The sequence below is a fragment of the Rana temporaria genome, chromosome 3 (genome assembly GCF_905171775.1).
Source record: "Rana temporaria chromosome 3, aRanTem1.1, whole genome shotgun sequence".
Taxonomy (NCBI): Eukaryota; Metazoa; Chordata; class Amphibia; order Anura; family Ranidae; genus Rana; species Rana temporaria.
In genome coordinates, this window is record NC_053491.1 from 485,260,114 (window position 1) to 485,404,292 (window position 144,179).

Genomic DNA, 144,179 nt, shown 5'->3' on the forward strand with positions numbered 1-144,179 from the left:
CCCGGCTACGCCTTCAGCTGCTGATCCAGCGACACAGGGTTCCTGTTCTCAGTTCTGCACTCTCCAGTCACCTGGTTCCTGCCAAGACCCAGCCTAAGCCATCCGCTCGTGCCACTCTGTGTCCTCCACTCCCTGTCATCACTACCAAGGGTGTTGGACAGGAGGTGCAAGAGAAGCCCCCTCTACAGCTCGATCTCCACCAGGTACATGACAGTGACACCGCAAGATGCGTTTCACACAATTATAGGTGCTTTGTCATGACTAAGCACCTATAATTGTGTGAAACACATCTGCCGGGCATGATCAGTGTAGATAAGATGTCCCACCTTGTTTTGTGTCTGCCCGACCATGAGTACTCACCATCCCCCTTGCTATTAACTAATTTAATGAGACCACACATAAATTGGAGTACTCATGGCCATAGCAGCCTTTTTATTAACAAAAACAACTTATCAGCCTGTTGGTCTTATGACAGCACCCAGAATTCCAACTTGTTCCACTTGTAACACCGCGGGACCTTTTACCATACCAGGCCTTCAGCCGTGACACACCAGCTCGGAGACAACCCACACCCGCAGTGCAACCATTACCATATTCCAGCTAACCTTAGTAACTGATGAGCCCCCCCACACTTCCATCTCAACCGTATTTTCTCCCACCGTCAAAAGACCAACCACCGCCATACAATCAGCTGCCATGACATCCTTCGCTCATATTGCACCTGCAAAGAGATAAAGCAAACCAACCAAACAAAACAAAACACAGGGAGGGTGGGAAACTGCCTGCTTGTCACCTGTCCCTTCTCTGCTGTCCAGGAGACCCCACCTATCCCTTAACTAACTACCACAAACCCCTCCTCATCCTGTTGGTCCAACCAATCCACCTCTCACCCATTCTCCACCTACAATCCTTAACCTCATAGTTGTTTCCCCCCTCTCATGCCGGCCCTGCACTATCTTAAATTTTATTATTATTATTATTATTATTTTTTCTCGTCTTATGCCCTGTACACACGAGCGGAATTCCCATTGGAAAACACTTGGATGGTTTTTCCGACGAAAGTTCCGCTCAAGCCTGCCTTGCGCACACACATGGTCACACAAAAGTTCGGTGAACTTTTGACTGCCAAGAACGTGGTGACGTAAAAGACTACAACGAGCCGAGAAAATTAAGTTCTATGCTTCCGAGCATGCGACAATTTGTTTCCGAGCATGCGTCAGAATTAAGTGCGTTGGAATTTGTACACATGATAGGAAATTCCGATCAAAAAAAAGAGAACCGCTCTTTATCTTTTTCCGTTGGAAAAAGTCAGATGGAGCATACACACGGTCGGGATTCCCACACAAAAGCTCTCATCAGGCTTTTTCCGATGGGAAAACCGACCGTGTGTACGGGGCATTACTCTCTGGTCTTGCGGTATCACTCTGGGATGTCCCAAAAAAAGGATTTTGGATCACAATCGTGGGGGGCAGCCTGTTCTTCTTTTACACATTTATTGCGGAGGCGAGCCGAGGCGGGCACCCACTAGTTCCATCAGGCTTCATCTCACCTGGTGCGGCAAGCCTTCTTTGTCTAAAGCGTTAGGCCCCTTTTTACATGTGCGGACCGTATGTCCGCTTTTTCATCCATCCGTTTGCGGATGACAAAGGGACATACATTGGTCCCTATGTGATTGCGGGTGTCAGCGGATAAATATCCGCTGACACCCGTAATCACCCGCCTCTGCAAAGATCCGATTTTGCGGACGGAAGAAAATCCTATTTTTCCTTCCGTCTGCGGATCGGATGAACACAGACACACGGTCCGTGTTCATCCGATCCCCCATTGGGGAGAGCGGAGAAAAGACAGGGCGGTCCCTGCACAGTGTGCGGGGACCGCCCTGTCAGCCGCTGGCTCAGTGGGGATATACGGAGCGATCCCCGCTGAGCTTACGGACACACGGAGGCGGATCATTACTGATCCGCCCCGTGTGAAAGGGCCTTTAGCTATAGAAAGCTGTTGCTGTAGAATGAGTTTTTCAGCATTTTTTAGCCTTTTTTTTATACTCCCACAAAAGCTTATCGCTCAAAACCGCTCATAAACACTGCATAGCCAAACTTGTTCGTGTTTTTAAGCTGTGTTTGGCTTTTTTCAGAGTTAGAACATATTTTGCAGCTGAAAAACTCCTCTTAAAACCCACTAGTTCTGGGGGTTTTTTTTTCCAGTCAGAAAACGCCCCTGTCAAAAAATGCTGATAAAAGCCTATGGACACATAGGATAACATGCTGGAGAGTTTACTGGCTGCAGAAATAAAGGCCTGAAGCCAAAAACAGCAGCTGTAAAAATGTCCAGTGTGCATGAGGCCTATCTAGGAGGGTGTTATAACGGGCACACAGACTTCCATGTCTATGTTCAACCTCTGAGTATGAAGTATTGTTTGGGTTTTGTGTGTTACGAGCCGTGCTTGTGAATGAGATAGTCCTGCTCAATGACCACCCGCAGATCGTTTGGGAAAAAACACAATCGTTCCGTCTTTCTATGTCTTCTAAAGTAGGGAGATGAGATTATCTTCACTACTGTGAGGAAAACACCTCCTCCCCCCTCTGTGCTTTGTTTTCTTCCGGGTCAAATATCACTGATCAGTCCCAGCCTCCTCCTGTGTTGGAGGAAGTCCCCCCTCCCAACTGCATTCCTTCCCCCGTGTTTCTCTTCCTGGTTTCAGCGATGGCGTCTGCAGACTTGAGAGCTGAGCTGGAATGTTCCGTCTGTCTGAACATTTATACAGATCCTGTAATGCTGAGATGTGGACACGACTTCTGCCCGGTCTGTATAAAACGTGTGCTGGATACACAGGGGGAGGCTGGAGATTACTTCTGTCCTGTGTGCCGAAAAAGGTTCAGGAGTCGTCCTGCACTGCAGAGGAACATAACACTACGTAACATCGTGGAGAATTTCCAGTCTGCTCATGCAGACCAGGAGGAGTCCGGGGTCTTCTGTACTCACTGTGTGGACTCTCCTGTACCTGCTGTTAGATCCTGTCTGTTCTGTGAGGTTTCTCTATGTGATAAACACCTGAGAGTCCACAAAAAGTCCCCAGAACATATCTTATGTGACCCCACCTTGTCCATGGAGAGCCGGAAATGCTCCGTCCATAAGAAGATCCTGGAGTATTACTGCACTGAGGATGAGACCTGTATCTGTAAGTTTTGTGTGATTGGAGGACATAAAGGACATAAGATGGAGTCACTGGATGAGGCGTCTGAGAAGAAGAAGGAGACACTGAGGAATGTTCTGCAGAAAATTCTGACAAAGAAAGAGGAGACGGAGGAAAGAGTCCAGAGTCTGCAGGAACACAGGAGGAAAGTAGAAGAAAAAGCAGCTGGTGACACTGAGAGAGTCACTGTCCTGTTTAGAGATCTCAGGAGACGTCTGGAAGATCTGGAGAAGAGAATCCTGAGGGAAATCTCCGGGAGGGCAGAGCTGATCTCCATCTCCATCCGGGATCTGGAAATAAAGAAGGAGGAGCTGTCCAGGAAGATGCGTCACATTGAGGAGCTGTGTAACATGACGGATCCACTGACTGTCTTACAGGAATCAGACACAGGTGACTTGTGTGATACTGAGGATGGAGATAATGAGGACAGAGAGAGACATGAGAAGCTCCCCCATGATGGAGGGGGTCTGGATGTGGCTGGGATATCACGTGGATTACGTGCATTGTTTGATATAATGAGAGGGGTAAATGTAGACTTCTATATACAGGGAGCTGCAGACATATTACTGGATGTAAACACAGCTCATAATTCTCTACAAATATCAGATGACAGGAAAACTGTATCCTGGTCATATAGAAACCAGAATCGTCCAGAAACTCCAGAGAGATTTTTTGGTCATCCTCAGGTGTTGAGCAGTCAGAGTTTCTCCTCAGGGAAACATTACTGGGATGTGAATGTCTGGTGGTCAGATGGATGGATAGTTGGAATGTGTTACCCCAGTATAGAGAGGGGAGCAAAGCCGTCATTTATTGGATGGAATAACAAGTCCTGGGGTTTGTTCAAAAAAGATAACCGATATGTGGCGGTACATAACGGTAAAGGGACCCGCTTACTTGTTAACGTCAATTACACAGTCAGGATATATCTGGATTATGAGGCCGGGCGGATCTCCTTTTATGATCTGTGTGGCCCGATCCGACTCCTCCACACCTTCACCACCACCTTCACCGAGCCCCTCCATGCTGGGATAGGTGCATGGAGAGGTAAAATAAAGATCTGTGGGGGTAATCAGAAGATCTGAGAAATCTGCCCAGAGACTGGTGATGTCACATAGAACAGGCATTGATTGGTGGAATATTCAACCAATTAGATAAGATAGTGGGAGGGGGTCTTGTGTCTTGCATGTTCTTCTACTATAAATAAATATAAGTGAGATTTCCTTTACGGTCCCAGACATATTTTTACTTCCATTTTTACATGACACACTATCTATCTATCTATCTATCTATCTATCTATCTATCCATCTATCTATCTATCTATCTATCTATCTATCTATCTATCTATCTATCTATCTATCTATCTATCTATGATTAGCACCTGTCCCTTATGATATACTGTCTGTGCAGTACATTGTTTAGGCCTGGCCTCCTGCTTATTGCTATAGGTAGAGAAATATATAGGTGAATCTCTGCACATTTCACCAGCACTCTACCTGTCCCCTGTGATATACTGTCTGTGCAGTACATTGTTTAGGGCTGGGTTCCTGCTTCTTGCTATAGGTAGAGAAATATATAGGTGAATCTCTGCCTATTTCACCAGCTTACACTATTTTTGTATTTAAAATTTCTCAAAATTAGGGCAAGACCCTAAATTTGAGAAATATATACAGTAGGTGAATCTTTGCCCATTTCACCAGCACTCCACCAGTACATTGTTTAGGGCTGGGTTCCTGCTTCTTGCTATACGTAGAGAAATATATAGGTGAATCTCTGCCTATTTCACCATATTACACTATTTTTGTATTTAAAATTTCTCAAAATTGGGGCAAGACCCTAAATTTGAGAAATATGAGGAAAACGTCAAATAAGGGACGTGGCCGTGGTCGTGGTGCTGCTGGTGGAGCTCCTGTTACAGGGAGAGGACGTGGTCGATCAATGCTAGCTACACGCACAAGTGAAACACCTTTCTCAGGTGCGAGTAGCCGACAAAGCCTGCAGCGGTATTTGGTCGGGCCTAATCCAGCTCTACGAATTTTGAGGCCAGGAGCAGAACAGGCGATAGTAGATTGGGTTGCTGACAGTGCCTCCAGTTCCTTCACATTGTTTTCCAACCAGTCTTGTGCTGAAAGTTCAGAGTTGGCGCCTGCAGCCGATGTCCACCATCAGTCTTTCACCTCACCCCCTTGCAAATCAGCCAAGCAGTCTGAGCCCCAAAGCATGCAGCAGTCTCTTCTTCTTTTTGATGAGTCTGTTATCATGTGTTCCCAGGGCCATCCACCTAGCCCAGCCCCAGAAGGGGGAGAGATTGAGTGCACCAATGCCCAACCACTTATATTTCAAGATGAGTACATGGGGGGACCATCACATCACGTCTTGGATGATGATGAAACACAGTTGCCAACTGCTGGTGCTTTTGCAATTGTGCAGACCGACAAGGAGGGCAGTGGTGAAGACTGGGTGGAAGATGATGTGCAGGACGATGAGGTCCTCGACCCGACATGGAATCAACCTCATGCAGGTGACCCGTGTAGTTCGGAGGAAGAGGCGGTGGTTGCACAGAGCCACCAGCACAGCAGAAGAGGGAGCAGGGTGCCAAAGCAGAGCGTCCGTCCCCTAAACAGTACGCCTGCTACAGCCCAACGCAGCAAGGGTCCAAGGAGTTCCCTAGCGTGGCTGTTCTTCACACAATGTGCTGATGACAAGACACGCGTGGTTTGCACTTTGTGCAATCAGAGCCTGAAGCGAGGCATAAACGTTCTCAACCTGAGCACAACCTGCATGACCAGGCATCTAAGTGCAAAGCATGAGCTGCAGTGGAGTAGACACTTCAAAAACCAAGAAAGGTCTCTGGCTCCTCCTGCTTCCTCTTCTGCATCAGTCTCGGGCCTCTCTGCCTCTTCATCCACCTCCGTAGTGACAGTGCCACCTGCCACCCCTGAATTAGAGGACCGGCAAGCAACACTACCACCTGGGTCACCAAACATCTCCACAATGTCCCATGGAAGCATTCAGCTCTCCATCTCCCAAACACTGGAGCGTAAGAGGAAGTACCCCTCTACCCACCCCCGAGCCCTGGCCCTGAATGCCAGCATTTTAAAATGACTGGCCTTTGAAATACTGTCATTCCGTCTGGTGGAGACGCAGAGTTTTAAAAGCCTGATGGCATTGGCTGTCCCAAAGTACGTTGTGCACAGCCACCACTACTTTTCCAGGCGAGCCATCCCTTCCCTGCACAACCAAGTGGGGGACAAAATCAGGTGTGCTCTGCGCAACGCCATCTGTGCCAAGGTCCACCTAACTACAGATACGTGGACCAGTAAGCACAGTCAGGGACGTTATATCTCCCTAACAGCGCGCTGGGGAAATGTAGTGGCGGCTGGGCCTGAGGCGGATAGCAGTTTGGCGCATGTCCTTCCACCACCGAGGATTGCAGGGCGCTTCAGTTTGCCTCCTGTTCCTAACTCCTTCTACTCCGCTTCCTCATCCTCACTCTGCTTCCTCATCCTCTACCGCCTCCTCATCCAGTCAGCGTAACAAATTCACCACCAACTTCAGCACAGCCATGGGTAAACGCCAGCAGGCAGTTTTAAAACTTTTCTGTTTGGGGGAAAAACCACACACCTCGCAGGAGTTGTGGAGGGAGATGGAACAACAGACCGATGAGTGGTTGGCATCAGTGAGCCTCAAGCCGTGCCTGGTGGTGTGCGATAATGGGCGAAATCTCGTAGCAGCTCTGGGCCTAGCCGGTTTGACGCACATCCCTTGCCTGGTGCATGTGCTGAATTTGGTGGTGCAGAGTTTCCTGAAAACTTACGCAGATATGCCACAGCTGCTGCAGAAAGTGCGGGCCGTCTGTGCGCACTTTCGGCGTTCTCACCCTGCTGCTGCTCGCCTGGCAGCACTGCAGTGTAACTTCGGCCTTCCCGCTCACCGCTTCATATGTGATGTGCCCACAAGGTGGAACTCCACCTTGCACATGCTTGCCAGACTGTGCGAGCAGCAGCAGCCGATAGTGGAGTCCCAGCTGCAGCACGCACGCGTGAGTCACTCTGCGGAACAGAACCACTTTACCACCAATAACTGGGCCTCCATGCGAGACCTGTGTGCCTTGTTGCGCTGTTTTGAGTACTCCACCAACATGGCCAGTGCCAATGACGCCGCTCTCAGCGTGACTATCCCAGTTCTATGACTCCTTGAAAAAACGCTACGGGCGATGATGGAAGAGGATGTGGCACAGGAGGAGGAGGAGGAGGAATCATTCGGGATCATTTGCAAGGCTTTCAGGGCAGTCATTCACAAGTGGCTCCGAGGGTGGGTTCGTGCACCAACAAACGCCAGGTACACAATTGTCCAGCAAGGGCACAGTTCTGGAGGATGATGCGGTGGAGGAGGTGGAGGAACCATGTTCACAGCAGGATGGCATCCAGACCAGCTCATGGCCATTACTGGTGCGTGGCTGGGGGGATACAGAGGACACAGATGATACACCTCCCACAGAGGACAGCTGTTCGTTGACTCTGGGCAGCCTGGCACACATGAGCAATTACATGCTGCAGTGTCTCCGCAACGACCGGCGTGTTTCGCACATTATGACAGGTGCTGATTACTGGGTGGCCACGCTGCTGGATCCCCGTTACAAGGACAATGTACCGTCCTTAATCCCCTCACTGGAGCGTGAACGCAAGATGCGCGAGTACAAGCGCACGCTGGTAGACGCGCTGCTGGTGCAATTCCCACCTGGCAGCGGGGGCACAGTGGAAGCAGAAGGCGAAGGCAGAGGAGGAGGAAGAGGTCGCCAACGCAGGGGCACCACCAGCACCTCAGAAGGCAGGGTTAGCATGGCCGAAATGTGGAAAAGTTTTGTCAGCACGCCACAACAAACAGCACCACCAGCTGATATGGAACATTTTAGCAGGAGGCAGCATTTCAGCAACATGGTGGAGCAGTATGTGTGCACACGCCTGAATGATGGCTATGCCCCCTTAAACTTCTGGGTCTCCAAATTGGGCACATGGCCTGAGCTTGCCCTTTACGCCTTGGAGGTGCTGGCCTGCCCTGCGGCCAGTGTATTGTCTGAACGTGTATTTAGCACGGCAGGGGGCGTTATCACAGACAAGCGCAGCCGCCTGTCCAGAGCCAATGTGGACAAGCTCACGTTCATTAAAATAAACCAGGCATGGATCCCAGAGGAGTTGTCCGTACCTTGTGCAGAATAGACACCGGGCCGGCCTTACCCAGCCATTGTTTTTTTTCTGAGCTTTCTAGGGTTGCCATCTCATCCCTTTAAAAGCAAAAACATATTAATTACACAGGTTCTCTGGCTGATTAAGGTGCTGCTAATTAAACTCACTTGGTGCCTTATCGACAGTCAGGGCCGCTGATAGAAATCATGGGGCCCCGTACAACCTACCTGACGGGGCCCCCTTCAGTCCCGCCCCTGGTCCCTCCTTCAGCCCCACCCCTGGCTCCGCCCCCTGGCCCAGCGACTTGACATCGGGACATGCCAATGCCATATATGTACTGCAGAGACAGTGCTACCCATGCCGCCAATGCCATAATGTACTGCAGACAGTGCCACCAATGCCATATTGTGCTGCAGACAGTGCCACCCATGCTGCCAATGGCATAATGCCATTGGCAGCATAGGTGGCACTGTCTGCAGCACATTACGGCATTGGCGGAACGGGTGGCACTGTCTGCAGAACATTACAACATTGGCGGCATGGGTGGCACTGTCTCTGCAGGCAGCACATGCGTTATGGGCCATAATGCATGTGCTACCTGCAGACAGTCCCACCCATGCCACCAATGCCGTAATGTGCTGCAGACAGTGCCACCCATGACCCAATGCCATAACGCATGTGCTACCTGCTGATAGTGCCACCCATGCCGTCAATGCCATATTGTGCTGCAGACACTGTCATCCATGCCGCCAATGGCATAATGCCATTGGCAGCATGGGTAGGCACTGTCTCTGCAGGCAGCACATGCGTTATGGCATTAGCGTCATGGGTGGCACTGTCTGCAGCACATTATGGCATGGGTGGCACTGTCTCTGCAGGCAGCACATGCATTATGGGCAGACAGAGCCACCCCTCCTCCACCAAGTATAGTCCAGCCTCAGTACAGACCCCCATCTCCACTAAGAATAGACCCTCCTTCCTTAGTACAGCCCCCCTTCTACACTAACTACAGTTACCCCTTAGTATAGGCCCCCCACTCCACTAGGTATAGACCACCACCTCCCTCAGTACAGACCCCCCCTCAGTCCAAACCCCCTCCACCAGTATAAACCCCCTCCCTCAGTACAGACCCCCCACTAAGTACAGACCCCCTCAGTACAGACACTCTCTCTCAGTATAGACCACCCCCCTCCCTAAGTATAGAGCCCCCTCCCCTAAGTACAGACCTCCCTCAGTCCAGACCCCCCTCCACTAAGTACAGATCCCCCTCCACTAAGTAAAGACCCCCCCTTCCTCAGTCAATACCCCCCCTCCACCAGTATAGACCCCCCCTCCACTAAGTACAGACCCCCCCCATAGTACAGACCCCCTTCCTGAGTACAGATTCCCATCTCCACTAACTATAGTCCCCCTCAGTACAGACCACACCCCCTCACTATAGACCCCCCTCCCTTAGTCTAGACCCCCCCTTAAACTACAAGGCCCCCCTTACACTAAGTACAAGGCCACCCTTACACTAAGTACAGACACCCTCCCCCAGCTCAGAACCCCTATACTAAGTACAAACCCCCCTTACACTAAGTATAGGGACCCCTCCCTCACTCCACACTCTGTGCCCCTCCTCCATCTACGACAATACAGTCCAAACAAATCTTAGCTCAGCATACACAGCAGTGTCCCTCCATTGGTCTGTGTACACCTCACACCTCACTTCAGGCTCAGGCTTGGGCAGTGGACATCCCATAGTAAGCATCACCCTTTCCTCCCTCCTACCTGTTGCAGCACTCGCTTGCAGCTGGAGAGGAGACTCAGACGAGGATCGCGTGCAGCCGCGCCGCCCGGGTGGAGATCGTGACATCATCATGTCTGTGAGATGTCACTGGCTCAGTAGGGAGGAGGAAGCAGGACACACGCCAGGCATGGCTGCGGAGCTGGGCGTGTTATTCCAGCAGGGTCAGTGGAAAAAAAAACCTAAGGAGAGTCAAGTCAGGATGGTGTCACCCGGGCCGCACCCCCCGCACCTGCCTAGTAATGCAATTGTCCGCTGGCCGGGACTTGAGCCAGCACAGGGAGCGGTGCTGTAGTGGTATTCTTCCGCACCCGAAATAGACAAAATAGTCCCTTCCTTGCCGCGATCTAATAAAACGAAAAAAAAAACGGAAATCTGAAAGGGGGGGGGGTTGGGGGGTTTGTCGGTGGTATGGCAGTATCAAATGGTTGTGGTGGTTGGGCATTTGATCGACGTTAAGGGACACGGCTGCAGGATTTTTTTTACTACATTAACTTATTGATCTGATCAGGTTGCCGGGCCCCCCTGCTGGCCGGGCCCGGTACAATAGGGCCAGCTGTACTGGCCTATCAGCGGCCCTGTCGACAGTAAATTATCCCCAGAACCTGTGTAATTACTCTGTGTTCTGGTTTAAAGGGATGAGAAAGCAACCCTAGATCTGTCTCACTCTTTTGGGGTTTACCCTAATTTAAAAAATACATATATTAAAAACCAAAACCTGCTGTGTTGGCTACCTCCTCCTCCTCCTCCACCGCCGCTTCCACCTTCACCGCCACATCCACCTCAACCTCCTAATACATATGGACCTCGTCCTCCTAGGTCAAAATGATTTTATTTTTTATTTTTTTTATGTTTTATTTTATGTTATTTTTACTTATTTCCCTATCCACATTTATTGCTGTTCCCGACATTTTGCAAAATTATTTTTTTTATGTTATTTTGAGTTATTTCCCTATCCACATTTATTTTCAGAGTACTTGCCATGCTCTTCCCAACATTTTGCTGCCATTTGCAGCCCTCCAGACATTTCCCTTAGTTTTTTAGAGACATTTTTGTAGTCCGGGTCCCCATTGACTTCAATGGGGTTCGGGTCCGGGTCAAAGTCCGGGTTCGGGTTCGGTCCCGAAAGCAAACTTTTTTTTCAAAGTCCGGGTTCGGGTCCGAACCCGAACATCCAGGTGTCCGCTCGACTCTAATCACCAATAGAATTCTATGGGATCACTTTTATAATGGATCCTAATATAATGTGTCCCCATAGAATGGATCACCAATAGAATTCTATGGGATCACTTTTATAATGGATCCTAATATAATGTGTCCCCATAGAATGGATCACCAATAGAATTCTATGGGATCACTTTTATAATGGATCCTAATATAATGTGTCCCCATAGAATGGATCACCAATAGAATTCTATGGGATCACTTTTATAATGGATCCTAATATAATGTGTCCCCATAGAATGGATCACCAATAGAATTCTATGGGATCACTTTTATAATGGATCCTAATATAATGTGTCCCCATAGAAATCAAATTTCTTTTTTTAACCACTTTAACCCCGGAAGAATTTACCCCCCTTCCTGACCAGGGCATTTTTTGCAATTCGGCGCTGCGTTGCTTTAGCTGAAAATTGCGCGGACGTGCGACGTGGCTCCCAAACAAAATCGGCGTCCTTTTTTCCCCACAAATAGAGCTTTCTTTTGGTGGTATTTCATCACCTCTGCCGTTTTTATTTTTTGCACTATAAACAAAACAGAGCGACAATTTTGAAAAAAAAGCAATATTTTTAACTTTTTGCTATAATAAATATCCCCAAAAAATATATAAAAAAACATTTTTTTCCTCAGTTTAGGCCGATACGTATTCTTCTAGATATTTTTGTTACAAAAAACGCAATAAGCGTATATTGATTGGTTTGCGCAAAAGTTATAGCATCTACAAAATAGTGGATAGTTTTATGGCATTTTTTTTACTAGTAATAGAGGCGATCTGCGATTTTTATCATGACTGCGACATTATGACGGACACATTGGACACGTTTGACACCATTTTGCGACCATTGTCATTTATACAGCGATCAGTGCTATAAAAATGCACTGATTACTGTGTAAATGACACTGGCAGGGAAGGGGTTAAACACTTGGGGGTGATCAAGGGGTTAAGTGTGTCCTAGGGAGTGATTCTAACTGTGGGGGGATGGGCTACCACTGTCATGACAGCGATCACTGCTCCCAATGACAGGGAGTAGTAGATCCCTGTCATGTCACTAGGCAGAACAGGGAAATGCCTTGTTTACATAGTCATCTCCCCGTTCTGCCTCTCCGTGCCACGATCGCGGGACACCGGCGGACAATCGAGTCCGCGGGACGTGGCGGGCGTGCGTGCCCGCACGGTGGCAAATTCAAAGAGACGGAAAGGTACGTCCATTTGTCTGTACGAGCCATTCCGCCGACGTACATCTGTGTGCGCTGGTCGGCAAGCGGTTAAATTACAGGTCAAACGATATGAACAATATGGAATCTTTTTTTCACTAGACATGTATTGGCAGCGGGAGAGGGCCCCCCTCCCGACGCTCTCCTGCGCCCTCCACCGCTTACCGGAGCCATCGGCAGCGGCGATCGGGTCCTTCTCCCTCGACGAGGACGCGCGTAGAAGCGAACGCATACGTAAACAGTGTTTACGTAAAGTAGGTATCGCCGCAATCGTTAGAGCGAGAGCAATAATTCTATCCCTAGACCTTCTCTGTAACTCAAAAGATGCAACCTGTAGAATTTTTTAAACGTCGCCTATGGAGATTTTTAATGGTAAAAGTTTGACGCCATTCCACGAGCGGACGCAATTTTGAAGCGTGACATGTTGGGTATCAATTTACTCGGCGTAACATTAACTTTCACAATATAAAAAAAATTGGGCTAACTTTACTGTTGTCTTATTTTTTTTATTAAAAAAAGTGTTTTTTTTTTCACAAAAAAGTGCGTTTGTAAGAACGCTGCACAAATACGGTGTGACAAAAACCGCCATTTTATTCTCTAGGGTGTTAGAAAAAAAATATAATGTTTGGGGGTTCTAAGTAATTTTCTAGCAAAAAAAAATGGTTTCATGAATTTAAAAAATAACAAAACGGTAAAGTTAGCCCAATTTTTTTGTAAAATATAAAAGATGATGTTACGCCGAGTAAATAGATACCTGACATGTCACGCTTTATAATTGCGCACACTCATGGAATGGCGCCAAACTTCGGTACTTAAAAATCTCCATAGGCGACGCTTTGAAATTTTTTACAGGTTACCAGTTTAGATTTACAGAGGAGGTCTAGCGCTGGAATTCTTGCTGGCACTCTAACGCACGCGGCGATACCTCACATATGTGGTTTGAATGGCGTTTACATATGTGGGCAGGACTTACGTGTGCGTTCGCTTCTGACAGCGAGCTACCAGGGACAGGGGCGTTTTAATTTTTGTATTTTATTTTACTTTATTTATTTTTTTACACTTTTTTTGATAACTTTTATTCCTATTACAAGGAATGTAAACATCCCTTGTGATAGGAATAGTGTGTGACAGGTCCTCTTTATGGAGAGAGATGGGGGAAAAAAAATTCACCAATCTCATGCTTACTAGCCGCAATTGCCGCTTTGTTTACATTCTGGTACCCAGGCGTGATGTCATCACATCGCGCCCGGGCCTCCGGCGGTCATAGAGATGACTGGTGACCTGGTGTGTGCTCTCCTCACCTCAGTGGTGCGTGCTTTCCTGACCTCCCTGGTGTATGCTCTCCTCACCTCAGTGGTGCGTGCTTTCCTGACCTCCCTGGTGTGTGCTCTCCTCACCTCAGTGGTGTGTGCTTTCCCGACCTCCCTGGTGTGTGCTCTCCTCACCTCAGTGGTGCGTGCTTTCCTGACCTCCCTGGTGTGTGCTCTCCTCACCTAACTGGTGCGTGCTTTCCTGACCTCCCTGGTGTGTGCTCTCCTCACCTAACTGGTGCGTGCTTTCCTGACCTCCCTGGTGTGTGCTCTCCTCACCTAACTGGTGTGTGCTTTCCTGACCTCCCTGGTGTGTGCTCTCCTCACCTCAGTGGTGCGTGCTTTCCTGACCTCCCTGGTGTGTGCTCTCCTCACCTCAGTGGTGCGTGCTTTCCTGACCTCCCTGGTGTGTGTTCTCCTCACCTAACTGGTGCGTGCTTTCCTGACCTCCCTGGTGTGTGCTCTCCTCACCTCAGTGGTGCGTGCTTTCCTGACCTCCCTGGTGTGTGTTCTCCTCACCTCAGTGGTGCGTGCTTTCCTGACCTCCCTGGTGTGTACTCTCCTCACCTCAGTGGTGCGTGCTTTTCTGACCTCCCTGGTGTGTGCTCTCCTCACTAGTGCATGCTTTCCTGACCTCCTTGGTGTATGCTCTCCTCACCTCAGTGGTGCGTGCTTTCCTGACCTCCCTGGTGTGTGCTCTCCTCACCTCAGTGGTGCGTGCTTTCCTGACCTCCCTGGTGTATGCTCTCCTCACCTCAGTGGTGCGTGCTTTCCTGACCTCCCTGGTGTGTGCTCTCCTCACCTAACTGGTGCGTGCTTTCCTGACCTCCCTGGTGTGTGCTCTCCTCACCTCAGTGGTGCGTGCTTTCCTGACCTCCCTGGTGTGTGCTCTCTTCACCTAACTGGTGCATGCTTTCCTGACCTCCCTGGTGTATGCTCTCCTCACCTCAGTGGTGCGTGCTTTCCTGACCTCCCTGGTGTGTGCTCTCCTCACCTCAGTGGTGCGTGCTTTCCTGACCTCCCTGGTGTGTGCTCTCCTCACCTCAGTGGTGTGTGCTTTCCCGACCTCCCTGGTGTGTGCTCTCCTCACCTCAGTGGTGCGTGCTTTCCTGACCTCCCTGGTGTGTGCTCTCCTCACCTCAGTGGTGCGTGCTTTCCTGACCTCCCTGGTGTGTGCTCTCCTCACCTAACTGGTGTGTGCTTTCCTGACCTCCCTGGTGTGTGCTCTCCTCACCTCAGTGGTGCGTGCTTTCCTGACCTCCCTGGTGTGTGCTCTCCTCACCTCAGTGGTGCGTGCTTTCCTGACCTCCCTGGTGTGTGCTCTCCTCACCTCAGTGGTGCGTGCTTTTCTGACCTCCCTGGTGTGTGCTCTCCTCACCTAACTAGTGCATGCTTTCCTGACCTCCTTGGTGTATGCTCTCCTCACCTCAGTGGTGCGTGCTTTCCTGACCTCCCTGGTGTGTGCTCTCCTCACCTCAGTGGTGCGTGCTTTCCTGACCTCCCTGGTGTGTGCTCTCCTCACCTCAGTGGTGCATGCTTTCCTGACCTCCCTGGTGTGCGCTCTCCTCACCTAACTGGTGCGTGCTTTCCTGACCTCCCTGGTGTATGCTCTCCTCACCTCAGTGGTGCGTGCTTTCCTGACCTCCCTGGTGTGTGCTCTCCTCACCTCAGTGGTGCGTGCTTTCCTGACCTCCCTGGTGTGTGCTCTCCTCACCTCAGTGGTGCGTGCTTTCCTGACCTCCCTGGTGTGTGCTCTCTTCACCTAACTGGTGCGTGCTTTCCTGACCTCCCTGGTGTGTACTCTCCTCACCTCAGTGGTGCGTGCTTTCCTGACCTCCCTGGTGTGTGCTCTCCTCACCTCAGTGGTGTGTGATTTCCTGACCTCCCTGGTGTGTGCTCTCTTCACCTCAGTGGTGCGTGCTTTCCTGACCTCCGTGGTGTGTACTCTCCTCACCTCAGTGGTGCGTGCTTTCCTGACCTCCCTGGTGTGTACTCTCCTCACCTAACTGGTGCATGCTTTCCTGACCTCCCTGGTGTGTGCTCTCCTCACCTCAGTGGTGCATGCTTTCCTGACCTCCCTGGTGTGTGCTCTCCTCACCTAACTGGTGCGTGCTTTCCTGACCTCCCTGGTGTGTGCTCTCCTCAAATTACTGGTGCGTGCTTTCCTGACCTCCCTGGTGCGTGCTTTCCTGACCTCCCTGGTGTGTGCTCTCCTCACCTCAGTTGTGCGTGCTTTCCTGACCTCCCTGGTGTGCTCTCCTCACCTCAGTGGTGCGTGCTTTCCTGACCTCCCTGGTGTGTGCTCTCCTCACCTCAGTGGTTCATGCTTTCCTGACCTCCCTGGTGTGTTCTCTCCTCACCTAACTGGTGCGTGCTTTCCTGACCTCCCTAGTGTGTGCTCTCCTCACCTAACTGGTGCGTGCTTTCCTGACCTCCCTGGTGTGTGCTCTCCTCACCTAACTGGTGCGTGCTTTTCTGACCTCCATGGTGTGTGCTCTCCTCACCTCAGTGGTGCGTGCTTTCCTGACCTCCCTGGTGTGTGCTCTCCTCACCTCAGTGGTGCGTGCTTTCCTGACCTCCCTGGTGTGTTCTCTCCTCACCTAACTGGTGCGTGCTTTCCTGACCTCCCTGGTGTGTGCTCTCCTCACCTAACTGGTGCATGCTTTCCTGACCTCCCTGGTGTGTGCTCTCCTCACCTAACTGGTGTGTGCTTTCCTGACCTCCCTGGTGTGTGCTCTCCTCACCTCAGTGGTGCGTGCTTTCCTAACCTCCCTGGTGTGTGCTCTCCTCACCTAACTGGTGCATGCTTTCCTGACCTCCCTGGTGTATGCTCTCCTCACCACAGTGGTGCGTGCTTTCCTGACCTCCCTGGTGTGTGCTCTCCTCACCTCCTTGGTGCGTGCTCTCCTCACCTCAGTGGTGCGTGCTCTCCTCACCTCAGTGGTGCGTGCTTTCCTGACCTCCCTGGTGTGTGCTCTCCTCACCTAACTGGTGCGTGCTTTCCTGACCTCCCTGGTGTGTGCTCTCCTCACCTCAGTGGTGTGTGCTTTCCCGACCTCCCTGGTGTGTGCTCTCCTCACCTCAGTGGTGCGTGCTTTCCTGACCTCCCTGGTGTGTGCTCTCCTCACCTCAGTGGTACGTGCTTTCCTGACCTCCCTGGTGTGTGCTCTCCTCACCTAACTGGTGCATGCTTTCCTGACCTCCCTGGTGTGTGCTCTCCTCACCTAACTGGTGCGTGCTTTCCTGACCTCCCTGGTGTGTGCTCTCCTCACCTCAGTGGTGCGTGCTTTCCTGACCTCCCTGGTGTGTGCTCTCCTCACCTCAGTGGTGTGTGCTTTCCTGACCTCCCTGGTGTGTGCTCTCCTCACCTAACTAGTGCATGCTTTCCTGACCTCCCTGGTGTATGCTCTCCTCACCTCAGTGGTGCGTGCTTTCCTGACCTCCCTGGTGTGTGCTCTCCTCACCTAACTGGTGCGTGCTTTCCTGACCTCCCTGGTGTGTGCTCTCCTCACCTCAGTGGTGCGTGCTTTCCTGACCTCCCTGGTGTGTGCTCTCCTCACCTCAGTGGTGCGTGCTTTCCTGACCTCCCTGGTGTGTGCTCTCCTCACCTCAGTGGTGCGTGCTTTCCTGACCTCCCTGGTGTGTGCTCTCCTCACCTAACTGGTGCGTGCTTTCCTGACCTCCCTGGTGTATGCTCTCCTCACCTCAGTGGTGCGTGCTTTCCTGACCTCCCTGGTGTGTGCTCTCCTCACCTAACTGGTGCGTGCTTTCCTGACCTCCCTGGTGTGTGCTCTCCTCACCTCAGTGGTGCGTGCTTTCCTGACCTCCCTGGTGTGTGCTCTCCTCACCTCAGTGGTGCGTGCTTTCCTGACCTCCCTGGTGTGTGCTCTCCTCACCTCAGTGGTGCGTGCTTTCCTGACCTCCCTGGTGTGTGCTCTCCTCACCTCAGTGGTGCATGCTTTCCTGACCTCCCTGGTGTGTGCTCTCCTCACCTAACTGGTGCGTGCTTTCCTGACCTCCCTGGTGTATGCTCTCCTCACCTCAGTGGTGCGTGCTTTCCTGACCTCCCTGGTGTGTGCTCTCCTCACCTAACTGGTGCGTGCTTTCCTGACCTCCCTGGTGTGTGCTCTCCTCATCTCAGTGGTGCGTGCTTTCCTGACCTCCCTGGTGTGTGCTCTCCTCACCTAACTGGTGCGTGCTTTCCTGACCTCCCTGGTGTGTGCTCTCCTCACCTCAGTGGTGCGTGCTCTCCTCACCTCAGTGGTGCGTGCTCTCCTCACCTCCTTGGTGCGTGCTTTCCTGACCTGCCTGGTTTGCTTTGGGAGGTGGGGGGACTGTGAAGGTGTGTAGAAAGATGCGTTTAGAGGTGGGGGTTGGGGACATAGTGCTGGGTGCAGGGGTCAGAACCCAGGAGGGTGGAAGTGAGAACTTGCACATTGGGCACAGCACACCGCTAAGCTCTGCCCTCTGTTAGTAGTGCACCCCTGAATTCCTGCACTCTGTACGTAGCACACCCCTGAATTTCTATATGTAGCACACACCTGAATTCCTGCACTCTGTATGTAGCACACCCCTGAATTTCTGTATGTAGCACACCCCTGAATTTCTATACGTAGCACACCCCTGAATTCCTGCACTCTGTAAATAGCACACCCCTGAATGTCTGTACGTAGCACACCCCTGAATTTCTGTACGTAGCACACCCCTGAATTCCTGCACTCTGTATGTAGTACACCCCTGAATTCCTGCACTCTGTACGTAGCACACCCCTGAATTTCTGTACATAGGACACCCCTGAATTTCTGTACGTAGCACACCCCTGAATTCCTGCACTCTGTACGTAGCACACCCCTGAATTTCTGTACATAGCACACCCCTGAATTTCTGTACGTAGCACACCCCTGAATTCCTACCCTCTGTATGTAACGCTATCTATCATCCTGCGGGATCCATTCAACTCAAGGTAACCCCTAATTTACATAATTTACTGTGGTGTGACAGGATATTGTTCCCTCTCACAATTTATTGGGGTCCACAATTCCCACTATACCTGTTGTGCCAAGGGAGGGTTCTGAGCCGATTTCAGGGGTTGATGACCAAAGCATAGACCCAAAACAAACCAGCAGCTTCTTCGGGGGTAGTGCTACACGTGCAAACTCAAAATCTAAACCGGCAGCTCCTTCGGGGGTAGTGCTACATAACCTTTTGATTATATTCAATTTTTTTAAAGATGCACCTGTACATTTACCTAGCTGTCTTCCTGTTAGGCAGAGAAACCAAAAACTATATAACACCCGTCCTAGGCTAGCACCTATCTAGGAGCGTGCTATAGTTATTTGTTATAAAGGGCACATAGACGTTCATGTTTACCATTTAGCCTCTAAGTATGAACTATTGCTTGGGGTTTGTGTGGTCACTGTCTCTAAAAGTCTACGAGCCGTGCTTGTAAATGTGCTGAGACAGCGACCACCCGCAGATCGTTTTGTAGAAAAACACAATCGTTCCGTCTTTTGCTGTCTTCTAAAGTAGGGAGATGAGATTCTCTTCACTTCTGTGAGGAAAATACCCCCTCTGTGCTTTGTTTTCTTCCGGGTCAAATATCACTGATCAGTCCCAGCCTCCTCCTGTGTTGGAGGAAGTCCCCCCTCCCAACTGCATTCCTTCTCCCGTGTGTTTCTCTTCCTGGTTTCAGCGATGTCGTCTGCAGACCTGAGAGCTGAGCTGGAATGTTCCGTCTGTCTGAACATTTATACAGATCCTGTAATGCTGAGATGCGGACACAACTTCTGCCGGGCCTGTATCAAACGTGTGCTGGATACACAACGTGAGGCTGGAGATTACTTCTGTCCTGTGTGCCGAAAAAGGTTCAGGAGTCGTCCTGCACTGCAGAGGAACATAACACTGCGTAACATTGTGGAGAACTTCATGTCTACTCAGCCAGATCAGGCAGAGTCCGGGGTCTTCTGTACTCACTGTGTGGACTCTCCTGTACCTGCTGTTAGATCCTGTCTACACTGTGAGGTTTCTCTGTGTGACAAACACCTGAGAGTCCACAAAAAGTCCCCAGAACACATCTTATGTGACCCCACCTTGTCCATGGAGAGCAGGAAATGCTCCGTCCATAAGAAGATCCTGGAGTATTACTGCACTGAGGATGAGACCTGTGTCTGTGTGACCTGCCGTTTGGCCGGAGAACATCAAGGACACCAGGTGGAGATGCTGGGTGAGGCTTCTGAGAAGAAGAAGGAGACACTGAGGAATGTTCTGCAGAAACTTCTTACAAAGAGAGAGGAGACGGAGGAAAGAGTCCAGAGTCTGCAGGAACACAGGAGGAAAGTAGAAGAAAAAGCAGCTGGTGACAACAAGAAAGTCGCCATCCTGTTTAAGGAGCTCAGGAAACATCTGGATGAGCTGGAGGAGAAATTCAAGGATGAGATTTCCAGGTGGGCACAGAGGGTCTCCATCTGCATGTCACAAATGATCCGGGATCTGGAAACAAAGAAGGAGGAGCTGTCCAGGAAGATGCGTCACATTGAGGAGCTGTGTAACACGACGGATCCACTGACTGTCTTACAGGAATCAGACACAGGTGACTTGTGTGATACTGAGGATGGAGATAATGAGGACAGAGAGAGACATGAGAAGCTCCTCCATGATGCGGGAGGTCTGGATATAGCTGAGATATCACGTGGATTTCGTGCATTGTCTGATATAATAAGAGGGGTAAATGTAGACTTCTATATACAGGAACCTGCAGACATCTTACTGGATGTAAACACAGCTCATAATAAGCTCCATATATCAGATGACAGGAAAACTGTATCCAGGTCAGATATAAACCAGAAGAGCCCCAAAACACCAGAGAGATTTTCTGGTCATCCTCAGGTGTTGAGCAGTCGGAGTTTCTCCTCAGGGAGACATTACTGGGATGTGGATGTCGGGGGGTCAGATGGATGGATAGTTGGAATGTGTTACCCCAGTATAGAGAGGGAAGCAAAGCCATCATTTATTGGATGGGATAACAAGTCCTGGGGTTTGTTCAAAAAAGATAACCAATTTGCGGCGGCACACAACGGTATAGGGACCCGCTTACACGTTAACTTCATTAATAACAGATTCAGGATATATCTGGATTATGAGGCAGGGCGGATCTCCTTTTATGATCTGTGTGACCCGATCCGACTCCTCCACACCTTCACCACCACCTTCACTGAGCCCCTCCATGCTGGGATATGTGTATGGAGAGGTATAATAAAGCTCTGTGGGGGTAATCAGAAGATCTGAGAAATCTGCCCAGAGACTGGTGATGTCACATAGAGGGGGCATTGATTGGTGGAATATTTAACCAATTAGATAAGACAGTGGGAAGGGGGTCTTGTGTCTTGCATGTTCTTCTACTATAAATAAATATAAGTGAGATTTCCTTTACGGTCCCAGACATATTTTTACTTTCATTTTTACATGACTCTCTCTCTCTCCCCCCTCTCTCTCTCTATATATATATATATAGAGATAGATAGATATATAGATAGATCTATCTAAGATTAGCATTTGAAGACAGTCTCATTCCTTATTGTTAATACATTTACAATGAGTTTGTTCTACCGTATGTCTTGTGTGAAGAAATATAAATGAATAATATATCTACAGATAGATAGAGATTAAAATCGATGTAAAAATCTCAGAGGAAATATATATATGAGGATCTTTAGATTTTTTCTTTCACTAGTAAATATTTCTAAATTTAAAAATTAACGTAGTTTGCGTAAGCCGTCCAAGAATACGGAATTACGCTACGCACGTCGCCGTTCGAAAAAAATGACGTCACTGCGCGCAAAGCACGGCGGGAATTCCAAAACGGAGCATGCGCAGTAGGTCCGGCGCAGGAGCGCGCCTAATTTAAATGGCACACACCCATTTAAATTACGCGGGCTTACGCCGGAGGCCGCCGGCGTAGTTTTCATCGCAAGTGCTTTGTGAATCAGGCACTTTCGATGAAAACTTGCGGCGGCGTAACGCCGCCGCACTTCTACCTGAATCTGGCCCTCTATGCTTTTTATTTTTCCACACATAATTCATTAAAAGAGAGTTAAGGATTCTCAAGAATTGTTGGGGTAGCGCAATTGGGATTAATAGAAATTTATAAAGTATTTTTGGCACTATTTGGTTCTTTGGCTCTTCCACTTTGACACCGTTAATATCTGGGTCATTTCGGATAGTGGCCAGTAGAGGCTCTAGTGACAAAATGAAAAGAAGGGGGGACAGGGAGCATATATCATTTTCGAAAAAAATGACGTCACTGCGCGCAAAGCACGGCGGGAATTCCGAAACGGAGCATGCGCAGTAGATCCGGCGCGGGAGCGTGCCTAATTTAAATGGCACACGCCCATTTAAATTACACGGGCTTACGCCCTGGAGGCCACCGGCGTAGTTTTCATCGCAAGTGCTTTGTGAATCAGGCACTTGCGATGAAAACTTGCGGCGGTGTAACGTATCTACGATACGTTACGCCGCCGCACTTCTACCTGAATCTGGCCCTCTATGCTTTTTATTTTTCCACACATAATTCATTAAAAGAGAGTTAAGGATTCTCAAGAATTTTTAGGGGTAGCGCAATTGGGATTAATAGAAATGTATAAAGTATTTTTGGCACTATTATCATCTTCAACATATTTATGCGTCCAATCCATGAAATGGGTTTATTTATTGTTTTTTTTATTAATTTTTAATCTCATTTAGCAGGGGCACATCATTTTTTTTATATATCTTCTGGACCGTATTGGCCAGTTTAATACCGAGATATTTTAATTCTTTGCTCCAAGGAAATGCGCAGATCTCTTTTACTTGGCCTTCCTCGCTTTTGTTTAGGTTTAAATTTAATATTTCAGATTTTGTTACATTAATTTTAAAGTTTGAAATGGCACCATATTGTTGTAGTATCATGGAGAGCTTGGGAATAGATTTTACCGGGTTGGTAAGGTAAAATAAAATATCGTCGGCAAAGGCCGACAATTTGTGTTCCTCCTCTTCCACTCTGACACCGTTAATATCTGGGTCATTTCGGATAGTGGCCAGGAGAGGCTCTAGTGACAAAATGAAAAGAAGGGGGGACAGGGAGCACCCCTGTCTTGTCCCATTTTTCATCTCAAAAGGCTCCGAAAGCGTTCCATTGATTTAAATTTTTGCGGAAGGATGATGGAAAAGTGTGTTGATCCATCTGGACAACCTATTCCCTATTCCCATTACTGTAAGGCCTAGTACACACAAGAGGATCGATCCGCGGAAACGGTCCGGGGGACCGTTTCCGCGGATAAATCCTCTGGCGGATTTTGATCTCATGGTTGTACTAACCATGAGATCAAAATCCCCGCGGAATTCCGTCCGCGGTGACGTGTTGCGCCGTCGCCGTGATGATGACACGGCGACGTGCGCGACGCTGTGATATAAGGACTTCCACGCATGCGTCGAATCATTACGACGCATGCGGGGGATGGATTCGGACGGATTGATCCGGTGAGTCTGTACAGACCAGCGGATCAATCCGTTGGACTGGATTCCAGCGGATCGATTTCTTAGCATGTCAAGAAATTTTGATCCGCTGGAAATCCATCCCCGGGGACAAAAATCTGTGGAAAAAGATCCGCTGGATCGTACACACCAGGGGATCTATCCGCTGAAACCGGTCCGCGGATCAATTTCAGCGGATCGATCCTCTCGTGTGTACGGGGCCTAAGAGTCTCCATCATGAGCCCCCAGTCCTCCCTATCGAATGCTTTTCGGCATCCACCGATAGGAATAGACCCGGGGACGTATTCTGCCTTATGTTCTGGAGCAGAAGAATTGCTCTTATGCTGTTATCTTTACCCTCTCTGTTAGGGACAAACCCCACCTGATCAGGGTGCACCAGAAAGTGCATAACCCCTTTCAGACGCTCAGCCAGAATTTTAGCAAAGAGCTTGATGTCCGTATTTAACAGGGAAATAGAATTCTATGAGATCACTTTTATAATAGATCCTATCATAATGTGTCCCCCATAGAAATCAAATTTCTTTTTTTAACCACTTCAGCCCCAGAAGAATTTACCCCCCACCCTGACCAGAGCATTTTTTGCAATTAGTCACTGCGTCGCTTTAGCTGACAATTGAGCGGTCGTGTGACGTTGTACCCAAACAAAATTGGCGTCCTTTTTTCCCACCAATAGAGCTTTCTTTTGGTGGTATTTGATCACCTCTGCGGTTTTTATTTTTTGCGCTACAAACAAAAATAGAGCGACAATTTAAAAAAAAACATTTTTCATTTCAGTTTAGACCGATACGTATTCTTCTACATATTTTTGGTAAAAAAATCGCAATAAACTTATATTGATTGGTTTGCGCGAAACTTATAGCGTCTACAAAATAGGGGGTAGTTTTATGGCATTTTTATTATTAGATATTTTTTTTTACTAGTAATGGAGGCGACTTGCGATTTATATCGGGACTGCGACATTACGGCGGACACTTTTGACACTATTTTAGGACCATTGTCATTTAGACAGCGATCAGTATAAAAAATGCATTGATTACTGTGCAAATGCCACTGTAGGGAAGGGGTTAAACACTAGGGGGTGATCAAGGGGTTAAGGTTGAGCTCCACCCTAAAGTGGAACCCTCCCCCCCTCCGGTGTCACATTTGACACCTTTCAGGGGGTGTAGTTACCTGTCTAAAGACAGGTATTTGCACCCACTTCCGGCCACACAGTCTGCGGGTAGACTGCGGGCAGGACGTCAGATCCCCCCCCCCCCCCCCCCCCGTTGTGCTCTGGGAAACACATGGCTCCCAGAACACAATGGCAACCAGTCAGCACGGCACAGCATGACTCGCGCATGCACCGTAGGGAACCGAGCAGTGAAGCCGGAGAGCTTCACTTCTTGGTTCCCTCACAGAGGATGGCGGTGGGGGCAGCAGAGTGACGGGCGATCGCTCATCCTCTACTGCCGACGGCGCTGGACTCCAGGACAGGTAAGTGTCCCAATATTAAAAGTCAGCAGCTGCAGTATTTGTAGCTGCTGGCTTTTAATATTTTTTTCTTCGGCGGACATCCACTTTAAGTGTGTCCTATGGAGTGATTCTAACTGTGGGGGGGGTGGGCTACCACTGGCATGACAGCGATCACTGCTTCCAATGACAGGAAGTAGTAGATCCCTGTCATGTCACTAGGCAGAACAGGGAAATGCCTTGTTTACCCCATTCTGCCTCTACGTGCCACGATCGTGGGACACCGGCAGACATCGAGTCCGCGGGACCCGCGGGCGCGATCCCAGAGCACGTGGCTCCCCGCAGGGATGTAGTCCCAAGGGAGGGGGCGAGCACACTGACTCCCTGCAGGAATGTAGCTCAAAAGGAGGGGGCGAGCACGCTGACTCCCCGCAGGGATGTAGTCTCAAGGGAGGGGGTCAGCACGCTGACTAACCCCCAGCCAGAACGGCTCGGATGATGGGGGCAAACTTACTCTTAATCCGCCCCAAAGAAGCTGCTTGCAGGACTTATTTTCCCATCCCGCAAGTGCACCGCTCACTTCCTGTTCCTCCTGCAAGTGCACCGCTCACTTCCTGTTCCTCCTCGGTAAGCTGTTCTGTCTGACTAACCCCCAGCCAGAACGGCTCAGATGATGGGGGCAAGCTTACTGAGCAGAAGTGAGAAATTCAGACAAAGAAAAAAAACATTTAGAAGGGAAATCAAAGGAAAAGGTAAGTGAAGCAACAATGCATCAGCTTAACCACTTAAGGACTGAATCATGTACATATACATCCAGGCCCGGATTGGCCAATCGGGAGAACCAGGAAGTATCCCGGTGGGCTGGTTGGGTTGTGGGCCGGTTCGATCCCCTCTTTTATTTAATCGGCTCCCGCGGCCCCCTTATTAATTTAGCCCCCGGCGCGGCGGCCTGTAGCGTGACACTTGCGCTACAACATGATGGGGCGTACTTGGCTTGGCCAGGGGGAGGGAGCGACTGACGCCCGCACTAAACGTCCGGTGATTGGGCAGACCGGGTGCATGTGATACCAGAGGCGGCCGGGAGTCAGAATGGGGGAGGAGCCATTGTTATGGCGGGGGTTACGATCAGCCCCAGGTGACACCATTGTCCTAACAGGGCGAACCTGACAGGCACCGCTTTTTCTGTGAGCAGGCTTACCGCTGGACATCAAAGGCTGGTCTCCCAGAGTCTGAGTCCCCCCACCCCTTCACGCAGGGAGCTCTCTCAAAGAGCCCATGGAGAATAGATGCAGGCAGCTTCCGATGCTGATCGTCCTCTCTGTGCTGCTGTGGGGGGAGCCAAAGTGACCATGGACAAATGCTTGGAGAATAGCCAGCCACATCAGGTACATCCAGACCATGCTTTCTGAGATCTAGTACTACATTAACCTGACAGTGCACCATGGTCACAGTGAGTGAGACAACCCCATCTCCCCCAAACACCATCATATACCCCACCCCATCTCCTCTGGGGACAGGGACCAACATCTCCTCTGGGGACAGGGACCAACATCTCTGGGGACAGGGACCAACATCTCCTCTGGGGACAGGGACCAACATCTCCTCTGGGGACAGGGACCAACATCTCCTCTGGGGACAGGGACCAACATCTCTGGGGACAGGGACCAACATCTCCTCTGGGGACAGGGACCAACATCTCCTCTGGGGACAGGGGCCAACATCTCCTCTGGGGACAGGGGCCACCATCTCTCCTGGGGACAGGGACCAACATCTCCTCTGGGGACAGGGACCAACATCTCTCCTGGGGACAGGGGCCACCATCTCTCCTGGGGACAGGGACCACCATCTCTCCTGGGGACAGGGACCACCATCTACCCTGGGGACAGGGACCACCATCTACCCTGGGGACAGGGACCACCATCTACCCTGGGGACAGGGACCACCATCTACCCTGGGGACAGGGACCACCATCTACCCTGGGGACAGGGACCACCAGCTCTCCTGGGGACAGGGACCACCAGCTCTCCTGGGGACAGGGACCACCAGCTCTCCTGGGGACAGGGACCACCATCTACCCTGGGGACAGGGACCCCATATTTCCTGTACACAGGGACCCCATATTCTTTGGGGATAGGGACCCCATATTCCCTGGAAACAGGGACCAACATCTCCTCCGGAGACAGGGATCCCAAATTTCCTGGAGACAGGGACCACCAGCTCTCCTGGGGACAGGAAACCCATAATCCCTGGGAACAGGGACCACCATCTCCCCTGGGGACAGGGACCACCAGTTCTCCTAGGGACAGGGACCACCATCTACCCTGGGGACAGGGACCACCAGCTCTCCTGGGGACAGGGACCACCAGCTCTCCTAGGGACAGGGACCACCATCTACCCTGGGGACAGGGACCCCATATTTCCTGTACACAGGGACCCCATATTCCCTGGGAACAGGGACCAACATCTCCTCTGGAGACAGGGTCCACCAGCTCTCCTGGGGACAGGGACCACCAGCTCTCCTGGGGATAGGGACCACCAGCTCTCCTAGGGACAGGGACCCCATATTCCCTGGAAACAGGGACCAACACCTCCTCCGGAGACAGGGACCACCAGCTCTCCTGGGGACAGGGACCACCAGCTCTCCTGGGGACAGGGACCACCAGCTCTCCTGGGGACGGGGACCACCAGCTCTCCTGGGGACAGGGACCACCAGCTCTCCTGGGGACAGGGAACACCATCTACCCTGGGGACAGGGACCCCATATTTCCTGTACACAGGGACCCCATATTCCCTGGAAACAGGGACCAACATCTCCTCCGGAGACAGGGACCACCAGCTCTCCTGGGGACAGAGACCACCAGCTCTCCTGGGGACAGGGACCACCAGCTTTCCTGGGGACGGGGACCACCAGCTCTCCTGGGGACGGGGACCCCATATTTCCTGTACACAGGGACCCCATATTCCCTGGAAACAGGGACCAACATCTCATCCGGAGACAGGGATCCCAAATTTCCTGGGGACAGGGACCACCAGCTCTCCTGGGGACAGGGACCACCAGCTCTCCTGGGGACAGGAGGGTGCGAGGAGGGTACAGAGGTGCGAGGAGGGTCCTGTTATTTATTGTTCTAATAAATCTTCACCGTGAAGAAAAACTTAGGTTACTGTATTTGCACTGAATTGGAAATATTTTTGGAAAAATACTATGAATTACAGGCTGTAGAGAACAGTGCGCCATTGCAAACTTATATTTTGAGGTTTTAATTACATTATTTTAATAGTTGTGAACTAAAGTGGGCTGGTCTAAGGTATGAAACTCCAGGGCTGAAAATGAGTCCCACTCCGGCCCTGTATACATCATCACTGCTGTCACAACCGAGATATTTATCTTTCACGTGGCCGGTCCTGTAAACGATAACCGTGCTATTCGCAGCGGATTTGCCGCAAGATCACTGTTATTGGAGGCGGGAGATGGGCCCCCCCTCCAGCCGCTCTCCCGTGCTTACCGATCGACTCCGCTGCTTACCAGAGCCTTCGGCAGCCGCGGAGTCGATTGGGTCCTTTACGCTGCTTGCCATGGATACGAGTGAGGGCAAGATGGCCCCCACCCGTCTCCATAGCATAGCAGGACGCAAGCGACGTCAATACGTCACTTCCGCCCATGCGACTTAAAGGCACTTCATTCTATTGCAAGGGATAGATCGTGTGTACATGACATTCGTTTTTTTTTTTGCTGCATAAAAAGAATGTGAAGAGTATAGAGAGAAGGGGAAGGTTCAGGCACGCGGTACAGAATGCACAAAATTGTCTAGAGTCCCAGTATTCACCACTTTCTCTTGCGTGGGTATTGCTCACCCGGATAGAATCCTCTCACATGGCCTTGCAGCCGGAATCAGGGCCGGATTTGCTCTCCCCAACCTGGCCTCAAGGCCAGATTCTGCAATGCACCCCCTTCCTGCCAACCGAGCCACCCCCCCCCCCCAAATCAACGGAGAATGGCAACTGGATGACAGGGGCAGCACGGTTAGTTCAAATATTATTTGTTTCTTTTTTTTTTACTTTTTTACCACCTTTTTGTATTTTTATTTATTTGTAGCTTGTCGTTTACTTTCTTTTATTCTTGTATAATTTTCTTATTATTTTTCGCTTTTTAGTTACTTTTTTATTTTATTAATTTCTTATTTCTTATTATTTTTTTAATTAAAAATGTTTTTTATCAATTTGTTTTCACTTAAATTTATTGCTATCACACAGGAGAAAACAATTCCCTGTGTGATAGCAATTGGAGGTGACAGGTTCTCTTTATTGACCCTGTCACCTCCAAAACAGGAGTCCTAGCACTGTGCTAGAACTCCTGTCACAGCTGACCCTTCTCACTGTGTACATCGGAGGCAGGGCCAGGAGACAGACTTGGCGGTAGGGGGGAGGACGGAGTCCCGAAGACAGAGCCGGCAGAGAGAGGTATGTGGGGGGGGGGGGGGGGGACAGATGGCAGCACACATTTTATAAGTGATTTCGGTGACATTGCCGCAATCGCTTGTTAACCACTTAAGCCCCGGACCATTTTCTTGCTAAATGCCCAGGCCAGGTTTTGCGATTCGGCACTGCGTCGCTTTAACAGACAATTGCGCGGTCGTGCGACGTGGCTCCCAAACAAAATTGGCGTCCTTTTTTCCCCACAAATAGAGCTTTCTTTTGGTGGTATTTGATCACCTCTGCGGTTTTTATTTTTTGCGCTATATACAAAAATAGAGCGACAATTTTGAAAAAATGCAATATTTTTTACTTTTTGCTATAATAAATATCCCCCAAAAACATATATAACATTTTTTTCCCCTCAGTTTAGGCTGATACGTATTCTTCTACATATTTTTGATAAAAAAAATCGCAATAAGCGTTTATCGGTTGGTTTGCGCAAAATTTATAGCGTTTACAAAATAGGGGATAGTTTTATTGCATTTTTATGAATTTTTTTTTTTTTACTACTATTGGCGGCGATCATCGATTTTTTTCGTGACTGCGACATTATGGCGGAGATTTCGGACAATTGTGACACATTTTTGGGACCATTGTCATTTTCATAGCAAAAAATGCATTTAAATTGCATTCTTTATTGTGAAAATGACAGTTGCAGTTTGGGAGTTAACCACAGGGGGCGCTGTAGGAGTTAGGGTTCACTTTGTGAGTGTTTACAACTGTAGGGGGGTGTGGCTGTAGGAATGACATCATCGATCGAGTCTCCCTATAAAAGGGATCACTCGTTTGATGCAGCCGCCACAGTGAAGCACGGGGAAGCCGTGTTTACATACGGCTCTCCCTGTTCTTCAGCTCTGGGGAGCGATCGCGACGGAGCGGCTATAAACGAATAGCCGCGCCGTCTTCCCGGATCACTCCCCGAGGTAAGCCGCCCGCCGCACGCAGTGGTCCCGATCGGACCCCCGACCCGCTAGAAGGCAGGAACGTATATATACGCCCATCTGCCTGAGTGGATTCCCCCACACTACATGTAGTCCTGCTATAAAGCAACTTACCGCCCTTAACTGTGGGTTCTGGGCGTCGTGGGGACTCCATCATGCTGCTCCCCCGAGGCGCCCTGCCGCCCCGAGGCCTTTGGCCCTGTGGCCTTGTGGGAAATCCGGGCCTGGCCAGAATGATGCATGGACAGTATGGAAACAGTCTCTGCCACAGACCGCCTGAGAACGAAAGATGGATAGTCAGACTTTTAACAAAGTCACGAGGCCTATCCCGAGACACCAGCTTGCCTTGCTTGGTCTCCTCCAGGTCAGGTCCTCCCCCGGTTTCCTTCGTTAAGCAGCTTCCCTCACTTGGATGGACAGCTTAGGATCCCCTTTTAAATCGTAGGCCCCAGCCAGCATAACTGGGCCTACTCTATGGAGATGTGACCTCGGGCCAACGTGGTCCCAAGGTCGAGATCACATGTGCCTCGCGCCAGGAGGGCAACGAGGCAAAGGACCCCGAAAAACGGCATCTGCCCCTTAAGTATCCCTTCCCAGCATGCACAGTGGGGCACCACTCCCACTGGGCTGCTGCCGAGAAGGGTCACTCAACACACCATGGTTCGCTTGCATTCCAACATGGGCCTGAGGTGGTAACGCCACCTACAGGCAACAGGGGAAAATTCTTTTAAGCACAACCATAGCCAGAACAGAGGCTAATTTGAATGAAATTCCAAAAAAGTCTGAGCCCACTATTGGCTCAGACACCCTCTAAATTTAAAATAGCGCCCAAGCAATTGGGGGCAGGGCGCTACATTTTTTCTAAATAATTTGTTGTAGGACTGTGCATTTTCTCATGATACAAGTGTGGCCATGTGATATTTCTAACATATCGTATTGTATCTTATCATAAAAACGCGGTTCTTTTGAAAGGCAAGAACGCGGTGACGTCATCGCGTACAACGAGCATGCGCTCGTCACATTTGATGACGTTGCTGCCATCTTGCTGCACCCTACCTATGCATAGGAAGCTACCGCGCATGCGTCAAAGTCATTTCGAGTATGCACGGGTTTTCACAGTAGACAGACGCTCGGGTTTCTCGTTGGGAAACAAGCCGACAAGAATCCCGACGAGAGAATAGAGAGCAGGATCTCTATTTTTCTCGTCCGAGATTCTGGGCAGATTTCCGGAAGACAAACCTCAAAGCCTCGTACACACGCACGGTGTACTCGGCAAGAGAGCTCTGCCAGCAGTTTTCTTGCTGGTTCTTGCAGAGAAAACCGAGTGGCGTTAGTCCGTAGGGTTCAATATTGAGTTGGCCCAGCCCTTTGCAGCTATAACAGCTTCAACTCTTCTGGGTAGGCCGTCCACAAGGTCTCCGCTCTAATTCATCCCAAAGGTGTTCCCGGCCAATCGGGAAGCAGGTATAAAACCTGTTTCCTGACTGGCAAATAGTCAGGCCCCGTACACACAACCGAGGAACTCGACGTGTCAAACACATCAAGTTCCTCGTCGAGTTCAGGGTGGAAGCCGCCGAGGAGCTCGGCGGGCCGACTTTCCTCATTGAACAACGAGGAAATAGAGAACATGTTCTCTTTTCGGGCCCGACGAGTTCCTCGACGGCTTTCTCGCTGAAAAGTGTACACACGACCGAGTTTCTCGCCAGAATCCAGCTCCGACCGAGTTTCTAGCTGAATTCTGCCGAGAAACTCGGTCGTGTGTACGGGGCCTCAGGCGATTCTATTGGACTCCTAGCGCTGGCAGGAGGAGAGACAGCGGAAGTTGCTCCAGGAGAGGACATCGGTCATCGGAAAATGGACCGCTTGTCTGTTTTCATCCGATCCACCAGACAGATGGAAAATAGGACCTCCACCCATCTGGTTTTGGCAGAGAAGATCAGATAGCGGCGGTTGTTAGCGGACATGTCACCGCTGAGATCCGCCGCTCCATAGAGGTGAATAAAGTGTCCGATCAGGTCCAGTTGAAAAACGGACCAGCGGACCTGATTGGACATCGCCTGTGTGAAAGGGGCCTTAGGGATGTAGGAAAGATATATGTCTCTGAATGTTGGACTTTGCAATACCTTTGCACTTTTTCTAAGTAAAGTTTTGAAACATTGATATCGCCTAGTCTAAAATTTCTAAAGGGTTGCAATTCAAGTAGGCAGCACCATGGTTCAGGTCACTAAAGTACTTGGGGTATGAAGACGGCAGTCCTCGAGTTAATACAGTGTGAAGAGGTTACCCAGGGTAACGCAAGCCTTATGAGCAGCCTTTTGGTAGTGTGTGCCTGTTGCAGGTGGTATGGCCTTCCCCCGCTCTCCATCCCGAAACATCCCCTTATGTTGGATGAGGAGAGGAGGAAATCTGGCAGTGCTCCCAGGGAAAGGGGCACACAGGGTAGGGTGACATCGCCGGTTTCCAGGGACAGTCCCCGGATTGAGGACACTGTCCCTGGACTAAGTATGTCACCGGTTTTGTCCCCGGATTGGATTTGAACAGGGGCTGGGACAATTTCAAAGACAGTCAGTGCAGAATTAATTAGTGGGGGGGTGTATTTTTTCCCATTATCATAGTTGCCAACATTTGTCCAGGGACACTTTGCAGCACAGCTATTAATTAATTACCACACTCACTTCCCCGAAGCTCCACCCACTACGCATAATCTTCGCCAGGCGAAGATTATGCGGAGTGGGTGGAGCTTCGGAGAAGTCAGTGTGGTAATTAATTAATAGCTGTGCTGCAAAGTGTCCCTGGAAATTTTTTGAAAATGTTGGCAACTATGTTATCTGTGCCCCTTTCTGATGATCATGTGCTGGTCAAAGCAGAGGGAATATTTCTTCCGTTTCAGGTGCATGCCCATCCAGCTCCGCGCGCATGTTCTTCTACCTTGGCTCAAGTCCCGACCAGCCGCCCGCCTGCTTATCTCCGGGCCTTCCCTGGCGTAGTGCTCTTCCTCCGCTCCACACCCAGTAGTAGGCGGGGCCGGAGCGTAAGACTTAACAGGCTGTGAGGCGGGAGGTAGTGGCGATGGGCAGAGAGACGGTGATTGCCGCCATTATTTGCAAGAAAAAAATATGTCCCCGGATTTCATTTTAAAAATCTGGTCACCTTAACACAGGGGGCCCGGACAGCCGATGGAAGGGGTGCATGTGTGTAGCGCACACCCCTAAGGAGCCGCAAGTAGAAAGGGGTTGCTCTTGCTCTCTATCTTTTTTTCCAGCAGTTTTTCCGCTGGAAAAAGTCTGATGGAGCATACACACAGGAAAACCGACCGTGTGTACGGGGCATTACTCTCTGGTCTTGTGGTGTCACTCTGGGATGTCCTCAAAAAAAGATTTTGGATCACAATTGTGGCGTGCAGCCTATTCTTCTTTTACACATTTATTGCGGAGGCGATCCGAGTTGGGCACCCACTAGTTCCATCAGGCTTCCTCATCTCACCTGGTGCAGCAAGCCTTCTTTGTCTAAAGCGTTAGCAGTAGACTGAGTTTTTCAGATTTTTTTTTGCGGTTTTTAGCTTTTTTTTTGCTACTCCTGTAGCCTGTGTACTTTTTAGTACCGGTGCTAGTTACATTTAGAGGGAGATCAGAGTGTAGTTAAACTCTGATCCAAATTATTATGTGCAAAACAGGGTCTCTGTCTCAGCTTGGCTGTGTTGCGGGTTTATTCTGTTGTGCTGGGGTGTTCTTCCAACCCCGGTGCTACAGGTGGCAGCAGTAGAGTCAAGGTTTGGGTGCTCTTCCCCGGCAGCCAATCAGGAGGGTTTGGCCTCGCTGTGCATGCTGGAAAGGGGTATTTATGGGGCAGACGCCATTGGTTCTGGGTCTTCTTCTTCGAGTGTGGCACCCACCTTTAGGGTGACCACATCACGGCCCCCCGGCATTATGGCCTACCTGGCTGGGGGTGTGCGTGTCACGCAGTGTTCCTGGTTCCGGGACCATGTTGGCCCGGAGCATCTGAACAGCGATGGGGCCCCAGTGAACGACTGGGTTCCCACCTTTGAGGATCCCAAGCTGTATTGCTGTTCGGTGGGGAGTCCGTCTGAGGAGCACCATTGAGAGGCTGGCGGTCCAAAAGGGCCCAGACAAACCTCCGGGGATCAAGGTAGCCAGACACTGAAGGATTGATCACCTGTCAGTCGGTACCTGGGCGACAAGTTGAAGGAGATCCAGGCGTAACTCATCTAAGGAGGATTACCTCCGTAACTACAAATCAGAGGGGGCCTGTGGCAGAGACTTTTCCTCAAGTTCAAGTTCACTAAGGAGGGTCTGTGGCAGAGACTTTTTCCTACAAATGTTCGAGTGATACTCCGGCTGCCAGGTCAGTGAGAGAGGCCTGTCCGGGTACACTAAGCCCACTCACATAGGAGTGGCGCAGAAAAGTGTTAAGTTTGGGAGCAGGACTGTTTCCCTACCATCATGCCTGAATCTGCTGTTCTCCTTTCTTCTTCAACTTTACTTTCCTCACGACAAGGTTATTGTTTTTACCTGGCTGGGTAATAAAGAGCACAGCAAAGAGCACCTGTTGCGGACATTCCTTTACTTCTACCAAATGCAATACGCATCATTCACCTCTAGGAATTCGGGGGAGCCATGAGGTAAATGTGCCACCCAAAACAACCAGCAGCTCCTCCAGGGGTAGTGCTACACTCCCACAAAAGCTTATGGCTTAAAACCGCTGATAAACGCTGGACAGACGATTTTTTTCGGGTTTGTAAGCTGTGTTTAGCTTTTTTCAGAGTTGGAACATGTTTTACAGCTGAAATACTTGTTCTGGAGTTTTTTTTCCTGTCAGAAAACACCCCTGTCAAAAATTGCTGATAAAAGCCTATGGACACATAGGATAACATGCTGGAGAGTTTACTGGCTGCAGAAATAAACGTCTGAAGCCAAAAACAGCAGCTGTAAAAATGTCCTGTGTGCATGAGGCCTATCTAGGAGGGTGTTATAACAGGCACACAGACTTCCATGTCTATGTTCAACCTCTGAGTATGAAGTATTGTTTGGGTTTTGTATGTCACGAGCCGTGCTTGTGAATGAGATAGTCCAGCTCAGCGACCACCAGCAGATCGTTCGGAAAAAAAACACAATTGTTCCGTCTTTCTATGTCTTCTAAAGTAGGAAGATGAGATTCTCTTCACTACTGTGAGGAAAACACCTCCTCCCCCCTCTGTGCTTTGTTTTCTTTCCGGGTCAAATATCACTGATCAGTCCCAGCCTCCTCCTGTGTTGGAGGAAGTCCCCCCTCCCAACTGCATTCCTTCCCCCGTGTGTCTCTTCCTGGTTTTACCGATGGCGTCTGCAGACCTGAGAGCTGAGTTGGAATGTTCCGTCTGTCTGAACATTTATACAGATCCTGTAATGCTGAGATGTGGACACGACTTCTGCCGGGCCTGTATCAAACGTGTGCTGGATACACAACGTGGGGCTGGAGATTACTTCTGTCCTGTGTGCCGAAAAAGGTTCAGGGGTCGTCCTGCACTGCACAGGAACATAACACTGCGTAACATTGTGGAGAAATTCATATCTACTCAGCCAGATAAGGAGGAATCCCGGGTCTTCTGTACTCACTGTGTGGACTATCCCGTGCCTGCTGTTAGATCCTGTCTACACTGCAAGGTTTCTCTGTGTGATAAACACCTGAGAGTCCACAAAAAGTCCCCAGAACACGTCTTATGTGACCCCACCTTGTCCATGGAGAGCAGGAAATGCTCCGTCCATAGTAAGATCCTGGAGTATTACTGCACTGAGGATGATACCTGTATCTGTGTGTCCTGCAGTTTGACCGGAGAACATCGAGGACACCAGGTGGAGTCACTGGTTGAAGCTTTCGAGATGAAGAAGGAGACACTGAGGAATGTTCTGCAGAAACTTCTAAAAAAGAAAGAGGAGACGGAGGAAAGAGTCCAGAGTCTGCAGGAACACAGGAGGAAAGTAGAAGAAAAAGCAACTGGTGACACCGAGAGAGTCACTGTCCTGTTTAGAGATCTCAGGAGACGTCTGAATAAGCTGGAGGAGAAGTTCCAGGATGAGATTTCCAGGTGGGCACAGGGGGTCTCCATCTGCATGTCACAAATGATCCAGGATCTGGAAATAAAGAAGGAGGAGCTGTCCAGGAAGATACGTCACATTGAGGAGCTGTGTAACATGACGGATCCACTGACTGTCTTACAGGAATCAGACACAGGTGACTTGTGTGATACTGAGGATGGAGATAATGAGGACAGAGAGAGACATAAGAAGCTCCTCCATGATGGAGGGGGTCTGGATATAGCTGAGATATCACGTGGATTTCGTGCATTGTCTGATATAATCACACGGGTAAATGTAGACTTCTATATACAGGAACCTGCAGACATATTACTGGATGTAAACACAGCACATAATAATCTCCATATATCAGATGACAGGAAAACGGTATCCTGGTCAGATATAGACCAGAATCGTCCAGAAACACCAGAGAGATTTCAGGGTCATCCTCAGGTGTTGAGCAGTCGGAGTTTCTCCTCAGGGAGACATTACTGGGATGTGGATGTCGGGGGGTCAGATGGATGGATAGTTGGAATGTGTTACCCCAGTATAGAGAGGGGAGCAGAGCCATCATTTATTGGATGGGATAACAAGTCCTGGGGTTTGTTCAAAAAAGATAACCAATATTTGCCGGTACATAACGGTAAAAAGACCCGCTTACTTGTTAACGTCATTAATAACCGAGTCAGGATATATCTGGATTATGAGGCCGGGCGGATCTCCTTTTATGATCTGTGTGACCCGATCCGACACGTCCACACCTTCACCACCACCTTCACTGAACCCCTCTATGCTGGGTTATTGGTATGGAAAGGTTGTATAAAGATCTGTGAGGGGAATCAGAAGATCTGAGAAATCTGCCCAGAGACTGGTGATGTCACATACGGTCCCAGACATATTTTTACTTCCATTTTTACATAACACACTATCTATCTATCTATCTATCTATCTATCTATCTATCTATCTATCTATCTATCTATCTCGCTATCTATCTATGATTAGCATTTGTACACAGTCTCATTCCTTATTATTACTGTAATACATTTACAATGAGTTTGTTCTATTGATTATTTTATTGTGTGAAGAAATACAAATTAATAATAGATCTACAAATAGATTGAGATTAAAATCGATGTAAAAATCTCAGAGGAAATATATATATGAGGATCTTTAGAAATATTTACTAGTGAAAGAAAAAATGTGATTCATCACTAATATAATGGGATCAATATATTAACCACTTAAGCCCCGGACCAATATGCTGCTAAATGCCCAGAGGCGTTTTTACAATTCGGCACTGCGTCGCTTTAACAGACAATTGCGCGGTCGTGCGACGAGGCTCCCAAACAAAATTTGCGTCCTTTTATTCCCACAAATAGAGCTTTCTTTTGATGGTATTTGATTGCCTCTGCGATTTTTATTTTTTGCACTATAAACAAAAATAGAGCGACATTTTTGAAAAAAAACAATATTTTTTAATTTTTGTTATAAGAAAAATTGAATAAACTAAATTTTAGTCAAACATTTAGGCCAAAATGTATTCAGCCAAAAAAATCGCAATAAAAAAAAATTAGCTACCTAGCGGCAACAGTGACACTAATACAGCGATCAGAAAAATGATCGCTTAGTGACGCTGGTAATAGGGAGTGAAAGGGTTAACTAGGGCGGTGATCAAATAGAGCTTTCTTTTGGCGGTTTTTATTTTTTGCGCTATAAACAAAAATAGTGCTACAATTTTGAAAAAAAGCTATATTTTTTGCTATAATAAATATCCCCAAAAATATATAAAAAAACATTTTTTTTTCAGTTTAGACCGATACGTATTCTTCTACCTATTTTTGGTAAAAAAAAATCGCAATAAACTTATATTGATTGGTTTGCGCAAAAGTTATAGGGTTTACAAAATAAGGGATCGTTTTATGGCATTTATATTAATTATTTTTTTTTTCAGCGATTTTTTTTCGTGACTGCGAGATTATGGCGGACACATCGAACAATTTTGACACATTTTTGGGACCATTGTCATTTTCACAGTGAAAAGTGCTATAAAAATGCACTGATTACTGTGAAAATGACAATGGCAGTTTAGGAGTTAACCACTAGGGGGGCGCTGTAGGGGTTAAGTGTGACCTCATGAGTGTTTCTAACTGTAGGTGGGCGGGGCAGGACGTGTGACATCTTTGATCGTCTTTCTCTATATCAGGGAACAAACCATCAATGACAGTGCCACAGTGAAGAACGGGGAAGATGTGTTTACACTCACCTCTCCCCGTTCTTCAGCTCCAGTGACCGATCATGGGACACCGGAGGCGATTGGGTCCGCGGGTCCCGCAGCCGCGGTCACAGAGCTTCAGACCGGAGGCGCGCGCCCGCGACCCATGGCGGGGCACTTAAAGGGGACGTACCCTTACGTGATTCTGCCCAGCCGTGCCATTCTGCCGACGTATATCGGCGTTAGGTGGTCCTTAAGTGGTTAAAGGAACCTATTTAGAAAATAAAAAACAAACCTTTACAACCCCTTTAATTTCTCCCCGTGGACAAAATAACCATGTATATATATATATATATATATATATATATATATATATATATATATATATATAATTAACTACCAGTCAATAGGAGCAAGTGTTCGACTACGGAAAAATAATATGCTACTATAGCACCAAAGAAAAGATGATAAAAAATTGGAAAAATAAAGTTAAAGGATCACCAAAGATAAAAAAGATAACAAACATGTCATACTTACCTCCACTGTGCAGTTCGTTTTGCACAGAGTGGCCCCGAACCTGGTCTTCTGGGGTCCCTCGGTGGCTGTCTCGGCTCCCCCCCACAAGGACTCAACACCTTTATGTGAGCGAGTTTGCATGGTGTTGAGTTATTGCGGGCGAGCTCCTGTGATACAGCGGCAGCCATAGCCGCCAACTGTATCACTCGGGCCCCGCCCCCAGTGCGCCATGTCATTGGATGTGATTGACAGCAGCCGCAGCCAATGGCTGCGCTGCTTTCAATCCATCCACTGTAGCCAATCAACAGCGAAGATGATGTCCGGAGCGAGCGCGGTACTTTCAAGGGGCCAGGAAAGTATAACGGGGGGCTGGGGAGGCCGGTATTGTCGGGTGTTTTTTCACCTAATGCATAGAATGCATAAAGGTGAAAAAACTTTTACCTTTACAACCCCTTTAAAGAAAAATCTAAAATGGTTATTACATCGGGGGGAGGTACAATCCAAATATCATGAGAAATCATTACAAGGTATATTCAAATAATCAATGAATCAGGAAATAACAACATTTAATATAATTACCCTTCCAAAATGGCTGCTGGCTTACAATGGTCATTACCACAGTCCCCAAAAATGGCTGCCTTTCCAAAAATGGCGTCTCATCAAGGTGGAGCTGCGTCTTGGCCAGGGCCGTCTTTAATATGGTTTGGGCCCTGGGCAAACATTTTTTTTGGGCCCCCCTCCAGCTTATTTTGGGCTTGGCTGGTTCACATGTATGTTTTGGCGGCCCTCATTTGTGCAGGTACAGCAGCCCATTGATTTGAATGGGCTGCCATGCCTTTGTTTCATGCAGAAAAAAGGTGCATTCAGCATTTTAAATATACAGTTGCCTTGAAATCCATTCTGCTTTTGCACCATGCTACTTACCTGCAGTTCTTGCACACACAAACGCACTATGTTTTTAAAAGCGTCACCTAAACGTCTAAAAATGCAGCAAGTTTGACAGTGCAGGAACTGCAGATAAGTCACAGCAGACAGCAGAATGGATAGACAGTATTGTATTTTATTGCTTGATGGGCATAGGTGTGCCGTGTGCGCAGCCTATTACATGAGGCATGCGCTTTTCTTTGCAGGAAACGCAGGCATGGCGGCCCATTCAAATGAATGGGCTGCTGTGCCTGCGCAAATGTGGGCCGCAAAAAAAATACATGTGAACCAGCCAGGCCCAAAATAAGCCCATCAAGCAGTTAAATACAGACAGTGGGCCATATTCTCTCTAAATATCCGCCTGCTTCGCTTTGGGCACTTACACTCCGCTGTCCCAACTTACTGGAGCAGGTGTTGTATTCCCCAACCACTTGCTCCATAAGTTGGGACAGCGGAGTGTAAGTGTCCCGGCGTAGCCTGGCGGATCTCCAAGGGGGCGGCTTCTATTCAAATGAAGCGCGCCCCCGATGCAAAAGAACTGGGCATGCGCCGGGCTGCAAAAAGCCCAGTGCGCATGCTCCAGTTCTCGGCGGAAAACGTCAATGACGCCGACGTGTGCGTCATTGACGTAAAGTCGTATTCAAGAACGACTTACGTAAACGACGTATCCGACGAAAAAACACGACGGGGACCCGACGCCAACCGTAACATGGCCTACGCGAGACTTGCGGAAACTTACCCCTCATATAGCAGGGGTAAGTTTCCGCTTACGCAAACGACGTTAGCGACGGTTACGCGACGCGAACTCGTTCGTGAATCGGCGTAGAAGGATCATTTGCATATGCAAATGACTCCTTCATGTAAATGCCATCTAGCGGCGGCCGGCGTCATTGCATTTAAGATCCGCCAGTGTAAGTGACTTACAGATGGCGGATCTTAAGTGTATCTATGCAAAAATGATTCTGAGAATCAGGAGCATAGATACACGGGTCAAAAAAGGGAGTTACGATGGAGTATCCTGAGTTACTCCATCGTAACTTTACTCAGAATATGGCCCAGTAATCCCATGTGCTCTGAGGCCTTACTCAGCCTGGATTGCAGGTCTGGTCTGTGATTTAAAGCGGGAGTTCACCCATTTGTAAAAAAAAAATTTTCTCCCCTTAGCTTCCTGCTCGTTCGGTCTAGGGGAATCGGCTATTTGTATTAAAATATGAGCAGTACTTACCCGTTTTCGAGCTGCATCTTCTTCCGTCGCTTCCGGGTATGGGTCTTCGGGAGCGGGCGTTCCTTCTTGATTGACAGCCTTCCGAGAGGCTTCCGACGGTTGCATCCATCGCGTCACTCGTAGCCGAAAGAAGCCGAACGTCGGTGCGGCTCTATACTGCGCCTGCGCACCGACGTTCGGCTTCTTTCGGAAAATCGTGACGCGATGGATGCGACCGTCGGAAGCCTCTCAGAAGCCTGTCAATCAAGAAGGAACGCCCATTCCCGAAGCCCATACCCGGAAGCGACGGAGAGGATGCATCTCGTAAACGGGTAAGTACTGCACATATTTTAAAATAAATAGCCGATTCCCCTAGTAAAAACGAGCAGGAATCTAAGGGGGAAAAGTGCCCTCTAAGGGTGAACCCCCGCTTTAAAGAGTTCCTGTATTTTATACATGGCATGGGGTCCCATGGTGCTAAAGCAGAATGGACAGACGGTGCTGTGACCCCCATGCCATGCCATGTGTAAAATACAGGAACTTTTTAAAACACTGACCAGGCCTGCAGTGAATCATCAAATATTATAAAGACTTTGGGCACACTCTACAGAAAACTTCTATTTACAATATAGATTAGCAAACAGTGACATACCTTGAGGAGCAGGACATGAAGAAGAAGTCAGCCTCAGGAAGAACAAACTGTGGATGCTATAAAATCACATTCTAATTCACTTTTATATACAAGCAGCACCCAGTGGCAGGAAGGGAGAAGTGAACGTCTAAAGGGAAGCCAGGGGTGCTGTACATTTTAAAACACTGGGAAGGGAAGCAGTACTGCGTGCCGCTGATGATTTTCAGCACTGATTTGTGGTCAGCACAGGGGCTTAACGAGCGGCTCTGCTTTGGGCCCCCAACAGTGACAGGGCCCTGGGCAGCTGCCCCTGTTTGCCCTATGGTAAAGACGGCCCTGGTCTTGGCATCCCTGAGGTGTTTAGAAGTTGAGACGTTATGATGAGCGTGTGAATCGTGTTGTGGAGAGTGGCTTACTCTCTGGTCCTATATACCGTTCTGGACAATAAGCTCATAAATATGTTAATAAGCCCAGCCCAGAAGGTGGAACTTCTTACAGTATCATTGGTTCACGTGGTTAAATATTAATTCCGTTATTTGTTTAGGCATTGCCTCTCTTAGCCACCAGGTGTCATTCTAGGACAAGAAATATATGGGGCCGCAAGCTGCAACTTGCATAAGGTATCACTTGCTCCATACACTTGGGTCAGGATGGCCTCCAGACCCTGTAGACTCCCATCTGTATATATACCTGGAAGGGTCAGGTGTGGCTCATGCAGTACTCTCCGGACTGGGCCAGGCTTCATGCCTGCTATGAACTGGTAATGTCAGCTGCAGCCACTTATGTCCTGCTTTTCCTGGCGTCTCCATAAGTTCTACATAGCTACCACGTAATCAGTGAGGTTCTGATCCTCCTGCTGTATCCTGACGAAGAACCTTTTTTTCAGCTATGGCAGTGGTATCTTTTCTTCAAAGAGGCCTTCCAGGTGTGACACAATCTGCTGTACAGTAGTCTGCTCTTCCATCACCGCTTTGTGGGTGTCATCCTCTAAAGCATTAATAGCAAGCTCTACCACCAGCCTGGTACAGGAACACAGCACTCTCTAGCCTCTCCTCCCATTCTGCCCCTTACTTACTCTGCAGGCTGCGGTACCACTCAGGTTGAGTGCCACCTACATTGAAGAAAGCAGATTGCACCTGCCTACATGCTTGGTGTTAGGCCCCGTACACACGTCCGAGGAACTCGACGTGCCAAACACATCGAGTTCCTCGTCGAGTTCAGTGTTGAAGCCGCCGAGGATCTTGGCGGGCCGACTTTCCTCATTGAACAACGAGGAAATAGAGAACATGTTCTCTATTCGGCCTGACGAGTTCCTCGTCGGCTTCCTCGCTGAAAAGTGTACACACGACCGAGTTTCTCGGCAGAATCCAGCTCCGATCGAGTTTCTGGCTGAATTCTGCCGAGAAACTCGGTCGTGTGTATGGGGCCTTACTGTGTCTTTGGTGAAGAGGCCAATTCTGGAAATGATATGAACAGGGCCGTATTGCAAAAGGGGAAGCTGCCCAGGGCCCATTCATTATTGTGGGACCCAAAGCAGCTGCCTCTTGAGTCCCGGTCCGGTGGTGGCAGTGGGGTGCAGGGCAGCCGAGCTTAACCAGCCAATCCGGTGCCGACCAGGATGTCCTTGGGATGCAGGTAGGTGAGGGAGAAGACCTCCACCGCCAGTCCAGCACCCTGACCCAAGCAGTAGCATCCCTGGCACCTCCCAAATCCTGCACTTCTTCCTCAATCTCCTCTACCCGTCCGTTCCCAGCTGTGTCATCAACATGAAGACAGTGGCCCAGAGGATGAGCAGGAGGTAGGTACACCACACACACCTATCAACAGAGAGGGACTGGGACAGGGAAGCCCATTCTAGGGATTTTTTTTGTTGTTTTATTGGAGAACTTGGATAGGGAAGGGATATAGTAGGATGCTCCAAATTGAACTATTCACACGTGAGGACAGCTTTCTCATTGGAACTGTGTAGCAGACTGTGGTGAATAGAGCAAAGTTTCTTTTTTAGTACAAGAATTTTAGTGGACCATGCTTCTTCAAGACACCCACTGGTGTCCCCTTTAACCACTTAAGGCCCGGACCAATATGCTGCTAAATGCCCAGAGGCGTTTTTACAATTCGGCACTGCGTCGCTTTAACAGACAATTGCACGGTCGTGCAACATGGCTCCCAAACAAAATTTGCATCCTTTTCTTCCCACAAATAGAGCTTTATTTTTATGGTATTTGATTGCCTCTGCGATTTTTATTTTTTGCGCTATAAACAAAAATAGAGTGACATTTTTGAAAAAATATTTTCTATATTTTTTAATTTTTGTTATAAGAAAAATCGAATAAACTAAATTTTAGTCAAACATTTAGGCCAAAATTTATTCAGCCACATGTCTTTAGTAAAAAAAAAATTGCAATAAAAAAATTAGCTACCTAGCGGCAACAGCGACACTAATACAGCGATCAGAAAAATGATCGCTTAGTGACGCTGGTAATAGGGGGTGAAAGGGTTAACTAGGGCGGTGATCAAGGGGTTAAACCTTTATTAGGGGGGGTACAGGGCTACCCTGGACCTAACACTAACTGACTGTCACACTGGCACTAAATGCAGTGATCAGTAAATATATGATCACTGCAATCAGTGACAGGGGGCTGATCGCAAGGGGTTAAATGTGCCTATGTGTACTGGTGTCAGTGTAGTGTTTGTGCGACTTACTGTGATGTCTTCTCTCCTCTCGGCGGATTGAAAATACCGCCGAGAGGAGAGCTGCATCACTTCCTCTGCCAGTGTTTACATTACACAGGCAGAGGAAGTGACACGGCGGAGGCTCACAGGATTGGCTGGGAGCGATCACGAGGGGGCGGACAGAAACGAACAGCCGCCCCCTCGTCCCGGATCGCTCCCAAAGGTAAGACGCCTGCCGCATGCAGTGGAGGGGGTCCCGATCGGACCCCCGACCCGCTAGAAGGCAGGGACGTATATAAACGCCCATCTGCCTGTACGTGCCATTCTGTGGACGTACATAGTCGTGCGGCGGGCGTTAAGTGGTTAACCTACACCCAGCAGCTGACTTCTAGCACACAGAGGGGGATTTTTCAGCATGCACACTGGATGGTGTAAAAACGTCAGTAGCTGTAGCTGTAGAATACATTTTGCAGTCTCGTTTTTCAGCCTTTTTTTTAAACAAAACTATACTCCCACTAAAGCTTATGGCTCAAAAATGCTGATAAACGCAGAATAGTCACGTTGCTCAGCTTTTATCAAAGTTAGAGAGTTTTTTAGAGCTGAAAAACTCCTCTTAAGGCCTCATGCACACTGGACGTTATAAAAAAAGACAGTAACGTTAGCTGTATAAAAGAAGAATAGGCTGCACACCACGATTGTGATCCAAAATCCTTTATTGGAACATCCCAGAGTGACTGTGAGGCCCTGTGAGGCCCATGAGATCAAATTCCGCCAGAGGATTTTTCCGCGGAAACGGTCCCCCGGACCTTTTCCGCGGAAAAATCCTCTGGCGGAATTTGATCTCATGGTTGTACGGAGACATGGTTTGCCCTGCGCCCCCGCAAATTTGCTCCGCTGCCCTTAATTTACGGAGCAGAAGCTCCATAAATTGCGCGGGCGCGCCGGCAAAATGCCCGGCGCAAGAGCACGCAATTTAAATGATCCTGTAGGGGGCGGGAATCATTTAAATTAGGCGCGTTCCCGCGCCGATCGTAGAGCGCATGCTCCGTCGGGAAACTTTCCCGACGTGCATTGCGGCAAATGACGTCGCAAGGACGTCATTTGCTTCAAAGTGAACGAGAATGGCGTCCAGCGCCATTCACGATTCACTTACGCAAACAACGTAAAATTCAAATTTCGCGACGCGGGAACGACGGGTATACGTAACATGAGCTGCCCCTGCTAATAGCGAAAACCGCCGTACGGAAACAAAGTAAATTACGTACGCAGGGCTCGCGCAACATTGTGAATCGGTGTTAGTATGCAATTTGCATACTATACACTGAGCACAACGGGAACGCCACCTAGCAGCCACCGCAAGACTGCAGCCTAAGATATGCGGGCATAGGCTGCAGTCAGCGTAACGAGGTTCCTGAATCAGGAGCACTCGTTACGCCGGGGCAAGTAAGCAATTGCGCTGTGTAACCTATGGTTACACAGGCGCAATTGCTTCTTGAATCTACCCCCTGGTTCCTGCCAAGACCCAGACTGAGCTATCTGCTACAGTAGCCCTTGTGTCACTCTGTGCACTCCACTCCCTCTCACCACTACCAGGGGTTTTGGACAGGAGGTGCAAGAGAAGTCCCCTCTATAGCTCGATCTCCACCAGGTACGTGACAGTGACACCGCAAGATGCATTTCACCACGATTATAGGTGCTTAGTCACATCTACTGGGCATGACCAGTGTAGATAAGATGTCCCACCTTGTTTTGTGTCTGCCCGACCATGAGAACTCACCACCCCCTTGCTATTAACTAAATTAATGAGACCACACATACATTGGAGTACAAATGGCCATAGCAGCCTTTTTATTACCAAAAACAACTTATCGGCCTGTTGGTCTTATGACGGCACCCAGAATTCCAACTTGTTCCACTTGTAACACTGCGGGACCTTTTACCATACCAGGCCCCCAGCCGTGACACACCGGCTTGGAGACAACCCACACCCGCAGTGCAACCATTACCGTATTCCAGCTAACCTCAGTAACTGGAATACACCAGAGGGACACATACCACCGATGAGCCCCCCCACACTTCCATCTCAACCGTATTTTCTTCCACCATCAAAAGACCAACCACCGCCACACGATCAGCTGCCATGACGATCCTTTGCTCATATTGCACCTGCAAAGAGATAACGCAAACCAACCAAACAAAACAGCAGGGATGGTCGGTGGGATACTGCCTGCTTGTCACCTGTCCCACCTGACCCTTCTCTGCTGTCCAGGAGACCCCACCTATTCCTTAACTAACTACCACAAACCCCTCCTCATCCTGTTGCTCCAACCAATCCACCTCTCACCCATTCTCCATCTACAATCCTTAACCTCATAGTTGCTTGCTTCCCCTTCTCGCACTGTCATGCCGGCCCTGCACTATCACGAGCAGAATTCCCATTGGAAAAATCTTGGATGGTTTTTCTGACAGAATTCCGCTCAAGCCTGCCTTGCATACACACGGTCACACAAAAGTTTGGTGAATGTGGCAATTTTCTAAATTGCTATGTGTGTATACGGTGTGTTGTGCACTAGTGTCGTTCCTGCCGTTGATACTGGGATCATTAATTGTAATTGGTGTTGTTTGTTTGTTGGGGTGTATCTCACTCCCTGTGTGTGTGTAACAAAAAAAAAAACAGAAAAAAAGGGACCCTCCTCCCCCTATCCAACCCTGCTCAGGCGCTCTACGCTTTTTCCCTTGGTGAATATCTTCCCCTCCCATCCTCCCTCCCCCCCGATCCCCCGCCCGAAAAAGAGAGAAAAAAAAAAAAGGGGGGGCAGAGAGAGGTAAAAAAAACAACACCGCCTTATTCCACTCTCCCAACTCTCTCCACCCTCCCCTCCATATCTGCCTATTGGCCCTATACCGTTTACCTTATGCCGTATGCCATAACCTTTAGTATTAAATCATACTATACCATGTCTTAACATTTCATAAAGCTCCATTTCTTAAAATACTTTCATTGGGATACAATCCCCTATATACCAACCCGTTACCCCAGGTTTTCCCCTTTTGAGAAAAAAAAAATGTCTTTCTTTGGGGGTAAATTTATATGATTGGATGGTGGGGGGGGGGGGTGGTAAAAAAAATATAACTCCCCAAAGTTGGTCTCTCTCCATCATTTTATTCTGGCCATGGCTGTCTCAGTACTTCCTTCTTTTATCACATTTCTTCCTGCTAGTCAACTACTTCCCTTCAGGGACCACTGTTTGTCTCTTGGGAGATCCCCCATCTTCCGCTGTTTGCAAGTTCTGTGGGGTCTTCCCTTGCCCTAATTTCATTTGGGCCTTCCTCTATTACCCGTGTATGTTATTGGTAGGAGCCAAAATGGAAACAGAAAAACCGCGCTGCCACAACACAGTCCTCAGGCAGCAGCTAGCGTGTGATAACAGAAAAAATTACAATATAGAAAAGCCGCGCCCAAAATTAAAAAAATATTTTTGTAACATTAAAACAAGTCTATAAGATTCAACAGATGAGAGGAGTAATGAATCCCAAGCAGCATCAGACAAATACTTCAGGTGAAAGATCCAAGGCTGGTTTGCATGTAAGGACAATAGCTGGTCCAAATTGCATATATCTGTTTCCATCTGTGAACAGATGGAAACCGATATATGCAATTTGGACCGCTTAATTGCCGCTGCTCTGCTGACGGGTTGTGTTTGCGTCCTAAACCGCAATCACTCACCATTTACCATTGAGGCTGTGATCTGGTTGGTGACAACGGAGTGTCCTAGTCAAGGGTCCAGGGGATTGAAAGGCCGTGGCTGGGCTATAGCCAATTGCATCAAAGGCTTGCCATCTGGTAAGCTGCTATATGTCTCTGGTGGTGGGATAACACAGACTGCATGCACCTGGTGCATTGAAAATTTGACCAGCTATTGTCCTTACATGCAAACCAGCCTTGGATATTTCACCTGAAGTATTTGTCTGATGCTGCTTGGGATTCATTACTCCTCTCATCTGTTGAATCTTATAGACTTTTTTTAATGTTACAAAAATATTTTTTTAATTTTGGATGCGGCTTTTCTATATTGTAATTGGTAGGAGCCAGTTTGGTACCTGGATTGATGTTGTCTCAAGAAATATAAATAGTTCTGGAAGCTCCGCTGGGGCTCTAAGCGTGAATGACGCTGCAGACTTGCGAAATGTCACTGCAAGTGGGTATCCCCACCTGTATGTAGCCCCCTTTTCTCTAGCAAGGTCCAATAACGGCCGCAGACATGCTCTGCGCTGAAGGGTGGCCCGGGACAGGTCTGGTAGAATTTTTATAGGCGCGCGGAGAATCGCTTCTTTTTGCTGATATTTATATAATCTACAGATGATGTCCCTTGGCCTATCTAAATTAAGTGACTTAGGGCCTGGGGCTCTATACACCCTCTCTATCTTGATTTCCATCTGGGGTAATTTTAGTACTAACCCGAAGATTGCCTTGACTTTATTGTCCAAGTCCTCCGTATCTGTTGCCTCCGGGACGCCCCTAAGTCGCACATTATTCCTGCGATTTCTGTCTTCTAAAACTTCCAACTGTAGTTGCAGGTCTATTAGGGATTCAGCTGCTATGTCCATTCTACTACGCTCCAATTCCTCCACGGCTCTCTCAGTGGCCCCCACTCTCTGCTCTATTGAGGCTATAGAGCTTTCTCTTAACATCACCTTTTCTGACAGGGCACTTAAATCTTGTCTTACCGCCTGTAGTTCCTGGCGTTGAGTCTCCTCCACATGGCGTATCATTACCTCAATCTCCTGCCGGGTGGGGAGCCGCTCGATGTCCTGGCGTGTCGGGAGAGCTGCAATCATCGCTTTGATCTCTGCCATTTCCATCTCTATCGCGGCTGATCTCACTGAGATCCGCGCTGCTGTCGGTGTCTGTGGCGTCTGTGTTTGGGTAACTCCTGCTCCGGAAGCTCTCCGTTGCGTTGCTGACTTCTCCCCCACTGCACTACTCTCACCACTCCGACCGCGGGCTCCTTTGTTAATTGCAAAGCTCGCCGCTATGGACACTGGAGATGCCGAGGTAAGATATCTCTGGATGTCTTTTTGCTTACTATCTGTTAGAGCGGCCGCTTTCTTTGTATCTGCCCGCGTTATGTATTTGCAGTCTTTGTTCATACCGCTCCATAGGGCGCCAACTCCAGCTCCCGCCGTGAATACCGCTTCAAACCCCGCAGAAGATGCACACCGCTATCGCTGGAATCCTCATGGAGAGAACCCGGAGCTGCAGGATTCCATGTCTCTCATGCTGCCATTCCTAGGCCACCGCAGGGGTTGTTTTTCAGCTGGGTTCCAGGGATTCAAATTTTGCCTCCTTCGGTAAGCAGCGGGGTGCAAGGTGTGGGGTATAGAGCTCTACAAGCGTATGCTACTCTCTACTCCACCATCTCAACCATTTCTGTTTTTTATCAGTGAATAGAGACTGTATTTTTATTTATTTTTCCCCCACCTCCTGATGGAGTGAGTGTGTGACGTGTGTGGGCGTGCTCCTCTGCTGTCTGTTGTTGCGATGCTCCACGTGTGAACCACCAGCCTTTCTTCCTCCTAGCAGCTCCTTATCTCCCGTCTTAGATACCGAGGGGACAATGGAATGGAGCTGAATGCCCGGTGTAGCATGGAGATCTGTATCCCATGAAGATCGGTATCCCTGCCATCAACTGCGCATGTGCCGATTTCAGGCAATTGAAGTCGAGCGCAGAGCTACTGCCGACAGTACACACCAGTGAAACCCGGCATTCGGGGCGACGTGGTATTAGAGGAAAGTGGCCAGTCGGCCTCACGTCCTCGCTTCGCTCGGCCTCCTGGCTATTTTTTTAACATCCTCCAATCCACGGGAAGAACCGGGACGGCCGCACTCCAAAAATAAAAATTTGTTCCTTTTAATAAAAACTGATCACAACATGGATGTCACAGCAAAAAATCAGGAAAAAGGGCTAACGCGTTTAACACTCTCATACAGTGCCTTACACATTTTTGCATACTATTGCAGTGCCTGCACCCAAGAGTTTGGACTCCACTTTGCAGTTCTCTGGGACCTCTGAGCGGTAAACTTTCTTTCTTCTCCAATCCACGGGGATGTTAAGGAAAGAGCCTGAATGCCGACCGAGGTTTCACTGGTGTGTACTGTCGGCAGTAGCTCTGCGCTCGACTTCAATTGCCTGAGATCGGCACATGCGCAGTTGATGGCAGGGATACAGATCTTCATGGGATACAGATCTCCATGCTACACCGGTCATTGTGGGTAGTAGAGTGGAGAAACAGTAGCTGGGCTTCGGCGTTATCAGCCCTCCCCCCCATCGGCTGCATACTTCATACTTCCAGATCGGCATGTTTGCTTACCTTTGGAAGTAATTTGACCAGGGGCGGACTGACAACTCATGGGGCCCCCGGGCAATAGAAGATTATGGGGCCCCCGGGCTTACAGATGGCCACCACGCCAGGAGGCAGTGCAGAGGCGAGGCAGCTAAAATCTCGGGATTTTCACATCAAAAGCATGTCGGTTTCGGACATATCAGGGACAGATGTAAAAAAAAACATAGATTTTTACATACTGTCCCTGGTTTTACTGAGCCTGGCAACCCTGATGGGGCCCCCTAGTGGCATGGGGCCCTCGGGCAGTACCCGAGTGACTCAATGGTCAGTCCGCCCCTGAATTTGACCCCCCTCCCGGATCCTTGGAGCACTGCACATCATTGTATCCTGCCTTCAGAACTGAGAACTGGCATCCCCACGGCTGTGCCTTCTCCTCCTCCTGCTGGCTTTCCTTGTCACTGAATATTCTCCAACACAAGTAGGTCTGATCTTTAACTCACTTGTATACACACTGAATGTCACTGCTTTACTGAGCGAAAATTAGGAGAATGGGAGAGATGCTGAGCGGAAAAACAGAATAAGGACATTTATGTGGGTGAACTGCACTGAGGCATAAATTGCCGAAGAAAGAGGAGAATCTGTTGAAAGGCTTCCTCATCTCACCTGGCGCGGCAAGCCTTCTTTGACTAAAGCATTAGCTGTAGAAAGCTGTAGCTGTAGAATTTGTTTTTCAGCAATTTTCTTTGGTTTTTAGCTTTTTTTTATACTCTTGTAGCGCCTGTGTACTTTTTAGTACGGGTGATAGTTACATTTAGAGGGAGATCAGAGTAGTTAAACTCTGATCCAAATTGTGCAAAACAGGGTCTCTGTCTCAGCTTAGCTGTGCTGTGGGCTTATTCTGTTGTGCTGGGGTGTTCTTCCAACCCCAGTGCTGCAGGTGGCAGCAGTGGAGTCAAGGTTTGGGTGCTCTTCCCCGGCAGCCAATCAGGAGGGTTTGGCCTCGCTATGCATGCTGGGGAGGGGTATTTATGGGGCAGACGCCATTGGTTCTGGGTCTTCTTCGAGTGTGGCACCAACTTTTAGGGTGACCACATCATGACGCCCCGGCGTTATGGCCTACCTGGCCGGGGTCGTGCGTGCCATGTGGTGTTCCTGGTTCCGGGACCATGTTGGCCGGAGCATCTGAACAGCGACGGGGACCCAGTGAGCAACTGGGTTCCCACCTTTGAGGATCCCAAGCTGTATTGCTGTTCGGTGGGGAGTCCATCTGAGGAGCACCATTGAGAGGCTGGCAGTCCAAAAGGGCCTCGACAAACCACCGGGGATCAAGGTAGCCGGACACTGAAGGATTGATCCCCTGCCAGTCGATACCTGGGCGACAAGTTGAAGTAAATCCAGGCGTAACTCATCTAAGGAGGATTACCTCCATAACTACAATCAGAGGGGGCCTGTGGCAGAGATTTTCCTCAAGTTCACTAAGGAGGGTCTGTGGCAGAGACTTTATCCTACAAATGTTTGAGTGATACTCCGGCTGCCAGGTCAGTAAGAGAGGCCTGTCCGGGTACACTATACCCACTCACATAGGAGTGGCGCAGAAAAAGTGTTACGTTTGGGAGCAGGACTGTTTCCCTACCATCATGCCTGAATCTGCTGTTCTCCTTTCTTCTTCAACTTTACTTTCCTCACGACAAGGTTATTGGCCCAGATTCAGGTACGACATGCGCGGGCGCATTCGCGAATTGCGCCGCACAAGTACGGATTTGCGCCCAGGCAAATTTGCGGGTGACCCAGAAAGCAAGCTGAGCCTGAAATGTGCCATTTTTCCACGGAGGCAGTTTCTCTGCCCTGGCGCAATTAAGGGGCAATTTTGCTCAGGGGGCAACTTGCGCTCTCATGGTTTTCCCTCAGCAAATGAGGAACTACCACTGATTCAGAAACTTGCGCGTGTGAGGCGCATTTTGCGCACAAAGCGTGCAAGCTGTTCGGGCCGCGCAAATTTGCACTTTATAAAAGCAGGGGCAAGTTAGCAACAGATGGCCACAGGTCAGCTGGAGAGCAACTACAGCAGCACCAATACGGACAAGCAGAGCACCCACACTTTCTGGATCTCACATCTGTGTGCCAACATGCCAGGGGCAGCTATGGTTCTAGCAATACTAGAGAGTGAACTGACTCGTAGGAGGGCACGGGAGAGGGTATACCGAGTGCGCAGGAACATCTTTGACCTGAGTGATATTGAGGTGTATCGCATGTTTAGATTCAGCCCTGAAGTCATCCTGGATTTAGCCACAATCCTGCATGATGACATCACCAGCCAGACACATCGTGGCCAGGCAGTGCAGCCACTGGTCAAGGTAGTGGCAACCCTGCATTTCCTGGCCAGTGGATCTTTTCAGCGCACAGGTGGAATGGTGGCTGGGATGTCCCAATCAAGCATGAGCAGGTGTGTGCACCAAGTTATTCCTGCAATCCTGAGACGCATGTCCCACCATCAAACCAACCCAGGATGACCTGCGGCAGAAGGCAATCTCAGATTTCTACCAAATTGCCAGATTCCCATGCACTGTGGGTGCCATTGATTGTACCCATGTGGCACTACGCCCCCCCCCCCCCGTGAACTAGAGCATATCTACTGTAATCGGAAGCACTGGCATTCCATAAATGTCCAGGTGATCGTGGATGCCCATGGCCTCATATGGCATGTCCGTGCCAAACACCCAGGGTCCTGCCATGACAGTTTCATCTACCGTCACCACCGAATTTGAACAGAACGTGTATGGGGACAACTGGCTGATTGGTGAGTGACATGGGTGTCAGGTATGACTGTCCCCCCCATGATGCAGACATCACAAGGGGCACATGCATGACTAACATCCTCCTGTCTTTTCCCTTCCAGGTGACGCGGCATATGCACTGGGACCCCATTTGATGACCCCATTCCGGAACCCCCAAACCCCAGGAGAGGAAAGATACAATGAAGCACACGCACGTACCCGTGCAGTGGTGGAGCGCACATTTGGCCTCCTGAAGTCCCGTTTCAGATGCCTGGATAAATCCGGGGGGACCCTGTTGTATTCCCCAAACTTTGTGTGCCAGATCATCGGGGCATGTTGTATTCTGCACAACTTTGCCCAGAGAAAGGGCCTGCAGATTGACATATGTGATGACCTGACCCCCGAACCACACAATCCCCCCCCCAAGAAACTCTACCGGGTCTACTGAGGGAAGAGCAATCAGGAGTGTTCTCGTGGAACGTCTCTTTTCACGTTAAACACACGCAATAATCATGTCACAAGTAGAATGCACGCATGCACACCACTGTGGTCCCTAGCACACACACCCCACATGCACCCAAAATTGGATTAGACCCAAAGATACCCCATGGTATTAGGGAGCAGCAACGCCGCGTCAAGGCTCCAATTATGTTGCTGTCCATTCATACACATTTTCACATGGCAGAGGGTGACACCCCTTTTCCAGCAGGAGTGACACCCCCCCCCCATTCACACACCAGTCACACTGTAGTATACACTCCTCACCGTGTGTAGGGACTAAAAAATAAAAAAAAACTCAAACTTTGAGTATTATGAAACTAAAAAATAAGCTCAAAATCTGAGCATAAACAAAAAACAAGCTCATAATCTGAGACACCAAAAAAAAAAAAAAAAGGTACATTTTTTTTTTTTTTGGACATCCTTGGCCCAAGGGTGCCCCGGCTCTGGCTCCTCAGACGCCGTGGATGAGCCTGTGGTGGGGATGGAGCATGGGCTGGGGATGGAGGGGGGGGGAGCATCAACCCCTACTTCCTCTCTCCTGGCAGGTGGTGCCTGCATGCCCTCCATGGTGTTGGCCAGGCGGTTGAGGACGTTGTTGGTCTGTCCCAACATCCTCATCTGCCATGTGGTGGTGATCCTGAGCTGCCGTCGGGTTAATCTCCCCTCCTCCCGCACAGAAGCAGTGTTGGCCTCCACCGCACCTGCCAACCTGCTCACCTCCGATGTTAATAATGCGGTGGCATCCTGCTGTTCAACCAGACAGGTCACAATGGCTCCGCAGTTACCACTAACATCCTCCAGGGTCTCAGTCTGTCGGTCCCCCCGGTCAGCATGGAGGGTGAGGGCCTGCTGTACAGAGGAGGAGGAGGATGCCAGGCTGTCCGCCACCCGCCTCAGGTCTCCCACCATCTCCCCTATATGGTGGGTCTGCCGGGCCTGCTCCCCCTGCAGACCCTCACAGAGGCTGGAGGGTGCACCCCTAGTTTTAAAAAGAGCCTTCCTTGGAGGAGAGGCTGGGGCATGAACTGAGGGAGCAGAAGGGGAGGGAGGAACACTGGAGGGGGGGACACTGGAGGGAGGGACACTGGAGGGGCTTGATGTTATGGTCGGGGGGTGGTGGGTCGGTCAGGGATGGTGGGATCTTCCTGGAGGGACAGAGATTCCTCCAGGTTGAGTATAACGGACTCCTCCACCACTTCCTCCTCCCTAGATGGACTCTGGCCGAAATCCTCCTCCACCAACATGCCCAAGATCTGCAGAGGGCCTGACTGGACCCCATGATGTTCGGGGGATGGCGTGGGTCGCCCTACAGCCGACGACGGCCCAGCCTCATCATCAACATCTGTGGATGACACAAAACAAAAATGTTGCTGGAGCAACACACTTATCATATGTTCACTTCTACCCCCTCCCATGATACACAGCGAATATGATAAAACAAAACTTGTTATATGTTCCCTTCTATCCACTCATATGTTCACTTCTACCCCCTCCCATGATACACAGCGAATATGAGAAACAAAAACTTGTTACATGTTCCCTTCTACCCCCTCATATGTTCACTTCTACCCCCTCCCATGATACACAGCAGATATGAGAAACAAAAACTTGTTACATGTTCCCTTCTACCCACTCATATGTTCCCTTCAACCCCCTCCCATGATACACAGCGAATATGAGAAAAAAAAATTACCAGCCCACAACTCCCCAACAGTGGAGTCATAGCCTGGCAGTCCCTCCACCTGCTCCAGCGCTAAACTCTGAACGATCACCTCCTCCTCCGGATTGAGTCGCAAAGAGCAGGCTGGTCCTCCTCCCGTGCCCCTGCTATGTTTTTTGATGAGGACAATTTTGTCCCTGACGCGACGCCGCATGTCCGTGAATTTCTTCTGTATGTCCTCCCAAGTCCGCTCCTCAATGCCCAGGGCATTGATGTCCAAGGTTATAGCCTCAAATATTGCCCTCCTTTGGGCTACGGTGGTATTTTGGCGTTCAGAGCCATAAAGAACACCAGTATGGCGCGTCAGTGCCTCCAGCAGAATCTCCATCTCAGCTGCCACAAAGTTAGCCTTCCTTTTTTTTTTTTGGCCGGGAGGTGCCATCTTACAACAAAGGGCAAAATTACCTTGCTCAGGGGGGGGGGGGGGGGAACAAGGAGGATGTAATTTTGCACATGACCTGCGCAGGTCTGCCCCTATTTATTTGCTCAGGTGGGCAGAATTTGCCCTGAAAATAGGACAGGCGCAGTTTCACACATGCGCAGACGAGAGCGCCCGAACTGCGCATGCGTGTGCCCGGCACAAACCACGGCTGAGTGGAAAAAAATCATTTGCATAGGGGCACACCCACTTTCACTTGCGCTGGCTTGCGCCCTGATTTTTGCCTGACAAAGGAGCAAATTACCAGACAAAAGGAAACCTGAATCAGGTGGCAAGCTTTCCAATTTGCCCCAGCGCAGAGCAAATCAGCTGCTCTTCACATGTGCAACTAATGGGCAAATCTACCTGAATCTGGGCCATTGTTTTTACCTGGCTGGGTAATAAAGAGCACAGCAAAGAGCACCTGTTGCGGACATTCCTTTACTTCTACCAAATGCAATACGCATCATCCACCTCTAGGAATTCGGGGGAGCCATGAGGTAAATGTGCCACCCAAAACAACCAGCAGCTCCTCCAGGGGTAGTGCTACACTCCCACAAAAGCTTATGGCTTAAAACCGCTGATAAACTCTGGGCAGACAATTTTTTTTGTGTTTTTAAGCTGTGTTTAGCTTTTTTCAGAGTTGGAACATGTTCTACAGCTGAAAAACTCCTCTTAAAACCCACTAGTTCTGAGGTTTTTTTTCCAGTCAGAAAACGCCCCTGTCAAAAATTGCTGATAAAAGCCTATGGACACATAGGATAACATGCTGGAGAGTTTACTGGCTGCAGAAATAAACGCCTGAAGCCAAAAACAACAGCTGTAAAAATGTCCTGTGTGCATGAGGCCTATCTAGGAGGGTGTTATAACGGGCACACAGACCTCCATGTCTATGTTCAACCTCTGAGTATGAAGTATTGTTTGGGTTTTGTGTGTTACGAGCCGTGCTTGTGAATGAGATAGTCCAGCTCAGCGACCACCAGCAGATCGTTTGAAAAAAAACACAATCGTTCCGTCTTTCTATGTCTTCTAATGTAGGGAGATGAGATTCTCTTCACTACTGTGAGGAAAACACCCCCTCCCCCCTCTGTGCTTTGTTTTCTTCCGGGTCAAATATCACTGATCAGTCCCAGCCTCCTCCTGTGTTGGAGGAAGTCCCCCCTCCCAACTGCATTCCTTCTCCCATGTGTTTCTCTTCCTGGTGTCAGCGATGTCGTCTGCAGACCTGAGAGCTGAGCTGGAATGTTCCGTCTGTCTGAACATTTATACAGATCCTGTAATGCTGAGATGCGGACACGACTTCTGCCCGGTCTGTATAAAACGTGTGCTGGATACACAGGGGGAGGCTGGAGATTACTTCTGTCCTGTGTGCCGAAAAAGGTTCAGGGGTCGTCCTGCACTGCAGAGGAACATAACACTACGTAACATAGTGGAGAATTTCCAGTCTGCTCATGCAGACCAGGAGGAGTCCGGGGTCTTCTGTACTCACTGTGTGGACTCTCCTGTACCTGCTGTTAGATCCTGTCTACACTGTGAGGTTTCTCTGTGTGATAAACACCTGAGAGTCCACAAAAAGACCCCAGAACACATCTTATGTGACCCCACCTTGTCCATGGAGAGCAGGAAATGCTCCGTCCATAAGAAGATCCTGGAGTATTACTGCACTGAGGATGATACTTGTATCTGTGTGTCCTGCAGTTTGACCGGAGAACATCGAGGACACCAGGTGGAGTCACTGGTTGAAGCTTTCAAGATGAAGAAGGAGACACTGGGGAATGTTCTGCAGAAACTTCTAAAAAAAGAGAGAGGAGACGGAGGAAAGAGTCCAGAGTCTGCAGGAACACAGGAGGAAAGTAGAAGAAAAAGCAGCTAGTGACAACAAGAAAGTCGCCACCCTGTTTAAAGATCTCAGGAAACATCTGGATGAGCTGGAGGAGAAATTCAAGGATGAGATTTCCAGGTGGGCACAGGGGGTCTCCATCTGCATGTCAGAAATGATCCAGGATCTGGAAATAAAGAAGGAGGAGCTGTCCAGGAAGATGCGTCGCATTGAGGAGCTGTGTAACATGACGGATCCACTGACTGTCTTACAGGAATCAGACACAGGTGACTTGTGTGATACTGAGGATGGAGATAATGAGGACAGAGAGAGACATGAGGAGCTCCTCCATGATGCCGGAGGTCTGGATATGGCTGAGATATCACGTGGATTACGTGCATTGTCTGAAATAATAACGCGGTTTAATGTACATTTCTATATAAAGGAACCTGAAGACATATTACTGGATGTAAACACAGCTCAAAATAATCTACGTATCTCAGATGACAGGAAAACGGCATCCTGGACAGACGTAAACCAGAAGCGCCCCAAAACACCAGAGAGATTTTTTGGTTATGTTCAGGTGTTGAGCAGTCAGAGTTTCTCCTCCGGGAAACATTACTGGGATGTGGATGTCGGAGTATCAGATCAATGGATAGTCGGGATGTGTTACCCCAGTATGGAAAGGAGAGGAGAGCCGTCACTTATTGGATGGAATAACAAGTCCTGGACTTTGGTCAAAAAAGATAACCAGTATATGGTGGTACATGAAGGTAAAGGGATCCGCTTACTCGGTAATATCATCAGTACCAGAGTCAGGATATATCTGGATTACGATGTCGGGAAGATCTCCTTCTATGATCTGTGTGACCCGATCCGATACCTACGCAGTTACACCACCACCTTCACGGAGGCCCTCCATGCTGGGATATGGGTATGGACTGGAGGTGTAATAAAGATCTGTGGGGGGAATCTGAAGATGTGAGGAATCTGCCCCAGAGACTTGGTGATGTCACATAGAGGAGGGATGGGTTGGTGGAATATTTCAACCAATTAGATAAGACAGTGGGCGGGGCTTCGGTTAGTGTCCTGCATGTTGTTCTATAAATAAATATAAGTGAGATTTCCTATAAGGACCCAGACATTATTTTACTTCCGTTTTTACATGACACTATTTTTCTATCTAAGATTATAATCTGTAGACCGTCTCATTCCTTATTATCAATACATTAAAGGGGTTGTAAAGGTTTGTTTTTTATTTTCTAAATCGGTTCCTTTAGGCCCCTTTCACAGTGGGGCGGGAGCCGCGGTGGCGAAATAGCGGCGCTATACCGTTGGATTTGCCGCAGGATTCGGACGCTAGCGATGCGGTATTAACCCCCGCTAGCGCCCGATAAAGGGTCAATACTGCCCGCAATGCGCCTCTACGGGCGGTATTGCCGCGGTTTCCCATTGTTTTAAATGGGAAGGAGCGATATGCACGCCGCTCCTCTCACCGCTCCAAAGATGCTGCTTGCAGGAGATTTTTTTGTCTTCCACCAGCGCATCGCCACAAAGCCCTCGGACTTTCACATTGAGTATGCAGTGCAGGAGTTTTTCAGGTGGTATAGCAGCACTATTTTTAGCGCTGTACCGCCTGAAAAAATCCTCAGTTTGAAAGGGGTCTTAAGCTAGTGCATTGTTGGTTCACTTACCTTTTCCTTCCATTTCCCTTCTAAATGTTTTTTTTTCTTTGTCTGAATTTCTCACTTCCTGTTCCTCCTCAGTAAGCTTGCCCCCATCATCCGAGCCGTTGTGGCTGGGGGTTAGTCAGCGTGCTCGCTCCCTCCCTTGGGACTACATTCCTGCGGGGAGACGCTGTGAACGTTCACGGCGTCTCCCCGCAGGGATGTAGTCCCAAGGGAGGGAGCGAGCACGCTGACTCCCCACAGGGATGTAGTGCCAAGGGAGGGGGCGAGCACGCTGACTCCCCGCAGGGATGTAGTCCCAAGGTAGGGGGCGAGCAAGCTGACTCCCTGCAGGGATGTAGTCCCAAGGGAGGGGGAGATCACACTGACTCCCCGCAGGAAAGTAGTCCCAAGGGAGGGGGCAAGCACGCTGACTCCCCGCAGGGATGTAGTCCCAAGGGAGGGGGCAATCACACTGACTCCCCACAGGGATGTAGTGCCAAGGGAGGGGGCGAGCATGCTGACTCCCCGCAGGGATGTAGTCCTACGGGAGGGGGCGAGCACGCTGACTAACCGCCAGCCAGAGCGGTTTGAAAGATGGGGGCTGAGGAGGAACATGAAGTGAGAAATTCAGGCAAAGAAAAAAAACATTTAGAAGGGAAATGGAAGGAAAACGTAAGTGAACCAACAATGCACTAGCTTAAAGGAACCTATTAAGAAAATAAAAAAAACTAACCTTTACAACCCCTTTAACAATCAGTTTGTTCTATTGGTTATTTTATTGTGTGAAGAAATTGTGTGCATGCAGCACTCACAACCCACCCCAAAGAAGCTGCTAGCAGGACGGTAAAAAAGAAATACTGCTAGCTGCATCTTTGGAGCGGAGAAGGAGCGGTGTGTTTACCGCTCCTCCACCGCTGCTGCCCATTGAAATCAATAGGACAGCGCGGCTATACCGCCTGCAATGCGCTGCCTTCAGCAGGGCATTGCGGGCGGCTTTAACCCTTTTTCGGCCGCTAGTGGCCGAAATGCGCCGCAAATCTGCTCATAGCGTCGGCGGTAAAAAATTGCGGCATTGACACTATGGGCGGCTCAGTGTGAAATGGCTCTTAGGCACCTTACACTGTGTGCGGCACAGGGCACAGCAGGGGGTCCATTGTGTCACCGTTCAGCGTTTCAGGTCCGAATTAGGCCTGGATTTGGACCTGAAACGGAGCGTCAGACGCACAGGACTCTTCTGCTGTGCGCTCCGTGGCCTCCCCGGACTGGACTCTCCATTTAGAGGCGGTCACACTCTCCTGTCATGCGAATTGGAGGAGGGGAAACCCACATCCAATACACATCAGTGTGAACCTGGCCTAAGTCCATTGGATCACTTTTATAATGGGTCCTAATATAATGTGTCCCTATAGAATGGATCCCCAGTAGAATTCTTTGGGATCACTTTTATAATGGATCTTAATATAATGTGTCCCCATAGAATGGATCACCAATATAATTCTATGGGATCACTTTGAGGCTAGGTTCACACTATCTTCGCATGCGGCTCACAGCAGGGGTCTGGTGCGTCCCCGTTCACCGTTTTAGCCTTGGCCATCTGCATGGGGAAATGGACCAGACCTGGACAACAGCACTGCGATGACCATAGTAAATTTTTTAAAAAGGGGTAAAATTGCACTCACAAGGGTGCTGGTGGTGAGGGGATGGATGGTCAATTCGCAATAGTGTGAACCCGGCCTTATAATGGATCCTAATATAATGTATCATTGTGATGGTGGATCTTTTATAATCACTAGATGTGTCCTGGTGATGGGAGGAGGAATTAGTAAAGGAGATGTTAATGTAAATAAAGTTTTTTTTCTATTGCCCATGTGAAGTGTTGGTGATTAGAGATGAGCTCCGGGTTCGATCTGAATGCTGGACCTTCAGCCACTTCGGCAGGTGCCAACCATCATATACCGTGTGTGTCTGTGACTGAAACCACAGCGCTCCATATAAACAGAAATGTCTGTGCAATCGGTCACAGAAATGGCAATGTATGATATACCATGACAATTTATGTCCAACAGCCAAAAATAGACGGTATATACATAAAGCCGATGAGTGCATCCGCAAAAAAATCAGCATAGGTAGCCCAAACCTAATCAAGAGACAGCTGGTCTAACTAGAGACAAAAAGAGACAGACAGGGTGCAGACACCCCATAGTGTAGCATTAAACCATCAATTATTTATTGAATAAAGGATAAAATTGCACTCACAAGGGTGGTGGGGTATTGATGGTCATGTAGATCAGTGGTTCTCAACCCTGTCCTCAAGTACCCCCAACAGGCCATGTTTTGGGAATTTCTCTTAGATAAAATAGTTGTCCAAAATACCAAGCTATTGACTGATTTAAAGCACCCGTGAAAGATAAAGGAAAACCTGCAAACATGGCCTGTTGGGGGTACTTGAGGACAGGGTTGCAAACCACTGATGTACATCACGCAGGAAACTGTCAGCATAAGTCTACTCCCAGCGTTGGCCATCAGCAAGGGTAAATGGACCGGACCTGGACAACAGCGCTGTGATGACCATAGTGAATTTATTAAATAAGAGGTAAAATTGCACTCACAAGGGTGCTGGTGGTGGGGGGGGGGTTGGGGGTATTGATGGTCATGTAGATTAGTGGTTCTTAACCCTGTCCTCAAGTACCCCCAACTGGCCATGTTTTGGGAATTTCTCTTAGGCCCTGTACACACGACCAAACCGTCCGCTGAAAAAGGTCCGCCGGACCGTTTTCAGCGGACAATCGTCTGGCCGATTTCTGTTTGATGTGTGTACTCACCATCAAACAGAAATCCGCGCGTACACAATATGCGGTGACGTGGCCGCGCCGTCGCTTCGACGTGCGCGGCCCTGGAAGGTAAATACTTCCACGCATGCGTCAAATCACTTTGACGCATGCGAGGGATGGCGGTCGATTGGACATGGCCGGTGAGTCTGTACAGACGACCGAACATGTCCGACGGACAGGTTTCCAGCGGACAGGTTTCTTAGCATGCTAAGAAATTTTTACCCGCTGGAAAACGGTCGACTGGACAAATGTCCGCCGGAAAACCATCCGATATGCCGTATACACGACCGAACTTGTCTGCTGAAACTGGTCCGCGGACAAGTATCAGCGGACAGATCCGGTCGTGTGTACGGGCCCTTAGATAAAATAGCTGTTCAAAATACCAAGCCATTGACTGATTTAAAGCACCCGTGCAAGATAAAGGAAAACCTGCAAACATGGCCTGTTGGGGGTACTTGTGGACAGGGTTGTTGAGAACCACTTATGTACATAATGCAGGAAACTGCCAGTCAACGTGGACTCCTAGCCTTGGCCATCAGCATGGGGAAATGGACCAGACCTGGACAACAGCACTGCGAAGACCATAGTGAATTTTTAAAAAAAGGGGTAAAATTGCACTAACAAGGGTGCTGGTGGTGAGGGGATGGATGGTCATGTAGATCAGTGGTTCTCAACCCTGTCCTTAAGTACCCCCAACAGGCCATGTTTTTAAAGCACCTGTGCAACATAAAGGAAAACCTGCAAATATGGACTGTTGGGGTACTTGAGGATAGAGCTGGGCAATTTTTCCCCCCTAAAAATATCTGCGATTTTTTTTTTTTTTTTAATAAGAAAACTCGATTTACGATCCTAATTGAAGCCTAGTCCATGGCATCCGACCTCGCGGACTAGGCTGAAGCCGCGGCCTCGCCTAAAAACTCCTGCCTGCAGCTCCTCAGGACCGGCGTGGTGTCAGTGCTGGTCCTGGGGAGCTGCAGGCAGGAGTTTTTAGGCAAGGCCGCGGCTTCGGCCTAGTCCACGGCCTCCTGCCCCGTGGACTAGGCCGAAGCTGCAGCCTTGCCTAAAAACTCCTGCCTGCAGCTCCTCAGGACCGGCGGGGTGTCAGTGCTGGTCCTGGGGAGCTGCAGGCAGGAGTTTTTAGGCAAGGCCGCGGCTTCGGCCTAGTCCACGGCCTCCTGCCCCGTGGACTAGGCCGAAGCTGCAGCCTTGCCTAAAAACTCCTGCCCGCAGCTCCCCAGGACCGGCGCGGTGTCAGCGCCGGTCCTGGGGAGCTGCGGGCAGGAGTTTTTAGGCGAGGCCGCGGCTTCGGCCTAGTCCATGGTGTCCGGCCCCGCGGACAAGGCCGAAGCCGCAGCCTTGCCTAAAAACTCCTGCCTGCAGCTCTTCAGGACCGGCGCAGTGTCAGTGCCGGTCCTGGGCATAAAAATCAAAAAGATCGATTTTGTCAAAATCTGAATCGATTTGACCTAACAACTCGATTTTTTAATCGAATCAAATTTTTGCACAGCCCACCTTGAGGACAGGGTGGAGAACCACTGGATGTACATAATTCAGGAAACTGTGAGTCAATGTGGACTCCCAGCCATGGCCATCAACAAGGGGAAATGGACCGGACCTGGACAACAGCGCTGTGATGACCATAGTGGATAAGGGATAAAATTGCACTCACAAAAGTTGGGTGGGGGATGGGGCGGATAGGCATGTACATAACGTGTGACAGGAAACCGTCAGTCAAAGTGGACTCCCAGCCTCCGCCACCAGCACGAGAAAATGAACCGGACGCTGGGAGTCCATTTTGACTGAGGGTTTCCTGGTACACATTAAGTACATGTCCATCCGCCCCCTCCCCCCTTACCTTTTTGTGAGTGCAATTTTATCCCTTTTTTTATAAATTCATTATGGTTTAAGGCTACGCTATGGCGTGTTTGCCAAGCTGCATGCTCAGATAAGGGTCTGGTATTGAGCTTTTTTTTGGGGGGGGGGGGGGCATTTCTTTTTTATTGTGTCCCCCCCCCCTTAAAATCCATACCGTTGTATACATTGTACAGAAGCACCTCTTGTATACAGTTACTCCCTCAGTCATTTAAGTATTATGTATAGGAATGTTATGTTTAGGATTTTAGCATTTTTTTTAATAGTTTCACTTTAACCACTTCAGCCCCGGAAGGATTTACCCCCTTCCTGACCAGAGCACTTTTTGCGATTCGGCACTGCGTCGCTTTAACTGACAATTGCGCGGTCGTGCGACGTTGTATCCAAACAAAATTGACATCCCTTTCTCCCCCACAAATAGAGCTTTCTTTTGGTGGTATTTGATCACCTCTGCGGTTTTTATTTTTTGCGCTAAAAAAACTAAAATAGAGCAACAATTAAAAAAAAAGCAATATTTTTTACTTTTTGCTATAATAAATATCCCCCAAAAATATATAAAAAAACATTTTTTTTCCTCAGTTTAGGTCGATACGTATTCTTCTACCTATTTTTGGTAAAAAAAAATCGCAATAAGTGTATCTTGATTGGTTTGCGCAAAATTTATTGCGTTTACAAAACGGGATAGTTTTTTTATTAATAATTTTTAATAATTTTTTTTTTTACTACTAATGGCGGCGATCAGCGATTTTTTTCATGACTGCGACATTAATGGCGGACACATCAGACACTTTTGACACATTTTTGGGACCATTGTCATTTTCACAGCAAAAAGTGCTATAAAAATGCACTCATTACTGTGAAAATGTCAATTGCCATTTAGGAGTTAACCACTAGGGGGCGCTGTAGGGGTTAAGTGTGACCTCATGGGTGTTTCTAACTGTAGGGGGGCGTGGCTGGACGTGTGACGTCATTGATCGTCTTTCCCTATATCAGGGAACAGACGATCAATGACACTGCCACAGCGAAGAGCGGGGAAGGTGTGTTTACACTCCAAGACATGATGGTAGGTAAATTGGATGTTGTCCAAAATTGGCCCAGTATATATGTATATATGTGTGTATGACTGTGTGTCCCTAGCGTGTCACGATCCTACGGGGTAAAATGACCGCACCAGCCAAAAAAAAAGCGCCCGGAGGAAAAAGCGCCCGGAGGCGATTCAGTTCGCATGAGTAGCGCTATACAAGTCATTCATTCATTCATTCATTCACCTCTCCCCGTTCTTCAGCTCCGGTGACCGATCGCGGGACACTGAAGGCGAGCGGGTCCGCGGGTCCCGCCGGCGCGGTCACGGAGCTTCGGACCGGGTCTCGGGCGCGCCGCTGGCGGTGCGATCGTGACCCACTGCTGGGCTCTTAAAGGGGACGTATATATACGTCCACGTGCCCAGCCGTCGTATATCGTCGTACGGCGGTCCTTAAGTGGTTAATAAGTAATAGTAAATTTTTATCGTGACTGCGACATTACGGCGGACACATCGGACACTTTTGACACTATTTTGGGACCATTCACATTTATACAGCGATCAGTGCTATAAAAATGCACTGATTACTGTGTAAATGACACTGGCAGGAAAGGGGTTAAACACTAGGGGGGCGAGGAAGGGGTTAAGTGTGTCCTAGGGAGTGATTCTAACTGTGTGGGGGGCGTGGCTACAAGTGACACGACACAAATCACGGCTGTCATCGGGAGCAGTGATCAAAAGGAGACGTACCTGTACGCCTCCCATTTGCGCAGCAGCGCCATCGCGCCGCCGTATATCGTCGTACGCCTATATGATTTTGGTAAATCTGAAGACAAAAATCTTATAGTGTGTATGGGGGTCTAATGCGGGACTCCTAAAAGACAAGAAAACACTCACGCCACGTCAGGTGACACACAACTAAAAGAAAGAGCTGACCTCAAGCACCCCAATGTCTTCCACCACTTCTAATAAGACAACATAAAACGACGCTGCTGCACTACTCCCTATGTAATAAAAAGTGTGATAATAAACACACTACAGGGGTGGTGCCCCCTCCAAGTGAAATAAACAAAACCAATAACAATCCACACAAGGTAAATGTGTCAACTAAATAAAAATAACAAATTGACCAACAACCAATCTTTCGTGTAAAAAAAAAAATGGCAAAAAACGTACAAATATATAACACAGAGGTGTAAAAAAACCAAAAAAAAGCAAAATGGGAATATGGAAAGAAAAGAGAAGTGATATACCTGTGTATATCTAAACACAAAGGGCCAGATCCTCATAGAAATAGATGGGCGCAGCGTATCAGAGATACGCTACGCCGCCGTACCTTACCCGGCGTAATTTCGAATCCTCAAAGAATTCGCGCCGTAAGTTCCGGCGGCGTAGTGGTATCTCTGGCGGCGGAATTAAAATCGGCGATTAGGGGGCGTGTTTCATTTAAACGAAGCGCGTCCCCGCGCCGAATGAACTGCGCATGCTCCGTTTCTAAATTTCTCGCCGTTGCATTGCGCTAAATGACGTCGCTAGGACGTCATTTTTTTTAACTTAGACGTGAGTTACGTCCGTCCCGATTCACGGACGACTTACGCAAAAAAAAAAAATTCAAATTTCGACGCGGGAACGACGGCCATACTTAACATGGCAAGTCTATCTATACGCCGCAAAATAGCAGCTTTAACTATACGCCGGAAAAAGCCGACTAGAGACGACGTAAGAGAATGCGACGGCCGCGCGTACGTTCGTGGATCGACGGAAATAGCTAATTTGCATATTTGACGCGGAAAACGACGTGAACGCCACCCAGCGGGCGCTGAAGTATTGCACCTACGATCTAAAGGCGTACGCCTGTCGGATCGAAGCCAGAAGCCGTCGTATCTTGGTTTGAGGATTCAAACTAAAGATACGACGCGGCAAATTTGAAAGTACGCCGGAGTATCAGTAGATACGCCGGCGTACTCTCTCTGTGGAACTGGCCCATAACATAAACATACGTGCAAAAAAAATAAAAATAAAAATGACAATAAACACTCTCCAGGGGTGCCAACACCTAGTAGCGAAACTGGAAAAAAGCACAGTGATGTCATGAAATTGGTAAAAACAATGCAGAGTGATGTGACGTAATGAGGAAAAATAAAGTGAATATCTGTGTATAACAAATGAAAAAAATAGACAGTAAACACCCTCCAGAGGTGCCAACACCCAAATATAAATTAGGTATAAGCAATGCACAGCGATGTAATGTAAGGAGGAACAATAAAAGTGAATGGGCCAGATTCACAAAGAGATACGACGGTGTATCTCCTGATATCTCCTGATACACCATCGTATCTCTGACTTATCTCATAGAATCAGATACGCATAGATAGGGCTGAGACCCCATTCACACCTAGGCGTTTTTACGCCTGTAGCGCTACGCCGCTGCCGCCAGAGGGCTGAAAACTGATGTCCCTCTATGGAGATGGTTCACATCTCCACGCCGAACGCCGGACGCCTGTCGCCTACCGCGTGAAAAAAGGTCCCGGACCTTTTTTTCAGGCGTCTTCGAGCGTTCGGCTAGGAGATGGCAATCATCTCCATAGAGGGGGTCATCTTGGGGCACATCTAGGCGGACAATACCGGCGTTTTGTCGCCGCAAATCGCGGTACAAAACGCCGCTATTTTTACCGCGATTTGCCGCGATTTCGTCCGTCTAGATGTGAATGCAGCCTCAGATCTGACAGTGTTACACTGTGTTACACTGTCGGATCTTTTTTTCAATTTAAAAATGGCGCTGGGGGCGTTCCCGCTGATTTACGATAAATAATATGTAAATCAGCGAGATACGCAAATTCACGAACGTACGCGGACCCGTCGCAGTGTTCTTACGTCGGTTTCCGTAGCGGTTTTCCCGTCGTAAACTTACTCCTGCTTTTATCAGGCGCAGCCAATGTTAAGCATAGCCGGCGTTCCCGCGTCGAATTTGAATTTTCCAACGTCGTTTGCGTACGCCGATTCACGAACACGCGCGTCGCAATTCACGCTCACGTCGAAACCACTGACGTCCTAGTGACGTCAGTGGGAGCAATGCACGCCGGGAAATTCCCCGGACGGCGCATGCGCATTTAAATCGGCGCGGGAACGCGCCTGATTTTAATATGACACTCCCCTAGCCGCGGAATTTGAATTCCGCCGGGGGATTTAGGATCCGCCGCCGCAAGTTTGGAGGTAAGTGGTTTGTGAATTACCCACTTGCCTCCTAAACTTGCGGGAGCGGATCTTAAATCACGTAGATCGAGCGTGAATCTGGCCCAATATCTGTGTATAACAAATGGAAACAGACAGTAAACACCCTCCAGGGGTGACAACACCTAATAGCAAAAATGGTAAAAGCAACGCACAGTGATGTAATGAAATAGGATGAGGAAGAAAATTCAATGAATATCTGTGTGTAACAAATGAAACAAACAACAACAGTAAATACCCTCCAGGGGTGCCAACACCTAAATATAAAATAGGTAAAGGCAATGCGCAGTGATGTAATGTAATGAGAAAGAAATAAAGTGAATAACAAATGGGAAAAAATTGACAGTAAACACCCTCCAGGGGTGCCAACAACTAATAGCTAAAAAATGTTTGCTGTCATTTTTTTCTATTTCACTTTTATTTTACCTCATTTCATGACATCACTGTGCATTGCTTACACCTAATTTAGATTTAGGTGTTGGCACCCCTGGAGGATGTTTACTGTCAGTTTTTCCATTTCTTTTATACACAGATATTCACTTTTATTTTTCCTCCTTACATTACATCCCTGTGCATGGCTTGTATCTAATTTAGGTGTTGGCACCCCTGGAGGGTATTTACTGTTATTTGTTACACACAGATTTCATTACATCACTGTGCGTTGCTTTTACCAGTTTTGCTATTAGGTGTTAGCACCCCTGGAGGGTGTTAACTGTCAGTTTTTCCATTTGTTATACACAGATATTCACTTTATGTTTCCTCCTTACATTACATCACTGTTCATGGCTTGTATCTATATTATATTTAGGTGTTGGCACCCCTGGAGGGGTGCTCGGGGATCAGATATGTGTTGGGGGGTGCTTGGGGGTCAGATATGTGTTGGGGTGGGTGCCTGGGGGTCAGATATGTGTTGGGGGGTGCTTGGGGGTCAGATATGTGTTGGGGGTGCTTGGGGGTCAGATATGTGTTGGGGGGTGCTTGGGGGTCATGTATGTGTTGGGGGGGGTTCTTGGGGGTCAGATATGTGTTGGGGGGGGTTCTTGGGGGTCAGATATGTGTTGGGGGGGTGCTTGGGGGTCAGATATGTGTTGAGGGGGTGCTTGGGGTCAGATATGTGTTGGGGGGGTGCTTGGTGGTCAGATATGTGTTGGGGGGGGGGTGCTTGGGGGTCAGATATGTGTTGGGGGGTTCTTGGGGGTCAGCTATGTGTTGGGGGAGTGCTTGGGGGTCAGATATGTGTTGGGGGGTGCTTGGGGGTCAGATATGTGTTGGGGGTGCTTGGGGGTCAGATATGTGTTGGGGGGTGCTTGGGGGTCATATATGTGTTGGGGGGGTTCTTGGGGGTCAGATATGTGTTGGGGGGGGGGGGTTCTTGGGGGTCAGATATGTGTTGGGGGGGTGCTTGGGGGTCAGATATGTGTTGGGGGGGTGCTTGGGGTCAGATATGTGTTGGGGGGGTGCTTGGTGGTCAGATATGTGTTGGGGGGGGTGCTTGGGGGTCAGATATGTGTTGGGGGGTGCTTGGGGGTCAGATATGTGTTGGGGGGGTGCTTGGGGGTCAGATATGTGTTGGGGGGGTGCTTGGGGGTCAGATATGTGTTGGGGGGTGCTTGGGGGTCAGATATGTGTTGGGGGGGTGCTTGGGGGTCAGATATGTGTTGGGTGGGGGTTGGGGGTCAGATATGTGTTGGGGGGTTCTTGGGGGTCAGATATGTGTTGGGGGGTGCTTGGGGGTCACATATGTGTTGAGGGTGGTGCTTGGGGGTCAGATATGTGTTGGGGGGTGCTTGGGGGTCAGATATGTGTTGGGGGGTGCTTGGGGGTCAGATATGTGTTGGGGGGGTTCTTGGGGGTCAGATATTTGTTGGGGGGTTCTTGGGGGTCAGATATATGTTGGGGGAGTGCTTGGGGGTCAGATATGTGTTGGGGGGGTTCTTGGGGGGTCAGATATGTGTTGGGTGGGGGTTGGGGGTCAGACATGTGTTGGGGGGGTGCTTGGGGGTCAGATATGTGTAGGGTGGGGGTTGGGGGTCAGACATGTGTTGGGGGGGTGCTTGGGGTCAGGGGGGTGCTTGGGGGTCAGATATGTGTTGGGGGTCAGATATGTGTTGGGGGTGCTTGGGGTCAGATATGTGTTGGGGGGGTGCTTGGGGGTCAGATATGTGTTGGGGGGGTGCTTGGGGGTCAGATATGTGTTGGGGGGTGCTTGGGGGTCAGATATGTGTTAGGGGGGTGCTTGGGGGTCAGATATGTGTTGGGGGGGTGCTTGGGGGTCAGATATGTGTTGGGGGGGTTCTTGGGGTCAGATATGTGTTGGGGGGGTTCTTGGGGTCAGATATGTGTTGGGGGGTGCTTTGTCAAGGGAGAGGGCTAGTGCAGGGGGCGGGTTGATATGTGCTTGGGGGTGGGTGCTTTAAGAGGGATATCTATCTATGGTCGCCGCCCCCTATTTAGGTATAAGCCCCCTTGTCGGGCGCCAGGCATCTGAATTACAGCTGTGGGCTCTAATAGGCTTCCAAATTGGCGGCAATTGATGGGGCACAGTGTTGGCAATTTATGGGGCACACTGGCGGCACTTGATGGGGCACACTGGCGGCAATTGATGGGGAACAGTGTTGGCAATTGATGGGGAACACTGGCAGCAATTGATGGGGAACAGTGTTGGCAATTTATGGGGCACACTGGCAGCAATTGATGGGGCACACTGGCGGCAATTTATGGGGCACACTGGCAGCAATTGATGGGGCACAGTAGTGGCAATTGATGGGGCACACTGACGGCAATTTATGGGGCACACTAGTGCCAATTGATGGGGCACACTGGCGGCAATTGATGGGGAACTGTGTTGGCATTTGATGGGGCATACTGGGGGCAATTGATGGGGCACACTGGCGGGAATTGATGGGGAACAGTGTTGGCAATTGATGGGGCATACTGGTGGCAATTGATGGGGCACACTGGTGGCAATTGATGGGGAAAACTGGCGGCAACTGATGGGACACACTGGTGGCAATTGATGGGGCACACTGGTGTCAATTGATGGGGCACACTGGCAGCAATTGATGGGGCACACTGGTGTCAATTGATGGGGCACACTGGCGGCAATTGATGGGGCACACTGGCGGCAATTGATGGGGCACACTGGCAGCAATTGATGGGGCACACTGGCGGCAATTGATTGGGGAACACTGGCGGCAATTGATGGGGCACACTGGTGTCAATTGATGGGGCACACTGGCGGCAATTGATGGGGCACACTGGCGGCAATTCATGGGGCACACTGGTGTCAATTGATGGGGCACACTGGCAGCAATTGATGGGGCACACTGGCGGCAATTGATGGGGCACACTGGCGGCAATTGATGGGGCACACTGGCGGCAATTCATGGGGCACACTGGTGTCAATTGATGGGGCACACTGGCAGCAATTGATGGGGCACACTGGCGGCAATTGATTGGGGAACACTGGCGGCAATTGATGGGGCACACTGGCGGCAATTGATGGGGCACACTGGCGGCAATTGATGGGGCACACTGGCAGCAATTGATGGAGCACACTGGCGGCAATTGATGGGGAACAGTGTTGGCAATTGATGGGGCACACTGGCGGCAATTGATGGGGCACACTGGCAGCAATTGATGGGGCACACTGGCAGCAATTGATGGGGCACACTGGTGGAAATTGATGGGGCACACTGGCGGCAATTGATGGGGCACACTGGTGGCAATTGATGGGGAACAGTGTTGGCATTTGATAGGGCACACTGGCAGCAATTAATGGGGCACACTGGCGGGAATTGATGGGGCACACTGGCAGGAATTGATGGGGAACAGTGTTGGCAATTGATGGGGCACAATGGCTGCATTTGATGGGCACAGTGGCTGCAATTGATAATTTTTTTCAGTTTGTTTGCACCCCCCCAAAAATGTTGAACACCAGCCGCCATTGTTCCCAGGCACTCTCTCCCCCTCCTCCCTGTCCATCTACAGAGCATAGAAAACTGTGGACAGACCTCGATCAGTGCCGCCCCCCCTTCCTCCTGTGTGTGCCCCCCCCTCCCTCCTTCTCCTGTGTGTGCCCCCCCTTCCCCTGTGTGTGCCCCCCTCCCCCCTCCTCCTGTGTGTGTTTATACAGAGTGGAGAAGGAGGAGAGGGAGGACAGGCTGCCATTGGGAGGGGGGACAGATCAGATGGCGAGCAGACTCGTCACTCCCGGTGCAATCCAATGTGAACGATGTGTCCGGGTCTGAAAAAGACGGAAACCCGAACACATCAATCAAAACCAGACTGTCCGGGAGAAAACTGTACAGATGGAATCCCTAATGCCGCATACACACCATCGGAATTTCCAACAAGAAAAGTCCGAAGTGAGCTTCCGACCGTGTGTAGGCTCCATCTGACTTTTTCTGTCGGAATTTCCGAGAACAAAAATTTGAGAGCTGGTTCTCAATTTTTCTGACAAGAAAAGTTCTTGTCGGAAAATTCCGATCGTCTGTATGCACAAAAATCCACGCATGCTCGGAATCAAGCAGAAGAGCCGCACTGCCTATTGAACTTCATTTTTCTCGGCTCGTCGTAGTGTTGTATGTCGCCGCATTCTTGAGGGTCGGAATTTGCTGTGACCGTGTGTATGCGACACAAGTTTCAGCCAACATTCCATCAGAAAAAAAATCCACGGTTCTCTTGTCGGAATTTCAGATCGTGTGTACGGGGCATTACTGGAGGTGTGATTAGAAAAGGAGGGATCTGGAGGTGTGATCACAGTGGAGGGATCTGGGGGGGGGGGGGATCTGGAGGTGTGATCACAGTGGAGGAAACGGGGGGGGGGGGATCTGGAGGTGTGATCACAGTGGAGGGATCGGGGGGGGGGATCTGGAGGTGTGATCACAGTGGAGGGATCGGGGGGGGGGATCTGGAGGTGTGATCACAGTGGAGGGATCGGGGGGGGATCTGGAGGTGTGATCACAGTGGAGGGATCTGGGGGGGGGGATCTGGAGGTGTGATCACAGTGGAGGAAACGGGGGGGGGATCTGGAGGTGTGATCACAGTGGAGGGATCGGGGGGGGGGGATCTGGAGGTGTGATCACAGTGGAGGGATCGGGGGGGGGGGATCTGGAGGTGTGATCACAGTGGAGGGAATGGGGGGATCTGGAGGTGTGATCACAGTGGAGGGATCGGGGGGGGATCTGGAGGTGTGATCACAGTGGAGGGATCGGGGGGGGGATCTGGAGGTGTGATCACAGTGGAGGGATCGGGGGGGGGGATCTGGAGGTGTGATCACAGTGGAGGGATCGGGGGGGGGGGATCTGGAGGTGTGATCACAGTGGAGGGATCGGGGGGGGATCTGGAGGTGTGATCACAGTGGAGAGATCGGGGGGGGGGGATCTGGAGGTGTGATCACAGTGGAGGGATCGGGGGGGGGATCTGGAGGTGTGATCACAGTGGAGGGATCGGGGGGGGGATCTGGGGGTGTGATCACAGTGGAGGGATCGGGGGGGGGTCTGGAGGTGTGATCACAGTGGAGGGATCGGGGGGGATCTGGAGGTGTGATCACAGTGGAGGGATCGGGGGGATCTGGAGGTGTGATCACAGTGGAGGGATCGGGGGGATCTGGAGGTGTGATCACAGTGGAGGGATCGGGGGGATCTGGAGGTGTGATCACAGTGGAGGGATCGGGGGGGATCTGGAGGTGTGATCACAGTGGAGGGATCGGGGGGGGATCTGGAAGTGTGATCACAGTGGAGGGATCGGGGGGGGATCTGGAGGTGTGATCACAGTGGAGGGATCGGGGGGGGGGATCTGGAGGTGTGATCACAGTGGAGGGAATGGGGGGATCTGGAGGTGTGATCACAGTGGAGGGATGTGGGGGGGGGATCTGGAGGTGTGATCACAGTGGAGGAAACGGGGGGGGGGGGATCTGGAGGTGTGATCACAGTGGAGGGATCGGGGGGGGGGATCTGGAGGTGTGATCACAGTGGAGGGATCGGGGGGGGGGGGGGATCTGGAGGTGTGATCACAGTGGAGGGAATGGGGGGATCTGGAGGTGTGATCACAGTGGAGGGATCGGGGGGGGGGGGATCTGGAGGTGTGATCACAGTGGAGGGATCGGGGGGGGGGTCTGGAGGTGTGATCACAGTGGAGGGATCGGGGGGGGGGATCTGGAGGTGTGATCACAGTGGAGGGATCGGGGGGGGGATCTGGAGGTGTGATCACAGTGGAGGGATCGGGGGGGGATCTGGAGGTGTGATCACAGTGGAGGGATCGGGGGGGGGGGATCTGGAGGTGTGATCACAGTGGAGGGATCGGGGGGGGGGATCTGGAGGTGTGATCACAGTGGAGGGATCGGGGGGGGATCTGGAGGTGTGATCACAGTGGAGGGATCGGGGGGGGATCTGGAGGTGTGATCACAGTGGAGGGATCGGGGGGGATCTGGAGGTGTGATCACAGTGGAGGGATCGGGGGGATCTGGAGGTGTGATCACAGTGGAGGGATCGGGGGGATCTGGAGGTGTGATCACAGTGGAGGGATCGGGGGGATCTGGAGGTGTGATCACAGTGGAGGGATCGGGGGGGGATCTGGAGGTGTGATCACAGTGGAGGGATCGGGGGGGGATCTGGAAGTGTGATCACAGTGGAGGGATCGGGGGGGGATCTGGAGGTGTGATCACAGTGGAGGGATCGGGGGGGGATCTGGAGGTGTGATCACAGTGGAGGGATCGGGGGGGATCTGGGGGTGTGATCACAGTGGAGGGATCGGGGGGGGATCTGGAGGTGTGATCACAGTGGAGGGATCGGGGGGGATCTGGAGGTGTGATCACAGTGGAGGGATCGGGGGGGGATCTGGAGGTGTGATCACAGTGGAGGGATCGCGGGGGGGGGATCTGGAGGTGTGATCACAGTGGAGGGATGGGGGGGGGATCTGGAGGTGTGATCACAGTGGAGGGATCGGGGGGATCTGGAGGTGTGATCACAGTGGAGGGATCGGGGGGGGGGGGGATCTGGAGGTGTGATCACAGTGAAGGGATCGGGGGGGATCTGGAGGTGTGATCACAGTGGAGGGATCGGGGGGATCTGGAGGTGTGATCACAGTGGAGGGATCGGGGGGATCTGGAGGTGTGATCACAGTGGAGGGATCGGGGGGATCTGGAGGTGTGATCACAGTGGAGGGATCGGAGGGTGATCTGGAGTTGTGATCACAGTGGAGGGATCGGAGGGTGATCTGGGGGTGTGATCACAGTGGAGGGATCGGGGGGGGGGAATCTGGAGGTGTGATCACAGGTGAGGGATCGGGGGGGATCTGGAGGTGTGATCACAGTGGAGGGAATGGGGGGGGGATCTGGAGGTGTGATCACAGTGGAGGGATCGGGGGGGGGGGATCTGGAGGTGTGATCACAGTGGAGGGATCGGGGGGGGGGGGATCTGGAGGTGTGATCACAGTGGAGGGATCGGGGGGGATCTGGAGGTGTGATCACAGTGGAGGGATCGGGGGGATCTGGAGGTGTGATCACAGTGGAGGGATCGGCGGGATCTGTTGGTGTGATCACAGTGGAGGGATCGGGGGGATCTGGAGGTGTGATCACAGTGGAGGGATCGGGGGGGATCTGGAGGTGTGATCACAGTGGAGGGATCGGGGGGGGGGATCTGGAGGTGTGATCACAGTGGAGGGATCGGGGGGGGGAATCTGGAGGTGTGATCACAGTGGAGGGAATGGGGGGGGGATCTGGAGGTGTGATCACAGTGGAGGGATCGGGGGGGATCTGGAGGTGTGATCACAGTGGAGGGATCGGAGGGTGATCTGGAGGTGTGATCACAGTGGAGGGATCGGAGGGTGATCTGGGGGTGTGATCACAGTGGAGGGATCGGGGGGGGGGAATCTGGAGGTGTGATCACAGTGGAGGGATCGGGGGGGGGGGGGATCTGGAGGTGTGATCACAGTGGAGGGATCGGGGGGGGGGTCTGGAGGTGTGATCACAGTGGAGGGATCGGGGGGGGATCTGGAGGTGTGATCACAGTGGAGGGATCGGGGGGATCTGGAGGTGTGATCACAGTGGAGGGATCGGGGGGATCTGGAGGTGTGATCACAGTGGAGGGATCGGGGGGGATCTGGAGGTGTGATCACAGTGGAGGGATCGGGGGGATCTGAAGGTGTGATCACAGTGGAGGGATCGGGGGGGGGGGTCTGGAGGTGTGATCACAGTGGAGGGATCGGGGGGGATCTGGAGGTGTGATCACAGTGGAGGGATCGGGGGGGATCTGGAGGTGTGATCACAGTGGAGGGATCGGAGGGTGATCTGGGGGTGTGATCACAGTGGAGGGATTGGGGGGGATCTGGAGGTGTGATCACAGTGGAGGGATCGGGGGGGATCTGGAGGTGTGATCACAGTGGAGGGATCGGGGGATCTGGAGGTGTGATCACAGTGGAGGGATCGGGGGGGATCTGGAGGTGTGATCACAGTGGAGGGATCGGGGGGGGGTCTGGAGGTGTGATCACAGTGGAGGGATCGGAGGGTGATCTGGAGGTGTGATCACAGTGGAGGGATCGGAGGGTGATCTGGGGGTGTGATCACAGTGGAGGGATCGGGGGGGGGGGAATCTGGAGGTGTGATCACAGTGGAGGGAATGGGGGGGGGATCTGGAGGTGTGATCACAGTGGAGGGATCGGGGGGGGGGATCTGGAGGTGTGATCACAGTGGAGGGAATGGGGGGGGGGATCTGGAGGTGTGATCACAGTGGAGGGATCGGGGGGGGGGGGGAATCTGGAGGTGTGATCACAGTGGAGGGAATGGGGGGGGGATCTGGAGGTGTGATCACAGTGGAGGGATCGGGGGGGGATCTGGAGGTGTGATCACAGTGGAGGGATCGGAGGGTGATCTGGAGGTGTGATCACAGTGGAGGGATCGGAGGGTGATCTGGGGGTGTGATCACAGTGGAGGGATCGGGGGGGGAATCTGGAGGTGTGATCACAGTGGAGGGAATGGGGGGGGATCTGGAGGTGTGATCACAGTGGAGGGATCGGGGGGGGGGGGGATCTGGAGGTGTGATCACAGTGGAGGGATCGGGGGGGGGATCTGGAGGTGTGATCACAGTGGAGGGATCGGGGGGGATCTGGAGGTGTGATCACAGTGGAGGGATCAGGGGGGGATCTGGAGGTGTGATCACAGTGGAGGGATCGGGGGGGATCTGGAGGTGTGATCACAGTGGAGGGATCGGGGGGGGGGGGTCTGGAGGTGTGATCACAGTGGAGGGATCGGGGGGGGATCTGGAGGTGTGATCACAGTGGAGGGATCGGGGGGGATCTGGAGGTGTGATCACAGTGGAGGGATCGGGGGGATCTGGAGGTGTGATCACAGTGGAGGGATCGGAGGGTGATCTGGGGGTGTGATCACAGTGGAGGGATCGGGGGGGGGGGATCTGGAGGTGTGATCACAGTGGAGGGATCTGGAGGTGTGATCACAGTGGAGGGATCGGGGGGATCTGGAGGTGTGATCACAGTGGAGGGATCGGGGGGGATCTGGAGGTGTGATCACAGTGGAGGGATCGGGGGGGGGGATCTGGAGGTGTGATCACAGTGGAGGGATCGGGGGGATCTGGAGGTGTGATCACAGTGGAGGGATCGGAGGGTGATCTGGGGGTGTGATCACAGTGGAGGGATCGGGGGGGGGGATCTGGGGGTGTGATCACAGTGGAGGGATCTGGAGGTGTGATCACAGTGGAGGGATCGGGGGGATCTGGAGGTGTGATCACAGTGGAGGGATCGGGGGGGATCTGGAGGTGTGATCACAGTGGAGGGATCGGGGGGGGGGATCTGGAGGTGTGATCACAGTGGAGGAATCGGAGGGGGGGATCTGGAGGTGTGATCACAGTGGAGGGATCGGAGGGGGATCTGGAGGTGTGATCACAGTGGAGGGATCGGGGGGGGGGGAATCTGGAGGTGTGATCACAGTGGAGGGAATGGGGGGGGGATCTGGAGGTGTGATCACAGTGGAGGGATCGGGGGGGATCTGGAGGTGTGATCACAGTGGAGGGATCGGAGGGTGATCTGGAGGTGTGATCACAGTGGAGGGATCGGAGGGTGATCTGGGGGTGTGATCACAGTGGAGGGATCGGGGGGGAATCTGGAGGTGTGATCACAGTGGAGGGAATGGGGGGGGATCTGGAGGTGTGATCACAGTGGAGGGATCGGGGGGGGGGGGGGGATCTGGAGGTGTGATCACAGTGGAGGGATCGGGGGGGGGGGATCTGGAGGTGTGATCACAGTGGAGGGATCGGGGGGGATCTGGAGGTGTGATCACAGTGGAGGGATCAGGGGGGGATCTGGAGGTGTGATCACAGTGGAGGGATCGGGGGGGATCTGGAGGTGTGATCACAGTGGAGGGATCGGGGGGGGGGGGGTCTGGAGGTGTGATCACAGTGGAGGGATCGGGGGGGGATCTGGAGGTGTGATCACAGTGGAGGGATCGGGGGGGATCTGGAGGTGTGATCACAGTGGAGGGATCGGGGGGATCTGGAGGTGTGATCACAGTGGAGGGATCGGAGGGTGATCTGGGGGTGTGATCACAGTGGAGGGATCGGGGGGGGGGATCTGGAGGTGTGATCACAGTGGAGGGATCTGGAGGTGTGATCACAGTGGAGGGATCGGGGGGATCTGGAGGTGTGATCACAGTGGAGGGATCGGGGGGGATCTGGAGGTGTGATCACAGTGGAGGGATCGGGGGGGGGGGATCTGGAGGTGTGATCACAGTGGAGGGATCGGGGGGATCTGGAGGTGTGATCACAGTGGAGGGATCGGAGGGTGATCTGGGGGTGTGATCACAGTGGAGGGATCGGGGGGGGGGGATCTGGAGGTGTGATCACAGTGGAGGGATCTGGAGGTGTGATCACAGTGGAGGGATCGGGGGGATCTGGAGGTGTGATCACAGTGGAGGGATCGGGGGGGATCTGGAGGTGTGATCACAGTGGAGGGAACGGAGGGGGATCTGGAGGTGTGATCACAGTGGAGGAATCGGAGGGGGGGATCTGGAGGTGTGATCACAGTGGAGGGATCGGAGGGGGATCTGGAGGTGTGATCACAGTGGAGGGATCGGAGGGGGATCTGGAGGTGTGATCACAGTGGAGGGATCGGAGGGTGATCTGGAGATGTGATCACAGTGGAGGGATCGGAGGGTGATCTGGGGGTGTGATCACAGTGGAGGGATCGGGGGGGGGGAATCTGGAGGTGTGATCACAGTGGAGGGAACGGAGGGGGATCTGGGGGTGTGATCACAGTGGAGGGATCGGAGGGGGATCTGGAGGTGTGATCACAGTGGAGGGATCGGGGGGGGATCTGGAGGTGTGATCACAGTGGAGGGATCGGAGGGGGATCTGGAGGTGTGATCACAGTGGAGGGATCGGAGGGGGATCTGGAGGTGTGATCACAGTGGAGGGATCGGGGGGGGGGGGGATCTGGAGGTGTGATCACAGTGGAGGGAACGGGGGGGGGATCTGGAGGTGTGATCACAGTGGAGGGATCGGGGGGGGGATCTGGAGGTGTGATCACAGTGGAGGGATCGGAGGGGGATCTGGAGGTGTGATCACAGTGGTGGGATCGGGGGGGATCTGGAGGTGTGATCACAGTGGAGGGATCGGGGGGGGGGGTCTGGAGGTGTGATCACAGTGGAGGGATTGGGGGGGGATCTGGAGGTGTGATCACAGTGGAGGGATCGGGGGGGGGATCTGGAGGTGTGATCACAGTGGAGGGATCGGGGGGGGATCTGGAGGTGTGATCACAGTGGAGGGATCGGAGGGGGATCTGGAGGTGTGATCACAGTGGAGGGATCGGGGGGGGGGGGGATCTGGAGGTGTGATCACAGTGGAGGGATTGGAGGGGGATCTGGAGGTGTGATCACAGTGGAGGGATCGGGGGGGATCGAGTTGGTGGAATGGATAACAAAGCGGTCCTCATCCTCTGTCACCCAGGCTCAGAGTAGTTTGCCTGCCAATACAGCTTCCAAAGTGGCCTTTTCCATTGGCTCCATGTCAACAGTCACTCCTTCCCTAGCCCCACCATCATGCATGGAGGAGTCCCACAAACTATTCGACCACAGTGCCGGGTACATGCTGCAGGAGGATGCGCAGCAATTTTAAGGCTCCAATGATGGTATCCAGGTTGAGGAAGGGAGTAACGTGAGCCTAGAGAGGGGGTGCCCAAGAAGGACAAGAAACCAAGAAACCGGCAGTCATGTTCCCCCCAGCTGCAGCATACTGCCAAGTTTGCTCCAGTGACGAGGAGGGAGGAGATGATGAGGTCACTGACTCTACTTGGGTGCCTGATAGAAAAGAGGAGGAGGCACATCTCCAACAAGGCAGGATGCCCTCCAGGGGACAGCTTAAGGGCAGCCATCCTATTGCATCACACCGCAGAGCTAAGCAGGTGCAGGGCGCTGCTGACTCCCCGCATATTTTCAAAAGTTCTTTGGTGTGGGCCAGTTTTGACACGTCTGCAGCAGATTTCACCGTTGCTGTTTGCAACATATGTCTGAAGCGTATCAAGCGTGGCCAAACCACATGCTTGACCAGACATATGAGGAACTCCCATGCAGTCCGTTGGCAACAGCACTTAAAAGACCCACATCAAAGAACAAGGCGGACCTCTCCTTGCTCCTCATTTGGTATCTTCAACCCCACTATACCTCCAGTCCTCTCAGAAACCTGCACTTAGAGGAATGAAGGTATAGAAATAGGTGTCTTGCGGCCAATCTGCTAGCGGTACACCAACATCCGATTTTAGCAGGCAAATTTCCCTACCCCAGTTACTAAACCGTTGAAAGAAATTCGGTCCCAGCCATCCCCATGCTCAGCGTCTGAATGCTAGCTTGGCCAAATTGCTAGCACTGCAACTGCTGCCTTTTCAACTGGTAGACTCTTCCCCATTTCCTGAAATTGTGGAATGTGCGGTACCTCAGTGACAGGTTGCCAAACGCCTTTTTTGTTCATGCAAGGCAATGTCCATGCCTCGTTGGACAGGTCGGTCAGCAGTAAGGTGCATATTACAGCTGACTCATGGTCCAGCAGGCATGGACAGGGACATTACCTTTCTTTCACAGGGCACGGGGTAACTCTGCTGGCAGCTGGGAAGGATGCAGGACAGGGTTCAGTATTGTTGGAGCTTGTTCCGCCACAACGCCTCCAAAATGCTAGTGGTGATTCTGCCACAGCTCTCTCCTCCACCCCCTCCTCTTCTTCCTCTACAGATTTGTCCTCTGAACCAGCGGTGCTCCGTAGGCATTCAATTGACTACGCAAGCACTCAGGCAAAAAGATGCCATGCAGTGCTTGAGATGGTGTGCTTGGGGACAGGAGCCACACTGGGGCAGAGATTCTGTCAGCTCTGCAGAGGCAGGCTCAGAGGTGGTTGACGCCACACCAGGAATGGTTGTATGCGACAATGGCACCAACCTCCTCTCTGCCCTCTGACAGGGACACTTGACCCATGTTCCCTGTTTGGCTCATGTCCTGAATTTGGTGGTGCAGCGGATCTTGAGCAGGTACCTGGGCTTACAGGATCTCCAACAGAACATCCACTGGGTTACTGGGTCTTGAGGATGGACCACTGGCCAGAGCTTGCTCAATATGCAATTGAGATACTGGCCTGTCCTGCATCCAGTGTTCTTTCTGAACGCACATTCAGTGCTGCTGGAAGCTCTGTAACCGATCACAGAGTGCGCCTGTCCACAGACTCCGTTGATCGGCTCACATTCATAAAAATGAATCAGTCTTGGATCACCATCAATGTAACCGATTGATTTTTGTATAGATGTAGGATCACTTGAAGACTGCCTATGCTGAGTGACTATCCTATTCCTCCTCAATCTTCATGATGATAGCTTCTAGGATTATTTTTGGTTCAGGGCACCACCACCACTGCTTAAGGCCCAATTTTTCTGCCCCTGTTTAAGAGGGGCGTGTAATTACAATTTTTGCTGTAATATTTCACAGCAGGGCTCGTTCCTGCGCTCAACAAGAGTATCTGTGAGGGTTGCAGTGTTGTGGCACCACCACCACTGCCTAAGGCATAATTTTCTGCCCCTGTTTAACAGGGGCATGTAATTACAATTTTTGATCTAATATTTTACAGCAGGGCCTGTTCCTGCATCCACCAAGAGTAACTGTGAGGGCTTACAGTGTCTTGGTACCACCAACCCATAAGGCCCAATTTTCCACAGAGTGTATAGGGCAGGCCGTATGGTATATACAGGCAGTCCCCTACTTTCAAACATCTGACTTACAAATGACTTAATATGGGAAAAAGGTGTCTCCACTGATGCTTTATCACCAATCCTTGTTTCCCTAATAACCCCAAATTTTCAAAATCCAATTGTCATTGGGACAGAAAGTGAGGTGAAATCTTCTGAACAGGGGCACAGACAGCAAAACAAATGTTACAGGGGTGATGGTAACCCTTCCCTATGTTATCCAGAAATTCTAAAAACAGATATTTTGGCTGAAGCTACACTTAAAAAATGTACCTGTTCCAAATTACAAACAGATTCAACTTAAGAACAAACTTACAGTCCCTGTCTTGTTTGTAACCCGGGGACCACCTGTATACTGCTGTTCAGAGTATATAGGGTTTGGGGGCCCCCATGCCTTTTTTTTTATTTGGGTGAGGGATCCCCCTTAATTTCCATACCAGACTCAAAGGGCCTGGTAATGGGCTGGGGGGGGGGGACCCATGCCATCTTTATCAATGATTTTCATCTATATTGCCGGGACCCGACATTACATTACAGCCGCAAGCAGTTTTAAATTTATTTTATTCCTTTAGAAATGCAATTTTGTGGAGGGACTGTTCTAAACACGGGAAAAATGTGCCACTTTACAGGCATACTATAGTCACCCCCCCAGGTATGATATTTAAAGGAATATTTCACTTTTATCGTTTCACTTTAAGCATTATTAAAATCACTGCTCCCGAAAAAACGTAAATTTTTAAAACATTTTTTTGCATTGATACATGTCCCCTGGGGCAGGAACCAGGCCCCCAAACCCTTTTTGTAACAATAACTTGCATATTATCCTTTAAAATTAGCACTTTTGATTTTTCACATTCGTGTCCCATAGACTTTAACGGTGTTCGCACAAACTTTTGGTCAGTTCGCATGTTCTGCCGCGAACCGAACCAGGGGGTGTTCGGCTCATCCCTAAGTATTAGTATTGAAGGGAAAGGCTTCCCTCTTTACTTAAATATGTGCCGTGCTGGTGTACTTTAACCTAGGGCATCTGTGAGGTATTCTCTTTTCTCCCTGGACTGTAAGTAATACAGCTATTTTCTGTTTTTATCTAAAAGTGACTGGCACATTCCTACAATCAAAGCCAGGACTTCCCCCTAAGAAATGAATGTCAGCTCTCTGCACACTCCCGGATGGCACTATCTGCTTCCCGGAGGGGGAGTCGGGGTGTAGAGGGGCTACAAATAGAGCAGTTGTTCAAGGAGCAAGCACATAGACTTCATTGTCTACTATTTAACCTCTGAGTGTGAACTATTGTTTGGGTTTTGGGTCTTTTAAAGTCTATGAGCCGCGGTTGTAAATGTGCCGAGACAGTACGGCTCATTCATCAACCACACATCGTTTTGTAGAAAAGAGAAATCTTTCCCTCTCGCTCTCTCTCTCTCTTCTACACCTCCCCCTCTGTCCTTTGTACTTCACTATGTGAAATGTTACTGATCAGGCTCAGCCTCATCCTGTGTAGCATGATGTGGTCAGCCCAACTGCATCCTTCCCCATTGTCTTTCACTTCCCTTCTTAGCGATGGCGTCTGCAGACCTGAGAGCTGAGCTGGAATGTTCCGTCTGTCTGAACATTTATACAGATTCTGTAAACCTGAGATGCGGACATAATTTCTGCCGGGCCTGTATTGATCGTGTGCTGGATACACAGGGGGGGTCTGGAGGATATTCATGTCCTGAATGCAGAGAGAAGTTTCAGGATCGGCCTGCACTGCACAGGAACATAACGCTACGTAACATAGTGGAGAATTTCCTGTCTGCTCAACCAGATCAAGAGGAGTCTGGGGTCTTCTGTACTCACTGTGTGGACTCTCCTGTACCTGCTGTTCAATCCTGTCTGCTCTGTGAGGTTTCTCTGTGTGATAAACACCTGAGAGTCCACAAAAAGACCCCAGAACACATCTTATGTGACCCCACCTTGTCCATGGAGAGCAGGAAATGCTCCGTCCATAAGAAGATCCTGGAGTATTACTGCACTGAGGATGATACCTGTATTTGTGTGACCTGCAGTTTGGCCGGAGAACATCGAGGACACCAGGTGGAGATGCTGGGTGAGGCTTCCGAGAAGAAGAAGGAGACACTGAGGAATGTTCTGCAGAAACTTCTGATAAAGATAGAGGAGACGGAGGAAAGAGTCCAGAGTCTGCAGGAACACAGGAGGAAAGTAGAAGAAAAAACACCTGGTGACACCGAGAGAGTCACTTCCCTGTTTAGAGATCTCAGGAGACATCAGGAAGACCTGGAGAAGAGAGTCCTGAGGGAGATCTCCGGGCGTGCGGAGCGGATCTCCATCTCCATTCGGGATCTGGAAATAAAGAAGGAGGAGTTGTCCAGGAAGTTGCGTCACATTGAGGAGCTGTGTAACATGACGGATCCACTGACTGTCTTACAGGAATCAGACACAGGTGACTTGTGTGATACTGAGGATGGAGATAATGAGGACAGAGAGAGACATGAGAAGCTCCTCCATGATGGAGGGGGTCTGGATGTGGCGGGGGTCTTACACACAGGTTTATCTGATATAATAACAGAGGTAAATGTATACATCTATGTACAGGAAGCTGCAGACATATTACTGGATATGAACACAGCACATAATGATCTCCATATATCAGATGCCAGGAAAACTGTATCCAGGTCACATAGAAACCAGAATCGTCCAGAAACACCAGAGAGATTTCAGGATTATTCTCAGGTGATAAGCAGTCAGAGTTTCTCCTCAGGTAAAAATTATTGGGAAGTGGATGTCGGGGGATCAGAGAGCTGGAGAGTCGGGATGTGTTACCCCAGTATAGACAGGAGAGGAGGGCAGTCAGGGATTGGAAATAACAAGTCCTGGGGTTTGGATAAGACTAGTAATCAATACGTGGTGATACATGACAGTAAAGAGACCCCGTTACCCGCCAATATCTCCAGTAACAGAGTCAGGATATATCTGGATTATGAGGCCGGGCGGATCTCCTTTTATGATCTGTGTGAGCCGATCCGACACCTCCACACCTTCACCAGCACCTTTACTGAGCCCCTCCATGCTGGGTTATGGCTACCAAAAGGTTGTATAAAGATCTGTGGGGGGAATCAGGAGATGTGAGGACTGTGCCCAGAGACTGGTAATGTCACAGGGAGGAGGGGTGGGATTGGTGAAATATTTAGCCGTTAAGACAAATCCAAGGGAGGGGCTTACTTCAGTTTCCCCTGCAATGTTTTCTTCTGTAAATAAACATAAGTGAGATTTCACTGCTCTCTATTTTCTCGTTGTGAGATTCTCCTTTCCTGCCGAGAAACCCGAGCGCCTGTATACTTACCTCTCCATGGAAACCCGCGCATGCTCAAAATGACTTTGACGCATGCACGGTAGCTTCCAAGGCATAGGTAGGGTGAAGCAAGATAGCGGCGATGGCATCGAATGTGATGAGCGCATGCTCGTCGTAGTCGATGACGTCACCGCCATTGTGCCATTCAAAAGAACGACGATACACTCGGCCGGCAAGAGAATCTTTCCAAGAATCTCGTCAGGAAAAACTATGTTTTCTTCCTGACGAGAATCTGGGCTGTGTGTACAGGGCTTTAGAGTTCTTTGCCATGAGGTGCCATGTTGAACTTCCAGTGACCAGTATGAGAGAGTGAGAACAATAACAGCAAATTTAACACACCTGCTCCCCATTCACACCTGAGACCTTGTAATACTAATGAGTCACATGACATCGGGGAGGGAAAATGGCTCATTGGGTCCAATTTGGACATTTTCACTTAGAGGTGTACTCACTTTTGTTGCCAGCGGTTTAGACATTAATGGCTGTGTGTTGAGTTATTGTTGAGGGGACAGAAAATTTACACTGTTATACAAGCTGTACACTCACTAATTTACATTGTAGCAAAGTGTATTTTTTTCAGTGTTGTCACATGAAAAGATACAAGAAAATATTTACAAAAATGTGAGGGGTGTACTTACTTTTGTGAGATACTGTATCACTTTCTTTACTTCGCTGCTATGTGCTCTAGTCCCAGATCTTTTGTAGACCTAGCAACACCCCTGGGTCACAGACATATTTTAACTTCCATATATATATATATATAACATATTTTACAATGAGTTTGTTCTATTGATTATTTTATTGTGTGAAGAAATAGAAATTAATAATAGATCTACAAATAGATAGAGATTAAAATCGATGTAAAAATCTCAGAGGAAAAATATGAAGAAATGATCCTGATATTTACCAGGGAAAGAAAAAAAAATGGGAAATATCACTATAATAATGTATGATTACTAGAACTTGAATGTTTCCCCAATATAATGTGTCCCCATAGAATGGATCACCAATAGAATTCCATTGGATAGCTTTTACAGTATAATGGATCCTAATATAATGTATCATTGTGATGGTGTATCTTATAATCACTAAATGTGTCCTGCTGATGGGAAGAGGAATTTAAGAAAAGGAGATGTTAATGTGAATAAAGTTTTTTTTCTCTATTTTACATGTGATATTTTACATATATAATATACCTTTACACAGGGCAGCCTGGGGACCATCGGGCCCCTTACAGATGTAATGCACAAAAAAAAACAGCAGGGGGGCCAGCTGGGCCTGTAAGAGGCCCTGGGGACCATCGGGCCCCTTACAGGTGTAAAGCAAAAAATTAATTAAAAAAACATTAAAAAAAACAGGAGGGGGGCAAGCTGGGCCTGTAAGGGGCTCTGGGGACCATCGGGCCCCTTACAGGTGTAATGCACAAAAAAATTATAAAAAATTAAATAAATACAAAAAAACGGGAGGGGGCCAGCCGGGCCTTAAGGGGCCCTGGGGACCATGAGGCCCCTTACAGGTGTAAAGCAAAAAATGTATTAAAAAAACATAAAAAAAACAGGAGGGGGGCCAGCCGGGCCTGTAAGGGGCCCTGGGGACCATCGGGCCCCTTACAGGTGTAATGCACAAAAAAATTATAAAAAATTAAATAAATACAAAAAAACGGGAGGGGGCCAGCCGGGCCTTAAGGGGCCCTGGGGACCATCAGGCCCCTTACAGGTGTAAAGCAAAAAATGTATTAAAAAAACATAAAAAAAACAGGAGGGGGGCCAGCCGGGCCTGTAAGGGGCCCTGGGGACCATCGGGCCCCTTACAGGTGTAATGCACAAAAAAATAATAAAAAATTAAATAAATGCAAAAAACCGGGAGGGGGCCAGCCGGGCCTGTAAGGGGCCCTGGGGACCATCAGGCCCCTTACAGGTGTAATGCACAAAAAGATAATAAAAATGTAAAAAAATACAAAAAAACGGGAGGGGGCCAGCCGGGCCCCTTACAGGTGTAATGCCTGTACCCCCCTGATGGCGGCCCTGACTTTACATCAGTTTAACAAGGCGGTCTGATATGGGAGATGTTTGGCTCCGTGGTAGATGCGTTTATACAGTGAGTACACATCACACAGGAACTACAGTTAGGGGCTTGGTAGTGCACCTTTATTGTACAAAAATTAAAAGGTCCACCCAGGATTCCCACGCAGGGGTTTCAACTTCACTCAGCAACAAATAATTAAAAAAATTCCAAGTCACCTGACTCTCTGGTCAGCAGTACCACTGGCTATTTAGGCTCTCTGGGCCATATTCTCAAACAAGTTACACCGGCGTATATGGAGATGCGCGGCGTAAGTGTAAAGATGCGCCGTCCTATCTATGCGCCGTAGTCACAGAACCAGATCCGCCAGAAATCAGGCTACTCCTGTCCGTCTTAACTAGTTTAAGTTTACGCAGCGTAGGCGTATATTTCAGCTGATGGCATCCTAGGCTGCCATAGAATTAGTATTCAAATATGCAAATGATGTAGATGCGCTGATTCCCGAACCTACGCGCGATCGGCTTAGGCTACGCGCTGTGCGCGTAAGACGATTGTCCGGCTGAAAGTTACCCCTTATAAAGCTCGGTTAACTTTGCTCCAGACCTGAGTAAGTTAGCTTGAAAAAAGCAAATACAGCAGCACCATCCCGGACGAGCTGAGCAACCAAATTTTTCGGACAACACATTCGTATGCCAACATGCCAGGGGCAGGCGTGGTCTTAGCACTGCTAGTGTGTGAGGAGGAAGAGGCACTTAGAAGGAGGAGGGCACGGAGGAGGGCACGTGAGAGGATCTACCCACAGCGCATTAGCCTCTTTGGCATGGCTGATTTGAATGTGTATCACCGTTATAGATTCAGCCCTGCTGCCATCCTTGAAATTACCAGAGCCCTGAAGAATGACATCAGCAGCCCAACACAACGATCCCATGCAGTGCAGCCACTGGTGAAGGTCCTGGCAACATTGCATTTTCTTGCCACAGGCTCTTTTCAAAGAACCAGTGGAGACGTGGTTGGGATATCCCAAACCAGCATGAGTAGATGCGTGCACCAAGTTGTCCCCGCAATACTCCTACGCATGTCGCACCACATAATCAGACCCACCCAGGAGGACATGCGGCTGAAGGCAATGACAGATTTCTGCCTAATTGATGGTTTTCCACGCACTGTGGGTGCAATTGATTGTACCCATGTGGCAATACAGCCCCCCCACGAGACCGAGCACATATACCGCAACAGAAAACATTGGCATTCCATCAATGTCCAAGTGATCGTGGATGCACATGGCCTCATATGGCACGTCCGTGCAAAACACCCCGGATCCAGCCATGACAGCTTTATATTCAGGCAAAGTGACATCCCAAGACAATTTGAGCAGAATGTGTATGGGGACAGTTGGCTGGTTGGTGAGTGACATGGGTGTCAGGTATGACTGTCCCCCCCCATGATGCAGACATCACGAGGGGCACATGCATTACTAACATCCTCCTGTCTTTTCCCTTCCAGGTGACTCTGCATATGCCCTGGGACCTCATCTCATGACTCCATTCCGCAATCCACAAACACCAGGAGAGAGAAGATATAACGAAGCACACGCACGCACCCGTGCAGTGGTTGAGCGAACATTTGGCCTCCTTAAGTCACGCTTTCGATGCCTGGATAAGACTGGGGGTACCCTGCTGTATTCCCCCAACTTCGTGTGCCAAATCATCGCTGCATGTTGCGTGCTGCACAACTTCGCAGTGAGAAAGGGCCTGCAGATTGACCTACGTGATGACCTGACCCCCCAACCACCATGTCCCCCCCTAACCGAGGCTACCCCGTCTGCTGATGGTACAGCAGTCAGGAGATGTCTCGTGGAGCGAATCTTTGAACGTTAAACACAAACATTAAACATGGCACACAGAAAATGCACGCATGCACACCACTGTGGTCCCTAACACACACCCCACATGCACAGAACATTGGATTAGACCGAAGTACACCGCACGGTACTAAGGAGCAGCAACGCCGCGTCAAGGCCCCAATGATGTTGCTGTCCATTCATACGTCATTCATACGGACCTGGGGAGAACTTATCACCAGCGCCCGAGGGTGACCCCCCTTACTGGCAGGAATGTCACCACCCCACATTCACACACCATTCACACTGTACTCTGCAACACTGCCTGTGTGCAGCACCCAAAATTAAAAAAAAAGCTCTTAACCAGAGCAAATAATAAAATAAGCTCTTAACCAGAGCAAATAATAAAATAAGCTCTTAACCAGAGCAAATAATAAAATAAGCTCTTAACCAGAGCAAATAATAAAATAAGCTCTTAACCAGAGCAAATGAAGAATAAATAATCACTTGCCCCGGCGCGGGCTACGCCTGGTGCCCAGGTTCCTGGCCCTCACTTGCCTGGGGGGAGCTGGGGCATCAGGTGGAGGAACATCTCCAGGTGGAGGAACATTCCCAGGTGCCTCCCTGCCTGCCTGTCTGCCCTCCAAAGCTAGTGCTATGCGGGTGAGCAATGACTCCTGGGTAGCTGTCTGGGCCTGAACAGCCCTTCGCAGGCACCTGACCTCCCCCACAAGTTCGGCAGTTGTAGTCTGCAGCTCACCCAGGCTGGTGATTGTGGCTGCGCTGTTTCCAGCCACATCTTGGAGAGCATCTGGTACTGCTCCCGAGGAGGCCAAGCTGTCGGACAGGCGCCTCAACTCCACCAAGATTTCCCCCATATGACGGGTTTGCTGGTCCTGCTGCCTGGCCAAATTCTCATGCAGCATTTCTGCCGCACCCCTTGTCCTGTGGGTAGCCCTCCTGGGGACAGGAGTGGCTGGGCCCCTTGCATAGAGTGAGGACCTTGAGGGGCTGGAGATGAGGGGGATGGGACGGGAGGGACTGGAGAGGGTGTTGGAGGACCCTGAGGGGCTGGAGATGCGGGGGCTTTGTGATGGTCCTGCCACCACATGCGACTCCTCCAAAAAAAGGAAGACCTCCTGCTCGCTGTGGACCACCTCTTCCTGGACCACCTCTTCCTGGACCACCTCTTCCTGGACCTCCTCCTCAACAACCTCCTGCGCGGAGGACTGACCACTCCCCTCCACCAAGGCCTGTTGGCTTCCCAGGAGGTCAGTCACAGAAGCAGACTGCTCAGTGGATGATGGTCTGTGACGGCCACTGGCAGCATTGGATGGCCCCGCTTCATCCTGCTCACCTGTGGATGACACAAAACATTCACATGTTGGTGGACCCACACATTTGTCACATAACCCACCACCCCCACCACACATGCAACACACCAGATAGAAGATAAAACACACTTACCTGTCCTCATGGGTGGCTCACTTGAGTCATGGCCCTCCACCTGCTCCCTCCGAAGGCAGTGGGCAATCACTTCCTCCTCTTGAGTGAGCCGGGTAGAACAGGGTGGCCCCCCTCCTGTGCCCCTGGCATGCTTTGCAATGATGGCCATCTTGTTCCTGACCACACCACGCAGGTCATTCATTTTTTTAAGAATTTCCTGGGGGGTCCTTGCCTCATGGCCTAAGGCATTGACCTGGGCAGTCACTTTCCTAAGGATCTCCTTTTTTGTTTTACTTGTGCTGCCACTGTCAGCACCATGGAGTCTTGAATCGTATCTCTCCATGGCAGAGACTATGATGGCCCTCTCATCTTGGCTGAAATTTTTTTTTCTCCTTTCCTTCCTGGGTCCAGGCATTGCAAAGCTAAAGAGCAAAATCTCACGGACACCACCAACAGAATAAATGGAGTCACTTTGCACTCGTTGGGCGCATGTGGTGACGCTTTTATGCACTGGGCCGGCCCAACTCAGCAGGGATTTACGACTACTGTTGTTTTGCGCATGCGCAGAGGGCGGGGCACGTCCGGCGCATGCTCCGTTCGGTCTGGACATCATTTGCATGGGGTCACGGTTCATTAGCATTCTTCACGCCCACATCCCTCCTACCGTCACTTGCGCCTACTTACGCCGACACATTTCAGCTCCGCGAGCGCAACGTAGGACGCATGTGGTACGGGAATATGGGAGAGCTCTCTCCAAGTTAAGCCGGCGTAGCGCATCTATGATGCGCTACACCTGAGTAAATATGCGCCGATCTACGAGAATATGGCCCTCTCTTCCTAGATAGCAGCAACTTGCTGTACAGGTCCAAGCTTGGCCTGGTTGTCAATGGTTGACATGGTTGTCAATTTTGAAGGATCTGTAGTTATGGGGGTTTTTCCAAGTCAGTGATCGTGAACCTTGGCACCCCAGATGTTTTATAACCAAATTTCCCATGATATCTCATGCACTCTGCAGTGTAGTTGAGCATCATGGGAAATGTAGTTCCAAAACATCTGGGGTGCCAAGGGTCTCCATCACTGTTCTAGGCGGTCCGCAGACTGAGGCTCACGCAGTGGCTTCACTAGGGTTGATGTCACCCAGTGTGGAAAAAAATGGTGTGTCCCCCCCACCACCAACTATAGTCCCCCTTCAGTACAGACCCCCCTCAGTACAGATCCCCCTCCACTAACTATAGACTCTCCCCTGAACTGACTTGATTGACAGCCGAGGGAGCCAATTGCGCCTCTGCTGTGTCAGCCAATCTGAAGGGAGAGCCCCGTACGGCCAAGGGATTTGTGGACATTGCTGGACAGAGATGGGGTGCAGGTAAGTAATTAGGGGGTGCTGGGGCGGCTACGGCACACAAAAGGCTTTTTATTTTAATGCATAGAATGCATTAAGATAAAAAAACTTCTGCCTTTACAACTCCTTTAACTTTAAACCTGATACCTATGTCTACTTTGGCTTAATCTCCAACTATTTTTCTGCATTCTTCTATATTGTTACCACTACTTGTGTACCAAGCACCACCTTTTTATAACCGCCTGCCTTCCAGGCATGTCACGATTTGCTCCACAGGGGGGTCCACTCTTCTTTCGGCAGAGCCATCGCCGCTTATTGGGCCTTATCCTCTAAAGCAGGGGTCTCCAAACTGTGGCCCGGGGGCCAGATGCGGCCCTTTGCTTGCTTTTATCCGGCCCTTGGGGCACTATTTCATCCACTGATACCAACAATGAGGCATAATTAACCCTACTGACACCAACGATGGGGCACAATTCCTCCCACTGACACCAACAACGAAGCACAATTTTTTCCAAGGACACCAACAATGGGGCCAAGTTCCCCCATATGATACCAGCAATGGAGCACAATTTTTCCTAATGACACTATGGATGGGGCTCAATTCCTTATATTGATTCCAACGATGGAGCACAAGTTCTCCCATGGATACCAACAATGGGGCCCAATGACACCAACAATGGGGCACAATTCCTCCCACTGACACCAACAATGGAGCACAGTTCCACTGACACCAACGATGGGGCACAATTCCTCCCACTGACACCAATTATGAAGCACAATTTCTCCTAAGGACACCAACAATAGGGCCAAATTCCACTTAATGATACCAACAATGGAGCACAATTTCTCCTAAGGACACCAACAATGGGGCCCAATGTCATCAAGGATGGGGCACAGTTCCTCCCAGACACCAACAATGGGGCACAATTCCTCCTAATGTTATCAATGATGGAGCACAGTTTTTCCCAAGGACACCAACATTGGGGCCCAATTCCACTTAATGATACCAACAGTGGAGCACAATTTCTCCTAATGACACCAACGATGGGGCCCAATTTCTCCTAATGATCTCAACGATGGAGCACAATTTTTCCCAAGCACACCAACATTGGGGCCCAATGTCACCAAGGATGGGGCACAGTTCCTCCCAGACACCAACAATGGGGCACAATTCCTCCTAATGTTATCAATGATGGAGCACAGTTTTTCCCAAGGACACCAACATTGGGGCCCAATGTCACCAAGGGTGGGGCACAATTCCTCCCACTGACACAACAATGGGGATTTGTTTTTTCCATTCATGTTAGTCACTTTTCTACTCCCAATGGCCGCAGTCCGGGCCCCCCTAAAGTTTGAAGGACAGTAAACTGGCCCTTTGTTTAGAAATTTTGGAGACCCCTGCTCTAAAGAGTTTAAAGCCAGCTCAGCAATCAGCTGGGTGGGAACCTGGTATAGGTGTGCAGCACTCTCTAGTCTTTCCTCCCACTCTGCCAGGGAAATTTTGGAGCCATTGAACCTAGGCAATAGAGCCAGTGCCGAGCTCAGCGGTGCAATGATGGTGCTTGCTCTTGATTCCGCAACTGCTGCAATAAGTGACATATCCTGCTGACTGCCGGCAAGCAGGGCCGTTTGAAGGAATTTGGGGGCCCCAAGCAAAATGGACATGGAGGCCCCCAACCCCCCCCCCCCCGCACACCCACAAAGTCTACAGGAACCACAGCACAGCGATCCACATACGAACAATTGAACATTTGCAAAAAACATCGCTGTACCATAAAATCAGCCACTGTGCCCCATCAAATGCAGCCACTGTGCCCCATCAAACGCAGCCACTGTGCCCCATCAAACGCAGCCACTGTGCCCCATCAAACGCAGCCATTGTGCCCACTAAATGCCACTAATGTGCTTTTAAAGCCTATTAAAGCCTATGAATTCAGCCACCCGGCTTCAGAAAAGGGGCCGGATGCATGAATAGGGGGTGGCGGTGGTGACGGTGTCCATGGATAGATTCATGCAATGCATAAATATATCCATTATTCATTAAGGGGGTGGCTGGAGAGAGGGGGCAGCCTTAATGTGTGCACCGCCATTGCCTGGGTGGTGGACACAGAGAAACCTCCCCATCAGACCAGCTCAGGGTGGGTGGCTCAGTAAGCTACTGTAACTATATAGCTGTGTCTGATAATAATTGTCACCTCGCAATCCACTTACACCCCTGTGAGAGGAGTGTACATTTCTGGCACCCTGAGCTGGTCTGATAAGGGGTGGGGGGTGTACTGTATAGATAATATAGCCCCCCCTCCCCTTATCAGACCAGCTCAGGGCGCCAGAAATGTACACTCCTCTCACAGCACAGGGGTGCAAGTGGGTGGCGTGGTGACACAATGGCAACCCCCCTCACCTAAGGCTATCACACCTCACCTTAGGCTCAGGCCGGCGGCAGACACCCCGTCATCGCAAGCCGAGGTCCAGGGCAGGACGGGCGGCAGCACTGCAGCTCACAATTCAGCATTGACTCGTCCCGGGCGGCAGCTGGAGGAGAAAACATTGTGCAGTCGCGCGGCCTGGGACGAGATAGTGACACGTGATAGGCTCAGCAGGAGGAAGTAGGAGGAGGAAGAAGGGCACACGTCAGGCCAGGGCATGCTGCGGCGCTGGATGTGTTTCGGCCGTGTCAGCTGAAAAAAAAAAAGACAGGGCTTTCCTCAACCTCGGGAGTCGGGATGGTGTCACCGCAAGGGCCCTGCTTGGGGGCCCCCCGCAAGATCGGGGGCCCCAAGCAATTGCTTGCTTTGCCTCTCCTGTTCCGACGGGCCTGCCGGCAAGTGTGGGTGGGTGCAACACAGTGTGGCGGTGGCAGTAAACATACACAGTCCATTTGCAGTAACAGAGCTTGTAATAAAAATGTAGAGTTCAGCATCATAGAACATGCCCAGAGGGTAGGCTCCTAACCGGGAATTTTTTTACAGGATATGATAGCAGTGTATAGAGGAGCAGGTCTTGAGAAGCTGACAGCATCTGTCTTGAGGGGCAAAATGTGGCCTGGCCCATCTTCCAGAAAGAATGGCGTGTCCCTATTATCTTTCTCATCTGGAACCTCTCTCTACTGCTATTCACTGTTCCTGTCAGATGGGTGACCTGTCTTTACACTTGTGAAATGCATGCCAAACCCAGGAGCCAGGGTCCTAAATAGACTCTGCTTCACCTAAGATAGCTGCCAGAGTCACATGGGCAGCCAGCATTCAACCGAATCGCTGCCCCAGTGACCCAGAAAAAGGAAACAATAGAGGAACCATGTTCCTCTTGACTTTCTTTCCCTCTGCATTGCCACTGTAGTTAAGCGCCACCTGCAGTGGAGAAAGTTGACTGCACCTACCTACATATGTCTAGACTCTTTTCTTAAAGTGAAGTTCCACCCAAAAGTGGAACTTCCGCTTTAACCACTTCAGCCTGGACCATTTGGCTGGCAAAATACCAGGCCCCTTTTTGTGATGCGGCACTGTGTGACAATTGCGCAGTCGTGCGACATGGCTCCCAAACAAAATTGATGTCCTTTTTTCCCCACAAATAGAGCTGTCTTTTGGTGGTATTTGATAGGGCCGAAACAACTAATCGATTAATCGACAACTAATCGATTATGAAATTAATCGATTACAATTTTCATAATTGATTAATCGGCCAGTAACATAATGGGGTTAAAAAAAACTAAAATTAGCCCTTTATAGTACAAAAAAAGCAAATCGCTACTGTAAAAAATACTTTCACTGTCCCACAGTAAAAAAATTAACCCCTTACAGTAGCGATTATTTGCTCTTTTTGTACTTATTTTTGTTTTTTTAACCCCCATTATGTTACTAAACATCTCAGGGCTGGGGGTCACACCTCTGTTTTTTGGTGCTTTTTGCAGAAACACACTACAGTTCATTTACATGTTTTCCTATGGGAGACGTTCACTTCCATGATTTTTTTCCGGCTGCTGCGTATTTGGAAAGGGCAAGGACTTTTTAACGCAAACCGGTGCTATTTTATTTATTTTTTTGGTTCAATATACTTCAATGGAGAAGCTGCAGAAAAGCATGTACTGTAATGTGTTTTTGCGGCAATTTGTGTTTTGTAATCTGCCCAACAACAAATTGGCCCCCCAAAAAAATGTAAAAATGCAATATTTTTTTTTTTTAAGGCTATTATCCGATTAATTGATTAATTGAAACAATAATCCGCCAACTAATCGATTATGAAAATAATCGTTAGTTGCAGCCCTAGTATTTGATCACCTCTGCGGTTTTTATTTTTTGCGCTATAAACAAAAATAGAGCGACAATTTTGAAAAAATTCAATATTTTTTATTTTTTGCTATAATAACTGCCCAGGTGGAGGGTGGCAAGGCGACAACCAAGAACCTATGGCATCTCCCCTCTAAATACCCCTCCCCAGCATGCACAGCGAGGAAAACAACCCTCCTGATTGGCTGCCGAGGAGAAGTATCCACACGATCCTGATTCTACTGCTGCCACCTTCTGTCTGGGGGGCCTGAAGTCCCCAGACAGCAGCCGTAGGCACACAGTACAACCAGAGCTGGAACAGAGGCCTTAAATTTAACCAAATAAACATGGTCAGAGTCAATTAACTCTCTGACCCCCTTCTAAATTTACAGCAGCACCTGCTATGAAAGTAGCCATTTGCTATGGAATTGCGGGTAGTTGCAGCACGGAACCCTTTGCCCCACTTCAACTCGGGCAGTTCCGACTCGAACCAATGGTCATCGCCCGCATCAGAAGAGGAATCAATCTCAGAGCTAGCATACTCCTCCGCGGGCAAACAAATACGAACAATCTTTGATTTAATATCTCTGTCCTGCTTACCAGACGTCTTCTTGGCCTCGACAGGGGCAACATCCTCCCTTTAGTCCGGTCCGGGTGTGCGCAGGGGTCAGCCTCGACCACAGCCATGGGAGGCTTTTACGCATCCCACCTTCTTGAGGGCGAGATATGTGGGCACTATTGCCATGCATGTGGTCTCAGTGGCGACATCCACTTTCACAGCAGGCACATCTCTCTCATTAACTTCACAGTCACTCACGGTGGGAGACACCATCGGCGTGGCGACCGAAGACACAGTAGTAGCAGCGGTAGTAGTAGTAGTGGAAGTGGGCCAGGGAGTGACTTCCTCTGCAGTGACAGTCCCTGTGATCCAGTCGACCCGATAAGCGCAGGGCGACTCTGTAGGCTACTCAACTTCAAAAAGATATTCCCCGCATCTCGTACATCGGATGAAGGGTTGAATTCTAATCATCAACTCTATGCATCTGGGGCACGACACGCAGAGTGAGTCTACGCTGCCACTTGTATACAACACGAACCTTCCCCGGGTCTTCACACGGATTCCGGTGTCTGTCAGGGAAGCTCCGATGAGGACAGGCATCGGGTTAACTCCCGTAATGGACATGGTAGGCCTCAGCCTCTCAGATGGAGTTGGGTACGCAGACATGTTTGCATGTTTCCTCTCTTGTGGGCGGGCAATCACTCTGTCCTTTGGCACCAAACTCGCCTACGTCTCACGCAGGGGTGGGTAACTCCTCCCACCTTGAGTTCTTTTGTGAACACGTTGCTGGGACACGTCACTCCGCTGCACGTGCGCCCAGAACTTTCCAGCACTTGACTTTAACCCCTTCTTTACTCGCACAATCCGACACCACGACAATTTTTCAGACTCTCAATGGCGGAACAAAATACTCGGTTCAGTTGCTAGAGGTAACAGCCAATCCCGGACGAGCCCCCACGTGTAGCACTACCCCTGAAGAAGCTGCTGGTTTGATTTGGGTGGCATGTTACCTCTGTATTCCCGCCGTCTAGGGTACTGGATGAGAGCTGTAATAAAGTCAATGTCCACACGACAAGTGTCTTTTCTGTGCTTTTATTACCCAGCCGGGTAAAAACGGTAGAAGTAGAAATATGTGAATGGATAGAAGAACTGGAAATGGCGGATTTAGGGTGAACTGGTACTGGAAACAGTCCTGCTTCCAATGACAAACTTCTTCACCACTCTAGCCAGAGTAGGTATAGTGCACCTGGATAGGCCTCTCTCACCAGCCTAGCAGCCAAAGTGTCACTCGGAACTTTAGGGTGAAGTCTCTGCCACAGACCCTCCTAAAGGTGGAGATAGTCTCGGTCCAAAATCCTTCTCAACTGGATTCAGCACCCGGATCTCCTTCAAAAAGCTTTAGTTACTTCAGGAACTGATAGGCGACCATCGCCCAGCCTCTCAGATACAAAGTGTTATTCGATGAGCAAATAGGCCTCTTCTGTGACACCAGCCTCGTGCTCGGTGTCCCTCAGACAGGTTCTCCATCGATCGGCTTCTACTGCTGCCACCTACCGTCTGGGGGGCCTGAAGTCCCCAGACAGCAGCTGTAGGCACACATAACAACCAGAGCTGGAACAGAGGCCTTAAATTTAACCAAATAAACATGGTCAGAGTCAATTAACTCTCTGACCGCCTTCTAAATTTACAGCAGCACCTGCTATGAAAGTAGCCAGGCGCTAAATATACATAAGCTAAGGTGTGTAGTGACACGGGACAGCACTTTCAGATGAACTCTGTACATTTCTACGCCACACACTGTTACCGCTAATCTAAGGTGACCAGATTTTTTAAATGAAATTCGGGGACATATTTTTTTTCCTAATAATGGCGGCAATTACAGAGGAAGATCACTCTGCCAGGGAAGGCAAGGAGATAAAAAGGGGGCTGGCCGGGACTTGAGCCCAGGCAGAAGAACATGCGAGCGGAGCTGAATGAGCATGCACCTGAAAATGAAGAAATGGTCCCTTTGCTCCGACCAGCACATGATCATCATAAAGGGGCACAGGTAATGGAAAAAATACACCCCACTAAGCTAGTAGGGGAGGCGGGGGGGGGGTGTAATTCAGATTTTTTTTATTATTCTGCACTGCCTGTCTATGAAATTGCGCCAGCCCCTGTTCAAATCCAGAGGTACCAAAGGGTACCCCAATGTGCAGGGTGGGGTGGCCTTGTCCACAACTTGGCATAGTCAGCAGGTTACACCGTGTACGCTCCACAGGCATACCAGGTAAAGCTGGTATTTTCTCCTGGAGGACTCTCTAGAACAGTGATGGTGAGCCTTGGCACCCCAGATGTTTTGGAACTACATTTCCCATGATGCTCAACTCCACTGCCGAGTGCGTGAGCATCATGAGAAATGTAGTTCCAAAACATCTGGGGTGCCAAGGTTTGCCATTACTGCTCTAGAAGAATCTAATGTATTGCTCAGAATTCGATCCCCAGGTAATGGTGATGGGTTCTTCTGAAGATACTAGTGATTTTTAATAAAAGATTACTAACCCCGGAGTGTTAGTATTGAAGGGAAAGTCTTCCAACTATACTTGAATAAGTGCCATGCTGGAGTTCTACTTTAAGCCTAGAAAATCTATGAGATACAGGGGGTTCTTTACAAAAGGCAAATCCACTTTGCACAATGTAACGGAAGGGCCCGTGGGACCCAGAAGCTCCCCGATGCCTCTTATGTGTCTTATGTGTCTCTAATAGGGGCACAGGGTGAATGAGAACCCCACTATGGTCTGGGCTAGTCAGATTTAATTGTATATATATTGTGTGTTGGCTGTAGTGTAATATAAAGCTTGCTGTGATTTCATTCTATTGTCTGTTGTGATGTAAATGAATCTAGGATGGCTTCTGAGGATCTGTCATTGTGGCTTGTGCTAATTGACACTGTATTGTGTGAAGGAGTCCTGTGATAAATGTGTATTGCAAGTTAACAGACAGTCTAAAGGTCATGTGTCTGAGACATCAGCTGTAGTTAATTAGCTCATGTAAATTATGTCCGCCAGAATGTCTACTAAAAAGATGTGTATTGGAGCTCGTTAGGAACCGTTGTGTGATGATGTGGAGTTGGGTCAATGTTCATTTGGACTGCAGTATCCTAACTGTATATAAGAGCCTGATTTTCTCAATAAAGGGTCTATTTGTGTGGAACCTCAAACGGAGCTGTGTGTCTCGTTATTGGGGTTTGTTTGCCTGACTGTGGAGTGTCGATAGCTGTCTTGGGTTCGGGAATGGAATATCTTAAACGGCTTTAACCCCTGTCCCATTTGGGGTTCCGTTACACACTACAAGTGCACTGCAAGGGCACTTGAAAGTGCACTTGGAAGTGCAGTCGCTGTAGATCTGAGGGGAAGATCTGAAATGAGGGGAAGCTCTGCTGATTTTATCATCCAATCATGTGCAAGCTAAATTGCTGTTTTTTATTTTCCTTGCATGCCCCTTGAATCTACAGTGACTGTACTTCCAAGTGCACTTTCAAGTGTACTTGCAGTGCACTTGTAGTGCAAAGTGGATTTGCCTTTCGTACATAACCCCCACAGTATACTCTTTTCTCCCTGGACTGTAAGTAATAAAGATTCTTTCTGTTATCAAAGCCAGAACTTCCCCCCTGAGAATTGAGTGTCAGCTCTCTGCACACTCCCAGATTGCACTATCGGCTCCTGGAGGGGGAGTTGGGGTGTAGAGGGGCTTCAAGTAGAACAGTTGTTCAAGGAGCAAGCACATAGATTTCCATGTCTACTGTTTAACCTCTGAGTGTGAGTTATTCCTTGGGATTTGTGCCTTATAAAGTCTATGAGCCGTGCTTGTAAATGTGCTGAGACAGTACAGCTTAGTGATCACCCATATATTCTTTAGAAAAACACAATTGTTCCCTCTTTCCTTGTCTTCTAAAGTAGGGAGGTGTGAATATCTTCACTACTACGGAAAACAGCCCCCCCTCCTCTGTACTTTGTACTTCACCATGTGAAATATCACTGATCCAGCCCCGCCTCACCTTGTGTAGGAGGAAGTGACCCTCCCAACTGCATTCTGCTCCGGTGTCAGAGAATTTCATTTCATTTCCTCGTCTGCTGTCAGCGATGGCGTCTGGTGATCTGAGAGCTGAGCTGGAATGTTCCGTCTGTCTGAACATTTATACAGATCCTGTAAACCTGAGATGTGGACACAACTTCTGCCGGGTCTGTATTGATCGTGTGCTGGATACACAGGAGGAGTCTGGAGGATATTCCTGTCCTGAATGCAGAGAGAAGTTTCAGGATCGTCCTGCACTGCACAGGAACATAACACTACGTAACATATTGGAGAATTTCCTGTATGCTCATCCAGACCAGGAGGAGTCCGGGGTCTTCTGTACTTACTGTGTGGACTCTCCTGTACCTGCTGTTAGATCCTGTCTGCTCTGTGAGGTTTCTCTGTGTGATAAACACCTGAGAGTCCACAAAAAGTCCCCAGAACACATCTTATGTGACCCCACCTTGTCCATGGAGAGCAGGAAATGCTCCGTCCATAAGAAGATCCTGGAGTATTACTGCACTGAGGATGAGACCTGTATTTGTGTGTCCTGCAGTTTGGCCGGAGAACATCGAGGACACCAGGTGGAGATGCTGGATGAGGCTTCTGAGAAGAAGAAGGAGACACTGAGGAATGTTCTGCAGAAACATCTGACAAAGAGCGAGGAGACGGAGGAAAGAGTCCAGAGTCTGCAGGAACACAGGAGGAAAGTAGAAGAAGAAGCAGCTGGTGACACTGAGAGAGTCACTGTCCTGTTTAGAGATCTCAGGAGACGTCTGGAAGATCTGGAGAATAGAGTGCTGAGGGAAATCTCCGGGAGGGCAGAGCGGATCTCCATCTTCATCCGGGATCTGGAAATAAAGAAAGAGGAGCTGTCCAGGAAGATGCGTCACATTGAGGAGCTGTGTAACATGACGGATCCACTGACTGTCTTACAGGAATCAGACACAGGTGACTTGTGTGATACTAAGGATGGAGATAATGAGGACAGAGAGAGACATGAGAAGCTCCTCCATGATGGAGGGGGTCTGGATGTGGCTGGGATATCACACACATTACACACAGGTTTATCTGATATAATAACAAAGGTAAATGTATACTTCTATATACAGGGAGCTGCAGACATATTACTGGATGGAAACACAGCTCATAATCTTCTACAGATATCAGATGACAGGAAAACTGTATCCACGTCAGATAAATACCAGAATCATCCAGAAACACCAGAGAGATTTCAGAATTGGTCTCAGGTGTTGAGCAGTCAGAGTTTCTCCTCAGGGAGACATTACTGGGAAGTAGATGTCGGGGGGTCAGAAAGATGGACAGTTGGGATGTGTTACCCCAGTATAAAGAGGAGAGGAAATCATTTAGTGATTGGATGGAATAACAAGTCCTGGGGATTGTACAAGGAAGGTGATCAGTACGGGGTGAAACATAACAATAACGAGGTCCTCTTACCTCTTACCAATATCTCCAGTAACAGAGTCAGGATATATCTGGATTATGAGGCCGGGCAGATCTCCTTTTATGATCTGTGTCACCCGATCCGACACCTCCACACCTTCACCACCACCTTTACTGAGCCCCTCCATGCTGGGATATGGGTACCAAAAGGTTGTATAAGGATATGTGGGGGGAATCGAGAGATGTGAGAGCTCCACCACTGGAAACAGTAGCGATGCAGTGCATTGTGCATGCTGGGTGAGTGTGGGCAAATTTCACAGTGGGAGGGTCTTAAAGGGGCATTTTTAAATAAAACCAGGAATACATAACACACAGAGTGCAGGCTTCAGGCGTGCACTACATACAGAATGCAGGGTTCAGATGTGCATTACACATAGGGTCCAGGAGTGCGAAACAGAGTACAGGGTTCAGAAGTGCACTATGCACAGGGCGCAAGGTTCAGGATTGAGCTATGCACAGGGTATAGGGTTTAGGAGTGCGTAATACACACAGTGCAAAGGTTCCGGAGTGCACTTTGTACAGAGCGCAGGGTTTAGGAGTATGTAACAAACACAATACAGGTGAAGGCGTCATGCACAGAGTGAGGGTTCAAGAGTATACTAAAAACAAGGTTCATGGTTTAAGAGTGTATAACACACAAAGTTCATGGGTTCAGGAGCACATTACACACAAAATGCCGGGTTCAGGAGCATGTTACATACAGAATGCAGGGTTAAGGAATGCACTATGCACAGAATTCAGGGTTCAGGTGTGCGCTACATACAGAATGCAGGGTTCAGAGGTACACTACATACAGAATGTACGGTTAAGGTGCATGTTACATACAGAATGCAGGGTTCAGGAGTGCACTATGTATAGAGCACAGAATTCAAGAGAGCACTACGTACAGAGTGCTAAATTCAGGAGTACTTTCCTCACAGAAGGCAGGGTTCAGGAGTGCGCTACGCTCAGAATTCAAGGTCCACGAGCATGTTACATACAAAATGCAGGGTCCAGGACTGTGCTATACACAGAATGCAAGGTTAAAGCGGAGGTTCACCCTAATAACATGTATATCTGACCATTTTCCTTACATTCGTAACAAGTATAGTCCGCTATTTTTTTTTTTATGCTTTACGTACCTTGTAATCCACCCTTTCAATCTACTTCTCCCCGCGGGAGTAGGCGTTTCTATGCCTAGGGGGATTGTCATCTGGGAGGTCGCCCAGATGACTGATGTCTGTTCCCCCCAGCGGTTAAGGCCCCGCCCCCGTATTGCATAGGCGTGCACGAGTTGCGGGGTTTCCGAAAGAAGCCGAACATGCAGAGATGTGAGTCGGCTCTATACGGCGCCTGCTCTCTACATGTTCGGCTTCTTTCGGAAACCCCGTAACTCGTGCGCGCCTACGCAATACGGGGGGCGGGGCCTTAACCGCCAGGGGGGAACAGACGTCAGTCATCTGGGCGACCTCCCAGATGACAATCCCCCTAGGCATAGAAACGCCTACTCCCGCGGGGAGAAGTAGATTGAAAGGGTGGATTACAAGGTACGTAAAGCATAAAAAAAAAATAATTGCGGACTATACTTGTTACGAATGTAAGGAAGTTGGTCAGATATACATGTTATTCGGGTGCACCTCCGCTTTAAGGAGTGCGCTGTGCACAAAATTCAGGGTTCAGGAGTGCGCTATGCACAGAATGTAGGGTTCAGGAGCAAATTATGTACAGACTGTGGAGTTCAAGAGCATGTTACATACAGAATGCAAGGTTGAGGAGTGCGCTATGCACAAAATTCATAGTTCAGGAGTGCGCTACGCATAAGATGTAAGTTTCAGGAGTGCACTACGTAACAGACTGTGGAGTTCATGTTACGTACAGAATTCCCGGGTCATCCTGCATTGTGTATGTAGTGTGCTACATACACAATGCAGGGTTCAGGAGTGAACTACGTACAGAATGTAGGGTTCAGGAGTGTGTTACAAACAGAATGCAGGGTTCAGGAGTGTGATATGTACATAGGCCCAGATTCACAGACACGCTGACGTATCTTGAGATACGCAGCGTAAGTGAACAGATGCGCCATCGTATCTATGCGCCTGATTCTTAGTAGAAGATACGCCTGAAATGTGGCTCTATCCGACCGACGTAAGTTTCCTACGCCGTCGTATCTTGGGCGCATATTTACGCTGGCCGCAAGGGGCGCTTCCATTGATTTACGCGTCGAATATGCAAATGACTTAGATACGCCGATTCACAAACGTACTTGCGCCCGTCGCATGAGTATACGCCGTTTACGTAAGACGTACGTCCGGCGTAAAGATAAACCACCAAATAGGAGGCGCAGCCAATGCAAAGTTATGGATGTCGGAACAGCCGTCGTATTTTACGTCGTTTACGTAAGTCGGACGTGAATGGGGCTGGGCATAGGTTACGTTCACGTCATAGGGCGTAAATTCAACGTGATTCTGAGCATGCTCGCGCATGCGCCGTTCATTCGGCCCTTCATTTACATGGGGTCACACTTAATTTTAATAGATCACGCCCACTACCTTCCTACTTTGAATTAGGCGGGCTTACGCCGGCCAATTTACGTTACGCCGGTGCAACTTACGGAGCAAGTGCTTTGTGAATACTGGTCTAGCCTCTCTATGTTACATCGGCGTAGCGCATATGAGATGCGCTACGCCGGTTTAAAAATGCGCCACTCTACGTGAATCCGGGCCATAGAGTGCAGAATTCAGGAGAGCACTACGTTAGGAGTGCTAAATTCAGGAGTGCATTTCTCATAGAAGGCAGGGTTCAGGAGTGTGCTACGCTCAGATTTCAGGGTTCAGAAGCATGTTACATACAGGGTGCAAGGTTCAGGACTGTACTATACACAGAATGCAGGGTTAAAGAGTGCGCAATGCACAAAATTCAGGGTTCAGGAGTGTGCTTCACACAGAACACAGGGTTCAGGAGTACACTATGTACAAAATGTAGGGTTCAGGAGCGTGTTACGTACAGAATGCAGGGTTCAGGAATGTGCTATGTGTAGAGTGCAGAATTTAGGAGAGAACTACGTACAGAGTGCTGAATTCAGGAGTGCCTTCCTCACAGAATGCACGGTTCAGCAGTGTGCTATACTAAGAATCCAGGGTTCAGGAATGCATTCCACACAGAATACAGGGGTCAGGAGTGCGCTATGCACAGAATGCAGGGTTTAGGAGTATGCTAGGTACAGAGTGCAGATTTCATACACACGCTGCATGCAGAATGCTGGGTTCAGGAGTGCATTATACACAGAGTGCAAGGTTCAGGTCAGGAAGGGATATCTCACAATCTAGTTTACAACCAAACCCCACCCCTCAACCCCTCCTCCTCAACAGCTAAGCTCTAACTCTGCAGCCATCTTCTTCAGCTATGACCTCTGCACCCCCACAGCCCTCATCATTGCACATCTTTAAACCCTACTGTCTGATCTGCTTACCTGCTGTGCTCTGAGATCGCACTCATTTATGGCTCCGCCTCTCTCCCAGTGGCCAGCAGGGGCAGTGAGCAGCGAGGAGCACTAGGCTGTCTTCCCTATAGTCCATTAACACACTGCGCACGGCAGATCTGTCTCCCTTGTCCCCGCTCTGAAAAAAAGCCCTGCTTACATGGGCACATAGAGGCGAGCAGAAACCGGCTTCCCAACAAAGCCTCGACCGTTGTCATTCTCGGCAGAGAAGAGCAGGAGGCTGTACAGTGCTGAGTGGAGGGCAGGATCAACCATTCACCTTCTGTTCAGAACTGTACAGCCTCCTGCTCTTCTCTGCCGACAATGACAGCGGTCGAGGCTTGCGGGGAAGCCGGCCCCTAAATGGCGGCACCGCCACGGTCCGGAAAGGACTGTAACTTGGCCCGATTCTGGAACCGTGGTACGACCATTTGGTAATGCCTGGTGTGGATGTTCTCATTCCTTAAAGCGGGAGTTCACCCGAAATTTTTTTTTTAACATTAGATTGATGCTCATTTTGTCAAGGGGAATCGGGTAGTTTTTTTAAAATTGAAGCTGTACTTACCGTTTTAGAGATTGATCTTCTCCGCCACTTCCGGGTATGGTCTTCGGGACTGGGCGTTCCTATTTCCGACAGTCTTCCGACAGGCTTCCGACGGTCGCATACATCGCGTCACGAGTAGCCGAAAGAAGCCGAACGTCGGTGCGGCTCTATACGGCGCCTGCGCACCGACGTTCGGCTACTTTCGGAAAATCGTGACGCGATGTATGCGACCGTCGGAAGCCTGTCAATCAAATAGGAATGCCCAGTCCCGCAGCCCATACCCAGAAGCGGCGGAGAAGATCGCTCTCTAAAACGGTAAGTACTGCTTCGATTTTAAAAAAACTACCCGATTCCCCTTGACAAAATGAGCATGAATCCAATGTTAAAAATTTACTTTCGGGTGAACCTCCACTTTAATATTAACACATTTACAAGGAGTTTGTTCTTTTGATTTTATTTTATTGTATGAAGAAATACAAAAATGAATAATAGATAAACAAATAGATAGAAAGAGATGAAAATCGATGTAAAAATCTCAGAGGAAAAATATGAAGAAACGATCCCGAGATACTAGAAATGGAATGTGTCCCCAATATAATGTGTCCCCTAAGAATTGATCACCAATAGAATTCTATGGGATCACTTTTATAATGGATCCTAATATAATGTGTCCTCATAGAATGGATCCCCAATAGAATTTAATTGGATCACTTTTATAATGGATCCTAATATAATGTATCATTGTGATGGTGTATCTTATAATCACTAGATGTGTCCTGGTGATGGGAGGAGGAATTAAGAAAGGAGATGTTAATGTCAAATAAAGTTTTTTTTGTTGGTGATTAGAGATGAGCTCCGGGTTCGATCTGAATGCTGGACCTTCAGCCACTTCAGCAGGTGTGACTGAAACCACAGTGCACTATATAACCAGAAAGGTCTGTGCAATTGCAGAATTACAGAAATTGCAAATGTATAATATACTATGACAATTTATGTTCTACATGTTTCGCCTTACGGCTTCCTCAGGAACATGCGTGGATATTCTTTTCTATTGAATGAATAGGGACAGAATTACAGATACATATCTAGGGCCAGATTCATAAACGATGTACGCCGGCGTATCTCCAGATACGTTGCCGTAATTTCAAATGTGCGCTGTCGCATCTTTACGCCGATTCACAAAGCGAGATACGTCCAAAAACATGGCTTCAGCCGTCCGACGTAACTTGCCTACGCCGGCGTATCGTGGGAGCATAGTTACGCTGGACGCATTCGGCGTTCCCATTATAAATATGAAAATGAGCTAGATATGCCGATTCACGAACGTACTTGCGCCCAGCGTATTAATATACTCTGTTTACGTAAGGCGTACGACCTGCGTAACTTTACCCCTCATAAAGCAGGGGTAAGTCATGTTAGGTATGGACGTCGGAAACGTCGGAACAGCGTCGTATTTTACGTCGTTTGCATAAGTCGTACGTGAATGGGGATGGGCGTAGGTTATGTTCACGTCGACAAAGCATTGAGCCGACGTAACTTAGGGAGAAAATTCGACGTGATACTGAGCATGCGCGCGCATGCGCCGTTCGTTCATTTACGTGGGGTCACGATTCATTTCCATACATCACGCCCTCTACCAGCCTACTTTGAATTAGGCGGGCTTACGCCGGCCAATTTACGCTACGCCGCCGCAACTTACGGAGCAAATGTTTTGTGAATACTGCACTTGCCTGTCTAAGTTGCGGCGGCGTAGCGTAAATAGGATACGCTACGCCCGCACAAAGATGCGCCCAGATACGTGAATCTGGCCCTCTAATCTGTATGGAGAAGATGTATTAATTGTATGTAACAATAATAAAATACTATATATATAATTATTATTATTATTAGTATTGTGTTTCTTGGTTTAATGAATAGCAACTTGAAAGTCCCACACCCTCCAATAGGATTCCCTCTCTGTTTTTTCTTGTAAAGGGATAATGGTGCTAAACTTTTCAATTTGGTATTTAATCACTCTAGATTACATTTATAACAATTTATAGCCAATGGTAATTGTACATTAATCAACCAAAAATAAATAGGGAATACATGAAGCCGATGTGTGAATCAGCAAATAAATCAGTGTGGGTAGCCCAAACCTGATTAACCACTTACCCCCCGGACCATATTGCTGCCCAAAGACCAGAGTACTTTTTGCGATTCGGGACTGCGTCGCTTTAACAGACAATTGCGCGGTCGTGCGACGTGGCTCCCAAACAAAATTGGCGTCCTTTTTTTCCCACAAATAGAGCTTTCTTTTGGTGGTATTTGATCACCTCTGCGTTTTTTATTTTTTGCGCTATAAACAAAAATAGAACGACAATTTTGAAAAAAATGAATATTTTTTACTTTTTGCTATAATAAATATCCCCCAAAAATATATAAAAAAACATTTTTTTTCCTCAGTTTAGGCCGATACGTATTCTTCTACATATTTTTCGTAAAAAAAAATCGCAATAAGCGTTTATTGATTGGTTTGCGCAAAAGTTATAGCGTTTACAAAATAGGGGGTATTTTTATGGCATTTTTATTAATATTTTTTTTACTAGTAATGGCGGCGATCAGCGATTTTTTTTTCGGTATTGCGACATTATGGCGGACACTTCGGACATTTTTGACACATTTTTGGGACCATTGGCATTTTTATAGCGATCAGTGCTATAAAAATGCATTAGATTACTATAAAAATGCCACTGGCAGTGAAGGGGTTAACACTAGGGGGCGGGGAAGGGGTTAAGTATGCCTGGGTGTGTTCTTACTGTGGGGGGGGGGGGGGGGGTGGCCTCACTAGGGGAAACACTGATCTTCTGTTCATACATTGTATGAACAGAAAATCAGCATTTCCCCTGCTGACAGGAACGAGAGCTGTGTGTTTACACACACAGCTCCCGTTCCCCGCTCTGTACCGAGCGATCGCGTGTGCCCGGCGGCGATCGCGCCCGCCGGGCACACGCACGGGAGTCGGGGGCGAGCGGGGGGCGTGCGCCCCTAGTGGCGGCTAAAAGGTAGGACGTCCATTTACGTGGTCTCGCCTAGGAGAGCCACCTTGTGGACGTATAATGACGGTGCGGCGACGGCAAGTGGTTAAGAGACAACCGTGGAGATGTTGCTGCCGAGCAATTTCTTAATTTTCGCGAGGTGTCCCCTCTTATAATCCATTCCTTTATAAATGTCAGTTTTGCTGCAATAGGTTCCATACATTGTATAGACACACCTTTTCACAGGCAAGGTTATGGGCTTTCCCTGAGTCATTTAGGGATTTCAATATTATTTATAGGAGTTTAGCCTTTTTTTTATAGTATCACTTCGGGCATTTAATTTGCTTCTCCCTGCCAAATGGGATTTAAAGCTTTTTTGTGCTTTGGCACATTTTCATCAGGGCAGTGCCCAGCCCCCCGCCTACTCCCCCACCATTTGTTTGGTAATCCTTTGCTTATATAGCCTCCCTTGTCCTAAATAGGAGCTACTATGTCAATTTAGTTTTTGGCTGGGCTGTAGTTCACTGAGACTGATTGTATAGTTTTTCGCCTGTTTTTTCCCTAAGCTTAAAGCAGAGGTCCACCTGAATTTTTTTTTTTTTAAAAGCCAGCAGCTACAAATACTGCAGCTGCTGACTTTTAAAAAATGGACATTTACCTGTCCAGCCCGCCCGCGATGTCGGCAGACGAGGACGAGCAATAGCTCGTCTCTCGGATGCTGCTGCCGCCATCCTTGGTGAAGGAATCACTGCGGCTTCACTGCCCAGTTCCCTACTGCGCATGCGCGAGTAGCGTGGCACGCCGTCACTGGTCCCCACTCTCTCCTGGGAACAATGGCCCAGATTCTCAATGGCGTTACGACGGCGCAACACCATTTGCGCCGTCGTAAATCCTAATCTGGCCCTGGGTATCTATGCGACTGATTCCTAGAATCAGTTCCGCATAGATACCCATTAGATCTGACAGGCGTAAGGCTCTTACGCTGTCAGATCTTAAAAGCAATTTTTTTTCCCGCCGCTAGGTGTCGCATCGTCGTTTTCCCTGTCGTCTATGCAAATGAGGTAATTACGCGAGATTCCCGAACATACGCGCGGTCGACGCTGAGAATTTACGTCGTTTCCGTAGCGTACGCAACGCGTAAGGTTGCCCCTGCTATTAGGAGGGGCAACCAATGTTAAGTATGGCTGTCGTTCCCGCGTCGAATTTAAAAAAAATTACGTAGTTTGCGTAAGACGTCCGTGAATGGCGCTGGATGCCATTTACGTAAACGTCTAAGCAAATGACGTCGGGGCGACGTCATTTAGCGCAATGCACGTCGGGTAATTTACCCGACGGAGCATGCGCAGTACGCTCGGCGCGGGAGCGCGCCTAATTTAAATGGTGCCCTCCCCATTTGAATTGGGCGGGCTTGCGCCGAGCGCTTTTACGATACACCGCTGCAAGTTTACAGGTAAGTGTTCTGAGAATCAAGCACTAACGCTGTAAACCTGCGGAGGTGTAACGTAAAGCACATACGTTACGCTGCCCAGGAGCAACGTAATTGTTTGAGAATCTGGGCCAGTGTGTTTCCCTGGAGACAACGGTGGTGGTGGGGGGGGGGGGTGTCAGTAAGTGTGCCCGGAAGTGGGTGCAAATACCTGTCTTAGACAGGTATCTGCACCCCCCTCCCCCTGAAAGGTGCCAAATGTGACACCGGATGGGGGTAGGGTTCCGAAAAGCGGAAGTTCAATTTTTGGGTGGAACTCCGCTTTAAAGTGGAGTTCCACCCAAAAATGGAACTTCCACTTTTTGGAATCCTCCCCCCTCCGGTGTCACAATTGGCACCTTTCAGGGGGGAGGAGGGTGTAGATACCTGTGTAATGCAGGTATTTGCTCCCACTTCCAGGCATAGATCACTTTGCGATCGAGGTGACCTACGACACTTCCTGCGATTACACTGTCCTCCCCACGCTGTCTTCTGGGATACACACAGGTCCCAGAAGTCAGTAGGGACCAGTGACCCATACTCATTTACATGGGGGGTAGCCTCTGAGGGCCTCAGATTCCAATAAGCCCACCTCCCACAGACCCCAACAACCACCAGCCAGGGCTGTGGGGAAGATGCCCCACATGGGGGCATGGTGCTATTTCAGGTGAGCCTGCACCCCCCATGTTGAGGGCATGTGGCCCAGTATGGTTCAGGAGGGGGGGCAACATATTGTTTTTTGTCTTCAAATTTTGGCATGGGGTTCCCCTTAAAATCCATACCAGACCCAATGGGCCTGGTATTGATGGAGGGGGGGGGGCCTCAAAATTTTTCTTTTCCATTACCAGCAATCTTTTGTTTACATTCAGTTTACAGCTGATGAACCATTGGTTGTTAAGGACTTGGCGGCTGGTTTCCTGGCCACTCCGTAACTGGTTTCTCTTCACACAGAATTCGGATTGGTCTATTAATTTGCGACTGAATGGGCCAGTACCACAGACTGTACTGACCCTCTTGGAAGACCCTTTTTGGTGCCCAGGTGAGGGAAAACCAAAAGACACGGATGACCCTTCGACTCCTCTGAAGATTCTTATGTTAGTATTGAATGGAAAGTCTTTCTTCTCTACTTGAATATGTGCCATGCTGGAGCCTAGAGCATCTGTGAGATATGCCCTTTTCTCCCTGGACTGTACGTAATAAAGCTACTTCCTGTTTTCATCTATAAGTGACTGGTTCCCATTGTTCACAATCAAAGCCAGGACTTCCCCTTGAGAATTGAATGTCAGCCTCTCTGCACACTCCCGGGTGGCACTATCGGCTTCCGGAGGGGGAGTCGGGGTGTAGAGGGGCTACAAGTAGAAAAGTTGTTCAAAGAACAAGCACATAGACTTCCATGTCTACTGTTTAACCTCTGAGTATGAATTATTGTTTGGGTTTTGTGTCTTCTAAAGTCTATGAACCGTGCTTGTAAATGTGCTGAGACCAACCACATATCGTTTTGTAGAAAAGCACAATCGTTCCCTCTGTCTCTCTCTTCTAAAGTAAGGAGGTGTGATTATCTTTACTACTGCGGAAAATGTCTCCCTCCTCTTACGGATCCAGTCCAGCCTCACCCTGTGTAGGAGGAAGTGACCCCTCCCAACTGCATTCTTCTCCTGAGTCAGAGACTTTCAGTTTCATTTCTCTGCTGTCAGCGATGGCGTCTGCAGACCTGAGAGCTGAGCTGGAATGTTCCATCTGTCTGAACATTTATACAGATCCTATAATGCTGAGATGTGGTCACAACTTCTGCCGGGTCTGTATTGATCGTGTGCTGGATACACAGGAGGGGTCTGGAGGATATTCCTGTCCTGAATGCAGAGAGAAGTCTCAGGATCGTCCTGCACTGCAGAGGAACATAACACTACGTAACATAGTGGAGAATTTCCTGTCTTCTCAGTCAGATCAGGGGGAGTCCGGGGTCTTCTGTACTCACTGTGTGGACTCTCCTGTACCTGCTGTTAGATCCTGTCTGCTCTGTGAGGTTTCTCTGTGTGATAAACACCTGAGAGTCCACAAAAAGACCCCAGAACACATCTTATGTGACCCCACCTTTTCCATGGAGAGCAGGAAATGCTCCGTCCATAAGAAGATCCTGGAGTATTACTGCACTGAGGATTATACCTGTATCTGTGTGTCCTGTAGTTTGGCCGGAGAACATCGAGGACACCAAGTGGAGATGCTGAATGAGGCTTCTGGGAAGAAGAAGGAGACACTGAGGAATGTTCTGCAGAAACTTCTGACAAAGATAGAGGAGACAGATGAAAGAGTCCAGAGTCTGCAGGAACACAGGAGGAAAGTAGAAGAAGAAGCAGCTGGTGACACCGAGAGAGTCACTGTCCTGTTTAGAGATCTCAGGAGATGTCTGGAAGATCTGGAGAAGAGAGTCCTGAGGGAAATCTCCGGGAGGGCGGAGCGGATCTCCAGCTCCATCCGGGATCTGGAAATAAAGAAGGAGGAGCTGTCCAGGAAGTTGCGTCACATTGAGGAGCTGTGTAACATGACGGATCCACTGACTGTCTTACAGGAATCAGACACAGGTGACTTGTGTGATACTGAGGATGGAGATAATGAGGACAGAGAGAGACATGAGAAACTCCTCCATGATGGAGGGGGTCTGGATGTGGCGGGGGTCTTACACACAGGTTTATCTTATATAATAACAGAGGTAAATGTATACTTATATATACAGAACCCGGCAGACATATTACTGGATGTAAACACAGCTCATAATTATCTCCATATATCAGATGACAGGAAAACTGTATCCAGGTCAGATATAAACCAGAATCGTCCCAAAACACCAGAGAGATTTCTGGGTTGTGCTCAGGTGTTCAGCAGTCAGAGTTTCTCCTCAGGGAGACATTACTGGGAAGTGGATGTCGGGGTATCTGATAGATGGACAGTTGGGATGTGTTACCCCAGTATAGACAGGAGAGGAGTGCCATCACTGATTGGATGTAATAACAAGTCCTGGGGTTTATATAGTCATGATAATCAGTATTCAGCCATACATGATAGTAATAAGATCCGCTTACCCGCCAATATCTCCAGTAACAGAGTCAGGATATATCTGGATTATGAGGCCGGGCGGATCTCCTTTTATGATCTGTGTGACCCGATCCGACACCTCCACACCTTCACCACCACCTTCTCTGAGCCCATTTATGCTGGGTTATATGTATATAAAGGTTGTATAAAGATCTGTGGGGGGGACTTGAGAACTCTGGCCAGAAACAAGTGATTTCACAGGGAGAAAGGCTGCAATAGGTGGAATACTCAGCCAATAAGGTGAGGCAGTGAGAAGGGCTTCATATAGTTTTTTATTGTGTGAAGAAATACAAATGAATAATAGATCTACAAATAGATAGAAAGAGATGTATAAAATCTCAGAGGAAACAAATGAAGAAATGATCCCGAGATGTATTACTAGTGAAAGAAAAAAATGGGATTTATCACTAATATAATGATATTACTATAAAAATGCATGATTTCTAGAACTGGAATGTGTCCCCAATATAATGTGTCCCCGTAGAATAGATCACCAATAGAATTCTATTGGATCACTTTTATAATGGATCCTAATATAATGTATCATTGGGATGTTGTATCTTATAATCACTTTGCCCAGATGATTGACGTCCTTGAGAAAAACTTTGGCTACTTTCGGAAACTCCGTGACTCTCGTGACGCGCCTACGCAATAGGCGGGCGCGGGGGGGACTTTTTCTCAAGGACATCAATCATCTGGGCGAAGTCCCAGGTGACATTGCGCCTCTGCATAGAAATGCTTACTCCCGCGGGAGTCAGTATCCGGAAGCCTGGTGGAAAATAGCCATAATAAGGTATGTAGAGCCCAAAAAAAAGGGCATACTGTACATGGTGGAAGTATAAAGAATATGATCTTATATACATTTTATTTGGGTGAACCTCCGCTTTAAGAAGATTAGATGTTAATATAAGTAATGTTTTTTTCTAATGTACATGTGAAGTGTTGGTGATTAGAGACAAGAGACAACCGTTCTAACTAGGGTTGTCCCGATACCGATACCAGTATCGGTATCGGGACCGATACCGAGTATTTGCGGGAGTACTCGTACTCACGCAAATACCCCCGATACCTAAATAGAATACTTTCCCCCCCCGCCGCTGCCGCCACATCGCGCCGCCGCATCGAAAGCCACCACATCGCACCGCCGCATCGAAAGCCGCCGCATGGGTTAAACACCATGCGGGAACATCACAGCTTTCATTTGAATAGCTGTAGTGTTCCCGCGCGTATAGACACTCCCCCTTGCCCGGGATTGGATAAGTGATCGTGATCTGTCCAATCCCGAGCAAGGGGGAGTGTCTATACGCGCGGGCAAAACAGATATTCAAATGAATGCTGTGATTTTCTCCATGCGGCGGCGGCAAAGGTATGGGGGACATTGCTGCTAGAGGGACATTGCTGCTAGAGGGACATTGCTGCCAGAGGGACATTGCTGCCAGAGGGACATTGCTGCTAGAGGGACATTGCTAGAGGGACATGGCTAGAGGGACATGGCTGCATATGTGAGGGACATGGCTAGAGGGACATGGCTAGAGGGACATGGCTGCATATGTGAGGGACATGGCTAGAGGGACATGGCTGCATATGTGAGGGACATGGCTGCATATGTGAGGGACATGGCTAGAGGGACATGGCTGCATATGTGAGGGACATGGCTAGAGGGACATGGCTGCATATGTGAGGGACATGGCTAGGGGGACATGGCTGCATATGTGGGGGACATGGCTGGGGGGACATGGCTGCATATGTGGGGGACATGGCTGCATTTGGGGACACATTTAAAAAAAGTATCGGTATTCGGTATCGGCGACTACTTGAAAAAAGTATCGGTACTTGTACTCGGTCCTAAAAAAGTGGTATCGGGACAACCCTAGTTCTAACTATGGGGGTGTTACTGCCGACTGCCGAGTCACCAGAAGAGGATATTCCAGACCAGAAGAGACTATAAGAGACAAGACATGGTGCAGACACACCATAGTGGAAGAGTTTTCCCCTATTTTATGACTTCAAAGGCATAAGAGAGTAACAAATGTTAACGTTAAAATTCAAAATTTTAATTGTGTTATAATTGTTTACAAAATAGTAGAAAAACATATTAGTTCTCCAAAAAAGTTCAATACACGATTAAAAGGGATGGCGTACATATTCCTGCACCATATTTATACATAACATCTATTCAGTGTTTATCAAGAGAGTTGCAACAAACCTGGCGCGTTTCGGAGTTATCTTGACTCCTTCCTCAGGGGTAGTTTTTTTGCAGGTATTGTAGGTACAGTCTACAAAATAAAAGTCATATTAAAACTAGGGTTGTCCCGATACCGATACTAGTATCGGTATCGGGACCGATTCCGAGTTTTGTTGGCGGTACTCAGACGCCGATACCCCGCCCCGATACACAAATAGAATACTTGCCGCCGACCGCCGTCGCCCGCCGCCGACCGCCGCCACCGAAGCCGCAATCCGCCGCGATCCGCCGCCATTCGCCGCATCCCCGATGCCGCCGACTGTGTAATACGGGCGGGAACATTACAGCTTTGAATAGCTGTAATGATTCGCACCACGCATAGACACTCCCCCTCGCTCGGGTGAACTGTCCAATCCCGAGCGAGGGGGAGTGTCTATACGCAGCGCGGCGCCAATCATTACAGCGATTCAAAGTTGTAATGTTCCCGCCTGTATTACACAGTCGGCGGCAGCGGGGATGCAGGTAAGCGTGACATGGCTGGATGGGGGGAGACGCTGGATGGGGGGAGACGCTGGATGGGGGGAGACGCTGGCTGTATGGGGGGAGACGCTGGCTGTATGGGGGGACGCTGGCTGGATGGGGGGGTGACGCTGGCTGGATGGGGGGGTGACGCTGGCTGGATGGGGGGGTGACGCTGGCTGCATGGGGGGTGACGCTGGCTGCATGGGGGGTGACAATGGCTGGGGGAATACATTGCTGGATGGGGGGTGACAATGGCTGCATGGGGGGAGACAATGGCTGGTTGGGGGGAGACGCTGGCTGGATGGGGGGTGACGCTGGCTGGATGGGGGGTGACGCTGGCTGGATGGGGGGGTGACGCTGGCTGGATGGGGGGGTGACGCTGGCTGCATGGGGGGTGACGCTGGCTGCATGGGGGGTGACAATGGCTGGGGGAATACATTGCTGGATGGGGGGTGACAATGGCTGCATGGGGGGAGACAATGGCTGGTTGGGGGGAGACGCTGGCTGGATGGGGGGTGATGCTGGCTGGATGGGGGGTGACGCTGGCTGGATGGGGGGTGACAATGGCTGGATGGGGGGTGACAATGGCTGCATGGGGGTGACAATGGCTGGGGGAATACATTGCTGGATGGGGGGTGACAATGGCTGGATGGGGGGATACATTGCTGCATGGGGGGAGACAATGGCTGGTTGGGGGGAGACGCTGGCTGGATGGGGGGTGACGCTGGCTGGATGGGGGGAGACGCTGGATGGGGGGAGACGCTGGCTGGATGGGGGGAGACGCTGGCTGTATGGGGGGACGCTGGCTGGATGGGGGGGTGACGCTGGCTGGATGGGGGGGTGACGCTGGCTGGATGGGGGGGTGACGCTGGCTGCATGGGGGGTGACGCTGGCTGCATGGGGGGGTGACAATGGCTGGGGGAATACATTGCTGGATGGGGGGTGACAATGGCTGCATGGGGGGAGACAATGGCTGGTTGGGGGGAGACGCTGGCTGGATGGGGGGTGACGCTGGCTGGATGGGGGGTGACGCTGGCTGGATGGGGGGGTGACGCTGGCTGGATGGGGGGGTGACGCTGGCTGGATGGGGGGGTGACGCTGGCTGCATGGGGGGTGACGCTGGCTGCATGGGGGGTGACAATGGCTGGGGGAATACATTGCTGGATCGGGGGTGACAATGGCTGCATGGGGGGAGACAATGGCTGGTTGGGGGGAGACGCTGGCTGGATGGGGAGTGACGCTGGCTGGATGGGGGGTGACGCTGGCTGGATGGGGGGTGACAATGGCTGGATGGGGGGTGACAATGGCTGCATGGGGGGTGACAATGGCTGGGGGAATACATTGCTGGATGGGGGGTGACAATGGCTGGATGGGGGGATACATTGCTGCATGGGGGGAGACAATGGCTGGTTGGGGGGAGACGCTGGCTGGATGGGGGGTGACGCTGGCTGGATGGGGGGAGACGCTGGATGGGGGGAGACGCTGGCTGGATGGGGGGAGACGCTGGCTGTATGGGGGGACGCTGGCTGGATGGGGGGGTGACGCTGGCTGGATGGGGGGGTGACGCTGGCTGCATGGGGGGTGACGCTGGCTGGATGGGGGGTGACGCTGGCTGGATGGGGGGTGACAATGGCTGCATGGGGGGTGACAATGGCTGGGGGAATACATTGCTGGATGGGGGGTGACAATGGCTGGATGGGGGGATAAATGGCTGCATGGGGGGTGACAATGGCTGCATGGGGGGTGACAATGGCTGCATGGGGGGTGACAATGGCTGCATGGGGGAGACAATGGCTGCATGGGGGGAGACAATGGCTGCATGGGGGGAGACAATGGCTGCATGGGGGGAGACAATGGCTGGATGGGGGGGATACATGGCTGCATCTGTGGGGGGACATGGCTGCATTTGGGGACACATTTTAAAAAAAGTATCGGTATTCGGTATCGGCGACTACTTGAAAAAAAGTATCGGTACTCGTACTCAGTCCTAAAAAAGTGGTATCGGGACAACCCTAATTAAAACCATTCATCAAACTATACAAACTTTCTGGTGACAATTATAGCACTAGATTGAGTTAGGTTGTGGTACTTACAATGTCCACAAGCCCATGACCCAATGCTGGTCAAATAAGTTAAAACCATGAAAGGAACCGAAAAGTGCAAGCCAGGTTAAAATGTATAGAAAGAACCTTGCAGAAATTGTAGGGAGGAGTGTGGAGAGATCTCCGGAAACAGATCGAGGGGGTCTCTAACTAGATACACACTGGGATCAAATGGCGTCACTGAAGGGAAGGTCAAAAATCAACATGGTATTAGTATAGTAAGTATACATATCCAATAAACATGGAAAAAACTGCCCGGGTTTCCCCTTCTGGTCGTTGTTCGGTGACAGATTAGTCGGCATTGGCCTGTGGGGGGGTGCCATGACCTCCGCATGCGGGTTGGCTGTCCCTCGGCTCAGCACGATGTCACGGAGAGGTCACTATCTCTCCTTGTGTTACCTGGAAAGGAGTGCACCAGCAAATGCGTGTAAACGGGCCCTCGGCAGGTAAACACTGCTGAGAATCACAACGAGAAAATAGAGAACACGTTCTCTATTTTTCTCGTCTAGATTCTGGACAGTTTTCTTGTCGAGAATCCTGAAAGCCTCGCTCGGTATACTCAGTTTTCTTGCTGGCGTCACCCTGCCTGTGCGCCGTGTATGCAACGACAATGACGGTGGTGGGAAACCACAAACTGCATAGGTGCGAATCCAGCCTTATGCCTCGTACACACGTACGGGTTTCCCGGTGGACTTTTTACCACCGGGAAAACCCAGGGGAAAGCCGAGAACCTGCTCGGCAGCTTTTTCCACCTACACACGGCCGGTTTTCCTGGGAGGAAAACTGCCATGAGATCCCGGCCATGGCAGGAAAAAAGAAAACATGTTCTCATATTTTGCCGCCGGGATTCCCGGCAGTTTTCCTGCCGGGAAAACTGCCATAGAGCATACACATGGGCAGTTTTCCCGGGCCAAAAGCTGTCATGGTAGTTTTCCAGACGGGAAAACTGGTCGCGTGTACGAGGTATGAAGCCTCGTACACACGCTCGGTTTACTCGGCAAGAACCAGCAAGAAAACTGCTGGCAGGGCTTTCTTGCCGAGTAAACCGAGCGTGTGTACGAGGCTTTCAGGATTCTCGACAAGAAAACTGTCCAGAATCTAGACGAGAAAAATAGAGAACATGTTCTCTATTTTCTCGTTGTGATTCTCAGCAGTGTTTTCCTGCCGAGAAACCCGAGCGTCTGTATACTTACCTGCCTCCATGGAAACCCACGCATGCTCAAACTGACTTTGACGCATGCACGGTAGCTTCCAAGGCATAGGTAGGGTGAAGCAAGATGGCAGCGACGGCATCGAATGTGACGAGCGCATGCTCGTCGTAGTACACTCGACCGGCAAGAAAATCTTGCCAGGAATCTCGTCAGGAAAAACAAAGTTTTTTTCCCGACGAGAATCCCGGCCGTGTGTACAGGGCTTAAGACTGGGATGCCATTAAAGATTATGTGGGTGTAAAGGCAGGCGTCCCAATACTTTTGGTAAAATAGTGTATATAAATCTGCAGTAAGTTAGTAGTGCTAAAAGCAGCCAGCTATAAAATTTGATAATAATTACCTGTATAGATAAAGAACATAGGCAGCGCTTAAATCTAAATTTCTAGGGCCAGATTCACGTAGCGCAGTGGATCTATAGATCCGCTCGATCTACGTGATTTAAGATCCGCTCCCGCAAGTTTGAGAGGCAAGTGGCTAATTCACAAACCACTTACCTCCAAACTTGCGGCGGCGGATCCTAAATCCCCCGGCGGAATTCAAATTCCGCGGCTAGGGGCAGTGTACTATTTAAATCAGGCGCGTTCCCGCGCCGATTTAAATGCGCATGCGCCGTCCGGGGAATTTCCCGGCGTGCATTGCTCCCACTGACGTCACTAGGACGTCAGTGGTTTCGACGTGAGCGTGACTTGCGACGCGCGTGTTTGTGAATCGGCGTACGCAAACGACGTTCGAAAATTCAAATTCGACGCGGGAACGCCGGCTATACTTAACATTGGCTGCGCCTGATAAAAGCAGGGGTAAGTATACGACGGGAAAGCCGCTACGGAAACGTCGTAAGAAGACTGCGTCGGGTCCGCGTACGTTCGTGAATTTGCGTATCTCGCTGATTTACATATTATTCGAGGTAAATCAGCGGGAACACCCCCGGCGCCATTTTTAAATCGAAAATAAGATCCGACAGTGTAACACAGTGTAACACTGTCAGATCTTAGCCCTATCTATGCGTATGTGATTCTATGAATCAGGCGCATAGATAGGACCAGTGTAAGTCAGAGATACGATGGGGGATCTGTAGATAATACACCGTCGTATCTCTTTGTGAATCTGGCCCCTAAAGTGTCATAAGTGCATTCTGCAACATAAAGTGCACAGGACACCCACCAACGATTAGTGATAATCACATTGGGCTAGATTCAGAGAGAGTTACGCCGGGGGATCATTAGATACGCCGACGTAACTCTGAATCTGCGCCGGCGTAAATTTAAGAGTATTCTGGAAACCAGATACGCTTAAATTGGGCTAAGATACGAGTGGCGTAAGTCTCCTACGCCGTCGTATCTTAGGGTGCAATATTTACGCTGGCCGCTAGGTGGCGCTTCCGTTGAGTTCGGCGTAGAATATGCAAATGCCTAGATACGCCGATTCACGAACGTACGCTTGCCCGTCTCAGTAAAGATACGCCGTTTCCGTAAGAGATACCCCGCGTAAAGATAAAGATGCCCCCTAGGTGGCGCAGCCAATGTTAAGTATGGCCGTCGTTCCCGCGTCAAAATTTGAAAATTTTACGTTGTTTGCGTAAGTCGTCCGTGAATAGGGCTGGACGTAATTTACGTTCACGTCGAAACCAATACGTCCTTGCAGCGTACTTTGGAGCAATGCACACTGGGATATGTACACGGACGGCGCATCCGTTCGTAAAAAACGTCAATCACGTCGGGTCACAACTCATTTACATAAAACACGCCCCCCTCATCCTCATTTGAATTAGGCGCGCTTACGCCGGCCCCATTTACGCTACGCTGCTGTAACTTAGGAGGCAAGTGCTTTGTGAATACAGCACTTGCCTCTCTGATTTACGGCGGCATAGCGTAAATGCGATACGCTACGCCGCCGTAACAATGCGCCCGGCTACCTGAATCTAGCCCATTGACTCTTACCAGATAAGGTGGGCCAAATATTATAATGGCCAAAAACGCATGGGTTATCTCATAGACACGGCTGCCCCCAGGAAACAATAGTCTCCACTTCACCAACAGTTATGGTGCAATGCCGGGAAAGAAGGACCGACATCCATCGTGAAGTCCGTAAATTTAAATGTATTAAACTTACACTTTAACTGGCGCAATCATGTGTAAGACAGATACAGCAGATAAAATTCCACAGGCTGATAGAGCCAAAGAGCACAAAGCAATGCTTCAGTAAAAGTGCGTGCGGACGCCGAGACTGGCCAGGCCCCCCGACGCAACGTTTCGTCAGCAATAACGTCTTCTGGAGGAATGGACTTGTTACCGAAGCATCGGTTTGTGCTTTTTTGGGTCTATCAGCTTGCTGGATTTTATCTGCTGAATCTGTGTCTTACACATGATTGCACCAGTTCTTCGGACTCGGCTGATCACAGAGCAGGGTAAAGTGCCATTCACAGCGGGCCCTTTACCACATGATCAGCTGTCAGCCACTGACAGCTGATCATGGAAGTACAGCTGTCAGCGTGAAGAAAAGATCAATGCCGGTAACCGACTTCTGTTAGAGGGACATCGGTCCCCTAAGTGTCAACCAATGCAGCTGGTCAGTGCACTCCAGTGCTGCAAATCTGAGTCTACCTGTGCCATCTATTAATGCCCATCAGTACTGCTAATCAGTGCCACTTATCAGTGCCCATCAGTACTGCTAATCAGTGCCCATCAGTGCCTCATCATCAGTGCCTCCTGATCAGTGCCCACCAGTGCCACCTATCAGTGCCCATCAGTACTGCTAATCAGTGCCCATCAGTGCCTCATCATCAGTGCCACCTATCAGTGTCCATCAATACTGCTAATCAGTGCCCACCAGTGCTACCTATCAGTGCCCATTAGTGCTGCCAATCTGTGCCCATTAGTGCCTCATGATCAGTGCCTCCTGATCAGTGCCCATCAGTGGTGTCTATCAGTGCCCACCGGTGGCACCTATCAGTGCAGCCTCATCAGTGCCTCCTGATAAGTGCCCATGAGTTCTGCCTCATTGGTACTCATCAATGGCACCTATCATTGCCCATCAATGTCACATATCAGTGTCCATCAGAGCTGCGTATCAGTGCCGCATCATCAGTGCCTACTGATCAGTGCCCATCACTACTGCTAATCAGTGCCTCCCGATCAGTGCCACCTATCAGTGCCCATCAGTACTGCTAATCAGTGCCCACCAGTGCTACCTATCAGTGCCTATTAGTGCTGCCAATCTGTGCCTCCTGATCAATGCCCACTAGTGGCGTCTATCAGTGTCCACCAGTGGCACCTATCAGTGCCACCTATCAGCCTCATCAGTGCCTCCTGATCAGTGCCACCTATCAGCCTCATCAGTGCCTCCTGATCAGTGCCCACCAGTTCCTCCTCATCAGTACCTATCAGTGGCACCTATCAGTGCCCATCAATGCCACATATCAGTGCCCATCAGTGCTGCCTATCAGTGCCCATCAGTGCTGCATCATTAGTGCTGCATCATCAGTGCTCATCAGTGCCGCATCATCAGTGCTGCCTATCAGTGTCACCTCTCCATGCCACCTATCAGTGCAGCCTCCATAGGTGATGCTTTAAAAGCCTGTTTGGAGTTACACAGGAGATCCGTCACTCAAATGATTGCATTATGACCAGAAATGTTAAAAAGCCATATGTTTTTGAATATATGGACTAATTGCGCAGTTCGTCCGTATATTCAAATGCATACAGTTTAAACTTAATACTCTTGCACTTAGGCTAAGAGCTAATTTACTTAATCCCTCCATTTAACATATGGTCATTAACTGGGAACTTGTTGCAGGCGCCGACTCTCCTGTTCTCTCCTGTCCCCTGACAGGCGTCACCATTGTGGCTTCCTGTAAGCCCAATCGAGTTGGGCTTGTTTCCTCTGGGGAGGTCGGGGCAGCTACGTGGCCCTCCGGATCACTCCGCGGCTTTTTAACATTTCTGGTCATACAATTACCTACTCCACTTTCAAGCGGTAAATATATCATCGCGTTATATCTGTAATTCTGAAGATAATTTGTATGCCCCGCAGAGTCAACGATCCCCCTGAAGATAACCACTCTATGGTCGAAACGCGGCGGGGATTCAACACCCCATAGCATTTGCTATGTAACCATGTTTAAACGATTCTGTGTACCTTGCTTGCAGGCCATATTGTGGAGTATGCAGTATGTTATCTGGCCATATTTTCATATATTTGGATTCTAATTAAATTGTGTCATTCGATTACCTTCGAATAAAAAAATCTTCCTATTAATAATCCTATATATTTTTGATCTTGCCTACATTGCTGTCTAAAGCCCCATTGGGGAAACTGTTCCATATCACTTGTTTCGGGGTGTGCAGAGCATACATCTCTCTTACATGTGTCTTTCCCCTTCTACTGTATGTTATGTAATCCCTATCCTTCTCTATTATTGGGGGGGGGGGGGGGGACCTCCCTCCTTTGACTCTGTATTATGTACCTTTTGTTCTCCTTTATTCTCTAATAAAATGTTTGAACAAGAAAAAGCCTAATTCATCTCATAGTTATCCAAGAGACATGACCAGCGTAGATAAGATGTCCCACCTTGTTTTGTGTCCGCCCGACCATGAGTACTCACTAGATATGTGCATGTCCCGTTCGTACGAATGTCATTTTCGTACGAAAATGTTAATTTTCGTACCCGCGGAATAATGTGTACATACGAAAAAATTAAAGCACCAAAATACGAAAACGACGGGATTACGAATGAGCCGCATAACGAACAACCACAAATACGAACGAACGATCCGACGAAAATACGACAAAACGAAAACGTCAAAAGAACGAAAATGACATCTATAACAAAAGATTTTCATTCTGTATTTTGTTTGAATCCTTTTTCTGTTTGTATGTTCATATGACATCTATAACAAAAGATTTTCATTCTGTATTTTGTTTGAATCCTTGTTCTGTTCGTATGTTCATATGACATCTTATAACAAAAGATTTGCATTCTGTATTTTGTTTGAATCCTTTTTCTGTTCGTATGTTCATATGACATCTTATAACAAAAGATTTGCATTCTGTATTTTGTTTGAATCCTTTTTATGTTCGTATGTTCATATGACATCTATAACAAAAGATTTGCATTCTGTATTTTGAATTCCTTTTTTCTGTTCGTAATTTGGTTTCAAAATACAGAATGCAAATCTTTTGTTATAGATGTCATATGAACATACGAACAGAAAAAGGATTCAAACAAAATACAGAATGCAAATCTTTTGTTATAGATGTCATATGAACATACGAACAGAAAAAGGATTAAAAAAAAATACAGAATGCAAATCTTTTGTTATAGATGTCATTTTCGTTTTTGTGAATGGGCGGTGAGTGTAGTTAGTGAGGCAGCTTCTCTTTTGTGCTGAGTAGTACAGTAAAGCCAAATAAACTTTTCTGTGGATTTTCGTCTGAAGGGAGATCAGTTGGCCAGACTTTTGAACCTGGAACCCAAAAATGGTTTTCTGATGGAGTTTAAAAACGAACGAACGTTCGGAAAAACGATCGTTTTTATGTTTGTTGTTAAAAAAGTCTGACCAAGTGTATGGGGCTTAACAATAGTTACAGTAATATGGATGAGCCGCGTGTTGAAAGTGCCGCGAATCCCGCGATATATTTACGAAAGTACAAAATGACGAAAATTCACAAAAATTATTGTCTAACAAGTAACGAACATGAATTAAATAGAATAACGAACCATCCCGCATGTACGAAAATAAAACGGTAACCAAAATACGAAACGATCGGAATACGAGAAAATCGCGTCGTACGAAAAACGAACGGGAACGAACAGGAAAACGTGCGTCTTACGAAAAACGAACGGAAACGAACCTACGGAACGATACAAAACGGAACAAAATAATAAGAATTTTTTTTCTGTGCACATGTCTAGTACTCACCCCCCCCCCCCTTGCTATTACCTAAATGAATGAGACCACACATGAATTGGGGTACAAATGGCCTTTTTATTAACAAAACCAACTTATCGGCCTGTTGGTCTTATGACGGCACCCGGAATTTCAACTTGTTCCACTTGTAACACTGCGGGACCTTTTACCATACCGGACACACCAGCTCGGAGACAACCCACACCCGCAGTGCAACTATTACCGTATTCCAGCTAACCTTAGTAACTGGAATACACCAGAGGGGCACATACCACCGATGACCCCCCACACTCAACCGTATTTTCTTCCGCCGTAAAAAGACCAACCACCGTCACGATCAGCTGCCATGACGTCCTTCGCTCATATTGCACCTGCAACCAGATAAAGCAAACCAACCAAACAAAACAAAACACAGGGAAGGTGGGAAACTGCCTGCTTGTCACCTGCCCCTTCTCTGCTGTCCAGGAGACCCCACCTATCCCTTAACTAACTACCACAAACCCCTCCTCATCCTGTTGCTCCAACCAATCCACCTCTCACCCATTCCCACCTACAATCCTTAACCCCATAGATCCTTCCCCTTCTCGCACTGTCATGCCCGGCTCTGCACTATCTTTCATTTTATTTTCTCTCGCTCCAGGGCCTTACTTTTGTGATCCCATTAGGGTGCCCACATGTCCCGGATTGCCCGGGACTGTCCCGCAATTGACATGTCTGTCCTGGGTCCTGGGCACCTTCATTCCGGGACAATACTGTAACGGAACTCCCACACTCCGCTTGAGTGCTTCCGTCATATACCGCTTCCTATCAGTCTGGATATAGATATCAGATATTCCAGCTGCTCACAAGCACACAACGAGATGAGACTTGTTTGTCTGCTGAACATGGAGTGTTTAATAGAACCAAGAATACAACCTTATATACAGTTTAAAGAGGAGGTAACCAGAACATAAATTAACATGAGCTAATTAACTAATCATTTACCCAGACTAGGCGACTCCGAGATATGACCTTTCAGGGTAGACGTCCCGTCTCCTCGCTCACCTGCTATACAATACACATTATCATAAGTGTAAACACAGGACATCTTCGCACAATAGCAGGGTCAATTAGCACAGAGAACAGACAGATGGCTGGAGGGGACGGCATTAGCATCTCCTTACGCTGTATGTCCCAACAGAATGAATCAGTCACTCTAATATGGCATATACAGGATCCCAGGCATACAGCTCACAAAGAGCACCGTTCCCCCAAATGCCAGGGCCCATGATCGCAAGGCAAGAGGCTAGCATTCAGTCCCCTCCAAAAGCCTCTGTCCCAGGTGAGTCTGTCACAAATACAATGTCCCAGAATGAAATAGAGGACACAGCCACCCCCTACTAATTACATTTCTGGAACTGGTTGCTAGGGCAGTTGATCTGCCGATATGGTTCCTCCTATCAAAATGGTTCCCCTGTTGACTGCGCAGGCGCAATCCGAGCCGACGGAAATCACCAAACCTGAGCAGCTGTAGCAAGAGGTCCAGGGCGACGTGGAATTTGCTGTAAGTAGCCAGTCGGACTCACGTCCTCGCTTCGTTCAGATGGGGATGATAAGGAATGAGCCTGGATGCCGCCCGAGGTTCGGAGATTTCCGTGGGCTTCGTCTGCAACTGCGCAGTCAAGCAGGGAACCATATCGATAGGGGAACTAGATCGACAAGACACCGGCTCTGCCTGGCATCTTGCAACCAGCGACAATTTACTCTCAGACAGTGAGGCCGGGAGCGAGGCCTGCGCCTAGTGCAGCACTGCTGTCCCTACCCACCTCGGCACCTCCTCCTTCTCTGGCACCCAGCGGCAAGCAGCAGGGACTGGTGTGATCTTCACTCTCCAGATAGTGACGCCACTCCTTCCCTTCTATGCACGTGGCTCATGCAGAGGGAGTGACAGCAGCACTGCATCTGGTGGCAGACTATGGGAGGCAAGCGGCACTGCATCTTGTGGCAAGTGACACAATCACCTGACAAATAACCCGCCGCCAAATTCCCCATCAACCCTGAGACTACATTTTCCCCCCGCCCCCCTCATCTTTTTTGGGGGGGAAGGTGACAGAGGGGGTGTGTCCCTGAATGGCACTTTGGAAATGTGGCCACGCTAGATCCCAAAGAGGCCACTATGGGGAAGGGGGGGGTGCCTCCCTTATATGTCCCCAGTGTGTGCTGCAGCCCAAGGTGGTCCATTCCCAACATCATCTATTTAAAGCGGGATTCCACCCGCAATTTTTTTTTTTAAAGTCAGCAGCTACAAACACTGTAGCTGCTGACTTTTAATAAGGACACTTACCTGTCCTAGGCGCCAGCGATGATGCCCCCCCCCCCCCCCCCCGATGCCAATCCAGATCATCGCCATCCTCAGTAAGGGAAACAGGCAGTGAAGCTTGCGGCTTCACTGCCCGTTTCCTACTGCGCATGCGCGAGGCTCGTGCCGCTTTGTGAATGGGCAGCTGCCAGGGGCGGACAAACCATTTTGGCACTCGGTCACTGCCGAGGGCCCCATGCCACTAGGGGGCCCCATCAGGGTTGCCAGCCTTAGTAAAACCAGGGACAGTATGTAAAAATCTTTGTTTTTTTTAAATCCCAAGATTATATCTGCCCCGCCTCTCCAGTACCTTTTCAGTGTGTGTGTGTATTCTGTGTGTATGTACACTGTGGGCTAGATTCATATAGTCCGGCGTAAGTTTGTGCGGGTGTAGCGTATGTCAGATACGCTACGCCGCCGTAACTTAGTGAGGCTGGGGCTGGATTCACAAAGAACCTGCGCCCTAAGTTACGGCGGCGTAGCGTAGATCTGCCGGCGTAAGCGCGCCAAATTAAAATTCTGAAGAAGTGGGCGTGTTTTATGTACATAAAACATGACCCCACGTAAATGACGTATCCCAGTGCGCATGCTCCTAATCACTTCGCAAATAGTCAATGCTTTTGACGTGAACGGAATTTACGCAAAGCCCTATTCGCAAACGACTTACGCAAACGACGTAAACGACGCAAAAATCGACGATGTCCCGATGTCCATACTTAAAAGGGTTTTCCACCCATTTTTTAAGTTTATTTAAAGTCAGCAGCTACAAAAAGTGTAGCTGCTGGTTTTAATAAACTGACACTTACCTGCTCCAGCGTTCAGCGACGCGCCGGCCGTGGGTCGCTCCTCTCCCCCCCCCTCCCCGGCCGGCGTCTTCATTGTCACTGTGGGCACCCGGCCGTGACAGCTTTCGGCTTCACTGCCGGCACCCACTGCACATGCGCGCGCGGCCCGGCGCTGCGCTGTTTGATTGGACAGGCGATCGCCTGGGACCTGTCACGTGTCCCAGGCGATCGCCTACAGGGAGGGGCTGCCAAAAGGCGATATGACGTATCGCCTTAGCAGCCCCTCGGCGGAAGGAGGAAGTGGGACAGGAAGTCCCCTTCTCCTGAAGCCCCCACTCCCCCCCAAAAAAAATTACATGCAAAATGTGTAAGGGGGAGAGGAGTGGGTTAAGAGGAAGTTCCATTTTTGGGTGGAACTCCTCTTTAACATTGGCTATGCCTCATATAGCAGGAGTAACGTTACGCCGAAAAAAGCCTTACGCAAACAACGTAAAAAAATCCGCCGGGCGCACCTACGTTTCTGAATCGGCATATTCAGCTCATTTACATATTCTACGCTGAAATCGACGGAAGCGCCAACTAGCGGCCAGCGTAAATATGCACCCCAAGATACGACGGCATAGGAGACTTAGCCTAATTTAAGCATATCTGGTTTCCAGAATACGCTTAAATTTACGACGGCGTAGATTCAGAGTTACGACGGTGTATCTACTGATACGCCGGCGTAACTCTCTATGAATCTAGCCCTGTGTATGTATATTGTGTGTGTGTGTATACTGTGTATGTATACTGTATGTGTGTATACTGTGTGGCCCCATAATCTATTGCCTGGAGGCCCCATAATCTTCTATTGCCCGGGGCCCCATAATCTCCTATTGCCCGGGGGCCCCATGATCTCCTGCTGCCCATGGGGGCCCCATGAGTTGTCAGTCCGCCCCTGGCAGCTGCTCTCTGGGATACCCACAGTTCCCAGAAGGCAGAGCGCCCCATTCAGCAGAAGGGGGATGCAGAAGAAGACCCACCACGGATAAGGAAGTGGAAGATTAGGAACATCCGAATAGCAACAGGTATTTCGGGCAAGTATAAAAATGTATTAAAAAAAAAAAGCAGCATTTTCCTGTACTTTTTTTTTCAGGGTGGAACTCCACTCTAAGGAGGTAGGTGTTTCCTTTATTTATCTGTTAATCTTTTTTTTTTTGTTTATAAGCGTTTTTATTAACGTGGTTTTGAGCACAGAGAAAACAAAAGGTACATTCGTGAATCAAGGTGTGATTGTATACATCTCTCGCTGAGGCTATAGAATAGGAAAATGATCAAATAACGGAATACAGAATAAAGAAAGTATGATAGAAGAAACAGTATTGCTTCTGCAAGAAATAAATGACTGCATATGAGGTACAGTGAAACCTCACATTGCGAGTAACGCGGTTAACGAGCATTTCACAATACGAGCGCTGTTTTCCTTTTAATCCTGACTCGGTTTGCGAGTTTTGCCTCGCAAGACAAGCAGGATTCAAGCCTCTGCGTGTGCAGTACCGCATTTGGCCTGAGGTGGGGGGGGGGGGGGGGGGGGGGGGGGCGGGAGGGGGCGGGCCGTTCGGAAATGCTCAGAAACACCCAGAAATACTCTGTTCCCAAGCCTTTCTGAGGTTTTCCGACTTCAGCCGAGCTGTCCCCAGGCCTTTCCGAGTGTTTAAGAGGCTCTGGCGGCGCCCCCCGCCTCTGGCCACATGCGGTATTGCATGCCATAGAAGTCAATGCAGAACTAATTATTTTGGTTTCCGTTGACTTCTATGGGGAAACCTCGCTTAGGTATGTGAGTGCTTTGGATTACGAGCATTCTCCTGGAACGGATTATGCTTGTAATCCGAGGTTCCACTGTATGTCCATTCAAGAAATACTAGTTAATAGAACAACGTCACTGTTAGGGTTATTGATAGAAACATTAATCAATCATTATAGATTGGGGAGGTGAAACCCTCATTGATCAATTATACCTGGCAGGCTGACCAGTTCGGCCACTTGCGTTGGAAAATGTGCATGGAGTCCCTCAGAGTGTGATGCACTCTTTGCATTAGTCTAATGGATTTCAATGCGAAGGAGCACCTGTGACCAAGGAACAGAAGGACAATTTAGGGCAATTGCCCATTGGATGGCACTAAAGAGTGTATGTGCCAACTTTTGTTGGGGGGCGAAAGCTCTGCAGATTAAGATGAACATCTGATAGGTCAAAGTCACAGGTACCCTTGTTATTCGGAGCACCAGTGAGGAGGTACATTGCCATAAAGATTTCATAACCGTACAGCTTCAGAATGTATGTGGGAGAGTGCCCCTGTCCTGACGGGAACCAGTGGGGAAAATTCTATGCAGCCTGGAGGGGTAATAATACCAACGGGTATGTAATTTGACTACGGCCTCTTTAAAAATGATAAAGGGTGTGCATTTATTCAAATTGAGACCATGTCAGACCAGTCCACCACCGAGATCTCCTGGTCCACCTCCGGCTCCCATCCCAACATATCTATAGATTTGGCTGTAGTATCATGATCATTAAGGTATTTATATAGGATCGAGATAGTCTCCTATCTCTGGATGCCTCACAGCACAGAGGTTCTCGAATGGTGATTTGACTGAATCAGCATTCTGGGTAACTAAACTAGAGAGAAAGAATGTTGTATTTGTAAGTGTTTTGTAGAATTCAGTGCGGTGAAGGGCGTAATTTTGTTGTAGATGCTCAAATGTGCAAAAAGAGGAACCCTACAGAAGAGAGTCTAGAGTTACTAGGCCTTGTGAGGTCCAACTGGCAAACTCTTGGCCTGTATTGAAGGCTGGGGGGAATTGAGGGTCACCTAAGAAAGAGGCAAGACTGACCCACAATACCGTTCAGTGGTGCAACATCTTTAGGAGAAACGGAGCTTGACCAGAGACCCAGGGAGGTAGAACGGGCCCACGGATATCCACTCACACTGCAACCATGGAACAGAGGATGGGGAGGTATGCCATTGTGCTAGTTTGTATTAGGCGTGAGGCTTAGGGATGAGCTTCAAGTCGAGTCGAACTCATGTTCGACTCGAACATTGCCTGTCGCCTGTTCGACGAACAACGAACAATCTGAGGTGTTCGCGGCAAATTCGAAAAGCCGCGGAACACCCTGTTAAAGTCTAATGGAGAAATCTAAAGTGCTAATTTTAAAAGGCTAATATGCAAGTTATTGTCCTAAAAAAGTGTTTGGGTGACCTGGGTCCTGTCCCAGGAGACATGTATCAATGCAAAAAAAAGTTTAAAAAAACGGCCGTTTTTTCGGAAGCAGTGAATTTAATAATGCTAAAAGTGAAACAATAAAAGTGAAATATTCCTTTAAATTTCGTACCTGGGGGGGGTGTAAAGTTAGCATGTGAAATAGCGCATGTTCCCATACTTAGAACTGTCCCTGCAAAAAAGTCATTTAAAACCGGACTCGCGGCTATAATAAATTGTCAGCTCCCGGCAATTCAGAGAGAATTCATTCATAAAAAATAAAAAAGCGTGGGGGTCCCCCCAAATTCAATTACCAGGCCCTTAAGGTCTGGTATGGATATTAAAGGGAACTCCGCCGTCAATTTTAAAAAAAAAATGACGTGGGGTTCCCCCCATAAATGCATGGGGGAAGCCAGGCTTCCCAGTGATGTAGCAGAGGGTGCGTCAGAGGGGGCGGGGTCACGTGATGGGTGGCCCCGCCTCACCAATAAAAATAAATGTCACAGCTTCAGCTGTGTCCGGCGGAGAGAGGCGCCTCCGATGCTGTGCTCTGGAGCTCTGGATGCCGGACGATCTTCTCATCGCTGGACCGGAGAGGAGATCACCCGTCGCTGGACCTGGGACTGAGTGGATTACCACCGCTGGATTTTTTTATTTATTTTTTATTAATAAAGGAATTTTTTCTACGGTGTGTGTGTTGTTTACAACTATTTACACTTCCTTTGTGAAATGGTAGGGGTACATTACCATTCACATGGGGGGCCAGGATCTGGGGGTCCCCTTTGTTAAAGGGGTCTTCCAGATTCTGATAAGCCCCCATCTGCAGACCCCCACAACCACCGGCCAGGGTTGGGGGGATGAGGCCCTTGTCCCCATCAACATGGGGACATTCTCCCCATGTTGAGGGCATGTGGCCTGGTATGGTTCAGGAGAGGGGGGGCCACACTCTGACCCCCCTCTTTCTGCGGCCGGCCAGGTTAACGTGCTCGGATAAGGGGTCTGATGTGGATTTTTGGGGGAACTCCACTCTGGTTTTTTTTAAACTTGGGTGGAGTTCCCCTTAAAATCCACACCAGACCTGAAGGGTCTGGAATGGATATTTGGGGGGAGTCCCACGTCTTTTTTTTTTAAATTGATGGCGGGGTTCCCCTTAATATCCATTCCAGACCTGAAGGGCCTGGTAATGAATTTGGGGGGACCCCCACGCTTTTTTTTTATGAATGTATTCTCTCTGAATTGCCAGAGCCGACAATTCATTATAGCCGCAAGTCCGGTTTAAAATACTTTTTTTCCTTTCATAAATGACACTTTGTGCAGGGACAGTTCTATGTACGGGAAACATGCGCTTTTTCACATGCTGACTTACACCCTCCCCAGGTACGAAATTTAAAGGAATATTTCACTTTTATTGTTTCACTTTAGCATTATTAAATTCACTGATCCCGAAAAAACTGACGTTTTTAAAACTTTTTTTTGCATTGATACATGTCCCCTGGGGCAGGACTCAGGTCCCCAAACACTTAGGACCTGAGTTTAGGACACTAAATTGCATATTAGCCTTTAAAATTAGTACTTTAGATTTAAAATGTTCGAGTCCCATAGACTTTAATAGGGTTCTAAAATTCACACAAACATTTGTTGTGTTTACAAGTTCCTGGTGCGAACGAACAGGTAGGTGTTCGGCTCATCCCTAGTGAGGCTAAGAAATATTCCCATCGGTCTGGGCAGCCTAGACCGCCTCTAGACTGGGCTCTATACATCAACAAGCTTCCATGTGAGGTTCATCAATTAATCTTATTTTATGTGTAACCTGGTAGTTTAAAGGGATTGTAAACCCTTGTATTTTTTCACCTTAATGCATCCTATGCATTAAGGTGAAAAAATACAAGGGTTTACGCCTTTTTTTGGGAAGTGTAGCGCTCACCCCCGAAGGAGCCGCTGGTTTATAGAAATGGATGGCGTGTTACTTCTGTGAGTGTCTAGGGGTAGATGATGATGAGAGCAGCAATGATGGAATATCCAAACAGCGAGTGTCTTTTCTTGTGCTTTATTTTACCCAACACGGTAAACGTAAACTGAGGTAGATAGTAGAGGTATGAAGGAAGGAGAAGTAAGCAGATTCAGGCTCAACATATGGAAGCAGTCCTGCTTCCAACGACACTTTACTCTCGTCGCCACTCCAGCCGGAATGGGTGTAGTGTACCTGGACGGCCTCTCACACCGACCTGGCAGCCAGAGTATCACTCAGCACTTTGAAGGAACAGGTCTCTGCAACAGACCTGGCCTCAGAACTTAGGTTATGGAGACTGTTCTCCCTCAGTAAACTTCTTCTTGCCTGGATCTTTCTCAGGTAGTTTCAATTGGGTTTACGACTGACAGTGGCTAACATCCACCCCTCAGTGTCCAGTTACCCTCGATCCCTGGTGGATTGTCTAGGCCCTGTTGACCTCCAGCCTCTCATTGGCGCTCCTTAGGCCGGGTACTCACGAGCAAACATGTATGGTGAAAGCGGTCCGTCGGACCGTTTTCACATACATGTCTGCCAGAGGGCTTCTGTACGATGGTTGTACACACCATCGTACAGAAGTCCGCGCGTAAACAATACGCGGGGCGTGTCCGCGGTGTCGCCGCGTCGAAGACGCGGTGTCGCCGCGACAATGACGCGGCGACGTGGGCGGGCCGCCTTTAAAATGCTTCCACGCATGCGTCGAAGTCATTCGACGCATGCGAGGGACGGCGGGCGCCTGACATGTACGGTAGGTCTGTACTGACGACCGTACATGTCCGAGCGGGCAGAATTCCAGCGTACTGTTTTAAAACAAGTCCACGAATATTTGTCTGCTGGAAAAGGCCCGGCGGGCAAATGTTTGCTGGAATTCGGCCCGCTCTCTGCGCCCACACACGACCAAACATGTCTGCTGAAACTGGCCTGCGGACCAGTTTCAGCAGACATGTTTGGTCGTGAGTACGGGGCCTAAGACGGACTCTCCATAGAACAGCTATCTCGCTTGGGATCTCCTCAGAATCGTGGCCCAGTCGATTACTGGAGCCCCGCCACAGCTTTAAATGTTCCGGGCCAACATGGTCCCAGAACCAGGAACACTGTGTGGCACGTGCATCATCTCGCCGGGGAGCCGTGATGTGTGGTCACCCTGAAGGTGGGTGCCACACCAGGAACAAGAACCCCACCTAATGGCGTCTGCTCCAGAAGTACCTTCCCCCAGCATGCCCCGCGAGGGAAAAAACCCCTCCTGATTGGCTGCTGGCAAGAGGCCTGGACTCCACTGCTGCCATCTGCTGCCCTGGGGTGGAACAACACTCCAGCGTCAACATAATGAGCCCACAGCACAGCCCAGCCGAAGCAGAGACCCAATTTAGACAAATCAACTGGATGAGAGCTAACTAACTCTCTCATCCCCCTTAAATTTAAGATAGCACCTGTACCTGAAAGTACACAGGCGCTACACAAGCGGAAAGGGGTTTACGCCTTTTTGGGAAGGACTATAAACCTTCTAGATAAAAAGGCCACCAACAGAAGGTGAGAAGGAGATTCTACAGGACTTTGCCAAGTGACAACACAAGAAACCACACTACAAGAAAGGGAAAGGCTATCAAGACCAAGAACCAATTTGACTGTAATCTCATGCCTGGAGTCCTGTTTGCTGCAGAAATTATAGACCAGCAATAATGGAAGCAAAGTGACTTTTATTGTATCCATATTGCATACAGACTAGTGCATTTGCTAGCAAATGATAGGCAGAGTGTACACGTGTATATGTATTCACATTTGTATCACTCTGAACGTCTTGTATTTTATTCTTGTAACTATAAGGGCTCATGCACGTACTTGTGTAAAGTGGTGCATGTAATGTACAGAATGCAGACTATCTATGTTTGCGAACTTACGTCAGTACAACTTACGTATGTGCCACTTAATGCAAGTAGCAGCTCATACCTGCGTACAGCTACCTACACCCATTTAGTCTATGGATGGCATTACGAAACACCATTTTTTTGGGCTTTATTGCAGAATTAGACAAACAGCAGGAATTAAGAAGAGATACCCATCTTGCTGTGTCATGTAATGTTAGGAGGTATGCATACCTTTACACCTGCAAAAAAAAAAAAAATCTCCCTTGTCTATGCTTTGATCTCAGTTTCATATATTACTGATCTGGCCTAAACTTGCACTTCGTAGAAGAATGTGACCCTCCCAACTGCATTATTTCTCTGAGATTTTTACTATTACTTCTCTCTTCTGCTGTCAGCGAGTGGGTCGGCTGCTCTGAGAGCTGAGCTGGAATGTTCCGTCTGTCTGAACATTAATACAGGACCTGTAACCTTGAATTGTGGACTCGACTTCTGCCGCGTCTGTATTGATCGTGTGCTGGATACACAGGAGGAGCCTGGAGATTACTTCTGTCCTGATTGTAGAAAAAGGTTCAAGAGTCGTCCTGCACTGCAGAGGAACATAACACTACGTAACATAATGGAGAAGTTGCTATCTGCTCTGCCAGATCAGGAGGAGTCCGGGGTCTTCTGTACTTACTGTGTGGACTCTCCTGTACCTGCTGTTAGATCCTGTCTGCTCTGTGAGGTTTCTCTGTGTGATAAACACCTGAGAGTCCACAAAAAGACCCCAGAACACATCTTATGTGACCCCACCTTGTCCATGGAGAGCAGGAAATGCTCCGTCCATAAGAAGGTCCTGGAGTATTACTGCACTGAGGATGATACTTGTATCTGTGTGTCCTGCTGTCTGATTGGAGAACACAAAGGACATTGAGATGAGTCAATAGATGAGGCTTCTGAGAAGAAAAGAAAGAAAATGAGAATTGTTCTGCAGACAAAGATAGAGGAGATGGAGGAAATAGTCGAGATTCTGCAGGAACAAAAGAGGGAAGTAGAAGAAAAAGCAGCTGGTGACACCGAGAGAGTCACTGTCCTGTTTATAGACCTCAGGAGACGTCTGGAAGATCTGGAGAATAGAGTCCTGAGGAAAATCTCCGGGAGGGCGGAGCGGATCTCCATCTCCATCCGGGATCTGGAAATAAAGAAGGAGGAGCTGTCCAGGAAGATGCGTCACATTGAGGAGCTGTGTAACATGACAGATCCACTGACTGTCTTACAGGAATCAGACACAGGTGACTTGTGTGATACTGAGGATGGAGATAATGAGGACAGAGAGAGACATGAGGAGCTCCTCTATGATGGAGGGGGTCTGGATGTGGCAGGGATTATACACACAGGTTTAGCTGATATAATAAGAGAGGTAAATGTCATTTTCCATATACAGGAGGCTGCAGACATATTACTGGATGTAAACACAGCTCATAATTATCTCCATATATCAGATGACATGAAAACCGTATATTGGTCAGATATAGACCAGGATCACCCCGAAACAACCAGAGAGATTTCAAGATTATCCTCAGGTGTTGAGCAATCAGAGTTTCTCCTCAGGGAGACATTACTGGGAAGTGGATGTCGGGGGGGTCAGATAGATGGAGAGTCGGGATGTGTTACCCCAGTATAGACAGGAGTGGAGATTGGTCATTTATTGGAAATAATGGCAAGTCTTGGTGTTTGTACAGGGATGGTGACCAGTATGGAGTGAGATATCGCCACAAACCCATCCCCTACCTTGGCAATATCTGTAGTAACAGATTTCGGATATGTCTTGAATACGAGGCCGGGCGGATCTCCTTTTATGATCTGTGTGACCCGATCCACCCTCTCCCACACCTTCACCACCACCTTCACTGAGCCCCTTCATGCCGGGTTATATGTTTATGGAGGTTGTATAAAGATTTGTGGGGGAATCAGAAGATGTGAGAAATCATCAGTGGCGCCATATATCTGCCCATACCTGTGTGTGCCAAAACGTGATCCATAGAGTGCCCCCGATGACAGCTCTTGGTCTTGTATTAAAGATCAAGAGCCTGAAGGACTGGCTCCTGTCATGTGATTACTGTGATAGCCCTGTGATAGGTTAGCACAGTAATCCTTTGATTTCGAGCCCTTCCCATTTGTCTTTCTCCTCTGTGAGAAGGAAAAGATCTTCGGAGAAAATAAATACAGTGGAACCTCGGATTACGAGCATAATCCGTTCCAGGAGAATGCTCGTAATCCAAAGTACTTGCATATCAAAGCAAGTTTCCCCATTGAAGTCAATGGAAATGAAAATTATTTGTTCCGCATTGACTTCAATGGTATGCAATAACGCATGCGGCCAGAGGCGAGGGGCGCCGCAGAGCCTCAGAAACATCTGAAAAAGACGGGGGACAGTTCGGCTGACCTCGGCAAACCTCGGCTGATCATGAAAGACTCCATTCCCGAGCCTTCCAAGGTTTGCCGAGGTCAGCCTAGCTGTCCTCTGGCCTTTCCGTGCATTTCCGAGTGGTGCCGATTGGCTCCGGCGCCCCCCCCACCTCAGGCCAAACGTGGTACTGCACAATTTTTTTTGGCCTGAATCCTGCTCGTTTTGCAAGACAACACTCGCAAACCGAGTAGGGATTTTAGGAAACACAGTGCTTCGTATTGTGAAACGCTTGTTAACCGCGTTACTCGCAGTCGGAGGTTCCGCTGTATGTATATATATATATAAAATAGCAAGATCTGGTTTTACACTTGTGTGACTTGTCATGTAACTTTGGACATCAAAGTCGCATAACAAGTCCTATCCTATGTTTTCCAATGATAACCCTTCATATATATGCGACTTAAAGTTGCAGCGACTTCCAAGTAGTTCATGCACTACTTTGGTTTGACTTTCATGCAACTTAGTGCCTTAGACTTTAATGTTAACCATGAAAAGTTGCATGAAAGTCATACCTGAATGTTTTACATTGCAAGACTGGGTATGGCTTTGCAGAGTGACAACAAGTCACATCCAAATATGTTGCAATTTTGAGGGACTTTTCAGGTACAACGCAAAGATAATAATTCAGAAATTTCATTAAAATAATTCAATATTTATTTAACAAGAGATTAAAAGAAAGTATCAAATCCTCATAAAAACATATACAAAGATCACCCATATGATGTAGTCCTTATGTTTATAGCGGCATTTGAGTAGATTCCTGACATGTTTCGCCCTGAAACTGGGCTTCCTTAGGGGGATGCTATCCGCTTAGGGTCAAAGCCTTCCGGTGAGTTCAGAAAGTGTCTCATACTGTAGGAAATTCCGACAAGAAAAATTCGATGTGAGCTTTTGGTAGGAAATTCCGACCGTGTGAAGGCTCCATCGGACATTTTTCTGCCAGAATTTCCGACAACAAAAATTTGAGAGCTGGTTCTCAATTTTTCCAACAAGAAAAGTTCTTGTCGGAAATTCTGATCGTTTGTATGCAAATCCGACGCACAAAAAACATGCATGCTCTGAATCAATTTGACGCATGCTCAGAATGATTGAACTTAATTTTTCTCGGCTTGTTGTAGTGTTGTATATCACCACGTTCTTGGCGATCGTAATTTCCGACAAGATTTGTGTGACCGTGTGTGTGCAACACAAGTTTGAGCCAACATTCCGCCTGAAAAAAATCCACGGTTTTCTTGTCGGAATTTCCGATCGTCTGTACTCGGCATAAGTCTACAGTCACTAATGGTTTAAAGACTGGTTAGATGCCAAAACCAATATAGAACTTCAGGCGACCACATAGGTTGGACTTGATGGACTCTTTTTTCGACCTCACCAACTATATGTACATACCTCCCAACTGTCCCTGATTTTGAGGGACTCTCCCGAATTTTGGAGCAATGTCCCTCTGTCCCTCATTCCTCCTCATTTGTCCCTCATTTTGGTCTAATCTATATAGTTGTATATAAAATGCACTTTTTATCTATCAACAAGTGTTTTCCAGTGCTAAACCTTTCATCCGATTCCTAAATTGCTGCATTTGTAAATTCCAAAAGCCAATATAAAGGAATAGTAGTGGTAAAAAAGCACTTGTGGGTTTAAACCAATCTTATTTTTTTGTACAATTCTCCTTTAAGGGGGTGTGGCAAGGGGTGTGTCCTATGCCTGCAAACTTTTGCTGATAGGTGTCCCTCATTCCCATCTCAGAAAGTTGGGAGGTATGTATGTAACATTGGAAGCAGATCAGGACTGAGTCTAGTCTGTGCTGTGGAATCCTCGCCCTTGTGTCCCTTTCCTACAAACTAGACTCTCTCAATCTGATCTGCCTCCTGTGGTTGCCTGCAGCTCTTTGTTGGTTTGGGCACCTTACCAATCTTTGAACCAACTAGATTTATGAGATACTTCTTAAAACTCAGGAAGGCTTTGACCCTAAGGAACCAACTAGATTTATGAGATACTTCTTGAACTCCAGGAAGGCTTTGACCCTGAGGAAGCCCCAGTTTCAGGGCCAAAACATGTCGGTATCTACACAAATGCCACCATAACATAAGGACTGCATCTTATGGGTCATATTGTTTATATTTTTTAAGAGCATATGATACTTTCTTTTAATCTCATGTTAAATATTGAATTCCTTTAATGCAATTCCTGGATTATTATCTTTGTGTTGCACCTAAAAAGTCCCAAAAAAATTGCAACCCTATTTTTAACTATTCAAGGGATGAGGTGCTGTGATCATTTGTACACAATAACTTCCATTTTAAGTCACCCCCATCCAAAGTTGCCTCAAAGTTGCACTCCAAAGTCCCACGACTTTGGAGTTCTACAAGTGTGGATGAAGCCTTTAGTCCAGGTTAGTGTCATAGTTGAGGTCAGGGTCAAAGGTTAAGGTCAGGGTCAGTATGTTTTAGGTTGGATTAAAAAAAAAAGTTTTAATAAAGTCGGGGGTCAGAAGTATTGTGGGTGTGTTGAAAGTAGGATAAAAAATCAAACTGTGTACTAATGTTTCTGGACCCTACTACAGGTGTAGTAAACATATACGGTATCGCCAAGAACGTCGGGAGTGGGAGAAGTTATTTCAGGGTTTTTATGGTGGTGGGTCATGGCAACAGCAAGAAATATAGAGCTAAAAGAAAAGAATCGAAAAGAAAAAAATTATTACTATTTTGTGACAGTTTTCCTCCGAGGATTAAAAAAAAACGAAAAATATCATTACCATTCACCACCACATGAAGGCTCAATTTATTCCAACAATCACAATATAATTAATATGGATACACTAGTGAGTCCATGTACAAAATGTTCCTTTACAGATGTGACAAAAATTTGGAGCAAAACTCTTCATATTTCTTCTAATTACACTATATTACCAAAAGTATTGGGACACCTGCTTTACATGCACAAGAAATTTAATGGCATCCCAGTCTTTTTCCGTAGGGTTCAATATTGAGTTGGTCCACCCTTCGAACTTTAATAGCATCCCAGTCTTGTTCCATAGGGTTCAATATTGAGTGGCCCACCCTTCAAACTTTAATGGCATCCCAGTCTTGTGCCATAGGGTTCAATATTGAGTTGGCCCACCCTTCAAACTTTAATGGCATCCCAGTCTTGTTCCATAGGGTTCAATATTGAGTTGGTCCACCCTTCAAACTTTGATGGCATCCCAGTCTTAGTCTGTAGGGTTCAATATTGAGTTGGTCCACCCTTCAAACTTAAATGGCATCCCAGTCTTGTTCCATAGGGTTCAATATTGAGTTGGCCCCGCCCTTTGCAGCTATAATAGCTTCACCTCTTCTGGGAAGGCCGTCCACAAGGTTTAGGAGGGTGCCTATGGGAATGTTTGACCGTTCTTCCAGAGGCGCATTTGTGAGGTCAGGTACTGATGTTGGACAAAAAGGTCTGGCTCGCAGTCTCCGCTCGAATTCATCCCAATTAGTGGTGGTGAAGACCAGTCAAGTTCCTCCACCCCAAACTCGCTCATCAGTGTCTTTATGGACCTTGCTTTGTGCACTGGTGCGCAGTCATGTTGGAACAGGAAGGGGCCGTCCCCAAACTGTTCCCACAAAGTTGGGAGCATGAAATTGTCCAAAATGTCTTGGTATGCTGATGCCTTAAGAGTTCCCTTCACTGAACTAAGGGGCCAAGCCCAACCCCTGAGGGACCAAACCCAACCCCTGAAAAACAACCCCACCCCATAATCTCCCCTCCACCAATGATTTGGACCAGTGCACAAAGCAAGGTCCATAAAGACATAGATGAGCGAGTTTGGGGTGGAGGAACTTGATTGGCCTGACCGAACCCAATGGGAACACATTTGGGATGAATTAGAGTGGAGACTGCGAGCCAAGCCTTGTCATCCAACATCAGTGCCTGACCTCACAAATGCTCTTCTGGAAGAATGGTCAACATTCCCCATAGACACCCTCCTAAACCTTGTGGACGGCCTTCCCAGAAGAGTTGAAGCTGTTATAGCTGCAAAGGGCGGGGCCAACCCAATATTGAACCCTACGGACTAAGACTGGGGTGCCATTAAAGTTCATGTGTGTGTAAAGACAGGCGTCCCAATACTTTTGGTATAGTGTATGTAGCTTTTATATAATCAAGTCCACCTAGTGGCCATTATGCAATTTTTTTTCTTCCAAACTGACGCCGTGGAGGGTTGATAATGAATGTAAACCCTTTATGCGATGGTGGGCATCAGCTTTATTGGACAGCAATTGAGGTTTTGAACTGTAGATACACTGTTGCCGCAAAATAGGAGACATAGGGGGTCTAGTTATAAAACATACATTGGTCCAATATCAGAACATTCGTTCAATCTGTCTAAAAGTTCTCTGTATTTTTTTTTCAGATAGAATACAGTAGAACCTCGGATTACGAGCATAATACGTTCCAGGAGAACGCTCGTAATCCAAAGTACTTGCATATCAAAGCGAGTTTTCCCATTGAAGTCAATGGAAACAAAAATAATTTGTTCCGCATTGACTTCAATGGCATGCAATACCGCATGTGCCCAGAGGTGGGGGGCGCCGGAGAGCCTCGAAAACACACAGAAAGGCCCAAAGACAGCTCGGATGACCTCGGAAAACCTTGTAAAGGCTCAGGAACTGAGTATTTCCGAGTCTTTTCAGCATTTCCAAACATCTCCACTCAGCTCCG

General features: G+C 49.2%; 4 protein-coding genes across 5 annotated transcripts; all 4 read left to right on the plus strand.

Moving 5' to 3' along the window:
• The first annotated feature begins 2,631 nt into the window (after positions 1-2,631).
• On the plus strand, positions 2,632-4,275 carry LOC120930801 (E3 ubiquitin/ISG15 ligase TRIM25-like). The gene is made up of 2 exons (XM_040341976.1): positions 2,632-3,559; positions 3,800-4,275. Exons 1-2 carry the CDS (start codon positions 2,704-2,706, stop codon positions 4,273-4,275), a joined length of 1,332 nt encoding a protein of 443 aa, XP_040197910.1. The 5' UTR covers positions 2,632-2,703.
• A 54,099-nt stretch (positions 4,276-58,374) lies between these two features.
• LOC120933724 (tripartite motif-containing protein 14-like) lies at positions 58,375-59,241 on the plus strand. The gene is made up of 2 exons (XM_040347078.1): positions 58,375-59,124; positions 59,158-59,241. The coding sequence occupies exon 1, from the start codon at positions 58,483-58,485 to the stop codon at positions 59,095-59,097; it is 615 nt and encodes a 204-aa protein (XP_040203012.1). The 5' UTR covers positions 58,375-58,482; the 3' UTR covers positions 59,098-59,124; positions 59,158-59,241.
• Positions 59,242-83,975: 24,734 nt separating this feature from the next.
• On the plus strand, positions 83,976-104,368 carry LOC120933726 (E3 ubiquitin/ISG15 ligase TRIM25-like). Of its 2 annotated transcripts, XM_040347081.1 has the most exons (2): positions 83,976-85,534; positions 102,928-104,363. In XM_040347081.1, exons 1-2 carry the CDS (start codon positions 84,524-84,526, stop codon positions 103,489-103,491), a joined length of 1,575 nt encoding a protein of 524 aa, XP_040203015.1. In that variant the 5' UTR covers positions 83,976-84,523; the 3' UTR covers positions 103,492-104,363. The 2 variants fall into 2 exon arrangements, with proteins under 2 accessions (XP_040203015.1, XP_040203014.1); XM_040347080.1 differs by lacking the exon at positions 83,976-85,534 and having other exon boundaries at positions 101,854-104,368.
• Positions 104,369-113,276: 8,908 nt separating this feature from the next.
• LOC120933725 (E3 ubiquitin/ISG15 ligase TRIM25-like) lies at positions 113,277-115,464 on the plus strand. The gene has a single exon (XM_040347079.1). The coding sequence runs from the start codon at positions 113,363-113,365 to the stop codon at positions 115,067-115,069; it is 1,707 nt and encodes a 568-aa protein (XP_040203013.1). The 5' UTR covers positions 113,277-113,362; the 3' UTR covers positions 115,070-115,464.
• The last annotated feature ends 28,715 nt before the right edge of the window (positions 115,465-144,179 follow it).

Excerpts from the sequence above, each read along its gene's own strand:
- LOC120933726 (XM_040347080.1), top strand. The coding sequence starts at position 101,908 with ATGGCGTCTGGTGATCTGAGAGCTGAGCTGGAATGTTCCGTCTGTCTG.
- LOC120933725 (XM_040347079.1), top strand. The coding sequence starts at position 113,363 with ATGTCTCCCTCCTCTTACGGATCCAGTCCAGCCTCACCCTGTGTAGGA.
- LOC120933724 (XM_040347078.1), top strand. The coding sequence starts at position 58,483 with ATGGCTGAGATATCACGTGGATTACGTGCATTGTCTGAAATAATAACG.
- LOC120930801 (XM_040341976.1), top strand. The coding sequence starts at position 2,704 with ATGGCGTCTGCAGACTTGAGAGCTGAGCTGGAATGTTCCGTCTGTCTG. Across the intron at positions 3,560-3,799 it reads TAACATGACGGATCCACTGA|ATGACAGGAAAACTGTATCC; the intron begins CTGTCTTACAGG and ends TACAAATATCAG.